Genomic DNA, 144,179 nt, shown 5'->3' with positions numbered 1-144,179 from the left:
ACTCTTGTGATCGAACTCTTTCATAAACAATGCGCATAGCAGAAGCTTTATTACATCAAATTATCTTCATTTTAATTTAAAATTTTATAAATGTTAGATGGTACTTTTATGTTTTGTCAGTCCCAAAGACTTTATTTGCATAGCTTTTAAAAGTAAGAACAAAATATAAATCTATAGTGACCAAAAAAAATGACATTTGCTTATTGTTTAAAGAAAATGTACCAGTCTGTTTTATTTCTTCTATCTGTAGTAGAAGTCAACAACGTATCTTAAGTAGTGGGGCTAAAAACCTAAAATTAGTCTTTTGACATATTGTGTTCATTAATATGTGTTACATAATGAGCTGCTTTCACTTGGTATTTATCAAAATATAAGGTCACTTTTGTGTAAACCTGTAAAACGGGCCGATTTGACTCAGCCCAAACTGACCCATTTAATCAGCCTGGCTCGGTTTGATCCAGCCTAGTCAGCCCACAAGAACTTATACAATAACTTATCAGGAAAAACTTAAGTATTATCTTTGAACATCGCTAGAGGATTGCAGATGACAGATCAACGCGTTGGATTGGTGGAAGAATAATGAAACACAATATTCTGTGCTTTCAAGATTAGCTAGAGATATATTGAATGTTCCAATGTTAACTGTTGCATCGGAGAGCACTCTTAGTCAGGGACGACAACAGCTTGGAGACAACCGACACTCATTGGGAAGTAATGCTATGTATATTTTAGTTTGCCTTAGAGATTAGATTAGAGCGGAACGAAGAAATTAAGGAATGGGGGTGGAGCCGAAAGACGAACAGAAACTTGAAGAAATTATGACTTCAAGGGAGAACTCAGCAGAATCAAGTCCAATGCATGGTTTTGCCCCCATTGATTTTGACTATCCTATACCAGTTCCCGTTATGTTAACATGGATGAGTTGAAAAAAATGATGAAAGCTTTGTCGATTTTTTATTCATGCACATTATAAATTTTGAATCATTTTGCAATCAATAAAATATAACATTCATTCACTCCTTACTTTGTAATTTTTTTCCATTTAATGATTTAAATTGAATTTCTAGTTTAAATTAAATACTTAGTTTTAATCTATTACTAATTTACTATCAAGTTTTACACTAAGTAATAGACAATTAAACATAACGAACATATAACCATATATACACATAATGAAAAAATAAATTTCTTTTAAGTTCAAAACCTCAAGTATTATTAATTTATTATATTAAGTAGCATATTATTTATAATACATATATTGAATGGTACGTATATATGTGTATATATAGAGTATAGACTCTAAAAGAGTATATAATTAACGTATACATGTGGATATGTTTTATAAATTAGTATATATATAATATTGCAGTATATATCTTGAAGTATATGTTTTATTTAAAGTAGTACATATATTGAATGGTACGCATATATTTTCTATAAACTCTAAAAGAATATATATTTAACGTATACATGTGTATATGTTTTATAAAATAGTATATAACTATATATATAGTGTGTGTACATATTGTAGTATATATAAATTAGTATATATCTTGTAGTATATGTTTTATATAAAATAGTACATATATTGAATGGTACATATATATGTGTATATATTTTCTATATACTCTAAAAGAGTATATATTTAACGTATACATGTGTATATGTTTTATAAATTATTATTTAACACTATATATAGTGTGTGTATATATTGTAGTATATATAAATTAGTATATATCTAGTAGTATATGTTTTATTTAAAGTAGTACATATATTGAATGGTACGTATATATGTGTATATATAGAATATAGACTCTAAAAGAGTATATATTTAACGTATACATGTGTATGTGTTTTATAAATTTATATATATATATATATATATATATATATATATATATATATATAGTGTGTATATATTGTTATATATATATATATATATATATATATATTAGTATATATCTTGTAGTATATGTTTTATTTAAGGTAGTAAATATATTTAACTAATGTATAGTCGTATACATGATTACATGTGTAATTGTGTATATGTTTTTAAAATTCTAATGTAGTATATACTACATATATAGTGTATATATATTGTGTGTATATTGTTTAACGTATTTAAAATGTATATAGGTGGGTATATATAGTGCATATTGAAGAAAAATCATTTTAATTTTTTTTTAAGTTTTCACCGAATTTTTGATCGGGTTTACACGGGTTGGACGGGGTTAGGTTTATTGGGTTGGTCCCGGGTTATTTCTAAAAATATTACTGTTGGATCCGAAACCGGACCATCCCGTTAACCTGACCTAGATCCGGACCGGCCCACAACCTGCTTAAAAGTGACGGGCCAATTGTGATTGACCCGGCCCTGCCCGGCCCAGCCCAATTGACACCCTTACTTTTGTGAATGTTTACAAGTGTCAGTAAAATGGAAAGGAGGAGTTTCATGGGGAAGATCAAATACTACTCGGCCCATAAGAAGAAGCCCATAGCCATTTAAACACAAATGTTAGGCTGTTTTGTAGGCCCTAGCCCAAGTATGATGGAGAAGACCATATACCAGGTTAGCCCATTTATTGATAACCCATTTGTAGATAGATATTGGCTGATTGTAAATTATATCATTAAAATTTTAAAAATAAATTCGTATTAAATATAAAATATATCATTTAAAAAAAAAAAATTGATCAAAAATATCGAATAATACTTTTTATCATATAATTTTATCAGTATATGACCTCATTGTCTATACATTTGTATCAAGCTAAAGACTCACGAGATGTAGCATCTAGTAGAATCTAGATAGCAAAGTGTATTCGATCATAACATAATTAACCAAATGCACTCAATGTGATATTACCTGATCTAGTTAACAAAAACCGAACTCACTAGTTATTAATAACAGCCTCAAATAAATTGTGGTGTAACACTGTGACTTGATGATGATGATGGTGACAAAGATAGCATTAGACATTAGTCCACTTCACTTTCCTTCAGCCACATAAACTAATATACGTATCAAAATTCTATGGTTATGTCGATCTGTATGGTCATGATGTAAGAAACATTATTGATCAGGAATCACATGCCAAGGTGGTGAACAGATAATTGGCATTTTGACATACTATTCTCCAATTATTGTCCACCAATGTATGTGTCTGGAAATAATATTGATGTGACTCCCATCTACTTGTACACATCGATACAGTCACGGATTCAGAGGTTTGAAAAAGAATTGCCCCTACTATTAGTTGACCAATAAAAGTTTAAAATTAAATAACATACGTGCCCAGTGAGAATCAAAACTGAAATGCCGGGGTCTATATCATGATCCAAATAGCACGCCCAAAACCACTAAGCTACCTCTAATCTTTGGTTCAGGGGATTCAAAAGTAAAGTAATATGTGTATTGAAATATAGAAAATCTACCCTATATATGTATATCGCGTAATATTTTGCCTAGGGGGTTCAGGTGAACCGCCTGACACCCACCTAGGTCCGTCCCTGCTTAGATGCAGGAGCAGACCTAGGTTCAAAAAAATGGCACTCCGGCATGCATTACACTCAACGCAGAATAGTTATAATAAATATATAATAAATGTATAAAAGCTGATATAAATTGGAGAAAAGCACCCATGAAATAAAAAAGATAGCTGGGTGTTTTTATTTCGTGACGGAACCTTAAAGTTTTGGGTGTTAATATATGTATTTGAATCTCCTGAGCATTCATAATCCTTAAATTCTAAGTCTGCCACTGTTTAGATGTGCAAACAAAATGATACTATAGCTCTGGTTCATATTATCCATCTTTTATTTTAAATTTTTACTCTCATCATTAAAAGGGGTATTTCATTTACTAGTAATACTAATCAGGAGAGCATTTATTTGAGTCGTTCTCTCTGTCGTTGAGTTCTCACTAAATAAACCGTCTTTCCACTGAAATGGTAAGTTAAATATTTTGAAATAAAATTAATTTGCCAAAATGATGAATGCTTGGGATTGGAAAGAATACTATACTGATAACATCCCTTAGTTAAGTCAAAAAGAATAATAATAAATGGGCATCAAGAATTAATATTTCTACAAGCTTTATTAGGCCTAGCATTTCGACATGGACATTTGGTTTAATATTGCCTAGACAGTAAACATTAAAAGGACTGTTAATTACCCTCTAAACCCTTAATTAATAGACATGATTCAGGCCATCACTATCTTTGCTGGCTTAATCATTATTTATGGTTCCTAGATTTGGCTGGGAGCACATCTCTACTTCTTCTTCTTTTTTCGTGCTCAATATCGATCTAATTGTTACATGTCTTAATTTAGGTTGGTGGCACTCTCTCCATTCTATTTTAACTGTATGCCTTTTTAATTAACTTCAAAAGATTATCTGAAATAATTGTTATACGTTAGAAATACAAGACTAAAATTGGCAATTGTACTGTTTTCAACTATACCATTAGCATTAAAAAAGTAATTATTTCTTATGTGTGAAAAGATGGAGCAACATTTCATAGCAACACCTAAACTAGTCGTCCATCTCTATGTCACAAACTCAAAATCAATGGAAATAATACAACATGATTACACAAGATGCATTAACATTCACAAACAAAAACGATACTGAATGGGCTCCGATGTTTCTAGAAATAATTTTCTAAAATATGGACCTATCAGACATGAAAAATATTAGCAAGAAGCATGCACATGCCCCGAAAAGAGGAAACGAATTACAAAAATTCAACCACTAGAGTTGGTGTGGTGGTTCAGCACCTCATCCCTTAAGCAAGAGGTTGGAGGTTCGATTCCCATCTCTGGTGAATGGAGTTCCCTACCGCTTAGTGCGCTGACCGAGGAACGGAGGATTAGTCTCATGGCTGCCGGCTGTGGGGATACCTTGGAAAACAAAAAAAAAAATTACTAAAATTCATGGTTCTAGAGGTACATTTCATATCTTATAGATCTAGATACATGCATATGCATGTGGATAATTTCTATCACTACGTATGTACAATTAATAATGGCTATCAACTTGTTTCTCTCCGCCACTAACTTCGTAGCAGATATACCGTCACCAGGCAAGAAATGTGATTCACAATATATATTTATTATCCTCTTTTAAAATATTTTTTCAAACAAAAAATTGATAGATAATTAGAGCTGTATCTTAACTTAGATGAGATAAATCCAATTTCCGAAATAATAATCACCCCATATATATTAGTAAATATGACATATCAATAAGCAAACGAGTTACGGTGTAATCTTTGATTAATTTATAAGCTGTTTTTTTCACACCATCAAAGTAGAATAACCTCTTTAAATTGAATTTGTATTTATTAGACTAAAAATAACTAAAATGTAGAATAGAAAATTTCCATTTATTGTTGGAAGGTTATAAGTTTTTCGGCATGCAATTGTAACATTTCACTTGTATGACTAGGGGTGAAAGCTCTTGATTTTTTTATTTTTTTTTGTTTTAAAATATAACTACGTGAATTTGATTTAAAAAAATCAAAGTTATATAACCATTCATGACATGGACGACAATGTTGGAGAAGATTAATTAATATCAACTTAATTAACATTATGAGCAAGGCATGCATGTGGACCTCTGATAATTGCTTACATATAAGTTTGTCTTTTCATATATATATGATTGGTAGTTGAGGCATGGGAGAAAAAAAAGGAAAATGAGAGGTGAAAATTGAATCGTGCATCTTAGGGTATGTTCATATCTTAACTAACTTTCACCAATTTTCCCCTATGCATCAAACAAAATGTGATTATTGCATCAATATTGCATTATACTATGAGACTTTTTGTAGGCATTTCCTCTAACCCTGCCACAAATAAGGCAAGGTTTTAGGTCTTCTTTTCCCTTTGTCTCTCCTCCATATACCTTTAAACTTTCAATGTTACAAGTTCTTCAAGTGAATAAAAAGAGCTTCTTAATCCATACAACAACGGCTATAACTACGCCTCCGTTCCAAACATAATGGGATTGGCTATATAAGTCCTCACTGATCACGAGGATATCTTGTTGTTAGGCGCAATGGCGGTGATTCCCGGACAATACTAATAAAATTGTGTCAATTGTATTGCCAATTTCTTCTCCATGATGACAACCAAGAATGAGAAGAAAGGCAATATTTTGATGCAAAAATATGAGATTGGGAAATTGCTTGGGCAAGGGACATTTGCCAAGGTCTACCATGCAAGAAATCTAAAAACAGGACTAAGTGTTGCCATTAAGGTGATTGACAAAGAGAAGGTGATGAAGGTTGGTCTAATTGATCAAACCAAACGTGAAATCTCTGTCATGAGGCTAATCAAACACCCAAATGTTGTCCAACTCTATGAGGTTATGGCTAGCAAATCAAAAATCTATTTTGCCATGGAATATGTTAGAGGTGGTGAGCTTTTCAACAAGGTTGCTAAAGGCAGGCTTAAAGAAGATGCTGCAAGGAAATACTTCCAACAATTAATTGCTGCAGTCGATTTTTGCCATAGCCGTCAGGTCTACCATCGCGATCTCAAGCCCGAAAATCTCCTCCTCGACGAAGGTGGTGATAAATTTTTGTGACCATTTCCTCTAAAAACTTTAGTCTGACATTTTTATTTACTTATTATTATGTCTTAATACAGCACGTACTTAATTATGTTTTCTTCAGGTGGCAACCTAAAAGTGACCGATTTCGGGCTTAGTGCATTGTTTGATTCCAAAAGGCAAGATGGTCTCCTCCACACAACATGTGGAACACCAGCCTATGTTGCACCAGAGGTGATCAACAAGAGAGGTTATGATGGTGAAAAGGCTGATATTTGGTCATGTGGTGTTGTTTTATTTGTCCTGTTAGCAGGTTATTTGCCATTCCATGACCAAAACCTTATGGAGATGTACAAAAAAATAAGCAAAGGGGAATTCAAATGTCCACAATGGTTCCCTCCTGAGGTAAGAAAGCTCCTCTCAAGGATTCTTGATCCAAATCCAGGCTCAAGAATCACCTTAGTTAAGCTCATGGAGAATTATTGGTTCAAGAAAGGTTTCAAACAAATTGATAAAACCCAAAATCCAGGGAAAGAAGTACGCGCATCGCCTTGCAGTGTTTTAGATATTCATGAGGACCATAATTCAGATGGAGAGGGATCTTCCAACCCCAAGAAAGATCAAAGCTCAACAATAACAATGAAGCCTACTTGCTTAAATGCATTTGACATCATTTCTCTTTCTCCTGGTTTCGATCTTTCTGGATTGTTCGAAGAGGAGAAAGAGAGAAGATCAGAAGCGCGATTCACCGCGAAAAAGCCAGCATCTATAATAGTGTCAAAATTGGAGGAAGTGGCATCAAATGAGAGTTTTAATGTGAAGAAAAAAGATGGGACAGTGACAATGCAAAGTATTAAACAAGGGAGAAAAGGGCAACTAGCAATTGATGCTGAGATTTTCGAAATTACGCCTTCTTTTCATGTTGTGGAAGTGAGTAAAAAATCAGGAGACACAATGGAATACAAGCAATTCTTTGATCAAGGCTTGAAGACTTCACTTAAAGATATTGTTTGGACATGGCAAGGTGGTGACCAGCAAGTTGAAAATCAAGAATGAAATTGATCATCTTTTTTTTGTATGTTATAATTAAAATTTTCATTTCTTTCTTGTCTGTATTTTTATTTTTGGGAGAGGGGTTATTGGAAATTGCTTGCATATCTATCTTGTATTTTCTTGTTTTTGATTGATTGGAGTATATTGTACAGATCTCAATTGAATGCAAGGGAAAAAAATGATGATGAAGCAAAGTTATCCTTTTATAGTAGTAGTACTTTTCTCTCTTGTGACCATTTATATATTTGAATAGAAGCAAGTATTTTAGTTAAATCTCTCAAATATATCTTATGGAAAGCTAAAAATAAATTTGTGAAAGACCACGAAACGAATCCACTAATTGTTTTACGACTTCAAAATACATAAAACAGACTTGTACAAATGACACAAGCAGCCAAATTCAGGAATCACTTTCCAAATAAAAATTGATCAATTGTGGCTTTCAGTAAAGAAGCACCACCACCAATATAATAGTATTTAAAAAATTATACCAGCATAGTGATGCATGACATCAGAAAAGCAGGTCAACAATGTTCAGTTTGTCCCACCAAAGAAAGAAATAGTATTATAAAAATTAAACGAATCATAGAGGGACCAGTCCTCCACTAAATTAAATTAAATTTAAAAAAAATACAGCTATATGAATTAAGAACCAGAAAACCACTAATTACAAATCATTTGCAAGAGTAAACATAGGAATTTACAAAATTCATGAACCTAAATCCCGGATCATTGTTCATCATTCATTAAAAGATATTATAGTTAAATCTCTCTAACTATAACGTTTGTCCCACATTGTTTGAAATATTATTGTAAAGAACGTAACACAACGTAACAACAACATACACGGTATATTCTCATAAAGTGGAGTCTGGGGAGCAGGGGCGGACCTATGTTATAATTTGGGATGCTCTGACACCCATTAAACTCGACGCGAAATAGGCATAATTACATAGAAAATATACGAAAATAGGTATAAAATATATAAAAGCACCCACTCAAACAAAAGTTGGTTGGGTGCACTGACATTTAGGTTGATCTTAAGGTGCTTCACTGGAAGTGGTGACGGGTTTGAACCTCATTGAGCTCATTTTTTATTTTTTTCAGCTTTTAAATTTTTTTAAGCATCCACTATCCTTAAATTTTGGATCTATCACTGTTGGGGAGGATAGAGTATATATAGTTCATACCACTACCTCGAATGAAGTAGAAAGGTTATTTTCGATAGACCCCCGACTCATGAGAGATAACAGATATAACAAAAACATAGAAGCAAACAACAAACAAGGGGTGGCACACCGCCAGCTACTAATTAAAAAATACAAGACACCCACAAAGTAATATTTATAAACAGGGAGAAAATGGTTTGTTACTCCCCCAACCTTTAGTCGAAATCTCAACTACACACTCAACCTTTTAATGTGACATATTACCCCCCTGAACTTATTTTTACCGAATTTATTACCCCCCAGTTGCTGACGTGTCACTGGACGTGACTACACGCGCCCATAGGCACATCAGCTGACTTTTTTTCACTTTGAAATCATTATTTTTTTATTGCCACATCATTATTTTTAATAAATATTATTTTTTCTTAATAAATATTGGCATGTCATGTCTTCTTCTTTTCTTTTCCAAAACAAAAGTTGAGAACTCATTAATGGAGTTCTTCATCTTCCTCATTAATGGATTTTTCCGAAACCAAGAAATTCTTTTTGCTCCGAAACCGAAATCAAGAAACGCTTGAACTAAGAAAACAATAAGAGTTCTCCGATTAATGAATTCTTGAATGAGGAAGATGGGGAACTCCGATTCAAAAAACTTGAAAAGAAATAACTTGAATTCTTGAATGAGGAGATGAGGAAGATGATAAATTAATCTTGAATGCCATTGATTAGTTTTTGTATGCTATTGAAGAAGAAATGTCATTGAACCCGAATTAACTTGAAAAAATTTAAGAACTTGGGTGTTTGAGGAGTCAAGATTATATTTTGGCTCTATTGAGTAGTCAAGATTAGACGCAACAGGAGCAAAAGCATTGGGAGTTTCCCTATAAGTTGTCTGTTCAACTGAATCGTCTGCCCAATCAAAATTGATTTCACAATATGGAATATAGCCATCATCCTCAGCTCGTGGAAACATGTTTAAAAGAAGAGAAAAGTCATCGTTTTTTCTAGATTGCTGTTGAACTTCATGCAAAACCACCTTATCCAGCTCAAAATGTCTAGCTGCATCCTCCATGCCCAATATATCTTCCCTTAGGCAAAAGATTCTACTGCTGCCACAAGGGAAATCAAGTGACCTAGGATCTGATGAACAATAGTCATTCAACAAATCATCAATTTCAATAAGCATTGCCAATATAATTAGACAAGAAAAAGAAAGATAAGGTTCTTGGAAGAAGAAGAAGAAGAAGAAGAAGAAGAAGAAGAAAGGAAGAAAAATAATAATTAAAATGGAAAATGGGGAAGAAAAACGGAAATAATAAAGTTAAATTATTTTTTTTTAGAGTAAAAAAATAAAAAATGACGTGGCAATGATGTAGCATGATGTGGCGGCGCGTGCATCACACCATATTTGCAATGACTGATTGTCAGTTTTGGGGGTGTAATAATTTCACTTTAAAATAGTTCAGGGAGATAATAATTCCACTTTAAATTAGTTCAGAGGGGTAATAGGTCACATTAAAAGGTTGAGTGTGTAGTTGAGATTTCGATTAAAGGTTGGGGGGTAACACCAAAACATCATGAACAAGAGGCTTCAAGACACTACAGACACCAATCCAAATAGAGCACTCATTTCTACTATTCCGAACATACTCCTACCCACTAGGCCTCCATCCTAATCCGCTTCCTCCACATATTCATAGTGTTTGTACATTTGTATGTCGAGTTACCTATCTATCTATCTATCTATGTATTTCATTGTTGTTGTTGTTCATTTTCGGGTTTTGGTCTCCCAAAATTGAAACTTTGTGTTCTTCTTGTTCTTGTGCTTCTGTTGTTAATCTAGTTTGTTGGATCACTGATTTCAGAGGTATTGAATACCTTAATATCTTGTTGTTATTGTGTTTTAGTTGTTGTAATGAATCCGAGAGTGATCACCAAAGGGGTCCTCGGCTCTTCAAACTTGTGGACTATTTTGGTGTTTGTTTTGTGTCTTCTTTGTCGATCTTGTATTACAGCCTAATCATTTCCCTCCAATATTTATTTGGCCTATCTCTCCCCCGTCTAAAACTATTCATAGCCAATCTCTCACACTTTCGAACTGGAGCATCTGCGTCCCTTCTCTACAACTGCATTCATTTCTACCCTAAGTTGAGATTGTAGAAACAAAGTTAGAACGAATTTAACAGGTTCAACTAAACTTATGCTTTTTACTCGATTTATAAATATAAATACAAAAAAGATATATTATGTTTGTCAAATATAAATTTTGGAAAAAGAAAGTAATAAACACTCACTGGGCAAAAACATTAGACCTATCACTAAAGAACCAAAGATAATTTAGTAGAAAATTCAAAACAAATATTTCTCCGGAAAAAAAAACAAATTATAATAGCAAATAGTACTAAGATTAATTATCAACTTTGAAATTGTTATGAAATATAAAGTAAGAACAACAAGAATAAATAAAGAGAGAAGAAGGAAACTTCTTTATTTCTCTTGAGGGATTAAAGATCATCTTAATTGATAATATAATGAATAAAACCCCTTTATTAATAGGGAAAAATACTCCTAGTTTCTGACTAAAAGACAGATACTTCAAATCCTGATAGATATCAACTAGATTTTGATAGATATTTACTGTAATATAAATATATTTATAACACTCTCCTTTGAATATCTAGATAGATAAATGTGTCTCGTTAAAACCTTACTAAAAAAACCCAGGGGGGGGAAAACCTAGTGAAGAAAAAAGAGTACACATCTCTAACAATACACATATAGGATGCCTCATTAAAAACCTTACAAGAAAACTCAGTGGGACAAAACCTCGTAAGAAAAAAAAAGTACAATGCATATTAACTCCCCCTAAAGAGAACATCCTTGAACAATTGCATCCCGATCTTGTGCACCATCTTCTTGAAAGTTTCAATTGGAGGAGACTTGGTGAATAAATCAGCCATATTCTTACTTGAACGAATCTGCTGCACATTCATATCACCATTCTTTTGTAGCTCATGTATGTAGAAAAGCTTTGATGAAGTGTGCTTCATTCTATCACCTTTTATGAATCCTCCATTAAGATGTGCTATGCATACTACATTATCTCTGTATAAGATTGTGGGTAGATTGTCACATTTCAAACTATATTTTTCTCGAATGAGATGTATCATGGATCTCAACCATATACATTTTCGAATTGCTTCATGAATAGCTGTTATCTCAGTATGATTCGATGAAGTGACTAGATAGACTCTTTTGTATATCTCTAAGATATGACAGTACTTCCACATGTGAACACATAGCCTGTTTGAGACCGAGCTTTATGCGGGTCAGATAAGCACCCAACATCAACATAGCCAACAAGATAGGGACTGCAAGCTTTAGAATAAAGTAAGCTCATGTCTTTTATCCCATTTTGATGTCTCCTATTAGGAACCAAAATATACCTTGCTAACAAAATAACCGAAAGGCTATATCATGCCTTGTAGTATTTGCAAAATACATTAGTACACCAATTGGACTAAGATATGGTACTTCAGGACCAATCCAATTCGGTATGTTTCTCATTTCAACAAATAATCTTATTGCTTTTGAAAACTCTCCAAGAGTTTCAATAATTTTCAAACCATCAATTTATCCCTTATAAGGATAATAAACAAGTGTTCCATAAACTTTATATGCTTCAAACATTTTTGAATCCTTTAGGGATTTTCATATAGATTATTGTCAAGTGACAATATCCAACATATCAAGTGTGACATCTTCAAGTGTCTGAACTGCAAATCAAATAAGTTTTACGCTTACCAAAATGCATCCTTTTAGGTCACTTGATAAATGTTTCTACGCCAGCATGCTTAAATAAACGTAGAATTTGGATCCTCGTAATCTTTCACAATATTGTATCAAAGATAATGATGATATATCATTTTGTATCGGTTCACATTTTGACATAACACTTTGAGATCTCATCACTTCATTATTTTCAGGTACCTAAACATCTCATAAGGTTTCATGAAGTGTTATGCCGTAGGCTCTTCAAGAGCACATTGCCTTCTTATTATGATTATTTGCTCCTTGTTTTTCAAAGATTATTTTATTTGGAACCGATTGGTCTACCATGCTTCACGCATGCGTGGACTTTGTCCTTTAGGGACACAAAATATGAGCACTTGCAGCTTAATATGAGATGCTTTTGGCATTTGACTTGAATTATCTTTTGAAGAGGATCTTATGATAATTCCTAACATACTTCATAGTTGCTTATAATATCCCCCTTATGTTAGGAAAGCTAACATACATCCTCCATCTTCTTTGAGGAATCCATCTTTATGCATCATGGTATATTCATTAATCGTATACCGCACATCAAAATTATTAGATAGAATAATTGGTTCCTGACCTTAAACCAATTGAAAAGGAAGAAATAATTATAATTTATTGGTCTAATGCATGAAAGTCTTATTGCATGCAACATATTGTATTTCAGACCAACACATGAAGTTTTGTTCTCATCAGCAATGGCTTAGCTATTTATTGAAGGCATTCAATGCCAAATCATTTTTATCAAGATGAATTGTCTTGATTGCAAAATCTGAAAGTTATGCTCTTAACTCAATTTTATTGAGCAAGCAACTTTATGAATGTCAAACTAAAGGTTGACAATAAATGTACATGTGATTATCTTATTGATGTATCTTTTCAACATATCACATGAAAGGTGAATGGGCTCTTATTCACCTTTTATATTTTTCAGATTTTGAGGGATCCAATCCAATAATTAGTTGGTCCAACCAACTTATCATGAGAACAAACAACATGAATAATTCTTGAAGAATTTTTTAGTTCTTCATTACATGTCCTATACTCAATATGTACGTCTTCGGGATGTCATAATCATTCATGTCAACTTATGAACTTTTATTCTAGCAAACTCCAAGTTTACCATGACATGTACCTTTTTACTTTAGTACATTTCAAATTCAGTATAGCATGAATAAATTTAAGATTTACTACTTTAGAAGTAGATTTCAAAATAACTCTTCTCGATTATTCTGCCTCACTCGGAGGTGAGTTGTGAAGTCATCAAAATCAAGTTCACATTTGTTAATAAGTTTCACTAAATATCATCACATTCACCCAGGAAATGGATCTATGCTTATAACAATTGAAATTTTCATTCTAAAGTCTATCAAATTGATAGCTTATAATTACCTCTTTTATGATATTGCTACTTCAGGAGCAAATCGAGGCATACATATGATCTAGAGAATTTTTCTCTAACATATCTTATGATCATAATACGCGTGTAAGAATATCATCACTTTTGATGATCATTATCATATTTCCCCTCCACGCGTATATTCGTGCATTCAATCACTTGTTTTCTTTCAGACATATTATGCACTGCTATCATATACACTTCAAGAATGAAGTAAGTTGTCATATTTCAGACTTATCATATATTGCTACCACATTCACTTCATGGAATGGAGCATATTCAATGAGACATATTTCATGACTTTTCATTAAAAACACATTATTTTGCCTTAGCCATCATAATATCATCAATATGGTGCATTGAGATTCAAACTCAATGTTTTACCGATATAAATGCGTCTAAGGCATAAATTGATGAGACTTAAACCCAATATATTATCATCCCTTTTGATAATATTGTTCTTGAAAATAAATTTAAAATATAAATGGTTCCAAACCAATTATTTTTCCTCAAATCCAACAATAATTATATTATTAGTAGTAAAAGACGAATAACATAAAGAATTACTAACCTTGAAATTACTTGTTCTTGAGGAATAAATTTAAAACTTCCAAACCAATTATTTTTCCTCAAATCCAACAATAATTATATTATTAGTAACAAAAGACGAATAACATAAGAAATTATTAATCTTGAAATTACTTTAGATTTATAATCCCACCTTGTTTGGCAGAGTGTCGTGTTGATAACGTGTAAAAATAACTAAATAATAAAGAAGAAGAATAGAGAAAGCAATTCTTATTTTTCTTGAGGATGATGATTGATAAAACAATGAATAAAACTCCTGGAAAAAATACTCCTAGTTTCTGACTAAAACACAGATACTTCACATCTTGATAGATATCAAATATATCTTGATAAACATTCACTGTAATATAAATACATTTATAACTGAAATATTATATTGAGAATTGTTTTGCGTAATTATAGGAGGCAAAATTTTTCTTTAAAAAAAAAAAAAAACTAATGAATTGATGGTAAGAGATACGATGTGCATAGATCGGCTGAAGATATTTTTGTTAACCGTCATGTAGATCTTCTTTTACAGATGTTCCAAAAAGATAAAGACACCTATATGAAATGCTAAAGGTGAAAAAACAAATTAATTTATTACTAAAACCAATGGAATTGTAGAACATAAAACTAATGACAAACTAATTTGTTTGTCTCACATGCTAATTATGTGCAAATTATAGTGCAGGAATAGTTTATACGATGAATCAAATAAGATCAGTTGTCTCTGCATGTATATATTACTTATATATTGTTAATATATGTAGTTTTAGTTTACAGCCATTGTATAATATAATGGATAAATTCATATTGGTATCAGTAATACGGCTTTTGATTCCATGATTGAACCTCGAATGTAGGGCTGGACATAAAATATCGAAAACTGAATTACCTAATTGAATTAAAAAATTTGGTAATTGGTATTCAGTAGTTTGGGATTTGGTATGATATTTAGGAGTAAAATTTTAACATTTCGGTATTCGGGATTAGGTTTGGGTCAAGATATTAATACCGTTTGGTATTCGGTATTTACCGAATATCAAATTATATATATATATATATATATATATATATATATATATATATATAAATGTAACCAACCTAATAGACAATAGTATTAGTGATTCCAAAAAATCTCTTGAAACTTGGTAATATATACGTAAAAAGAAACAAAAAGAATATTAAATAAGGTTTCTATTAAATATATTCTTTGAAGTTTAAACGTATATTTGCACTTCTCCAACTTTAATATGGTAAAACCAAATACCGTACCGAACCGAAGTTTAATTTACCGATTTCCGAATTATCGAACCGATGTTCATAAGTATGGTATTCGGTATCTATGTTTAAATACCGATTACCGAACCCGAACTTTGAAAATACCGAACCGAACACCGAATTCCCACCCCTACTCACATGTACCATCTTTGAACAACTTTAATTATCCACTTTTGATTTAACACACATTTAAGAAACAATAAATAATAAGAATAATTTTACTATATCAGTTTTTGAAAACTGTATTAGATAATGAATACTCTGGTGTTTAATAGCAAAGATAAAATAGACACAAATGGGTAAATAATTCATTGATTTTTCAAATTGGACAAGTATTGTTGAACGTCTATTTTTAGTACGATAACGGAGAGTATTAATTATACACAAGTTGCAAGTTGCAATATCAAGATTTGGTAGTGAAAACCAAATGATGTACAAGTAATTTGAGTATAACCTTGAGATTAAATTTCCTTAATTGTACAAATGAAACAACTTAGACGCCTTAGCGCATATAACAAATCATTCTAGCAAGTTATGCAGAGATTAGTAAAACGAGTTCCAGAAGGAAATCAGTTCTCTCTAGCTTACCATTCGTAAATTAGTAAAGAATTCTAAGGTGAACCATAAGATTCGCATATAACAAAACTAGATACCAATAGCCCCCACAAAATAAAAATAAGACCAAAAATAGATCCTTTGAATCTAACATGCAGAAAGTTGGCAAGAGAACAAAAGTTTGATAGCAACAGCCAGCAATAACATAGTGAAACTGCCGTCTGTCAATCATTCACTACACAATGGTCCAGAAATAAATTATTTTATTTTTTTCTATGGTCCAGAAACATACATTATAAACAAAGTCATCATATAATTTCACCCACTTTCATTATTCCTTTATGCCATTTTCAAAATTCTCTCTTTCACTTCTAGGCATAAGGATAGCATCAACTAACTACAGTTGTACCAGCGAAACAGGAGTTTTTTCGCTACAACTACCAGTTCCATACACAGACTGCTAATATACAATTAGACGGAATTGAACTGGTGAAATCTTGATCTCAAACACCAGCTCGTGACATGAAGGGCTTATTGGCATGGGTTTCTGCTTTTTGGTATTCAGGAACTCTCCGCCATTTGGAAGCCTCACGAATAATTCCACCAGTCATTAGACATCGACAGTTACCTACCAAACATGGAACAAACAGACTAACTAATTAAGAGTATGAATGATGGTCTAGTTTTGTTTGGCATCCCATGATATGATATCACATCATTCGAACCTGCTGGCCAATGCAATCACACAGATCTATATTCCAATTTGACTCAGAGCAATAAGTGAAGACACTAAAGAACTTGAAAAGAGAGCAAAAAATAAGCACCAATTATTTCTGATGGAACTTTAATAGATCTAAGCAGCATCTAAGATAGTTCATATACATTCAAAATCGCCAGCCAACAAAGAGCTATATTTTTACTACCTCACTGCCTGTTCCGATTATCAGATATGTAAGCATCATACCAATAGTAAGAAACCGATATAGTTAAGGAAGGACAGATATTAGACATAAGAAACAGAAGGGTGCTAGATGAGTTGATTGCATCATCAACACTCAAGTGCTTATTCAAAGTACATAAATAGATGTGTGATCAATTAATAGGCCGATTAATAGATTATATTAAAAAAATCGCAAGTGGCCAAATACAGGCAACCAGGTGCAAACTACAAATTTGAGCAATTACGTCGTTCAGTACGTACCACTATAAAATATTTAGTTAAGTATACCAAGCATCATAGAGATGAATGACCTGTCCATAATAAGAAAAGAATGTGTCATTCTTTTATATGAGAAAGGTTGGTCAACAATGTTGAATTGGCATAACCAAGAAAAGATTATAAAAAGGGAAAGAACCAGAAAGGACTAGTCCTTCACCAATTTTAAACCAACCATCAGGATGCTCATTTTTAACATAATAAGGACCGGAAGACCACTATGACACAGCATAACAGACTTGGCATATGCAAGCAGTAAACATAAGAAGTGACACTGATATGCATCCAGGATCTTGCATAATATTTACATCAGCAAAAAATAATCCCCTACTGGTGAAACAATAGGACTATCACTAATAAGAGATCATCCAAAACCACTTTTGTTCTGTTAAGGTAACATGAAATATTATCACCACATCAGCCAGAAGGTGCCTCAAAAAGTTAGAACATGCTAGTCAAATTGAAAGCATACTCGACTCGTGCGAGTGTAATTAAGTTTCCAGCACATGGATAAATTCCAAAGTCCCCTTTCTTCAAATTAAATATTTGCACCACACAAAGGAAAGTTTATACCTACTAAAAGCATAATGGCAGAACCGTTCTCTCTGAATATCTAATTCCCCATTAGACAAAATCAAGCAATATGTGCCTATTGACACTATCTCCAGCTATGTCAGTGTATTAAGTGCTTGCCTTTAACGGAAACTAATTACTCTCCAGGGAGCAATTTTATCCAAATCCATTTTCCAGCTAGGATTACATGAGATTTTTTGGCTCTTTCCGATTTTGGTTTAGTTCTAGCTAGAGCCACTCTTACCATCAAAGCACAAGTCATCCCACGTTTTCTCTAATTCCTTCGTTCCGCTGTACTCTTGAATTATGACTACAGATTTAGGCACTCTACACCGACACATAAAGTGTCTAAAACATTCACACAAATAAAACCGATCAGGACAAACTAAAATGAAAGAAAACCCAAATTTTTTAGAACCCCTTTCAGTAAAAGCGCAAAAGATAAAGAGTTTTGGCTGGAAGCAAAAGAATAGTTTTATCCTCAAATTGAAAGTTATAGTAGCATAAGGCAGAGTTACCTCAGTCGGATGTTTTGACTTAGTTGCTCTGTGCTCAGACGTACCTAAACTTATCAAAGGTTAAAGACAAACATTTGATTGTCTGGCTAGTTGTACTTTGGAGCTATCAAAGAAAGGTTCTTCTTTTGATGAAGATCTACTAATGCAAGTATAATGAAGTGAAGGGGAAACTCCAGATTGACCTAGAAAACTAGCATGCAGAATAAGTGAACAGTTAATGACAAGTGATTATAAGGTTTTTTGGATTAAGCTTGACAGGTCACATCCTCAAGTAAATCTATAAGAGCCATGATCCGAATTCCAATCATCAAGGTTCCGTTGACCTTGATCAACTTGGCAATACTCTTACGAGAAGAAACAGATTACAGTTCATGATTGGTTCCAATTTCTATACGACCAATCCAGACACGACCTAAGTTTCGCGAACTCTTCATTTTTGCTGCAGCACCCATGTCGACACGAGGCAGGTGCAGGTACAGGATACGTGTGGAATTCCGTTAACCCACATCGGATACTTTGAGCAGACTCCGTGGTCAAATTTGGAGGAAAATTGATATTTTTATTTCTCAAAATAAAAGATAAAGTAGATCTAAGCCATAGGAATTGGCACACCTTCAATATTATAGTCCTTTTGTCTCCTTTTTAACTTTTCCTCCATGTCAATATTCGTTGTTTCATGTTTCAGGCTAAACAGAGAGAAACTAAGAATTCAAGTTGTTGCATTCCGACTCCTGGTAAACAGTATCAATGATCAGTAAGAAGAGTTGGTGGACGGCCTTGAATGACTTTCTTTTTCTATTTTTGAGGGAAATAACCATAAAACTTGAAAGAAGAAGTTGGCGTCTTCGGGAAGATGACCTACAAGATCTTTCAATATTTAGAATAGCTCTATTATATAATTATAGATTTCTTTAGCCGAATCTCAGCACCCATATACATGCCGGGATCCGCATCCCCGAATCTTAAAATTTAAATTTTGCCGAATCCGATCCTTGGATTTGCATCTATGTCGGATACCCGCACCCAAGTTCGAGAAAATTAGGACACGACAACCTAAACAAAGTAAACGAACAGAAAAAAATGGAAAACCTAAATTCTCTTTATTTTCTCATTATATATTGAAGTCCATATGGGCCCGGAGGAAGGACCGGACAAATTTTGAGTAGTTAAAAGATAAAGGCGGTCCTGTGCACGAAGAAGCCCGCATCCACGCTAGGTTTGACGAAGGGCCGCACCCAAGGGGTGTGATGTAAGCAACCTGACCTAACACAATCATCAAAACTGATTCCATGGCTCAACCCCATGAGCTAAAGGAATTATTGTTGCTCAAACCCCCATTATGAGTAGTTAATCAAATATTTGCCAAAATTATTGTGCAGATGTGATTACCATAAATTGCTCTTAGTTTATAAATGCTTCATGCAGTACAACCAATGGCAACTGCCTGATAGTGTGTCCATACTAACTAGAGAAAGTTACACAAAACAAGAGCATTCAACCATATTGCATCCACAACCTATGGGACAGGATAGCTGGTCTTAAAGGATTGAGAAGCCCAATCTGTAATACAGCACTTCCTTCAGTGAAGTCGAGAAGCTCAGTCTATGACTTCGCACCTCCACAAGCTACAGACTACCACAGCTAAGGATTTGCTCATGGGAATAGCGTGCCGAATCTATATTTAGTGTCAGAAAATTACTAAAAACAGGAAATGAAAGGAAATTGAGAAACAAGTCGATCTTGACACACTGATGTGTTCATTTCTTAGAAAACTTAATATAACATCCCACAATAAGAACAGAAATTACAATATCTGACAACCTTTGAAAGTTAGCTAATAACAGATGCAAAAGTGCAAAGAACACAAAGTGCTACCTATACAGATGCACCTAAAGATATTAAAAAGAAAGAGAAGAGCTTACCCCTTTCCCTTATCTCTCTACTCAGTATCTGACGGCAAATGTGATGAATCAACAGGGCGTCCAACTTCAAGCGTTAAATTCTGTAACCCTGGCTTCAATTCCCTGTTGTAAAACTCCTCATACTCCACCCTATCTCCTCCTTTCTTCTTCACCTCAACAACTCTTAACGATGGCGTCAACTCAAATATCTCAGCTGCAACGGTCAAAGGCCCCTTCGCACCCTCCTTAGACCCCTCTAAATTCACTTTACAATCCTTCTTCCTTACTGCAAAGCTCACAACTTTAGCAATTTCCTCCAACTTACTTATGATCTTGGGCACGGGAGCCCCCGATACAAACCTTGCCCCATCTCCTCCCTCCTCAAACAAACCGGACAAATCAAAGCCACGGGAAAATGAAATGATATCAAATGCATTCAAACTAGCTGGCCTAGGCAAACTAGCCGACCTCCTCCTTATCTCCATTTCAGATTCAGACTCTGATAGATCTGATCTATCAGACGAATAATCAACTCCGCCATATTCATCATCATTTATACTACACAACTTATCATCCTCAATATAAAATTTGACATGTTTAAAACCCTTCTTGAACCACCTATTATTCATAATCTCCTGAATGGTAATCCTTTTTTCAGGATTTATATCAAGAAGGTGCTTCAAAAACCGAGTTAACTCAGGCGAAAACCATCTAGGACATCTAAATTCACCCTTATATATCTTCTTATACATAGCCATAACATTCTGATCATGAAAAGGCAAATACCCTGCCATTAACACAAAGAGTATCACCCCACATGACCAAATATCAACCTTGGCTGCATCATAACCCTTTCTAGCTAACACCTCCGGCGCCACATAAGCCGGGGTACCACAGAAAGTATGGAACAACCCATCTTGCTTTATCTGTTCCGAAATAGCACTAAGCCCAAAATCAGAAACCTTAACGTTCCCATCTTCATCCAACAGTATGTTCTCAGGCTTTAAGTCCCTATGGTAAACACCACGAGCATGACAAAAAGCAACAGCAGAAACCAACTGCTGGAAATACTTCCTAGCAACTTCTTCCTTAAGCCTACCTTTGGCAACCTTATTGAAGAGCTCACCGCCTTTAACAAACTCCATAACAAAGTAAATCTTCGACTTTGTAGCCATAACTTCGTACAATTCAACTATATTCGGATGCCTAACCCTCTTGAGTATCGAGATCTCACGTTTTATGTGATCAATAAGACCCACTTTCAAGATCTTTTCTTTATCAATAACCTTTATCGCTGCACTCTCATTTGTCTTAACATTTCTAGCATGATACACCTTAGCAAACGTACCATGTCCTAGTAATTTCCCAATTTCATACCTCCCCAACAAAAGCCCCTGATTTTCCTTCTTGCTTAGACTCCTCGTCGGCGCTAGGCTGCTGCTGGTATCGCCGGCGGTAGCTGTGCCGGCCATGGATTCTTGCAAACCTATATAACACGTAAAAAGCTCAAATTTTTCCTAAATAAGAAGCAAATATAATCAAATGGGTGGTTCCAAGATTTTGCAAAAAAAAAAAAAAAGTAGTTTCAAGATTTGCGAAAAAGAAGGGAAAGGAAAAGGCCAAAAATATTATCAGAATGAGCTGAAAGTCGAGACTAAATAATGGAGAAATTCGCCATACAAATGGTGGGCTGTCGTGTAGTTAGAGATGTTGATGTTGTTGCTGTTGTTGTGTTTTTTTAAGCTATTTTTTAGGTTTCTGTAAAGGGAGGAAAAATGATTGTGTAGAGAGGTGTAATGTGTATTTATGTATACGCTGGAGCCATTATATTGGGTGGTGTAGGTTATTAACGTTAGGCGTATAAGGTTTTAACTTTTATATAAGGTTGTGGGGTGTTCAATAGCTGGAAAAGTAGTCAATTTAATCGTAAATTGGGATGCTGTGGTTGTAACTTGTATAGGAAAGGAGGGAAAAAGGGCGATTATATTTATATGTTTCATACTATTATTTTAAGCTTTAAAGCTAAATTGAAGTGAATTTATTTAATATTTTAATTTTAAATTAAATATTTGAGAATTATATAAAAAACATCATAGCTTGAAATCCTTTTCATATTAATAGAGTAGAAAATGCATTCTAAAATATTGGTTAAAATTTATGTAATTCGACTTTTGATCAGCACAACATGACAAGTAAAAGTGTGCAAACGGAGTTATAGTAAGAAATCCCTTTATCTTTTTCTACTTTTTAAGAAATAAAAAGAATGATGCTAGACTCACGTGATATACATGTGATTGCCTTTTACGTGGATGGACTTTATTGGATGTGAAAATAGATGGTATGTGCTTCTTTGAAGAAAAATTCTCCATGGAATATCCTATTTTTGGGTCCTAACTCCTAAGAAAGGAGTTTTAATTATTATTTTTTTGTTTTAAGAATTAACCTAAATAACGATTATTCAACCACTTAAATTTAAGACAGTAATTGTATCGGATAAAAAGAAGTTTTTATATGTGGTAGTGCGTAAGATGGACACATAGCGATAACTAAGGATAGCTAAGAAAGTGGATTCAATGAAATTAAGCGACCTCGAGAACATGACTAGGGAAGAATAATCTTAGGTAGTCATTGACCTAGAGAAATCATTATCATCGGGAAGAAGGCAGAAACTTGTGACTCGGATGTGAAAGGGCACGCGCCAATGATGTGGCGAGAAGGGACAAAGTGATGAATACGCTAGATATGATCGTACCATATCCTGATCAGGACAAAGAAATATTAGCTAGCACTATTAATAATAGGGGTACACGGGTTGAGTTGATTTGATTTTTTCATTAAGGAATTAATAAATCAATTATATCGCTATATTAAATCTATTACCAAAACCAAAATCAACAAGAAGTCAATTTTTTTCTGTTCTGATTTTAGTAGATTCTTTCGATTTTCTTGATTCTTTCGGTTTCTTCATTTTATTTATAATTACACTATAAATACAAGTATAATTAAATTATACAAGTTTTAAAAAATAAGACACTTGAGAAATTAAAAAACTACTAATAAATTAAAAAGAAAATACTACTAATAAATTTGATGCATACAAAGGAGCAAAAGTGCATTAACAATGCGCCTACAAACATTATGGGAAGAATACCAAATAAGAACTTTCGTAAAGATATCTTGTTTTATATTTCAATGACTAAGTTATGTGAATTCCCAATTGGAGTGACGGAAGAACTATTATTTACAAGTAGTATATTTAAACTAAGTTTAAAAATATTTATAAAGTAATTACAATTAATAACTTTTATGTTTTAAATCAAAATTATATATGTATTATGTCGGTTTAGTTTCCGTTAGACTTGAATTTTTTTATATAGATATAATCATTTTCTTTCAACACCAAATTAAATTATAAGTGGATTTCTTTTTTGATTTGACTTGATTCATCCGTTTGTTTGGCTCGGCAGTTTGACTTATACATCCCTAACTAACAATATTTTTACGTGAACAACAATCATAGATCATAGTATTTTAGGAATCAAGTAAAACGTTAACTTTTCTGTTAGATACCACATTACAGGCCTTTGTAACCCATAAATAGGAATTTTCACGCAATTATAAGATAATCTGATACTATAAGGAATACAATAACAATATATTAAATTCTTACGCTCCTAGTTTTTCTTCTTTTTTTTCTGCTAATTCTCTTCAACGTGACATTTATTTACAAGAGTAACCTCATGATATAAGCACAAGAAGCACCAAGAGCATAAGACATTGTGCAAGGTTCAAACTTCAAAATTGGAAAGTAATTGAAGACCTTTTGGAGCATTTTGAAGCATTGGTCAAGAGAAGAAAGGAAGAGGAGTTGTTACGCTCAAGAGGCGCCTCTCATTAAGGGCAAAGTGGACTTTATACACTACATTTGAATACTCAAGCGGGGCCCTTTTGTCTAGCGCTCATTAAGGACATTTGAGTCATTATCTTGTAATAGTATAAATAGACACCTTAGCTCTTATTTTCATTAGACTTTGATGAATTGAAATTGAGTATTACTGTCGTTTGATTTGAAAATGGTTATCCCGCGATAACTAATACCGGGATTAGTTATCCCGAGGATAACTTATCCCATCATGTATATGGGATAAGTTAGCCCGGGACTAAGAAAAAAATGGTGGGATAAGTTATCCCGGATTGGATTAATCCCTCCAACCAAACAAAAGAAAATGTGTTCTTTTATTTTATCCCGGGATAACCATTTTCAAACCAAACGACCCCGTGTAGTTTTCTCTTAGATTAGCTATAGGTCTTGGAAAAGACATTAGAATCAAGGTCAATCTTGTATTGGCATTTTGACAAAGAAAGGTGGTGCTTAAGGATTTGATCCCTTTGGTCCACCTAAGAATGAGGTTTAATCCAATATTGGTGTTGTGTGTCTTGGTGTTTGATACAACCCTTGATGCTATCCATTGGTGTTGGTGAGGGTCTCATTACCTATCCTTTATATTTATTGCATTTTCTTCTTCTCTTTTGTTGAATACGAAGTGTGTTTATGTTCTCTACTTCATCTTCTTTTCTTCTAAGTTAGTTTGTGTTGTTGTTATTTCGGATTCCAAGTGTTTAGTTGCTGGTTTTTGTGTTCTTTAGGTTTTGTTTTTGTATCACCTCAGATCCAAGGCTGAAAAAACACCAGATATGGTGCATACAAATATCATCAGGGGCTTAATGCTCCATACGCCTTACTTTGCTTAACTTATCTTCTTATTCTCATTTATTATTTGCTTTCACGAATAAATTGAACTGCTAAAAAATTGAATCTAGTGAGGTAAATCAAAATATTTATTCTTGACCTTGTGATATCCTAGCTAAGGATTAGAAATCCTACATTGAAAAATACATGAGAGATGTTATGTATATACATAAGCTTGTCTTACACCCAAGCAAAGTGTTTTAAAGCCGTGAGAATTTAGACGTAAAGCGAACAATATCACTAGTGATTGAGGAGGATTTTGTATCTTCATTTTCTCAAGTTTAATTGAATCAAGCTATTTTTTTTATTCAATGCCAACTTAATTGAATATGAGAGAAACCTGAGAAAATTTAATAGAACTAGTCAGAGTTTAGGTGCATAACAAGAATATAATCAATGATTTTGTAAAACTTTGAAATTTAATAGAACTAGTCAGAGTTTAGGTGCATAACAAGAATATAATCAATGATTTTGTAAAACTTTGACTTTAAAGAACAAGAAAAAAAATTTAAATATAGAAAAAAAAAATCATACCACAAATATGATTCAAATTGATGTCTCCCTTAGCCTCTGATGATATGGAAAAGAGGTATTGCACGACAAACACAAAAGTGATGATCCACCAACCACTTGAAACTTCTAGTGGTAAAATATATAAGGCAAACAACAAAAATTCCGACAATTTAGAGCTTAATTCCGATAATTCCGACACAGTACTCACCACAGAGTGCTCACCCGAAGGGCAGAGGCTGGTTGTGGCAGAGGGTGTAGCAGATGCGGATTTTCCTGGAGTTTTCAAAAAAAAAAAATATATCATCGGAGACTTAATGCTCCACACGCCTTATTTTGTTTAATTCATCGCCTTATCCTCATTTATTATTTGATTTCACGAATAAATTTAACTGCTAAAAAATAAACCTAACGAGGTAAATCAAAACACTTATTCTTGACCTTGTGAAAACCCCAACTTAGGATTAGACGTCCTACATTTTAAAAACAAAAGGAGAGATATATTAGTTATATAAGCATGCCTTACATTAAAGCGACACGTTTTAAAGCTGTGAGAGCCTAAATCCAAAGCGAATAATATCACTAGTGGTTGAAGCGTTGCAAATGATACCAGAGTCACTTTTGTGTCGGTCTCATCGATGTGGGCGAGAGTTCAAATTGAGTTTAGGCAAATTCTGATAAAACGGTTGGGCAAACATGTTAGGTATGTAAGTAAGCAGGTCTTCCATCCTAAAGACCCATTTTAAAGTTGTGAGAGTCTGGGCCCAAAACGAACAATTTCACTAGCGGATTGAACCGTCACATATCTCATCTTAAATTCAACTGTATCGTTTTACAGCCACAAAGATTTGTACGATCACGAGAGTTGGGTGATTTCTTGAGGTTGGAAGGTATTTGTTTGTCTGTTCGTCATACTTTAATATTTATAAATACGAAAAAAATTGTATTTGCAGTTATTTCTTGATAATGATTCGAATATATATTCTTAACTATCTGAATGCACTCCTTCAACTTTAATTTTAATTACTAATTTTTGAAATTTCAACTAAATACTATCCAATTGTACGTCTATTTAAATATTCTCAACTTTATAAACATTAATTTTATTTTGCGCAGAAAAATTATAACTTTCATGATTAACGTGATTTTGAGGATTGTGTATCTTCATTTTCTAAAGTCTAATTATTGAATCAAGCTATTTTTTATACTCAATGCCAACTTTGTTGAATTTGAGAGAAAACTGAGAAAATTTAATAGAACTAGCTATAGTTTGTGAGTGTCTGTGCGTGTGTCACATTTAACATTATATATACTTAGGGTGTCCATCGGTCGATTCGGTTTTATATATTATCGGTTTGATTTATTGATTTTCAATTTTATAATATGCTAAACCAATAATCAAACTAATAAGATATTTTTTATCGGTTTATCGATTTTTAGTCCTTATCGATACGATTTTCGATTTAACCGATAAGAAAATACTCATTAAATAGAAATAGTAGTAACTAACATGAAAAAAATCGAATCTCAGGTGTAATCTGAATCCTTCAACCCACTAAAATGCTAGTGGCTGCTCAACTGCAAGAGTAATATGAGAAAATTTATTTAATGTTTTCTTAATTTAGTAATGTGGTCAACTATTTTTTAGTAAGATCATCAACTAATATGAAACAGAGGAAGTACAATTTGCTTTTGTTTTCATTTTACAAGTTAAAAAGTGAGTTTCTTTTTTTTTTTAATGTTTCTCACTCGATATTTGGTACTCGTATTGAAATCCGACTAATTTGAATCGCATATTGTAGATCCCATTCTGGGAATGACGCTCCCAACAGGATTTTCTCCAAATTCAAATTTGAATTTGGGACTTCTAATTAAAAATAAAATAGCCGATCACTCACCACAACCCATGTTGGTCAAAAGAGTGCGTTTCATTAAGTTGTGAATCCTTGGTACTCTTTGACTTACTTAAATTTACCAAATGTATCGATTTCTTATACTCTCAAAAATATGTCTAACATATAATAAGTCAGATCTGTAAACTAAAAATATCAGTTTAGACTACAAAGATGGTAATATATATCTTATCTTGAATTCTTGTAACATCTATTTCTTTTCTGAAAAATTGACATCTTATCTCTACTTTATATTTAGGTAAGATATGTTTGCTTACTTTTTGCCTTTTATTTTGATCCTCTTATTTTCTTTCTTTGTTTGCTTTGATTTGTATGGAACATAAATATCTGAACAAAAAGCAACATGTTCTCATCGAGATATAGACTTTTCTTTTTCTCTAATCTTAATGATTTTTATAGTAGTAATCATCTCAAAAATAAAAGCTTATATACTTAGTGCTAATCAATCACACATCGCTAATTATTTTCTCCTATAATAATAAGGAAAAATAATATAAATATACGCCTTAACTTATCTTATCTACATAAATTATTTTCTCCAACTAATAATGTATCTTCGTTGGATATATCGGGGAGCTAAATATATATCTCTACAGACTCAAAATGGAAAAAGTATATCGAAAATTAATTATGAATCTTTACACAGGAAAAATGTATCTTCGTTAGATGTATTGGGAGCTAATTATATATCTCGATCGACAAACTCAAAATTAAAATTTTCAGTAATTATATAAAATATCAAGATTTTTATAACTAAGCTCCAAACTATCAAAATTTATGTTTTTGCCCAAGCAACAAAACTATGACAAGTTTCCTTGTGTAATAAGTAAAATCACTTCTACCTACACCTGCAATAAAGACGTGGACATATCTGGTTTTTTAATCTCTTTCTTACTAATAATAAGGAGGGATAATGTGAAAGAAAAATTGTCTTTGATACTTAAGTAGCAAAAGAAAATGCAAATTGAGTACCTTTAATAATGATTGCGCATGATTTTAGCTTCAACGGCTGGAATAAGGGTTAAAACTTACATGCATCTGGTGCGGATGTATATACCGAGCCAATACATGCATGCCATGGATTTAAATTTAGCGTTCATAGTACTTAATCATGATTAATTAATATGTATTTTACTTGATTTAATTGCTTAACTGTGGTAAATAACATTAGTTTGGTGTATACACCGGGTGCGTGTAAGTTTTTACCTGGAATAAGTTCGAGAAGATAAAGATTTGACGCAAAAAAAAAAAAAAAAAAAAAACTTTAATAGAATCGTAAAATCGTTAAAATAGTAACGTACATAATCAACACCTTTTAATTTTTAAAATACACCATACAATTTTCATCCAGTTCAAATAACTTTTTTACATGTCATATACTTTAAAAGTATGTAAAAGAAAGACGAAAAGGTCTTGAGGGTATACGTACAAAATTGAAATTCAAATAAACACTTAATTATTGTGTGAATAAATAAATTAGAATCAAAGACAGAACAAAAGAATACACCATATTATTATTAAGCACGTATAGTGGGGGGGGGGGGGAGGGAGGGAATTAACAATTTAATGGACAAAGTTATCATTACATTTACTATATCAGTGGTCAATGACAAGATTCTGAAATACAGAGGTTCGAGTCGTGAAAATAGTCACTCTCAAAAATACACCTTTCCCAAAATCTCATACACAGCAGAAGTTTTAGTACACCATACTGCCCAATATTTTTTCTTAGATTTGGTTTTCCCTTGGTGTACTTTTTTCACTGATCGTGGACTTCAATGTCTTGATAAAATATTAAGGAAACCAGTCATGAACATATATATATATGTAAGTATATATATTGCACAATTCCTATCATTTATTTATGGATTAGATAAAGTAGCAAGTCAACTTAATGGCCGGTTTGGGATTTAAAAGATACGTATGCATTGGAAACACTATTTATTGTTGCAACACTTTCAACGATTGCAAATGGTAGTGTTAGGTAGGGAGAGAAAATATTTTCTAAACACAAAAATGGGTAAAATATTTTTCTGCAGAATAAGTAACTTTTAATTGATTTCTGGTGTTAGTAAATAAGTAGAAATCATTGTCTCAATAATATGGAGAGGATCATCAACGTAGGATATTGGTGCTTATGAAACTTGTTTTTATGCAATACTCCTACTAAGAAAGTCATTTTCGTGATCGTTAAAAATCTTTTTTTTTTTCTAGTAAAAAAAATAACTTAAAATAGTTTTAAGTACCAAACATGATTTTTTTTTTATAAAACAAACCAAACGCACACAAAATGGTTTCACTGCACTTTAATTAGCTGTTTGGACAATATTTAATATAAAAAAATGTTCTCATTTTTTATTTTTTATTTTGGTGGGGTTGTGGGGGGGGGGGGGGGTTATAATTCTGTGAATAACGTGAATTTGAAGTATTTTCTGAAGAAAAAGATGTCCTTGGACCTGGAAAATATAAATTTCTTCATGTTCAATGGATAACGTGAATTTCTTCATAAACCCCTTTGCCTACTTTAACACTATCAATCTTATATTTCCATGTGTAACTCAACTTTGGAGTTCATATGATGACTTGACTAGTTGTTGGATTCTTGAGTTGTAAATGAGGTTGCCAATTTGAATATTCTAAGTTCTTTAAATAGGTGTGGCGATAATTAATGTACTTTTGCACTTAATGTAGATATATATTTCCAAAAATAAATTGAAAACGGTAAGATAAAATTACAGTACAGACAAGACTTTAGTTGTATTGACATATGAAATTGACAAATTCATCCTATGAACCGAACATTTGCCATTGATAAAATGACAAAAACAGTAATGATAATATTATTCAAAATGCGGGTTAGGATAAATATATTACTAATTATACAATGATCATTCATCGAAGAGATAATTATACATTTTTGATATAATGATTATGTATTGAAAATCCTACAATTATTCAAATTATTAATCTGGCTAAATAAAAGTATTCAAAACGTATATGAATGGTTTATTTGAATGAATTTTTTCTTGATTATTCCACATCAAAGTTCATTGCGTAATCCCATTTGATTTTAATTATATTGTCGGTTTGAACTTTGTAGGTCACCTACGTACAAAGGCATCACATCTATTCATTTATGCTTATGTATGACTTCAACTGCTGTAGGTTGAATCGAGTTTTTATATTATGATGATTAAGATAGCAAAGTTTCCAACTAATTATACAAAAATAAATCAATGTTTAATTATTGTGTAATTATAAGAAACAGCTAATTGTGTTTGGCTGTTTGCCATGTAAAATGAACGCGTACTAGAAGGCGAAAGACGTTTCTTTGTTGCTTCCGTACACATTTTCTTTTTACTTTTAATAACGAGTTTATATTGTAGAGAAATGTGTTATGTATATAAACATTTGATGTTTGAAATTTATGAGATTAATCTAAATTTTCATTGAGTAACATTCATTAAAAGAAGAAGAGTGTGGTGAACTTAGAGTTTTTTTAATTTCCCATATGGTGTTTTATGGTATTCAAATTGGCTCCCGATTAAATTTGATTGTTTGTTGGGAAGTCTTGTTGGACGATAAAGTACTTCTTAATATAGGATTTGGGGTGAGTCTTCTGATTAAAAATAAAAGAGTACTTTACACACTTCCATTTTTCATTTTGACCTTATAGTACAAGTAGCAGAATTACTATGAAAGAAATCATGTCTAAGTTAGTTCATTAATATTATTTTCCGAAAACAATCTAGGTTACGAGTAGTATATTTGTCAACAATAATTATATGTTTAATTCCAAAGTCAACTAATGAGGAGCTATCCTCTATTTAAAAATTTCATGAACTCCTCTATATAATTGAAGGTTTAGTTATTAATAACCACACATTAATAAAAAAATGAAACCATAAAATAGTGCAAAACAATATTGAGAATCTTTGTGATTAATTTGGAAAGTAGCGACGCCGAGATTTTTGACAAGAAATTTTAAAATGTAAAAAAGTAAATACACAAACTAGCTGAAAAAGGGTTCGACGTCTACTATTAATACATAAAAAATAATTTCGATCATGTATAAATAGTAATAAAGAGAGTTCAGATGAACCGCAACTCCAAGCTAGTTTCGCTCCTGAATTTGGATGTATTTAATTTATATGTGCATTACTCCATTAGAATTATAAATGTTGGTCAATATATAGGATTATATTATAATACCACCGACCACCGTCCATACGCTGCCCAAACTCCGCCCTTGATCCGCGGCACTACCCCCACTATTGCCTATGTACAAGTTATATTGCCCCTCACTATACGTAAAGGAACTATATATATATTTCCAAGAAGGAAATTGAAGAATTAATTATCTAGAGAATTAAATTAAACACCTTTGAGTAGTTAGTGCTTGCTTCATCATACATACATCCTTGTTAATTGTTAAAGAAAAAGTAGAAAAAAAAATATCACATATATTCATGACCACTGACCACCTACAGCTACAACTACCCATCTCATTAATAGGAACTTTTTCTCATTTTTTAACACCCTATTTCACGTCTTGAATTAGATTCAAAATAAGTCATGTTTCGATATCATGTAAAATTAGATTTTGGGCCTAACTCATACGTCTTTGAATTTTTTTCTCATCCTTTGACACAAACATAATTGGATACATTGAAATGTGGATCTGTTAAAATGGGCAGCCCTTACCCGGGCCTTTAATTATCTAATCGGACAAATTTATATATTATACTATTTTTATTATATTTATTAAACATAGCGCTATTTAAAAATGATTAAATATAGCGAGAGTTTATGAAATTGACTTTGTATGAGTGATACAACAGTTTTTAAATTTTATCCTGCATGAGTAAAGGATTGACGAGTCTAATGGAGAAGAACGGGTGACACATCAATAAATGAAAAAAAAAAAAACTAAGTGGGTTTGAGAAGTGATACAGCAATTCATTTTTGCATCTATTGAATCACTGATACAACGCGAATTTCATAAATTATCGTATCACTGAAATTCAAAGCGAATTTCAGATTGTCTCGCTATATTTGTTAACTATCCAAACTATCGTTATATTTGATAATTAGGCTTAAAACTATCCTTATTTCTGAATTTTTTCCATTTATATATAAGCAAGGTTGAATTATGATTTTTTTTCAGTTCATTTAGAAGTAAGCTCAATAGTTCAACCTCTATGTTGGCCTGCTATCCTTTAAGGGTTGAGCCAAGATCAGCCCATGAGGTCAGGAAATTAAAAGAAGATTTTGAAGTCCAAAAACAAAAAAACAAATATTTCTAAAATTGGATTATACTTCTATTTCTGAATCACATAATTAATACAGGCTCTTTTTCTTCTCATTTGGATCACATATCATTATGATCTACTGTACTTCTCGAAGTTGTTTTTGTTTGGGCCATTTACTTTATTGATCCAGCTTGCTTAGCTTAAAGAGGAATCCTTGCTTATGAAATCTTATTTTTGACTCGCACTAGTGAGTTATGGGTGATCCAAACCAAGTCCACCCTATTAATAGAATCTAAACCTACTCATACTTAAGATTAGCGATGTCAAATGAATGTGTTGTGTTGAATTTAGATTGGTCTAAAACGACTGAGTTATGAATATCTGTTCAAAAGTGACTTGCACTGAAAAGTAGGTCATAACTCAACCCGTCAATTCTGACTAACTTTTCATTTCTTTGATCTAGAGTAATTTTTAGTACCTAACAAAAAGTTTTTTCACTTTATAATGGTTATATGTAACATATCATATAAAAAATATCAATATTTGACATTAGACCGATTCTTTCAACCCTTCTTGGTGTGGAAGGTCGCAAGAGAAAAGAAAACTAAAATTCCTCATATCTAAGCTACACATCTTGTGATGAGCTGATAGCAATAAATGGAGGGATTTCTGACCAACCCAAATTTGAACGATTTATATTTTGGGGAAAGGACAAGAATAGCCACTCGGCTTAAAGAATTGCCGCCGAGTGACCATTGATTTTGAATTTCCAAAATATAGCCATTTAGGCCTTTTTTGCTACTATCTTCATGTTTTTTTGTTTGTTTTTTGTTTTGCTGCAAATATCACAATACAGTGATCCCGCTTAAACTATCCTCTTGTTTATCTATAACGTCATCACTCAACGGTTGATTTGAATCATAGAGATTTTAAAGTTTGCTAGCTTCAAAATAAGCTGTGCAGTTTTAAGCTTTAAAAAAAAAACTATTCTTCTAATTGATGTAGTTTTTCTAATAATCAAATACGATTTTATAATATTGTAATTGTTTCTCTTCTTTTTTATCAATCAAATACAATATTGATATTAAATACATGAATCTTTGATACCAAATACAAATACATAGTGTATACAATAATTATATAAAAGTGTATTAATGTGGTATCAAAGTATATCAATGTAGTACAAAAATGTATCAATTGGGTATAAAGGCTGCATGCGACCGACCGACAGGCCAAATGGCTAAAAACCATAATTAAATTGGACTAACTGACTCCAATTATCCAACTTTTAAAATTACTAGCCAGCCCATGTCCTTTTCCCATATATTTTGGCTGGGTAATATAGTCAACCCTGCTTAAGATGAAGAGAATAGTAGCCCAATAAACTTTTTGTAATATACAAGACAGCCCATCCATACTAGAACCTATGGATACAGATAGCTGTAAATGAGCTAAAGTAATTCATTACTGGGCTACTGTTCAAGATAGTGCAAATATATGTTAGAAACTAACAAGGTCCACATTAAACTTATCTTGAGGGAAGCAAATTATGTATTAAGTTTAGAAAGAAAAAATTAACTAAATAAATTTATTAGATTGTTTATTACAAGTTATAGTAAAACTTTTTAGTTTTCAAGTTATAGCAATTTTTATTTAAAAAAATAGTTAAAATGATTTTTAAAAAAAATAAAAAAAATAATTACTGAAAAGGAAAATAAATATTTAATACAACTAATATACAATATTCCTTCCTTAAATGTAGTTAACCTTAATTATTGATATCAATCAACCCCCAAATTCCTCTAACCATTTTTCTTTTCTCTTATTTTAATGCTTCCACTGAGAGTTTTCATCTTCATACACTATCTTCTTTTTCTACATGATTTACTTTTTTAGTAAATCGAATTCATAATTTTTGTTTCTTTTATGCAATTGTTGAGAATTATCTTGTGAAAGAAAAGTAAACATAAGTAATACTAGTGTTGTAAAAATATGAATTTTGATAATTTACATTCAATCATGATACGTCATGGAGGGAGATGAGATTTGTCAGGTATGTTACATTATTTAGCAAATGGATATTTTGCAATCAAACGTATTTAAAGAATTAAATAAATTTTTTATGTGTTTTGTAAATTCTTTATTGTTAAAATGTCGAATTAAAGTATTGTTCCAACTTCATTAACATATAAACGATTTCTTCTTTCAAAAATAATAATCAATCTGCGATTTCATAATTCGACCATGTTTCATACATTAATCATTTTTCATAATGTTATTCTGATTGCTTTGAGTAGAACAATTTCGATATAATATTTATTTTGTTGTATTATTTCATATATGTTTTTTGTATGTTGAAATTATGAAATATAGTATGTTGAAATTCTGAATTTTTATATTTTCAAATTATGAAATTTCAAATAATTCCTACTAATGCATTATGTAATATGTTTACCGGGAGACCTAAAGATTTTGTTGTAGATGGGATTATATAAGATGCAGATTCAAAGTATAGAGGATTGGTTAATGCAATATGAAAACAGTTGAAGATTCACACTACCTCAATCCAAATTGAGATTAAGTTTTTGATAGGTGATACATGCCCACCAACGCTCATATACAATGACACGAAAGTAATGGTATATTTAGATCAAAAAGTAGTATTGTTGATTTTTTTTATTAAATATTTATTATATGTGACAACAAAATATATGACAATGGATATTAATAAAAATACTTGTAATATCCCATGTTAAATAAAATAAAAAAAGAGTAGTGGGCCAAGCCCATCCTCCAAGTAGAAAAAGAAAAGGAATTGACAATGCCCATTTACTCGACCCAAGACTAATTAAGAAAAGGATTTCAATCATTTCTTTACTTAATAAGCAAATTCAAATAGGAACGGGAAAACAATATAATTATATATTTCAAAGGGCTTTGCCCATTCCCTGTAAGTGCACCCCTTTTAGCAAAAGCAACAACAGTTGCGTTTATAGCATCAAAAAATGAAAAAAAAATAAAAATTAGCTTGTTTAATTGAAGAAGATTAAATCAGGGAAGAAGAGAAAAAAGTAAGATTGTTTGGAGATATCTATCGGGTTTAAGGTAAATTCTTTCCTATATTCTTATCGTGATTTTTTTAAGTCTAGGTAAATTATTTTGGGTATTGAAATTTAGTTGCTAAAGACAAGAATTTTGGGTAATAAGGTGTTGTTTTGGGATACAAAGTTTGATGAATTGGAAGTTACCATGAAACTTGAAGGTTGGGTAGTCTAATTTTATCATGAATTAGCCTAAAATACGAGATTTAACACGAGAATGGATATGATGTGATTATAGGTTTGATCCAAGAAAGCGATACGAATCATTCGAGGTGACAAATTGATATTTCGACAAGAGTACTGTGAGTAGTAATCTCACCATGATTTGTGTTTGTTAACTTGCATATTTTATACTTGATTTTGATGAAATAATGAGTTACGAAATGCTTTGAAATTGCATGTGGGGCAAGTCCTTTACTTGATATGATATTGAAATTGTTATTTGAGATATGATATTATTACTCTGAATATTCTTCACTTACATGAGAAATATATATTTTGACATGTGTTTTTATTCAAGTTTACATGTAACATGATTTGATATGAACTTTAAATGATATGTACTATTCTGAAAAATACTTTCATATGAATATCCTATTGTTTACAAAGTATAAATGGGAGTAGACCTTGATTGAATCCCGTAGCTAACGACGGGATTGTTAGACGTGGTGCACTTTGTATTTATTGATGACTATTACAGCCCTCGTTAGTGGGAAGGTAGAACTAGCATACTGATATTGATATGATATTTGACTCCTTTTTGAGGGGTTCACTATTATGGGCTATTCTTGATAAAGAAGAATGTCACACTGATTACATATTTCATTCTTGGAAACCTACCAAATATGTAATATTTGATATGATACGATGCTTTTTGAGTTTAATATTAAAATATTGGTTCACTTGGCTTACATGAAACAATGATATTGTTTATCGTTACTGTTTTCTGAAAGAGCATTATTTCATGATGATTTATGACTTGACCCTATTTAAACGGTTGTGGTTAAGTGTTATTACTCACTGAGCTAGCGCCTCACTCATCGCTATTATTTTTCAGAGAACGCAGGTGACGATGAGGATCGTGTTGGCTTGAGGATCCGAGTAGCATATTCTTGGTGAGCCCCGCAATTATTCGCGTGGGCTATAGTTTATTTATTCGACATGTTTCTTTTTTGTGAACACTCTTAGTTTGCTCCATAGTTGTGTCTTTAGAGCTTGAGTATTCTTTCATTATTTTGAATTTGTGGAGTATTTGACTTCCTCTTATTTTTGGAGATTGATTTCGTATTGTTAGTTGGTGGTATTGGTGAATTGTTGATGATTTATGGTGAATTGTGTTGGTGTTTGTGTGGTTGTTGTGTTGTTGGGTTGTTGAATTGAGATAGAAAATTTTCTTGTTAGGCCAAAAAAACAGGGAAAATTCTGTCTGATTTTCTGTAGAAATCTGATGAGATTTGCTTTGGAGTTCTGAACTCCTTAGCGCCGGTTATGATCCTATTTCGGATCGTGACAATACTGAACAATCTATTATTTGTGTTGGTATATCAGATTCTACATACAAATGATGTATTTTTATTACTATTTTTAGTGTAAGAAATTAGTATAGTACACAACACAATATATATCCATGAATTGTTTACTAAATTATGTTGAAACCAGTTTATATACTCATTTCATACTTAAGTAATACTTTTTTTTGAGTTCTCAATTATTAAGTTGATATTAAAAGTGGTATCGATGCAGTTTCGCATATATCACATTTGTATTTAATGAGTTTTATGAATGTGACAATCGATAAGAAAAATTATGTTTTATTTTACATAACATTTTTAGTGTATGTAATGGATATTACATGAAAAACTATCACCGTAAATATTGAAAAAAAAAATTGATAATTGTTTGATGTCAAATAATTTTTCATTGCAATAAAAAATAATCAGTATTAACCATGATTGTTATTGGTGTTTGTTTTCTGACAGAAGAAGATGAAGTACATTATATAAATACTATGTTAAATTCCAAAATAAAACTTTGTCCGTACCAACAATCTTATAAAGACAAAGAGTAATGACCACCAATAAACATCAAAATACAATATTCACGTCAAATGTTACTAATTGCGAAATCAAAAAATGTATAATTTGATATAGTTGATGTCAAATTTAATACCATCTGATGCGACTTAGTTTATATCAATTTCATTCAACGATGTAAAACACGAAACAAATGATAAAGTAGTATAACATTATATAAATACTACTTAAATACAAAAACTAGGGAAAAAAATATCATTTCCACCCCATACTATACAAGAAAAGTCTAAGTCACACTTAAATTATATAAGTGACCTGTTACACACCTTAACTATATAAAAGTGATATTATTACCTCCCCGCGACCCTCATTCTAAGGCGCGTGTATTACACTTATTTTAGGCGCGTCCAGCCTATTAAATAACAAAAGTAAACGGCTAAAAACATTAAGGGAAAAGGCATCGTTCCCACCCCAAACTATAGTCGAAAAATTGAATCCACACCTAAACTATATATGTGACATATTACACACCTTAACTATAAAAAGTGATACTTTTTACTAACTTGGTGCTGACGTGGCAGCGCATGTAAAACAATACACCACGTGCAAGTGGTGGTAGCCTGACAGGGTGTAAATAGTTTACTTTTTTATAGTTTAGGCGTGTAATAGGTCACTAGTATAGTTTAGGTGTGGCTTCGACTTTTCGGGTATAGTTTGGGGTGGGAACGATGTCTTTTCCCCAAAAAATAAACTTAATCCATACCAACAATCTTAGAAAAACAAACAATACTGAGCACCAAATACTTAAATCAAATTATTAACTATCTTAAAAAAAATAAACAGTAAATAGAAAAAATGATTCAATATCAATTTTATACCAATTTAATACAGAAAAAAAATCAAAATCAAATTATATTAACTTTACAAATTTTTCTTGATTTCTTCGTGTGAACCTTCTTATCACAAACTTTACCAACACTCACATTGGCTTTGGACCTTGTAACTCTAGCATTTTATCTATTTTTTATTTCTTCATTTTATGAGATAAAATTTCATCTTCAAAATCAAAATCTGAAGCTTGTTCAACAACCTTTTTTCTCTTATCAATCATCTTAAATTCTGGAACAACAATCTTTTTTTACGCTAACTAGTTTTGCATGTTGAGTTACGGCTGCTTCAATAATGGTGAATTTTTTAAAAAATCGATTTTGAATTAAAATCAACCCTCTAAGTCGCACTTATATAATACGTGCACAAGAAAAACGTAAAAAATTATAGATGAAAGTTAAATAGTAAAGATCTCTTGAGTATGAATATTGGTAGTGATATATCCAAAAACATGAAAAATTATAGAAGAGAGTTAAAAAAAAGGAAAAAAGAAGTTGAAAAAGGTAAACAGTTGCTTTTATTGGTAATAAAAGACGTAAAAGGTAAGAAAGTGTAGAAGTAAGTTAATTATTAAAGTTAATATAAAGTAAAAAATCAACTCTTAACTTTAAAAAATACATTTACCATATATGACTCCTTAAATTGTGAACAAACTTTAATATTTAATTATTAAAAAAAAATCATTAATACCAATGATATAACTTGCCACAACTATCCAAAGCCTTGATTAAGAGTGATAAATATTAAATGCTAAAAATAAGGAAATAATATAAATAATAAATATTAGAAAATTGATTTTCGGATATTTAATTAAAATAGATTTTTCTAAAAAGTTGCTATAGCTTGTAATTATTTCTTTAATCTAGTAATTATTAAAATTTTTTACTATAACTTGTAATTAACAATCTAATAAGTCTATTTAGGATAATTTCGCATTTAGAAATGATACTAAAATAGGTTCCCCTTGATATTTTATACCCCATTAAAAAGATCTTATAACAATGGCTTTTATAAGGGATGATCTTGATTTTTTATCCCTTAAAAACTTTACTCAAGGCAAAGGTTCTAAATTTTGCCAATAAGATAGACGTTTAGGACATTTTAAGATCGAGAATCTGCAAAATCAATCAAAAGTTATGTTTTATACGTAAAAGATAAAACTTAGTATTGTTGTCCATCAGACATAAGTTCTAACTTGTGCCCATAAGGCAGGCGTCCAAGACATTTTGAAAATAAAAAAAGGACAAAAATGTTCCTTCAATATAAACTATTTCCACTAAATAGTAATTCCCTCTTATCAGTCACTAAACTAATTTCTTTTTATTGCCACTTGTTAGTGGCCATTTTGCACGCTAGTTGCTTCTCTTTTTAAAAAAAGAAAAAGAAAAAGAAAAAAAATTCGCTAGTTCATTTTATTTTTTTTTATTTTGCTTTTTTTTCCGATGTTCTATTTTTATTAAAATTTGGTGCTTCATTTTGTTATAAAAAAAATCGATGTTCTTTTGTGTATTTTCACTGTTTTTTGTACTCTTTTGTTTTTTTTGCAGCTCTTTTGCTTTTTAAAAAAATCTGCTCCCTTAATTGTATTATATTGGAACAATACAATATATATCTACATATATATAATATAGTATAATATAATAGTGATATAAATATTTTATATAATAATGATATAATCTCTATGCACACCCTATACATATACATATATTTTATAATAATGATACAATTTTTATATAGATCATATATAAAAATAGATATTCTCTCTTTATATCTATCAAACACTTTACAACATCTTCCTTTCACATCCACACATAATATTGACTAGTATATTTTTCCCTTTCAAAGTTTGTTTAGTTGGAGTTAGTGTAACCACAGTTGTTGTATATTGGAACATGCATTATGTATATTTATGAAATAATGACATTGACTATCAAAAAAGTTATGTGAAAACTTTACTATAAGAAACTTTATTTGATCAAAATAAATACATAGAATTTTGAGGAGCAGATGCAAACTCAAAATGGAAAACCTAACTCTAACTTTCTTCAATAGTTCAACTGCAATTTCCCAAATCCAAAAACCAACCTCCAATATTATTGCTAGTCCAAAAGTGAAACTATAAATAAAACAAGTCAAACATCAAAAGTAAATTAAAAATATAGGAAAATAAAATTTCATCAAACAAGCTAGTGGGATGATATAAAGTGAATGTGAAAGATGGTTCATTGAAAATGGAATAGGTGAAAAATATGTTTTCATGTTCATACTCTTATCTTTTCTGAAAAAAATAGTGGTGGTGATAGTACAAATTAGTCAAAAATAATTGAGGGTACTATAATATGTTAAATTATACATTGATTGTAAAAAAAATATCTTTACAATGTATATATATATATATAGCCGATGTTGCATTATAATTTTGGATCGCAGATCGCTTCATATGAGCTGATCGATCCATCTAAAAAGAGATAAAACTTAGAAAGTAACTTCTTTGAGAGAATTTATATTATCATCACGATTAATTAAAAAAGCAAATCTTCCTCAATATTGAAGAAAACTTCTCTAGTTCTACGCAATAAATAACGATAATGAGAGACATCTAATTTGTTAATATCAACTCCGTTTTCTGAAGGTTATCTTGGTGCAATTATTTTGATGGTGAGTTCAACAATTTTTATAGTGTAATAAAAATACACATTTTGTTATTCTTTCCCCTAGATTTATTCTAACAATCGGAATGTTTAATATGATAATGAATTTCTAGAATATAGATGGTTGGGATATATATAAAGGAGAAACATCATATATGGTTCTGTAGGAGTATAATATAATTATAAATTGGACTTTTTCCCATCTATACAAAAAGAAAATGAAAGAATCGTATACAAAAAGTTTAAGTAAATTAAACTGACTATTGGTACTATTGAAAGCAGCCATATTAAAGGGTTCATATTTATACAACAGCACAAACTATTGAGAAAATTAGCAGCAACCACAATTCTCTTTGAGTTTGTTAAAGTACTCTAATTTAATTTTAGTTTAAATTAAAATATGTATAGTGATCCCAAATGGGGAATCCACTTTCAGGTAGATAGTTGGTAGATTTATATTTTAAAATTATAATTCGAAAATCTGAGTTGTCATTCCATTTGGAAGTTTAGGTTTTGGCTTCACGCAAGGTTAGGTGAAGTCATTTGCTATACATTATCATTCTCTTTGAAATTAATAATATACCAATACATTCTTATCTAGTTTACTTTGATTATTTTTACTACTACTGTTATCAATATTTTTATTATAGCTTTTACTTTTGTGTTTTTCAAATTGAAAATGATTTTCTTGAGCCTAGAAGGTATCTATTCGCTCCATCAAAATTAAGTAGGAATAATATCTTTGTACACTTCAGGAAAAAAGCTATAATATCATGAGAGGGGTCGAAACTATATTTTACACTTTTAAATTTTACTTTTGTGATTACACCGAGTATGTTATTTTTATTGTAATAATATGCTTATCTAGTTTACAAGAGGGCAAATTGAAAAATTTATAGTAATCAATAATTATTTAATAACATGCTGAAATTCAAATTCAGTGTACGAGTTGCTTTCTTTTGTCCAAATCAATTGTTTTTTCTTTTGTCATTTTATGCTACACAGGTTACGACTATATAAAATAAAACATGATGGACTGATTTGCATCGACTTATCAAAGATTTAATAATGATAAACTTGTAAACATATTACTGAACCGAATGTGATTATATTATATTATTTAAACGAAGTGGACAAATAATGCGAGTTAATATATAATTCTTCTTAATTAATATAATAATGAAACTTTAATTTATTGTACTGCACCGAGAGATAAATTTAAAAGTTACAGTTTCAAATGCTACTAAACTCACCGACTCATATTAAGTAGGAGTAAATTATTTTTTAATGCATATACTTAATTTGGGTCAAAATTACAGGAACGTAATATATTGATTGGAGTAGTAAGAGTGAATTCGAAAAGGTAGCAATAAACATTTTTTTGTATTTCCAAATAGTATGATTTGTTCTTGAAATATTTTGATTATTAAAAGTGATTAATAAAAAATATTAGACGAATTGAATAATGCTCCCCTCCTTATACGCTTTGAAATTTGTCATGTTCCAAATTGATTTTTCGTCCATCATATATTTTTTAAGGACATTGAATTCAATATTTTTTTGGAGGTTTATGAATAAACGTAAACATGGGATTTGTAATTTACAATTACTTGTCCACTAAAATTTAATTGTACTCCATGACTTTGATGAAGTCAAGGTCTTTTTTCAAATAATTGTGGCATGATTATTGTTATTATATGCTTGACTTATACTACGTGAATAATCTTTTGCCCATACATGTTATTTCATATCTTCTTCCAAGAAATAATACCCATGCCTCCTTTGTCAAAAAAAGAGTTGCAGAATAATAGGAGAATATATAATTGTTTTATAAAAAAAGTGTTAGATTTAAGTACTGATGTCTCTATGATTATTTTGATTATTATTAGCTTCATGCAGTAAAGTAGATGTCACATGCATGATTAACATTAACTAATCTTTGTTAAGGTAGCACAAGTAATGGCTTTGAATTAAGTGAATTACATATTCTTAAGTATTTACTACTCCATCCGTTTCAAAATAGTTGTCATGTTTCGCTTCTTAAAACTCAACCTGACTAATTTTCAAAGCTAAAACAGATCAGACTGATTTATTATTCTTATGATCCTGAGAATTAGAAGTTTGAGAGATTTATGATCTCTCATCAGATGAAATCCAAATTTCACTCAGCGCACATTTCTTCTTTTGAACCAAATTTCAATCTGTGCTGAGTCTTATTTTGAAGCAAAATTAAGTGTTTTTATTGCCTTTCTTTTTTCTTCTTAATTTGAGATGACTCCTTGACGATATTACTTTTATTTACAACCCCCCCCCCCCCCCCCCCCCCCACACACCCCCTTTTTTGCAAGTGTTAAATTTATGTAATATAATGGGGTGTAGTAGTTTTTTTTTACAAAAAAAAAAAAACAAAAAGTAGCTTAAAGTTTATATTATTTGATTTGCTCCAAATGACAGATAAAGCACACAATGAATGAATTCAAAAAAACTCAAAAAATTGGGCACAAAATGACAAATAATTGGGGGACAGATTAATGTGTTAAAAGAAAAATCAGCCTAATAATCAAGTTTATTAATGACTCAACTAGAGAACGAATTGACAAGGAGAAGAAACAGGTCAAACTTGGTCTCTCAGCCCCCGTTTGCTACCGAATACGCGTTTTAATATTCGACTACAAATTTGTCAGTAGTAACGCTAATAGCAACCAGCAACCAATTGGCCACCGATAAATTCTTAAAATGAAATTTAGATTTGTGGAGAATTAATCCTTGATTTGTCGGGTTGGGAATATCTTGAAAAATCAAAAAAAATAAAAACACTAATAGTAACAACTAATAATATATTTGGTGTAATTTTTGAACGAAGGTCAAAATCAAAGCTGTAAATCTTATCTCTATCCAGAGCGGATCAAAAAGGGTAAGGTGTTTAATTACTACGAATCTTTCGATCAAGAATTATACTTTTAATTTATTTCTTTATAGACACCTTCAACCAATATTAATTTCTTTTTTAATTAAAAAAAAATGTTGAGACTTTTAATAGATTTAAAATAGTTTCAGAGTCAGGTGGACTTTTAGCAGGATAATTAAGATTGAAGTTTTATTAATGTAAAAATTTCAAACTAACCCCAATTGCATAGAATTTTAATAATTTAGTAGCTGATCATCCAAATTTTAATCTATTGATGATGATTTGTGTTCCACTAAATAGTTTTTTCTCATTCACCTTTTTTTAAGCCATTCGCATTCTTATGTATGATTTAAAAAAATAAAATCACACACACTATTTACAAGCAAAGAGACACAACGAGAGAGGGGAGACCTTTGAGAATTATTTTCACTGCTTATTTTTATTCGCAACCTTTTGCTTTAATTATTTTTTAAAGTCAAACTGTATTAAATTAATCTAAAATTTAGATTTTAAAAACCATACAAAAAATATTATGCTCTCTCCATCCTAAATTATTTGTTCCAAATTGAGATGACACATTTATTAAGAAAAATAATTAATAGCATGATTAGTTTACCATAGTGCCCTATTAAATGATGTTTATATTTTAACTTAAAGAAAAAGTAATTAATACAAAGGGTAAAATATGAAAAAAAAAAATTACTTCTTCTTGATTAATGAAAAAAGATAAGTAAAATAAAAAATTTGGGACGAATAATTTAAGACGGAAGAAGTACATTGTAATCTTTATTATATTGTGATAAAAAATATTATTTTAAAATACTAATTAAAATTCATATAACTAGGTTAATTAAATGGATGCTTGAGTTGAACCTCAAAGGAAGTTTAGGTTCAACAAACCCTCTCACGGATCCACATATATTTGTACATATCTCTCTCTCTCTCTTTCATATTCTACCATTTATTTTCTCTAGTAGTATTTTTTCTCTCTCCATATATAAAACCAAACCAATTGTGTTGGACTTATTTACCTCCACAGCTCCACTTGAAAAATCCTCCTTCCTTCATCTACTCTTATCAAGTCTCTATGGCATTTACATCAACTACTTCCAACTGAAACAAACACACAAAAAAAATCACAATTACAACAACAAAAAAAAAAATGAAAATCTTCTCCACACTCTTCATTTTCCTATCTCTTTTCACATTCACAACATCAGAATCCACTTGCAAAAACAACCCAGATTTATCTCTTGTTTCCAAGGCTTTCAGTTCTGTTTATGGCTTTGATGTTACGTGGTTTGGTTCAAACTGTTCCTCTCCAATAACTGAGATAAAATTGTCTTCAAGAAGCCTTACTGGCACAGTATCATGGAAGTACTTAACAAATTTGTCACATCTTCATACTATAGATCTATCAAACAATTCCTTAAAGGGTTTTGTTCATCCTATGTTTTGGTCTATTTCATCTTTGGTTCAAGTCAATTTGTCAAAGAATAAGCTAGGGGGAACAGTTGCTGTAACAAAGTCATCATCACCTATTCAAAGACTTGATCTTTCTTTTAATAGGTTTACCAACTTTGGTTCTGTTTTTTATGGTTTTCCTAATCTTACTTCTCTTGACCTTTCACATAATGATCTCAAGATTTTGCCTTTTTGGTTTACCAACTTAACTAAGCTTGAAAATTTGAGCATTTCTAGTTGTAACATTTATGGTAATCCACAACCCATTTCACATATCAAGTCACTTAAGCATTTAGATGTTTCTGTCAACCATATGAATGGTCAATTTCCCAATGATTTTCCTCCTCTTTCTAGTCTTGATTTCTTGAATATCTCATTCAACAACTTCACTGGTGTAGTGCCTCAAGACCAGTATGCAAAGTTTGGCAACTCTTGTTTCATTCATGCTGGGAATGTCCAGACCAAGAATCTCTTACCAAATCACAAGAATTCCTCACAATTCCACATTAAAAATCACAACTTTACAACCCCACCACACAAAATGTTGCCTATGAGACACAAACCAATGAACAAAAACACCAACAGAAAAAAGCCCAAATCAAGAAAGAAAGTTTTAATCACAGCAACTTCAGCTGCCTCAGCATTTCTAATCTTGGTCATGGGGTCAATCTTATTGTGTCTGTACAAGAGGAGAAAATCATTGGCTAGAAAAAACAAATGGTTAATCTCAAAGCCAATACAAGTACCTTTTAGAATGGACAAATCAGGGCCATTTTCATTTGAGACAGAGTCGGGAAACTCATGGGTTGCTGACATAAAAGAACCAAGTTCAGCATCAGTAGTAATGTTTGAGAAGCCATTGATGAACCTAACATTCAAGGATCTCATAGTAGCCACATCTCACTTTGGGAAGGAGTCATTGTTGGCAGAAGGGAGGTGTGGCCCAGTTTACAGGGCTGTACTTCCAGGTGACTTACACGTGGCAATCAAGGTTCTTGAACATGCTAGGGAACTAGGCAATGATGATGCTATTGCCTTGTTTGAAGAACTGTCAAGGCTTAAGCATCCTAATCTATTGCCTATTTCTGGATTCTGCATTGCAGGTACAAATCGGTTTGTTTTTCAACTATTTCAAATTTTATATTCAGGGGTGGTTTGGTTATTGAGATTAGAAAAATATGGAAATTTTGATTTGATTTTTATATGATGTGTGATTAGTCCCATAATTGTTATTCGCATGTAGAGTCAATCAAAAATAATCTTTATCCCTTGACAAAGTAGAATTCGCTACTTGTGTAATTTTACATTGTGTGGGTTATTAGTGGCGAACTCAAAATTTGTTTTGGTGTAGACATTTAAAGAAATAAAAAAATGAACAATTAGTTATAGCGATATTATATTATAAAATGATATTATACTCGCTTCATTAAAAAATAATTAAATTATTGGGGTGTGATAAATTTTGTAAGAAGAATCTTTTAGAATATAAATTGTAGGTTACTTTTCTTTGTTATTTAGTTGTTCTTAAATTACACTGCTAATGTGAAATACTTAAGAACCTCATTAAATGTAAGTGTAAAATTGAAAAAAAAAAATTCAATATGTCTCTTTGGACATTAAAAATTGTTAATCCTTACAGTAAATAAGTGATGATTAATCCTTAACTAAAAATTATAATTAAAAAGATACACAGCATAATTAAGTGAAGATTAATCCTTATATTTCACCTCTACCATTATAATTTCTGCACTTCCTAAACACTAGTACTACTTTTTGGCACACTCCAAATAGGGTATTTCCCTAATCTTTCAAAATGAGAAATATTTGTCAGAAAATTAGGGGGAAAATATCTAGAGGTGACCTATATAGATATTGAATGCAATCACGTGGAGGATGGGATCAGAAAAGAGTACAGCCAGTAGTAGAAGTAGTAGTAGGGGGAAGAGAAGTAAATGAGACAGAAATCTTTGCAACCATAGAAACGTAAGCAGTAGTTATGATTATATACATACAACAAACATAAGCCAGTATATAGGAATGCGTGAATTGTTTGGATGTTAGTATTATCACCATGACCCCCTTTAATGCTCCTTGTAAATTGTGTCTTAATTTTACCCACTAAAGTCAAAACTTTCAAATCTTATGCCAGGTTGGGATTTGAAAAATATATTGAACTGTAAACGTCAATTCTGATAATGCTCTTGGTAAATTGTGTCCAATTTAATTTACACGATGAAGTCAAAACTTTATAAATCTTACCAGATTGGGAGTTTGATTGTTCAACCTTGGTTTATGTTTTTGAAAGAATGTTGCTCAAATGTTATCCATAAATTATTGTATTTTTTTTTGGAGGCCTTCATGAATTGCTTAGTAGACAGGATATTTTAAGTAGTAAAATAGACTCATCTAAGGTACCTTTAAAAAGCATTAATGGTTCAGAAGAATGTCATTCTCAATTGAAAATTGCTTAAAGTAGGAAACTTATTTCATGACATGCATTGATTGAGCATTGTAGTATCAAAGTCCTTGTCAAATACTAATATTGAAGGCTCTTCTAGGAACCAAAGAAAAATTGCTCCATTTAATCAATTCATATTTAAAGCTAACTTTTAATGCTTCCCCTTGACTCAGGGAAAGAGAAGTTAGTGTTGTACGAGTTCATTGCCAATGGTGACCTACACCGATGGCTACACGAGCTTCCAACTGCTGCCCCCAACGTGGAAGATTGGACTAACGACACGTGGGAGGTACAAAACGGGCCCCAAATAACGTCACCCGGGAAAATGGAATGGCACACGCGCCACCGCATTGCGGTTGGGATAGCGCGTGGACTAGCCTACCTCCACCAGGCGCAGTCTAAGCCGGTGGTTCACGGTCATTTGGTACTATCAAATATCTTACTAGCCGATGACTTTGAGCCTCGGATAGCCGATTTTGGACTAAGTCAAAACCGAGTCAATGGATCTAGTGAGATGGATGTGTACGATTTTGGAGTCGTATTGGTGGAGTTATTGACGGGGAAAATAGGCTCGGACGACACGATAAAATCGGTGAGGAGGCTAGTGAAGGATGGACACGGAGCGGACGCGCTCGACTCGAGGCTAAAACTCGATGGTGACTCAGTGAGCGAGATGGTTGAGTGCCTCCGAGTTGGGTACTTGTGCACAGCGGAGAGTCCAAACAAACGGCCTAGAATGCAACAAGTCCTGGGTTTGCTAAAAGACATTCATCCTCACCCACTCGGACCTCATCCGAGTTGACTCGGTGCAGCCCGATACGTGCCAAAATTGAAAACCACTCTCACTCCAGCGCGTGAGTGCCACGACGAGGAAGATGGACTGGCAGCATTGCATTATTGTACTCCCATGTGTTTGATTGACCACTGAAAAGTCAACAGTACAAGCCCAACTCTCCCACTCAGGTTTTCCACTTCATCAATGGCATTCACTCACGTGCAGGTCACGTGGTTTTACTGTCAGGAAGATGTAGTGAGATGGACATTTTTGTTGAAATGTTGTATATTAAATTAGGAAAAAAAAAAAAAGAGTTTTGACAGATTTTTTGTATATTTTTTAATTTAGGAAATTTTCGAAATAACCTTTTTGCGTCATCTTTGAAATAGTAGTATAAATTATGTACGCTCTCCTCTCCTTAGATTTTACTATGTGGAATTATATCGGATATGTTAGTAATTTTTTTAATTTAGGGGATGGGGGTTTGTTGTATTTTGAAGTGGAGCAGAGAAGGCAGAGAATCCCACTAATTGATTGCCTCTTCTAAGGGACATTAGAATCATCAACTCCTTTAGTTTTCTTTTCTTTTCTTTACATTTTTTTCTCTTTAATTTAAACTTTTCTTGTTTGTTTGTTCTTTTCCTTTTTCTATTTATAACTTTATTCCCTTCATTTTTTTTAATTGGAGCAGTCTTTAATTTTTTGTTTGAGAGGACAAAAGGGAGCTATGATATATATAAAAAAGTAGGGTTTAGAACAATCTTTTCTAAAGTGATTGGGTCAAATATTGAACCAATGAAGGCATCCCATGCATGGGGATTTTTAAATTTTTCCTTTTTATTATTTTCATTATATTTAACCTTCGCATCATTTTGATGCCACCAAGGCCACATGGGTGCCTTTAACCTTAAAATATTATGAATTTGAAATATCAATAGTTAATTTTGTAGGCAAAAATTCCACTGTTATCAGCTAGCACATAATTTTGACTTGTTCTAAATGGCAGACATTATATATTAATTAATAAGAGATACATTCTTCCTTTTGTTACTAGTTTCTTATATTATTTCATTTTGCTTTAACAGATATGATTACTTCTTGTTATTTGAATAAAGATCGTCAAAATATTGTTAGCAACAGAAAACGGTTAACAAAAAGATGACAGGCAAATTTCTTTTTTTTTTTTCCTTCCAAATTTTCATATTATATATACTTAAACTTTTAAAAGAAATGCGATCTCTTACCCTCTTACAAAATGAGTAGAAGTAAATGACATTTTCAAATCTCTTATGTATAAACTTAAGATGTTTTATGTGTAAAACGTGAAGATTTCTCGTCAAAAGGCCATAAAACTTTTTTTCTTAAAAAATAGTAAAAGGCTAGAAACAATTAGTTGTGTAAAATCTCTAATATGACATGATCAAAAAACACATAAAGAATGCATTCTCTTCCTATTTTTATTTCTCATTTTGGGGTTCCCTTAGGAATGTTTCAGTCAAGGGAAAGAACTGGTACAAAATTCCATATTGGGATTCATATGTTTAACCAATAACAAAGAGAAATATTGAATTAAAAGAATGATTGATGGATGGAAGAAATGGAGTAAAATATTTATCCAAGGCTATTGTATGTTTCAATGAAGATTTGGGGGGTCTGTTTATTTGGTGATCAAAATAATAATGAGGGAAAAGTAATTAAAAAGCAAAATCAACATGTATGGAAGATCCATTTTCAATTTTCTCACTTTCAAAGGTTTGGTCCTTTAAACCTTTTCACTTTACCCACTTTTCTTACATGTAATATCATTGAAATGATGCCATTGTAAAGAAAAAGGCAGAACCATCTTTTGCTCCTTATCTTATGCATTTTTTATTTTTTTTTAAGATGTACATATTGTTTCTAAATCCTGAATATCCCAGCGTATAATTTAGGTGAGTTTTTAATTTCGTTGTTACATAAGGTTACTTGGATTTCTATTTTTCTAGTTGAATTTTAACTGATGTTGATGCATCATTCGACTCTTTGAGACCATTTATGCATTAATATAGCGATGTCCATTGTTATCCACAAAAGAGAAAAAGAAAAAGTAAGCCAATATGATAAACGAAAATGTATTTCCTTAACTATGACAAATCGGCAATGAATAACATGTGATTATGGTTGGAATATTAAAGAGAAAATAATATCCAACTATACTTTTGAAAATAAAAAAGAGCTAACTACACGTACTCTCCATAGAAAGAAAATTGGAACATCTAGAAATAGGAATGGGTAAGGGAAAAAAGTGATTAAACAAGAGGAATAGAATGGTCCATAAACCAAACAAGAGAAAAAAAAATGGAAAAGAAGTAAATATGACAAAGGAAGACATTGATGTTTACATGCAACTACAATTGAAAAATCAAAGCATCGATGCGTGCCGTGAGGGGTTTTTCATGTACAATTAGTGTATGACATTAGAATGAGAGACAAACTTAAATGAATCGAAATGAACATGAATAATTTACATAAGTAACTCTATGTTTGTTCGAGATTAACACGTAGTTGTAATCATTCTTGTATTTACTCACAACTACACAAAATACAAAGGCGAGAGAATGGTATCTTTGCACTTGCACCATACATATTTGCTTGTTTCTTCACTTTGATAGAGATTTCATTTGTATCTCTTGTTTACCGATGCCTCTATGGCAATGGCACAATTTAGATATTTTGCCGTTGTTTTCTTTAATTCGATCATTTATATCTTATACACACATTTTAAATCACAAAAGATTGATGAACATGAAATGAGGTAAATCTCATTAGAGGAGGAATTAACAAAGATAGTTAGGCGTCAGTTAATTTGGTAGAGTGTATAAGAACAATGCAGAATCTAGTGTATTAGTATTACTTGCATTAGTAATGTTTGTATTAGTTATAAGAAATAATACATCTTACATAATTTCTATTGAAGAAATGTTTGTTTACAAAAATATCCTTCTTTGATTTTGTACACTTTTTTACAACAAAATTCTTTTGACATCTCAGACATAATTAGTATTGTTGGACTAGTATATAGAGGTTTAGGATTAATTGAAAGATCTTCGTCTTTGAGCATGAAATGTTACGCCAACGATTAACATAATCGAAACAAAAATAAAATCTAAGACGTAAAATTAAGAAATAGTCTAGATATTTTTTAATCTTTTTGAAGACCCTCAAAGCGAAGCAAAAATATGTAACAGTTATTTAAATCAATTATTCATTGTTGTAAATTAAAATGGTGGGAAAAGAAATTGTGAAGTGTTTTGAAAAGATTCACTATTGCAAATTAAAATGGCGGAAAAAGGAATGGTGAAATATTTTGAGAGGGAAATTGAAGGGTATTAAGGTTATTTAATAAGTTAATACATGTGTTTAAAGCCTTTGTCTTACTAATACATGGGAAATGGAGTGTATTACTAATACACACTTCAATATACAATAAAGTGTATAACTAATGTTTGCGTTAGTTATACATAGATAAGGAAATGTATCAAACAAGGTATTAGTAGTACACATTAACTAAAGCATGCATTGTATTTTCCAATACACTCTACCAAACGACCCCTTAAGGAGAAAATTCTGTTGAGAGCGCAACCTCTAGAATGGGCCTTGTAACGCGCGATCTGGATTAGTCGGGGCTCCAATGAGGACACCGGACACCAACTGGGAAATTTAAAAAAAAAAAAAAAAAAATATTTGATGGACATTGGACATATGTTTTGGAAGTATAATATGGTAGATAAGTCTAAAAGTCCAGTCCAAACAAGAAGCAAAATGTACAAGTCCAATTAAAAAAAGAGCTGAGCCCATAGAAGTCCGTTACCAAAGACAGCTTCAGTATCTGAGAAAATTTATGTAGAATGATTAGTCCTGGAATTGTTTTGTATTATTTAGTTACAAATTAAAATTTAATTCAGATATATTCAATTTCTATTGCAGAAATAAAATTTATACAAGAATATGCTAGATAAAATATTAAAAACTTTAATATTATTACTGAAATTCAAAAGTATTACAAGTGGAACTTTGATCTAGTGTTTTGGAGTTGTGAAATTACAAGTCACACCAAACTATAGGAAGCGTTGTGAAATTTTAAAGTATCAATTTAAACTTCAAGATTTTTCATGGATTTTAGACTATTTTCAAACTTGGGGACATTTTCATATAATTTGAACAACTTACTCTATTAACGTAATGTTTATTTAAAGTGATCGAGCGGACCGTTCCAAAGCCGATGGGTCCTAAGAAACTTAGAAAGAAGAAAATTAATATAGAAACTATAATTAAGAAAGAATAAGGAGAAAATGAATTGCTTAAGTAAGATAATCACTATAAGGCTTTTCTTTTTTTCTGTATGCCGCTCCGCGAGTAAGGAATGCCACGCGCGAGCGGAGCAAAAAGAAAGCAAGGGGACTTCATCTCTTTTTTGGGAAGAAATCCTTTGATTGCGTATTGAATATAGATTCATGTCTTTCTTGTTCCACTAGCTAAGACCAAATTCTCACATTTCACTTTCATTATTATAACCTTCCTTTTTCATGTCAAAGATTAGAAGCTACACGTAAATTCTCATTGAATCTCGGTTGTTCTTAATAAAAATAACTATTTATTTAAGTCTTCGGTTAACGCCACTATATCTTTCAAAATTGGGGACATTTTCATAGAATGTGAACTATCATGATTCAAGTTTCTGGAACTTTTAGAATTTGAATTGATCAAGCTTTAGGATTTTTTCATCGACTTTAAACTCACACAAATATTTATATTATGGTGTTCACTAGGATTCGACTAGAAATCCTTACGATCACTATAACTTGGTGTTAAGGTAAACTCATCCTAATTTCACTTTCGGCTTTAGTATTATTTTCTGTTTGCATACTTTTTTCTAATGAGGTTAAATTTAAAGTGTGGCATCAAAATATTTTATTTATGCAAATTATGCCAGAGTTCTTTTCTACTTTAGTTAAATATATCTTTATCTAATTCTTTTTTTTCTATATTAAAAGTGGCTAAATATTTAATATTTTTATAAGCGAGCTCCTATCTGCACTCTTATTAACTCAAACTTACAATTTCACGATTAAATATGAAGAATATTTATTCTCCCTCGTATAGCTAATTAAAGCTTGATTAGCAAAAATAGAGGGAAATATTTTCATATCTTTTTCTTAAAATAATAATAAGAATAATCAGAGGGAAATTAAAGTGGAAGGAGGAATTATTCACTTTTTTTCCCGACTTCAGAGAATCTGGAACCAAAATATGCCCTGCAACTAAAAAAAGTACCCATGTATGCCATCTAAAAAAAAGCATCAAAATAAGATTTGTGCACTTAATAAGTGCACAATCCATTTATTTATAGACTGTGCACTAAAAAAATGCACAATATATTATTTTTGATTGTGCACATTTTTAGTGCACAATTCATTTATTTATATTGTCCACTTTTTTGCATGATTGTGCACTTATTTTGGTCCTTTAATATTTTAAGTAATGAAAAAGTGATCTAAAATATTTATATCAAAAAGAATTTGTAATAAAAATTCATATTTTGTGTTATAATACAAGACATGTAAATTATGTTTTACAAAGTCATTAGAGGCATATGTTTAATTGATGACCCACGTATAAGTTAAATTTCAAAATATTTTCTTAAGAACTTCATAATCTACAAATTATTTTTCTACACAATTTATTCTCTAAATTTATGCTTTGCGAAACTAGGTCATAATTAAGTATACTTTAATCTTCTAATATTCATTAATAAGGAATGAAGAGTAAAAATCAATTCTTGGAAAAACTTAATTTTAAATATGATCAATCAAATTATAAGCCAATTAAAAATTGAATAGAAAAAAATTAAAAAATTATATATATAAAAATAAATAAATATTTCTTTTGAAAAAAATATAAAACTAAAAATACTAAAAGAAAATTACTATGGAGGGACTTTGAATTAAAAAAGACAAACAAATTTGTCAATTAAGTTAGGATACTTTAAGTTTTAAGAATTAGATAAAACGGACAAAAAAAATCAATTTTTTTTTTATATATTTTCGTTCAACAACTAAAAAGGTTGTCTCAATAACTATCAAAGTTATTCGACAACTTTAATAGTCAACTTCGATAGTTATTGAGACAACTAACAAAGTTATCAAATAACTTTAATTGTTCCAATAACCGTTTCAATTATTTAAATAATTTTATCCTTTTAAATTTAATAATATTGTGAGACCCACTTATCATTTTTTTTAATTAAACATTTGAGGTCTTTTAACTTATTTTTCTCTACTATTTAGCGGAATCTCCCGTTGCATATATACTAACCAAGACAAACAATATAAGTCTAATTATATGCATTTGTTTAATTAATTTTTTTTCATCAAATTATTTAGTATCTTGCAAAAAAGTGAACTATATAAATAAACGAATTATGCACTAAAAGTGTGTACAATAAAAAATAATATATGATGCATAATCTATAAATAAATGAATTGTGCACTAAAAATAATATATTATGCATAATCTATAAATAAATGGATTGTGAACTAAAAAATGTACAATCTTTAAAAAAATGAATAATCATGTCCAATCTATAAATAATATGAATAATAAGTGCACAATCTATAAATAAAGATATTGTGCACTTAATAAGTACACATTCCATAAAAGAATGAAATGTGCACTTATTAAGTGTAAAAAATGAAGTTAAAGGTATTGTACACTGCATAAAGTTTATTTTTGTGCTTTTTTTTTTTTTTTTTTATTTATATATGACATATATTTATATATATATATATTTTATTTTTTTTTAAGTCGTAGGACATATTTTAGTTTCGGATTCGACTCTGAATAGCTCCTCGAAATCTTCAAATCCCTAAATTTTCAAATATCGAAATCCCAAATTGATCGATTTTTAGAAACCCTAATTTGAAAATCAATCATTCATCATAATAGCAATGGCATCTCAGAAGAAAGAATCAGAGGGAATTGCTTTACTGTCGATCTACGGCGACGACGAAGAAGAAGATGACGAAATGGAACTACACCAACAAGAAGAAGAAGAAGAAGAAGATGAAAGGCAACAAGAACACAACATACCTGAGTCCCAAAACGTCGCCGTTTCAATGGACACCGACCTCCAAGATGATGAGAACAACAACCGAATTATCGGGTCTGATTCGGGTCGGAGTTCAACTCCTTCACCACAAATTCAACAATTGACGCCTAATAAGGTTTCGAATTTCGGTGTTGGGTCTACTACTAATACGCCGTTAATGTCTGTTTCTTCTCCAAATCCTCAGCCAGTTGAGTTGAATATGAATATGAATGTGAATGTGAATGTGAATGTGAATGTGAATGTGAGTAGACGAGCTAGGGTTACTATTGTTGATTATGCTCATGATGAAGTTAACATGTCTCCCGAGCCTGAGGTATTCACATTTATGTTCTCTTTACTATTCCATTTTGTTTTTTTGTGGGAAAATTAAAGATCTTGGATGTTAAATAGTGCTAGAAAATGCACCCAAGGGTGTGGCGTAGTGGTTAAATGAAGTTGGGTTGAGCACTATGAGATCTCATGTTCAATTCCTAACGGAGACAAACACTAGGTGATCTTTCCCATCTGTTTTAGCCTTGGTGGACAGAGTTACCTGGTATTAGTTGTTGGTGGGAGGTGATCGGTATCCGGTTATAAAAAAAAATAATGCTAGAAACCTCAGGTTTTATGGGATACTGTTAGGGAGTTAATTATGACTGAGGAGTTGCTGAGAGTGTTTTTTTCCTCTTTTGGTGGTTGGATGTAGGAAGGAGAAGTAATGGCCAGTGGAAGAGTTATGTACGGAGAGGAACTTCAAACTTTTAGCGGTATGTATGCTTTGTGTTTTCTCTATTCAGCTCTGTCCAGTTATCTGTTTTATTGTTATGGCCCTTGCTTGATCGCGTAATTGAATTGACCTAAGAGTCGTGCCTATCGTGGTTTACTTTGTTCATATGGGGATTTAATTTCTGCAAGTTTTCCGGATAGTCGGCACTTGTAATATGGCCAATTTAAGCTGGCCCTGACACGATGGCCATCAAAAGAAAAAAATATAGCTAGTTTAAGCTGGACTAGACACCACGGTCATAAAAAAAACCATAAAACTATAGCCAATTTATATCTCACTCCCTCCATCTCTATTTGTTTTGCTGTCTTTCGTAGGTATTGACACTTCTGTCTAAAGAACAACAACAACATACCCAGTGTAGTCCCACAAAGTGAGTCTCGGGAGGGTAGAGTTGCATGCAGACCTGACCTCTACCTCAGAGGTAGAGCGGCTGTTTCCGATAGACCCACCTCTCTATCTAAAGAACCTTTTTAAAATCTGAATTTCTATTTTCCCCTTATTCGCATTCTCTTATAAGAATTGATATGACTTTGTGTAGACTCCACTTATTACTAAAAGAAATTATACTATTGGTATTTTATGCATATTTAACATATGTGTCTAAAGTCTTATTTTCTGTTAGATCCCATGTCTATTCAAATAATTCAGAATAAATTGGGACAAGGGAATGCTTTATTTAAGTTTCTTCAGAAAGATACCTGGGAGCAACTTTTGGGTAAAAAGAAATCATTTTAGCTGGTTAGCTTGTCATTTGGTAAGAAGTTGGCATTTACTGCTTTTTGATCCATATAGATATTTATGTAAAAATGTCTCTCTCATTTATAAAGTTGATTTCTATCTTCCGTAACAATCGGGATTGGCTAATGTAACTCCTATCATCAAAGTCAAAACTAAAAAGATAACTCTATCATTTTACTTACCTTTTTAATTTGGGATTTCAAGCTTAATTATCTTACCACTTTCTTTTTCAGTTGAATCTATTGAAAAGGCTTCACCAGCTCTTCAGGTTAGAATACCTAGCACTGAAACCTCTCCTCAGTCAGCTGAACCAACTGATCGAATCGATGATACGATGGATTTTGCTGTTAATGAAGGACATGGAGTAGCTGAAGAATCTGTTATGGTTCCTGCTGAAGAACAAAAAGAAGTAGATCTGTTGGAGAAATTTCTTCCTCCTCCACCAAAGGAAAAGTGTTCAGTTGAATTGCAAGTAAGTGGTGACAGTAGTATTTTTCAAACAGATACTAGAAAATATGCCTTTCATTAAAATTTAAATGTATATGCACTATTCTGAGGTAGCAGTTTTAAACTTGTTTCTATAGTGTATAAAATACAACTTATATGTGTCTTGCATTATATAATTTTTTTGTGGCTTTTAAAACGAATTTGCATTCTATGCAGTGCCTTTCTGTAGTAGTTGGTGAAGGAATGGTTACACAAGGACTGGCTGACCACGAATTCTGTGCTTGCTAAATCTCTCTGTCTCTCTCTCTCCTCTCACTGACAGAATATCTCATTCTCCCTCTTCCTCTTAACTCAGACACACGTACGCACACTATGTATAATAATCTATTCAAAGATGTATTGATTGTTTTTTATTTTTGACAAATTGGAGTGGTCTACAGTAAGCTTAGTCTGAAAGTAAATTATGCTTTTTGCACAGGCAAGTTTCTAAGTTGGCAAGAGATGTAGACCCTGAACAGTACATGTATCTAGTGTCATTTAGCTATTTGACCTTGGTTCCAGTAACAAAAGTAAACCTTTATTATACTAGCCAACCAGAAACTAAAGAACCTATCTTTGAATACACTAAGGGGTCGTTTGGTAGAGTGTATAAAAATAATGCAAAATAAGGTGGTGTATTGGTAATGCTTGTATTACTAATGCAAGTATTAGTAATGTTGGTATTAGTTATGCAAACATTATTTTTTATATAATGTTTGGTTTGATGTATTAAAGATAATATACATTTTTATAATTTTTAAAAAAAATTATTTGTCTACCAAAATACCTTTCCCTGTCCACTCTTTTATATACTGTCTTTCCCTGATTTTTTCCGCAAAAATAAAAAAGAAGAGAAAACAAAGAGAGCTTTTTCATTTTCATCCAAAATTGGGACCTGTGAATGTGATATGGTGCAAAGACGAAGGGAGAATTTTACTCCACTGTGACATATCCACACTATAATACTTCATCTTCACTTCATCCTCCTGTTTATTGAATGCCTTAATCGAATTCACGGCTTTATTAACAGCTTGCACATGAACAAAATGATTGATAATCTGAAAGAACCCGAGGGTTGTGGAAGCATTGTGAACTTGTTCAATGATTTTTGAACATGTTGCAGAAAAGTCCCCGACGGGGATTGAGTGCTTGTATCCGGGTCGGGTTTTGAGTTTTGGGTTGGGTTCTGATTGGTGGACAAAGAAAGTAGGTATGGTAGTAAGGCCTTTGTCGACGAGACCTTTGACGCCGGTTTTGGATTCATGGAATTGTTTGAGTTTCCTTGTATTGATGTTTTTCTGGAAAATGGGAAGAAGGATGAAATATTTGAGGGGCCGGTTTTGGATTCATGGAATTGTTTGAGTTTCCTTGAATTGATGTTTTTCTGGAAAATGGGAAGAAGGATGAAATATTTGAGGGGCAATAATGTCATATTGCAAGTTAATACATGTGTTAAAAAGCTTGGTATTACTAATACATTGAAAATGGTGTGTATTACTAATACACACCTCAATACACAATAGAGTGTATAACTAATGCAAGCATTAGTTATACATAGATTAAAAAATGTACCAAACAAGGTACTAGTAATACACACTAATTAATGCATGCATTATTTTATTCAATACACTCTACCAAACGACCCCTAAAGAACCTATTTTTGAACTTGTATGAGTTGGTTCTTGATCTAAGAACTTAATGGCCATGGATTATCGAAGCTACATTTGACTGCCAAGGACATGTCTAATCATAAGAATCTAGAATCACTTTACTACTGCTAGAGACTCGTGCATAGATTTATTTTGCAATCAAAGTTGGGTTACACAGTTGTCCAGGGAAATAAAAGATGCATGCAAGGAGTGTGCACTATTCAGGTTGCACTCCAAACCGAAATCTTTGTTGTTTTTGGTTTGTTTTAAGATGAAGAATGTTAAGCTCTTGGTTTTTTTGTTGACTTAGAATATGGATTTTGAATTTTTGCTTTGTTGAAAAAACTGAAGAACCTAATTTCTTATAATATGGTTTTCTATCTTTATTTTGCATTTAATTATCCTATGTTCGCAGAAAGTTAGGTTCAGAACTTAGGCCTCAACGCCTTGTAGATTTTTTCTTACTTTTTTTTGTAACTAATGGATAGTAATGGTTTGTTTGGAAGTATGTGAGTTGTGCAGTTAAGCAGTTTGATGATTTTGTTTTCTATATTCCTTAATCATAGTGAAAAAAATTTAAACTTACATTTTCACATATAAGATTTGTTTTGTTAAATGAGTTTGCTTGATAAATATTTTTAAGTATCGTTCTTTTTTCAGAAAGTTTTTGTTTTTTCGTTTTTGTGAAGAAAAACCCACATTCTTTTTTAATGAAATTATCTCTTTACACAGACATGATAAATTCTCGACAAGTTTATGATCTAATTTAGTTGTAATTACTAATGTTCATTCAATACATTTATGCAGTATATTCAAATTTTGGATATAAATATATGTTGCTCAATCCTGTATCTTTTAAAACGAAATACAGTAAATCCGATGTGCCAAACCAAACTGAGAGAAACTGAACTAAAAAGAGAAACACTGAACCAGACTGAACTTGTTTTAGTCTAGAGTGGATTTTATTTTCCCAAAATCGAGAACCGAAAACCGAAAACCAAATTCAAATAGTACAAACTTGAATTTAAAACACAATAATTCATGCTCTGGTATCATTGAATTTTTAAGTGTTCGTGGACTTGCTTGTATTTCAACATCTTGCTTGCTTCTTTCTTGACCAATATACCTTGTGATACACTGTCTTTTTGATAAGCCTTGTGGTCTGTTGTCTTATTTGGACGCTTCATATTTAAGGAGAAATGTGTAAATTGAAATATCTGATGGCTTTCTTCTAATTTTTAATTTGCACATTCTTGGATGAATGACTTTGTACAATGAGTATTTTGTTTCTGCTTAGTTGAGTATAGGTGGATAATATGAGTAGATTACACTTGGGGTTCGTTTGGTAGGGTGTATAAGAATAATGCAAAATATGGTGTATTAGTAATGCTTGCATTGGTAATGTTAGTATTAGTTATGGTGAGATATTTTTGTATGTAGTGTTTGGTTTGGTGTATTAAAAATAACATGTATTGCATACTTTTTTTTTTTCTAAAATATTTATTTACAAAAATATTCTCCATAAATATGGTGGAAACAACAGCAACAACAAACCAAGTGTATTCCCGCAGCGTGGGGGCTGGGAGGGTAAGATGTACGCAGTCCATACCGCTACCTCCGAAGAAGTAGAGAGGTTGTTTCCGATAGACCCTCGGCTCAAGATAAAGGATAGTAAACAAGGGGATGGATGACATAACCGAAATAAAGAATAAGAAATAATAAAATAAAAATCAGAGATATGAAAAACGGGAAATAAGAGCAACACAGAATAAGAAAAATAGGAACTAAGAAATAAGAAATAGGGCAACCACCTAGTAGTAGCATACACTCACATACCAAAGACACCTATGTACACTGTCCTATGATTACTAACCCGGCTACACTAGAACTCTCTTGACTGCTTGCTACAACCCACACACTAATACTAGCCTTCTACCCTTATCCTCGACCTCCACACCTTCCTATCTAGGGTCATATCCTTAGTAAGCTGAAACTGCTCCATGTCATGTCTAATCACCTCCCTCCAGTATTTCTTCGGCCTGCCTCTACTCCTGAAACCATCCAACGCTAGCCTCTCACACCTACGAACCGGGGCATCCTCACCCCTCCTCATCACATGCCCAAACCATCTCAGCCTTCCTTCCCGCATCTTGTCCTCCACCGAAGCCACTCCCATCTTCTCCCGAAAATCTCATTTCTAAATCTGTCCCCTCTAGTAAGCCCACACATCCAACGCAGCATTCTCATTTCCGCCACCTTCAATTTTTTGATGTGAACGTGCTTAACTGATCAACACTCCGCTCCATACAACATGGCCGGACGAACTGCCACTCTATAGAATTTGTCTTTAAGCTTAAGGGGCACCTTCTTATCGCACAACACTCTCGAGGCGAGCCTCCACTTCATCCATCCTGCTCCAGTACGTTTAGAAACATCCTCATCAATCTCACCATTCCCCTTGATCATAGACTCAAGATACTTAAAACTATGGTGGAAAGGATGTGGAAAAAGTTTTAAGGGGCAATTGCGTCTTTAATCATGCTAATGCATGCATTTGAATCCATTGCATTACTAATACCTAAGTTGCGCGGACTCTTCACTTTCGATGCCACATCCGTGTCGGATTCTCCAAAAATACACTAGCTTTGGCGAATCCGACACGCACCCGTTGGCATTTTTGAAGAGTCCGAGCAACTTAGACTAATACCATGGATTTTGATATATTACTAATACACACCTCAATACGCTGTAATGTATAACTAATGCAAGCATTAGTTGTACATAGGTTAAAAAAATATACAAACAAAGTAATAATAGTACACAAGACTAATGCATGCATTATTTTTTTTAAATACACTCTATCAAACGACCCCTTAGTGATTTGCTGTAGTGCTGATTTGTTTCAATAAACCTTAAACAGTGTGTAACTTGTTGGGTATGGTTAGTCAAAGTTCAGACCAAGACTTGCTAAGAAATGATGCATGTATTAACAGGAGCCTCAAGGTAGACTCATGCAAGTGGCATGAAGGATGATGCCTTCTTAAATATAGTTAGCTTTTCAGAGAAGATGCAATTGGTATCCCCTCTAACCTGTTATTGTGTTGTTTAATTTCTCTGGTCAATTCTTGTCTGATGGTTGGATGGTGACACAATTAAGAGTTTCTCTCTCTAAAGAGAGACTCCTTTTCCTCTCTCGTGCACCATATGCAAAAGATATATTGTTTTGGGATGATAAGCAGTAAGAAGGTATAACTTATTTAGGATGATAATGTCCAACCCTATGAATCATTTGTGACTATGTTAATCTATAAGGATTGGCAAGCTTTACCCATTTCTTCATGAAGTTTGCACCAACAACAACATACCCAGTGAAATCCCTCAAGTGGGGTCTGGGAAGGGTAGAGTGTATGCAGACCATACCACCACCTCGTGGAGGTAGAGAGATTGGTTCCAAAAGACCCTCACCTCAAGTGCAGCAGATCCAAGTACAGAGAAGCAAGAAACAGTGATGACAAGAAAGAAAAAAGAACAAGTGAACAACAACCAAATAGTGCGATAATCGAAACACAATAAACAATGATATATCAAAAACAAGAACTACTATAGTACGGCTAGTACAACGACCAACACCAACAACCTAAGCCCTCGACAAGCAAGATAACACTCTACTACCTACTAACTCTCTACCCTAATACGTATCCTCGAAAAGCAAGACTTCGGGAAATGAAGTTTGCAATTCCTGTAATTTTGTTTCTAGATTCTTATCTCTTCAGATACTGACAGTTGTTTGTAAAAGCTGTCTGTCTTCAGTGATATATGGTTGATCTTTTCTGGATTATCTTGGCATTGGATACTGTTTTATCTTAACTGATAGATTCTGGAGCTTTCCTTCCAATTTTATGTGAACCTTACCATTTATGTATAAGGCCTTTTGGTGTATATCCTGTTGCATTGATAATTGATTTGGCTACTTTCCTTTCAACTGTTACACTCTTTTCTTGTCAATTCAATCAGGACAAGTTCAAGAAATTTCTTGATTTAAAGAAGACTGGTAGAAGCTTTAACGCAGAAGTACGCAACAAAAAGGCGTATCGGAATCCAGACTTCTTGCTGCATGCAGTGACTTATCACGATATTGACCAGATAGGATCTTGCTTCAGTAAAGACGTATTTGATCCGCATGGATATGACAAAAGTGACTTCTATGATGAAATAGGTTACTAGCAATATAATCTCCAATTTCTCTCTATCTTTCAGCTGGACTTTCTGTTTTCGAGTGGCATTGGTTATGGAATGTTCAAACAATTTTTGCTTCTTCTACTGTTAAGTTTTTGTTGACGAAAAAGTTCATTCTGTGAATCTGGAACGAGTATTAGACTACGACTTTTTCTGAAATTCAGTTCAATCATGTTTTGCTGGTATCCCTTTTGGGGTTTAATGCTAATATGCTGAAAATTCAGTTAGTTTAGTTCTCTGATAGATAGCTGTTAGAAAAACTTATAGCAGACGATAGTTTAGCATTTGCATCAAACTCTAATTCCATCCTGTATGCGCCCCTCCCCCCAACCCAGAACACAAAAGAACATACTACAGGCATGTTTAATTAAGTGAGTGAGTTTTCTCCCAGAATACAGATCCATACTGAATCCCATAAAATGAAAATCCATAACCTCAATTGCTACGAATTATCGTTTATATTGACTGTCCTGAAGATGAGTGGCTATATACTTCAAAATATACAGGAATCTTATGTAAGTAATGGCTAATTACTGCATCTTAAGTGCTTTTCACAAGGATTTCGAAGATGTGTAGTTAATATCACACCTTTTCCTTCCAACTTATTTTTGGGAGCAAGTGTAAAGTATATCTATTTCTTTTCAGGTTAAGCATTGTCGAAAAGTCTATTTTAGTGTTAAAATAATTTTCCTTGAATTTATGGACAATTTTTTCTCTTTGAGGTGTATCTCAAGTATAATACTTCATCCAAAATAAATATTTACTGGAATATTTAATTTGTAAACAGAGGCTGACATGAGGCGTGAAATGGAGAGAAGGGAGCAAGAGCGTAAGAGGAGTCCAAAAGTTGACTTCATATCGGGAGGAACACAATCTGCAGTTCCTACACCAAAAATCAATCTGCCGATTCCAGGTTACTCACCTTTCTTCGTTGAGTTAAAATTTCTATTGCACTGGTTTCAGTTGGCTATTGATTATCAGAGTTCCCTGCAATACTCATTTGCTCCCTGCAATTCTTTGCAGGGATGGCTCCTGCTGCTGCTGGTGCATTACCACCCACTGCAGATGTTGTAACTCGGGATGGTAGACAGAACAAAAAGTCTAAGTGGGACAAGGTTTTCATCTGCAGAGTCTTAATTAAATTGCATTTCATTATCGCCAGTGCCTCTTGTATTGTAATCCGCAATGCTACGTTTTCAGGTGGATGGTGATCGGAGAGACCTTGTTTCTGCTGTTGGTGCCCATGCAGCACTTCTATCAGCTGCTAATGCTGGTGCTGGTTACACTGCATTTGCGTAAGTTCATTACGGCTCCATTTTTATCTGTGTTTCTATAGTTCTGTTAGAATTTTCTTTCCATGACACACACCCATACGGGATGGGAAAGCTTTAGATCCTTAGGGTGGATAGCGACTATCTAGCTTTCTAATAAAAGTGAAGCTCATGTATTTCTTTCTGAAAAAATAAATGATGTTGATCCATGTGAATTTAAAAGTTCAACATGTTGTTCAAGTCCCATATTGTTTTATATTTTAGTATTTACATAATTGTGGCTAAGTTTCACCATAGATCCTCTAAAATATACCTTGTTTGGAAGTGTGCAAATGTTTAAATAGGTAGAGCACCTGCTTTGAGCAAGATGCAAGAATACTGGAAATATACCTTGTTAGTATTTTACACGTAGAATGATGCATATTGGTATCTTAGGAAATACTCCTTTAAAGATATTGGGATGCTCTTCTTTTCTTTTGCTGAAATCTTATCTTTATGTAGGCTGAGGCACTTTTCCTGCCTAGCTCTTGTATTCTTAATGTTGGTAAATCGTAATATAGCCACTTTCTGTTGAAATTTTGGCAAAAGCACCCCAAAATCTCATTCCTTATCCTAAACACACACTGTACACACACAATGAGAAAAAAGGAGAGAAAACAAAGGAATTAAAATGGAAGTAGTTAAGTTGCATGGCTCACATCTAGTGGTGTTTCTTTTAACGAAGGGCATAGTGTATGTAATTCAGGATTGTAATTTGTATTCATCATGCTAATATAAGAAATCGTAACTTCAATAGTCTGCAAAAGGATTTTGTTTGTAAATAAGACTTGCCAGCGTTTACTTACTGTTCATCATTTATATTAAAAAAATGATAGCTTACTTTTCAAACGAAAAAAAAGAGATACTAACTTCATAAAGTCATGAACGTGTTCCCAGTTCAAAGATTTCATATTCATGTCAGATTTTCGATGTTGATTTATAGCATCTCTACTCTTTACATAGAAATTCAGTTTTGGAAGTAAAATTTGTTTGTTTCAGCTTACTAGTTTCTATGGGGTCCCTACATTTGTTATCTAGATTTTTAAATATTTTTTTTAGCACCCAAGGGTGGCCTAGTGGTCAATGAAGTGTATTGAGAATCATGAGGTCTCAGGTTCAAATGCCAGCGGAGGCAAAAATTACAAGGTGATTTCGTCCTTATCTATCCAAGGCCTTGGTGGAGAGAGTTACCCGGTATTTTTTTCTGCTTGTGGAATTAGTTGAGGGGAAAACAAAGAGTTTCTTTACTTGCTGGATAAAGTGTACCTGTGTTGGTGGGAGGTAGCAGGTACTTGTGGAATTAGTTGAGGTGCGCGCCAGTTGATCTAGACACCACCATTGTTATTAGAAAAAAGAGTTTCTTTTGATTGCGTCCTCTTTCTTAGGTACATGGCTGTTCCTTTTGTTCGTCTGTTTTTGTTGAGTCAAAACTTGTAGCATTAAAAGTTAAAAATACCAGTCTAAAAGGCCTCACTTGAAAAATTATAGGAGCCATCCATGCTGTCTAATTCACTCACATTCACTTCTTAAACTTCTATTTATGTTTCCCTCTACATTGTTTTTGTCGGTCATGCAATCCTATCCTCAGTGAGTAGCTATTACTTCAGTATTTTATTCAAAAATAATTTCATTCCTTTTTTTAAAAATTTGAAGCCACCTTACCAGTGGCGGTTTAGGCCGACCCCTACCATGTATAATAACAACAGCCAAAATGAGATTCATGTTTCACCTTCTTATTACCTTTTGAAATGCAATAACCTTTCATTCTCCTCCTTGTCCTGATGTAGACATGTTTCATTTTAACAGAGGGTGGAGTGATGTTCATATTTTTTTTTCCACAGGCAACAAAGACGCCGGGAGGCTGAAGAGAAGCGACCTACTGACAAGAAATTAGATAGAAGATCTTGACAATCTAATTTGACATGGTGACTCCTGAAACTATTGCAGCCATAGCACTCGAGCATACATATGGAAGTGTAATGCCTCTACAAGATATTCTGGGCTCATGATCATGATCATCTTTGCTGTGTATAGACGAGCTTTAGAACTTTCTTCGTCTGTCTTACCTTTTCCAACACATCCAGTCCTGTACAAGTGTTGGCAAGGAAAAAGCGCCATCTTCCATAGAGCAATGAGGCCTCATTTACAAATGCAGTTTACTGGCAACATGGAAGATTCCTATCTATTGTAAATTGTATACCTTGATGTACCCAATTTTTATTTGCAGTGAAGTCAATTACGAAGTTGTGAGTGTAACCATGAGAGTCAGTGGAAGAATTTTCAATATGAAAACTTGGGGAAAGTAACTTGTGTTAGTCTTCTTTTTGCTCTGTGCGCAATAGATGCAAAGTCTTTTCTTTTTAGCTGTACTCTTTTGACAGATTCCTGGAAGAGGTGAACATTTTCAATGTACTTTCTTTGAAAAGTTGGATACTTTGATTTCTTTATCCAGTCAAATTTCATTATTGAGTATTTTTGTATGTAGTCATTCAACCGAAAGCAAATCCCTTTTCAAAAGGAACCTAAAGGCTAAATAAAAGGACCCTACCTTAGTCAAGTAATGTAAATGTGAACTTCTAAATCAAAGGTATTGTGAGTGAATAAAAACTGTAATCCATATCATATGTACGCTTTTCAAAATTAGGTTGGATTTTAATTCTACTTGGGTTAATCCCTAGAGGAGGTATATGTTTGCTACGCAAGTAATTCCTAATGAATATACTCTGTCAAATTTTATGGAGGTGCATTCCTTGAGACATTCTTTTATTTAACTTAGGTCTTAGGTTTGCCCTTTCAGTTTCTGTGAAATCCAAATTGTGTATCATGTTATTCAAGATTTCAAACTTATAATATAGTTCAGAGTACGTGCTAGTCCTTAATTAGAAAAAATCTTGTAGGAAGCCTGCGTTTCCCCGAATGTGCCCGAATTAATCGGACTCTAATGCTGTTGAAAGAAACATCGGAAGAGGAAAAAGAAGATACGTGCTAGTATAAGAAATGTTAAAAGTTTATCACAAGGGATGAGTGTGTTTTCATTTTAAAATCTCCTATCCACATGAGAGTAGGCATCTACATCATAGAAATAAAGCATTTCTCACTCTCTCTTTCTTAGAAAAGTTCATCTTGGAAGTAGAATATACTTTATAAGAGGTCTTTAGATTTTCAAACAAAATTTCTAATCCACGTCCTTACTTAAGCTGGCTTGTTTTATCTTATTGTTAGGTAAAGTTGCACATAAAAAGTATGGTAAAAAAAGTAGGCGTTCCTAAGACACCAATGTATAGAGAGAGAGCTTTTGCATTTACACAAACACACTTTCTTCAACTTCTACTAAACTTTTCCTCCACATTCTTTTGTAGGCCATGCACTTCTATCCGTAATGAGTGTGTTTTTTGTGTGTGTGTGTACATGTTGCTCACTTAAGAAACTGATGAAAATCCTTTTCATTTTAAAATAGCTCTAAAAGGTTAAAAAGTAAGATGTTGCTCCCTTCCTTTTTTTCATTTTCTTGCTTTGCTAGTTTACCCCTCTAATGCTGACCAATCTTTTTTCAAAAGGCATGAGTGTAAATAAAAATTCTCTCTTTGCTAAACTTTATTATAAGAAATAATAATAAAGTTACCTCTCTTTCATTTAATTTAATCTGATCTATAAAAGAGAGTATTCGCTTTACTTACTAGAAAACGAAGAAAAAGACTTATGCGTACAACATAGTCATCTCAAATAAAGTTTTAAAACATTAAATAAAACATGCACATGTGAGATGGACATAATCTGAGTACGTTGCTCCATTAAATTGTCCAATTTTTATGCTTATACTTTCCATTTTAATCCACCCTAAGAAAATGTTACATTTAACTAGCTATTTATCTTTTAACCTCATTTTTAATTCTTAAGAATTAACCTGTCTTATTCGGACCTACATACTTTATATTAAAGTTTACATTTTTATGGGAAGCGAGAAATATGAAAATACATGTGAGGCTTTTATCATCACTTAAATAATTTCGGTCACAAGTAATATTGGTACGTATGATGTATATATTTAGCCGATGCATCAAAAGTTTTATCTTTATTTTTTAAAATATTTAATTACATATATATACCATCACACATAAAATGAAACGGATGAATTGAGAATAATCTTTTAACTACTATTTGTTTTGGTAAACCAAACCCCACCAAGTTGGCTATCTTTATGAATGTTTGTTGGATTTTGTAGCAGGTGATTATTATTGTGAAGTGGACATAAGAGAGGAAAATCCCCCAATTTTCGCTGTTTTTGCAGGGAAAAAGTTGAGAAATTTTGAGCCCAAAAAATATTAAAATATATTATGAATTTTTTATCTTCCAATAGGAGTAGTAAAAATTGGCTCGAATATCTATGCTTTTTATTTTGTCTTTGTACATAAAGAGAGACGTTGAGGTTTTATATGTTTTTTTTTCTTTTTAAATTAAAAGGTCCTTTCAGTCGTTGGTCTTGCTCAGTCACCATTCTATTTCTGCATAAATTAAAGAAATCTTAATAGTGTTTTTTAGATTTTATTTTCATCAATTTTTAATTTATCTTTGTCTTGTCTTTTTTTTTTTTTTCTTTTTAAAATGCAAATGTTTAGAAGATTTATGAGGGTTTTGTTTCAGGTAGTTTTTATAAATAGTTTATTCACTACCACCTTGCACACGAAATATAAATATCCATGAAATTAATTATTCAAATCTAACATAAAAATCAAATGAATTGCCATTTTCGTGCATACATCAAAATCTTATTTCATTACACATATACAATCTAATTCATTGAAGAAGGATAGTCGACAGACGAAAAAGCCAAATTACTACAGGACATCCTCGTCCTAGCTAAAATGAGTTGCAAATCAAAGGGTTGGTCAATCCATTGTGATTGTGTCTATTATATATCAAATCAATATATATATATATATAAATCATGTTTTCGGGTAACAATATATATTCTAATATATAGAAGAGGCTTGGAAGCAGGCGGAGGTCGTCATGTCTGCTTCCTTCGTGATTTTATCATATCACCCTTAATTAATTATTATATGTCTTTTAGATATTAAAAAATTAATAATATTTAACAAAAATATAAAATAGACATTTATGACATGTCTGCTTCAGCTGCTTCAACCGTAATTTTACTATTTCATTTCTAATTAATTACTATAGGTCATTTAAGTATTAATCCGTGATTTTACTATATCACCCCTAATTAATTATTATATGCCATTTAAGTATTAAAAATTAATAATATTTAACAAAAAATAAAATACACATTTATGACATGTCTATTTCAGTTGTTTCAACCGTAATTTTATTATTTCATCCCTAATCAAGTACTATAAGTTATTTAAGTATTAAAAAAATTAATAATATTTAATAAAAAAGATAAAATAAACCCAAAAAAATGATAAACAAACTATTCAAGTTTTAAATTAATTTGACATCTTATATAAGTCTTGTATAAATTTTTTTCACAACTATTTTTTATATTAATTTTGTTATACCACTTCTAATAAGTTATTTCCTAATTGATTATTATATGTCATTTACAGATTAAAAAATTAATAATATTTGATTAAAAAAAGTAAAAATAGACATTTATGACATGTTTGCTTCAGTTGTTTCAACCGTAATTTTACTATTTTATCCCTAATTGATTATTATGAGTCATCTAAATATTAAAAAAATATTTAATAAAAAAATAAAATAAACAAAAAAAAGATAAATTAATTATTGATGTTTTAAATTAACTTGACATCTTATATGAGGCCTGCTTAATTTTTTTTTACAACTATTTTTTATAGTAATTTTATCGTATCACTTCTAATAAGTTATTATGAGTCATTTAAGACATGTCTACTTCGGGCTTGAATCGTGATAATTGATTGACTCTCGAAATTATATTAGTGTCACTTAAATTAAAATAGAAGAAAAAGTATTATAAATTTCAGTAATTAAAAACTTAAATTATTCTAAAAATATATTAAACTATCAATGCTACAAAACTTTGGACAAGGAGAGTATTATAAAATATAATGGCTAACAACTTAAAATAATAAATTAAAATTTCAAAAAATTATTATAAATTACAATAGCTAACAACTTAAAATATCTAAAGAATATTTAAAATATAATTAATTATCAAAATTTTATTTGCATCACATAAATTAAGACTAAAAAATAACATATATTGGGCCCGTGAATATCTAGTTAGTAATAGAAAGAGAGTAAGTTCTATACCGATGCATAAGCATATCACTTATCTATAATATATTAAAAGTGTGAATATTATTAGAAAAATAATTTGAACCTTTTGTCCTTCATTAAAAGACTGTCCTTTAGGCAAAACTGTCTTTTCACTATTTCCTTTAATTTATTATTTAATTATTTTTATTAAATTAACTATATTCCTAAAATATATGGGATTTCTAAAATATATGGAAAGAAAATTAATTAATATTTTCCTTTGATGAATTAAAAAATACTCCTAAAATAGAATCCTATTAAAGAAATAATTCTATAAATATTGAGATGCACGTTAAATTATTTATGGTAAAATCTTTAAAAGGAATTAAATTAACGTGGAAATGATTAATTAGATTTTTCTTCTTGCATTCATTAGGGTTTCCTAGCATTCTATTGCATGAAAAAAATTTATTTACAACTTAATAAAACAAAGGACGTATGTTTTAATGATTCGGTTAATGTCTAGATTGGTGGATGCTTAACTTTTTAACCCGCAACTTCTTTATTGTTTTTGTCAATATTATAGAATTCAACATGTGTATATAGATATATCTTCTTTGTTTTCATTCAAATCATTCTTTAGGATCAAAATTTCGCTCAAACAAGAATTATATTCATCAAAATCGAAACTTTGTGATCACTATTGTATTGTTTTGTTGTTGTTTACAGGTCGTAGATGAATGTCGGTTAGCTTTGAGGAATTTCTTGTGTAAAGGTTAGATTTAATTGTATTGTCTTAATATCTCTATTAGTTTATTATTTTATGGTAATTTACAAGCTGTAGATGAATGTCGATCAGCTTGGAGAAATTTTTGTGTATAAAATTTAAGTTTAATTGTATTATTTTGATATCTATTTTATCGTATTATTTTGTTGTAGTTTACAGGTGCTAGATAAATGTTGTCGGCTTTGAAGAATTTTTTAGGTAAAGGTTAGGTTTAATTGTATTGTTTTAATATCTTTGCTTTGAATTTTTTTGTGTGCAAAGGTTAGGTTTGGTTGTATTATTTTGATATCTCTATTATCGTATTATTTTATTAGAGTTTACAGGTATTAAATGACTATTAGATGACCTTGAGAAATTTTTTGTGTAAATGTTAGATTTAATTGTATTGTTTTATTCTCTATCATCGTATTATTTTGTTGCAGTTTACAGGTGGTAGATTTTTTGATAAAGGTTAGGTTTAATTAAATAAATTTTTTATCTTTACATATTCAAAAGATTTTGAATTTAATTATTGTATTCGTTTTTATAATTTAAGCAAATATCCTATTTAATATAATATTTAAACTCATTTTAATGAGGTACATGCGCGAGACGCATACAACTAAACTAGTAATCAGATACTCTAGCAGGCAAATTAAATATATCTATGATATACAACAATCATAAATTGATAATTTAATCAGAAAGATAACTAAATTATTATCACAACATATATATTATTCAAAATGTTTTATATATCTTCAGGGATATAGAGTTAAACCTCGTTATTGTAACAGTATTTATTTGAAAATTTTATAGTTGTTATTGTGAACAGTCTCTTTCTCTCTATATCTCATAAACGAAGTATGTAAAAAATTCGTTTAATAATTAATTAAATTTGTGTATCAAGAAGAAAGACTCTATTTATTAATCAATTTAATAAAAAATAGAAAGAATATGAATGTAAAAAAAAAAATGCACGTCTGCTTTCCTCGTGATGTCATTATCATAACGCTGGACATCATTTAATATAATTTTTTGATTTGGATATTTGTAAAACTTAGTATGCACATGACATTAATAGTGATTATTATAAATATTTTATTTTATACATAATTTATTCCTATTACGAGTGATGTAATTTTACAAAGCGTATCTCAATATAATAAATATCACTATCTTTATCATAAAATACCATTATAAAGAAGTAATGAAATATATTCTATCCGCTCTATTTTCTGTGTCATCATTTTCTTTTGATTCGTCCCAAAAAGAATATAACCATTTCTTATTCGGTAACTATTTAAAGACACAATTTCATTTTTACCCTTATTGGTCCTACTTATAAGGTTTCACTTAATTAAAGATAGTAGTAGTACATTTTCTGCCCCTACCGTACTCCAACTTGATAGTTTCCACCGCTTGTCCAGAGTTGAATCCTGGGATTTGACGTCGGACTTAAAAAGCCACCTACAGACGCTTTACCCTCAATCATTCCGCATAACACTTTCATCTCATCCTCTTTATCACCACGGCTGCTGGCACAGAGTTAGCCGATGCTTATTCTCCAAATACCGTCATTGCTTCTTCTGTGGAAAAAGAAGTTTACGATCCATGAACCTTCTACCTCCACGCGGCATTGCTTTGTCAGTTTTTTTTCATCTATTACGGAAAATTCCCCACTGCTGCCTCCTATTTTAATAAAGAATAATTTGATAAACATCATCAAATTTTTTCTTATTTTTCAAACTCTGTACCGGATCAAAATATACCACACGGAGAAAATAATATGAAAAGTCAGACTCCTGTTATAATACAATGCTATTAAGACTAAGTACTATTATGTAATTAACTTTGATTGTAATCTAATTTTTGAGGAAAAGTACTAAAAGTCACGAGGGGTTTCAAAGGTTAAAACTTAAAAAAGATGAAAAATGAAGAAGGTGCAGAAAAAAGTAGTACAGCACAGCAAACACCAGAACTGGAACCTTAACGGTAACATGATGTGTCTTTGCCCTTTGGAAGTTCCTTAAAGGGGCATTTCTGGAACAAATTGAAAAAGTTAACGGACACTCTCACACACAATGTAATGTAAGTATCTAACACTAATAAATAGTACTTAGTACTACCTAAACCTTAATCTAAACTGTAAAATCCACTTCCAAAGGGTGGGTTGCAGGTGCTACTGAATTTTTTTTTTCTCTTCTTTACTATATATATAAACATCTACACATCACATCATCTTGACTTTTTTCTCTTTTGTTCTCTCTCCAATCACCTTTTTTGTTGTTGTTGCTTTTTTTCGTTAATAGCTTTTGCTTTTGTTATCTCATTGATTTACTAAAACCCCACTTGGATTGAACCAGTGTACTACATCTTTCTTGATTCATTTTTTGGGTACCCATTTTGAGTTTTTAGTGGAAAAGATTGTTTTTTGTTTGCTTAAGGCAATGGCAACTCCTCCTAAGCCTGAAGAGATTAGTCATCCACCAATGGACCAGCTTCAGGGCTTGGAGTATTGTATTGACTCTAATCCTTCTTGGGGTATGATAAAGATTAATCTTTTTGTATTAATGTGCTTGTTTTTATTGTTTCTTTTATTACTGTTCGGATGAGAGCCTCGGAGTAACTGATAAATTTTTGTTTTGATGGACCCTTACGGTCCGGCCCTTTTCCTAGATTTCGTGCATAGCGAGAGCTTTAGTGCACCGAACTGGTCTTTCTTTTATTAGTGTTTGATTTTTTTTTGTGTTTTGCATGGGATGAATCTGATTTGGAAGTGTGTAACAGGGGAAGCTATAGCTATGGGCTTTCAGCATTATATCTTGGCATTGGGGACTGCTGTTATGATTCCTTCATATCTTGTTCCTTTGATGGGTGGAAATGATGTAAGCTTGTTTTGCTCAAGTTTTCATGTGTTTTTTTCCTTCTGTCTAAATTGATTCGTTTTCATTGATTGGAATTTGAAAATCATTTAACAAGTCTTTCATGAATTTAAAAAAAGGGAATTTTTTTACAGTTAAATGAATCAACTGAACCGTTTTTTTGGGTCTTAGACTTGAATTTCAATGAACTTGGAGAAGGAAAAGCTATTTCTCCCGCGTTTCAATTTTGTTTGTCTGGTTCTGACCTGACGTAGAGTTGAAATTAAAGAAAACTTTTGAATTTTGTGGTCTCAAATTAAATATACGTAGATTGTCTTTAATTTTGTGGTCTTAAATATATCACGTGGAAAGTTGTAATTAAAGAGCTATCAGAAAAGGAAAGAGACATTCTTTTTTAGACGGACTCAAAGGGAAAGAAAAACAACAAATTGAAACGGAGCAAGTATAGTATGAATTAGGAATTCCCATTGGTTTTTGGCTGAATAATCTGGAGATTTATCATGTTGATTTGTATGATTATCTGATTTTGATGTGCTCTTGTTTGATGGTATTTTTGATTCGTAAATGCCAGGGCGACAAAGTGAGGGTGGTGCAGACCTTGCTTTTTGTTGAAGGAATCAATACACTCCTTCAGACATTATTTGGAACCCGTTTACCTACTATAATTGGAGGGTCATGGGCTTTTGTGGTACCAATAGTTTCCATAATCCATGATTCGTCGTTGACAAGGATTACTGATCCTCATGAAGTAAGTACTCAGGGAAATGTGTCATGCTGCTGATAATAATGATGTATTCTATGTATTATTCATCACAATTATGAATGACTTTGTCAAGGAGTGCAAATTTAATAACCATTTTCATCACAATTATGAATGACTTTGTCAAGGAGTGCAAATTTAATAACCATTTTTCGACTTGTAAGTATATTCGTCTGGAGAAAAAAAAAACTTGCAGTATTTAAGTTTTGTTTTTTATCTTCACTTGTAGAGATTCCTAAGTACGATGCGGGCAATTCAGGGAGCACTGATAGTAGCATCAAGTGTTCAGATAATTTTGGGCTATAGTCAACTTTGGGCTATTTGTTCCAGGTGAAAATTGTCCCCAGAGATGGACCATTTGTTCACTCATAATGTACTGTTTCTCATGCTTATAGCTTCGACATACTGACTTGCGAATACTTACAGATTTTTCAGCCCAGTGGGAATGGTTCCGGTAATTGCTCTAGCAGGATTTGGTCTTTTCGATAAGGGTTTCCCAGTGGTAGGTTGAGGATCATCTACTGAAAATGAAGCTTATTGTTATATCAATTGTATCATGCATAATTTTGTATGCTTTGTCAGCTTACACTAATTATCGCGTTGTGCTTGTGCAATTTTATAACAGGCTGGACAGTGTGTGGAAATTGGTGTACCAATGTTCATTTTATTTGTGATCTTCTCTCAGGTATGTTACTTTCTTGGAGATTTATGTTGGCACTTTGGGTCCAAAATCTATTGGTACACTTCTTGCTTATGTGAACTAAATTCATATTTTTGGCCAAGTCAAGTCTTCTTTTACGCCTACGAGAATTATGAAGAGAGTACTAATTTCAAACTTTGTGTCATCTCTTTCGAAGTGTTTGAATGCAAGGGAACTTCAAAATGATTGCCTGATGAATTATTCATTTTTTGCACAGTATTTGAAAAACTTCCAGTTTAGGCAGTGGCCGGTGATGGAACGATTTGCTCTAATCATCACAATCACAGTTATTTGGGCTTATGCACACCTCCTGACTGCCAGTGGTGCTTACAAACATCGCCCAGATGCTACCCAAAAACACTGTCGCACCGATAGAGCAAACCTCATTTCCTCTGCACCATGGTTGATATCCAATTTCATCAATTATTTTCAGATAAATGTGGCATGCATATGTATCTAACCTGCTAAATTCAATGCCTTAATACGATATCCACTTTGGTATTCAGGATAAAAATCCCATATCCACTTCAGTGGGGCGCTCCTACTTTTGATGCTGGTCATGCTTTTGGAATGATGGCTGCTGTACTTGTCTCCTTGATTGAGGTTAAGCTTGAATAAATTGATGATGCCTTAATCATATTTTTTTTTTTCCATTTTGTACAGAGCTAAGTCTTACTCTTTTGTCTTCAGTCAACTGGAGCATATAAAGCAGCATCTCGTTTAGCAAGTGCAACACCACCCCCTGCTCATGTTCTGAGTCGTGGCATTGGCTGGCAGGTTCGTGCAGTAATTTTTTAAAAAACATTATGTTTATGTCACATATCAATAGGTAGATAATGCTAACAGCCTAGAACTTCTAATCCTTTCCAACTTTCCAATCTCACCTCTCAATTTTGTTATGCCAACTTTCACTTATATCGATAATACATACATTCATTATTACCTTACTTGTCAAAAAAAAGAAAGATAATACATACATTCATCATTGTGGTGAACTCCACCTGGTGTCCTTTTTTCAAGCAATTGAGCATTGGCATCTGTTCATACCTGGAATACCAGTAGGCCTTAGTTATACTATTTTAAGAGCAAAATGGAACCCCTCTTATCGTAGTGTTTTTGTGAGGACCTAAACAAGAAGTTATATAATTTTATGTGCAGAAAATATGGTGTCAGTTTTCAATGTTTTGATATTTGTTCTCGAAAAAAGAAGTCGTGGAAGAGCCTCATATTACATGAAATTTAGTGAGATCTACAGACTGATGTTGGAACTACTTTCTTTTTTTTTTTCAGGGTATTGGTGTCCTGTTTAGTGGACTTTTTGGTACTGCTAGTGGATCTACAGTTTCTATGTTAGTAACTCAAGTCATATATTACTCAACTTATATGCAATGTGACTTGTCTCTTGGTTTAACACATATCTTTTATGATTAACAGTGAGAATGTCGGACTTCTTGGAAGCACTCGTGTGGGTAGCCGCAGAGTTATCCAAATTTCTGCTGGCTTTATGATCTTCTTCTCGCTGTTAGGTGGGTGATCTTCTGTGGACTCCCCCAACACCTGAAATACTCTTTCAGCTAATCTTGACTTGGTTCCTCATAATCCATTTTTTTGACATTTGTAGGCAAATTTGGAGCATTATTTGCATCAATACCCTTCCCAATATTCGCGGCTGTATATTGTGTCTTGTTTGGTCTTGTTGGTGAGAATCCTTAGTAACACTCCACTCCTAACAAACATCATTCTGCAGATCTCTTTGTCTATTTCCCCATTTGACAAACATTTCTTTTATTTCCAGCTTCCGTGGGGTTGTCATTTCTGCAGTTCACAAACATGAACTCAATGAGAAACCTCTTCATTGCTGGCGTTTCTCTCTTCCTCGGGTTGTCTATTCCCGAGTACTTTAGGGAATACACCACTGCTGCTTTTCATGGCCCTGCTCACACCAAAGCTGGATGGGTGAGTCAAATGTATTGTGATTATGTTTCTGAACTTAAAATTTTATATTAAGTCATTGGTAACGGATATCTGGTTCTCTTCGAAATATGTAGTTCAATGATTTTCTCAACACTATCTTTCTGTCGTCTCCAACTGTGGCTTTTATGGTTGCTGTGTTTCTCGACAACACACTGGACTACAAGGACAGTGCCAAAGATAGGGGAATGCCATGGTGGGTGAAGTTCAGGACATTTAAGGGGGATAGCAGAAATGAAGAGTTTTATACCCTCCCTTTTAATCTCAACCGCTTCTTTCCTCCTTCATGATCATGTTAGCAAAAACATTTGAACCCGACCCCAGAACGAAGGAGGTGAGTGAAAGTGGTGAAACATGAGAAGAGTTTGATTTCAGGGCTGACCCCTAATATGGAGAACTCTATGTAAGAAGAAAAGCAAGGAGTTGTGATGAAATCCTAGGAAGTAGACGTCAGTTGACATGAATATTTATTCATTTATTTGTAGTCATAAATGTCAAGGCCTATTTTGGCATAATGAGAAGATTTTCTTACAAGAAAGTTTTGTTTCATTTAATTCTTTACCTTTGATTACCTTGTCCCTTCCTTTTTCTCACTCAAATTTTAGCAATGACAGGAAAAATAGTATGACCAAAGTGGGACTAATTTCCTACAACACTTTTTAACCTGGGATTTGATACAAAAATGGACAAACTTTATGTTTAAACAAGAATTCAATGTTGGAGAATGAACTCAGGTTGTTGAGGGGGGGACAGTATGACCACTCTAATGCTTGCACATGCACTCTTTGCATCTGGGGTGTCGATAAATGCTACGACCCAAACCTCTTACCTGCACTCTCTGACCTTCATCAATCATCTTTCTTATCTTTCCCTTGAAACTCTGCCATCCTATGGTCTCATTTCTCGACACAATTGCAGCAAGCCTCTTCTTGCTAGGCCTCAATGTGGGAGCATGACCACCACCATAATATGTTCTGAACCCCGACACCAGGGATGATAGCTGACTTCCTGAGTCCGTCATGGCAAATACATCGGATGTTGCACATGCAATGAAGTCTAATGCTGCAAGCTGCATTGAAAGTGATAGCTTTTGTTGTTAGAGTCACACATAAGGTGTATGTGTGTGTATTCCCATCACTTAAAGGTAAGAAGCAACTTACTTGAGAAGAAAAGTTTCTAAATGGCGCAAGTTCATTTGGTGTGAGAAGATCTTCCTTGGTCACTAGGTTTGGATAGAGGGTAGTTAAAGCTTGCATCCTTGATTGACCTCCATATATTTCAGAACCAGCAAGATAGATGTATGTTCCGTGTTTGAAACCGAGGCCAGCAAGAACTAGTGCTGCTTCTTCTGGTGTCAATGGACATTTGCCCATCCTTCTTAGCTCCTCCGGCGAAAGAGGCCTGCAGACATCACTTGGTCAATTGAACTATTACACAAACAATGTTAAACCAAATGGTTGAACTGATATATAACAAAAACTATACTTTGATTTCTTCAGACGCTCAAGAAGTAAAGGAAAATGGACTTCTCGATAAGTTTGCAGTTCCCTTCTCTCAGTTTCTCCACCACCAAACTCACACATAGAGTAGGCCACCATATCAATCTCAAACCTTAAATGCAAACCAAGGTACTTGGAAGGGCCTTCTGCTGCATGATGGTGTCTCAAGGGAGCATCTGGGATTAAGTTTCCAAGAAGTTGCTTATCCAATGTGCTCCTAGCAAAATCATACCTCCGAATCCGCCTAACCAGTAACGAACCTGTTTCTTGGATCTTTGGCACAAATTTTAAGGCATGGAAGTTGCACTTGCACCTTAGTCTCTGCAACAAAATACAAATTTGTAGTATAAAGAAGAACAAAAAACTAACATAACATCATTGATAATTTTTACAATGTCTGAAGCATTTGAAGCACAAATCAGAAATTATCATTCCAAACTAGCATCTACCCTATAACCAATTGAACAATTCTAAAGAATGCTCCTCACCTGAAGTTCATAAGGCAACGGGTCAAAGCCGAGTCTATTTCCATATCCTAGAAAGTGCACAACTCGATTGCGCAAGAGGAGTGGAAGTATCGTCTTAATGTATTCATCAGGTGTAGCCTCCTTTGAAAGATCTGCATCAGTTATCTAAGCAAGGTAAAATGTATCACATGTTATCCCCCAAGTAAATGCAATTAATCTTACAACTTTCCAACAAAGAAGAAAACGTACAAGACTTCCAGCTGCTTCCACGTCTAGTAGTTTCAGATTTGGAGGGAGCTCCTTAATGATATTAACTTCATCCTTCAACATATCCATGAAATAGTCCTCTTGATATATATCGCCGAACTGACTGTACTCGCGAAAAAAAGGGTGTGAAAAACTTGCTGTTAAGCTAAGCTACATTGCGGAAGGGATGTTGGCTACTGATTATTTTGCTAGTAGCAGATAACCAACGCAAATAAGAAGAAAATGCAATTGAAAAAGATGAGTCAATGTCTATAAAACCAAAAATTTATGGAAAAACAAGAAATGGATCTCCTGTAGAAAAGTTGAAGCTCAATTGATCAAGAAAGGTAAAAGAGTTCTAGCGCGATGCAATTTTCTTAAGATCGATGCATTAAATGTAATTCATGAAGCAAAGCCTTTTGTAGAGCTTATAATTGAAATCTGTAACTATTTAATTGCTGAAACTAAAACAATGTTCCTCTTTTTCTTGGATATCCAAGTTACTGGAGGGACAATTAGAATCAGACACAAATATCGAACCTAGGATCCTTCCAGACATTGCTATAAAGAAACTTGGGAATGACCAAAGTGGCATTTAGGAGAGATGCTACAGCGACAGCATTGCAGACCTGCAGGCACAATTACAAAATTTATTTCATTATCCCTTGGAAAATAGGCAGATACAACACTCCTATCAAGTAGACTCAACTGTACAGCTCGGCTAAGAGTAAAAAGGAAAAGCAAGTTTATACACTCACGGCAACTCTTTGTTGATTTAGTCCTCCATTTGCGCTGATCGATATGTAACCAGTGGTGTTTCTAGGTTTCCCTGCCCTGACAACTTTCAACAATTATAACGCGATTCAACATTCAAAGGGAGAATCACACTTTCAAACATGAGAAATTGGACAGACTAAAGATGCTTATAGAACAACATAGTTACATGCATGAGCAAACTATGAATACGAGAAAAAAATATCCTATTACCATGTGAACTAGTTTTATCTGCACGCGGTTTCCAAGATGACGCCTGAGGATATGGCTCCTCCCATAACTTTGATGACTCTTGCTTAAACTCCCTCTGCAGCCATTTAAAAGAAAGCCAGAGAGAAGTTAGACGTTAAAATCGTCAGTTACTATAGTTTCCAATGCAATTTACTTTTCAAATGAAGTTGATCAGGTTGAGTATCAAAACAACCTCTGCGAGAGAAGAAGCAGCCAGATTTAGAAGCCTTTCATACAGCCTTATGGGACCTTCTTTTGCTGTCCTCGGAATCATTTCCACCTTCAGGTACAAAATTAGATAGCAAATTAAAATAAATCACCTCAATAAAGCTCATACTACTCTGAGATGCATGTCTACTGATTCCGTTCAGTATACTAGGCACTCAAGCGATAAACTGAGTGCGAATATATTTTTGGGAATCACAACGTCATACCTCAGTCTTACTCAAGCCTTGTAAAGAAAAATTATTCTGAAGCATCGTGGAGTCAAAAATCGAGAACATAAGAGAATCCAAAAGGTAAAGAAAGCCCATTAACAATAATGTGAAAACGATAGACCTAATATGTCTATGCAGCCACCGCATTTGCTTCTTTCCAACATAAACTCCTTTACAAGGCGCGAACTTTGCAGAGTCATTTTTCAAGCCTTTGGCCAAAACAACTTTATCCCAATTGTAATATCCGCCTGATAACCTTCTTCCTATAGGAGGATCACCTCCATGCTGCATATCTAAACTTCGAAATTCATTTTCTTTAACCCCAAATGATATATCTAAGTCTTGATTCTCCACTCGACGACCCCTAGGAGACCCTTGTTTTCCCATTTTCTCACAACTAATTAGCTCAGATAATTGGAGCTCCAAAATTAGTAGCAGCAAAGATCAGTTTCCAATGCCTACGATATATTTTCCCAACTATATTACATTTTTTTCGTGATGACCCCATTTCAAAAACTGGTCATCCATTGAAGTTTGTTGAGAAAGTTAAAAGAAAAATAAGATCAAACTGAAACTTCTATACATAAATTGGAAGTGAAGTTAAAGAAATTGGTGACTGTGACACACACACCACACACACAACCAAACCAAAACTGGGTCATGAAAAAATAACACATGAGTAAAACTTAAGGTATTTAAAATAAAGTTGAATAGCTTTAAAGCTGACCTCAAATAGGATACATAGAGAAAAAGAATTGCCATCTGCAACAACTACTTCTCACCAAACTGTGACAAAGTCTGAGTTTTACCCTTGTTTTTTTGTTCTTTAATAGGGATTTTGGAAGAGTTAAATAGGTAACAAGAACCTTTTACATGGCATTAGGGATAATTATAGGTAGTGCAATTCTTTCATTCTTATAAGAAAAAAGCTTACCTTTTTTATATTTCTCTGTTGTTATGAGAGGGTTGGTGGGGTCTTTTTAACTAACTTTTGATACCAAACGGTTGGGGTTGCCCCAATTCCCTATTCTCTTTAATTTGTTTCTTAAATTTTCTTCTACCTCATTTTTTATTTTTTATTTTCTACATCTTTTGTACAAATCGAAAGACAGTTTTTTTTTTTGGGTGCGGGGGATTTTTGGGAGGTGCGTATAGTAGGATTCGAACCTCGATCACTCACCACTAGGGTGACAGTGTGGGCATTTCACCAACTGAGCTACGCCCCACCATGAAAAACACAGTTAAAGAGTACTTTATAATTTTCCCTAGCTCCTAACTCTTGCATAACACCATTTTTGCATAACAACAAACAGTGTTATCCAAGAGTTCTTTTAATGTTTTACTTATGAAACTAATTTGAGTCATTTGTTGGAGAACTCCTACAAATCATCCTCATAGCTTATAATTTTCTGTCTTCCTTTTTTGGTTTAAGGTGTAGCTGAACGGTCAATGAAGTGGGACAAAATCAAGGGAAATCACCTGTTCAAATTCAATCGAAGACCAAGAAAGTTAGCTGATTTCTTCCAATCTCCCTAAGTATTGGAGGACAAATTAACCTTGTACTTGTGTTGGTTGGAGGTAGCTTATACCTGATTGAAATAGTTGAGACGCGCATAAGCTGGGTCGAACACCACCCTTCTGTCAATTGAAATGTTAGACAACACATGAACTTTCTAAAGTGAGATTAAGACCTTCAAGACTTCATCAACATTCACCAGAAATTCATTTCAACAATTTTGATATACAACAATCTTTTTACATTAGTGCATTATTACATTCTCCAACATAGTTCTTATATTCTTCAGTTGAGCAAGAACATGTTTGATATTCATTCTTTCCTCTGGCAAGTCTGCAGTGCATCTCAGAGCTAGTTCCATGATGGATGACAAGCACTGCATCTTTCCCGTTTTGTTCTTATCCTCTGGTATCATTAGCTCAGGGTCTATTATCTCGTCCATTGCGTGTGGCCATGATTGTTTTATCCACTTCCTCAGGCTTGAATTTTCAGCAAACATTTCATCTGTTGGTTTCTTTCTTGTAAAAGTTTCCATCAACATGATACCGTAGCTGTAAATGTCGCACCTTGTAGATACCAATCCTTCCAATCCAAATTCTACATTGAAATAAAACAAGATATCAAGAGAATATGGTATCTTTCAAATGGTTGAAATTTGAAGGAGAAATGAAGCATGTCGACATGATTGTTACCTGGTGCAATGTACCCAATGGTTGCAAGTGTTTTGGTTTGTGCAATACTTTCTCCTACCCCTAATAATTTTGCTAGGCCAAAGTCACTCACATGTGCAACCATATCTTCGTCGAGCAAGACATTGCTAGGTTTTAGATCACAGTGAATGACGGGAACAAAATAGCCATGGTGGAGATAGTCTAATGCTGATCCCACATCAATCATTATGTCTACTCTCCGCATGATATCCAAGGAACAATTTTCAGAATGAAGCCAATCGTCTAGGCTTCCATTAGACATGTACTCTAATACCAAGGCTTTGAAATCAATGCTGGAGCAACTATTGATGACTTTGGTCAGATTTCTGTGACGAAGGTTGCGTAAGACTTCACATTCTGTGTCAAAACTCTTGAATGCGCCTTCTGTTTGCAAGTTGAATGCCTTAATGGCCACTACAGTAGTCCCGAATGTTGCTTTGTAGACTGACCCATAACTTCCAGAGCCGAGCAAGTTGCTCGTACTGAATCCGTTGGTTGCTTGTTGAAGGTCACGGAAGGAAACTCTTCCATGTACTGTGGCTGGAGAAGAATCTGCCTGATGAGTAGCAACAACTGATTTCCTCTTCCGACGTCTAATTACGAAAAAGATAGTGAGCATGACTGAGAGCATTATGATTGAAGCAGCCACCAGTGAAATCAACACAATAAGAAGCACCTTCTTTTTTCTTTTCCTATGAGAAGAATTAGACCTACATGCTGTTATTTGCAACCTAGCAGCACCACATAATGCCTCATTTGAAAGGAATGCATCATCAGAGAAGTTCGCGAAAGGACCTGCAGTTGGAATTTCACCACTCAATCTGTTGTGAGATACATTGAGATAGTTGAGATGTGAAAGAGATACCATTGATTTGGGAATGCCACCAGAGAGGCTGTTATGAGACAAGTCCAATGATTCCAAGGCGACTATGTTCCCCACTGACTCTGGAATAGGTCCTTCTAGTCTATTTTCTGCAAAAGAAAGTTCAGCCATATTCTGCATGCTTCCAATTGTGCTCGGGATAATTCCCGAGATTTGATTCTTCGATATATTCAGCATTGTTGCGACTTTCAGATTTCCAATTTCCGGAGGTAGAGAGCTTTTCAAGAAATTTGAGGATACGTCAAGATGCAAGAGATCATTGAGGTTCCACAGGCTGGGAGGTATGCTATGAGTCAATTTGTTGGAATCTAGGTAAATGTATCTAAGAGATGTAATGTTCCCTAAACATGCTGGTATAGAACAACAAAGCTCATTATTTCCCAAGCTCAAGAATCCCAAATTCTTCAAATTGCAGAGTTCATCAGGGATCGATCCACTTATCATTTTGTTGTCATACAAATTCAATGCTTGAAGATTCTCTAAATTCCTTACTGTTCTTGGAATGAATCCACTCAAGTAATTGCCTTGAAGAAACAAGAAAGACAAGCCACTTAAATTTCCAATTTCACTGGGAATTCTGCCTCTGATTTCACTATAGGCAGCATAAACGTAGTTGAGAGAATTTGAGAGATTCCCGACAGAAGCTGGAAGATTTCCATTGAGTGGATTATAACCTATCCACAGTTGTCTTAATTTTCTGCAATTTGCCAAGGAATTAAAGAAAGTCAATTCTTGAACTGAAGGTTCTCTTGTGAAGTGATTGTCGTTCACGTTTAGGTACTCTAAACGTCTTAGATTACCAAATGATGTTGGAAAAGGACCAGAAAAGTCATTATATCCAATTCCCAGCCGGAAAATATTGGAAGCATTTGAAAGAGAATTAGGGATGGCTCCAGTAAGGTTATTGTAACCAAGATAAAGTTCTTCAAGATTTGGAAGGCCAAGTCCGATATCTGGTGGAAGATTTCCAGTAAAGAAGTTCCCCAAAAATGAAATGCCCCTTATGTTTGACATGTTGAAAATCGTAGATGGAATAGGACCAGTTAAGAAATTGTAATGCAGATCTAATCTCTTCAAATGGAAAAGATTACCAATCTCCCTTGGTAACTCACCTGATGATGACATATTAACTCATTAGGATATGAAAAGCATAGCAACAAACACAAAAATAAAAAAAAAACAATGACGCCATGAACCATCTAAGGATACGAAAAGCATTGCAACATACACCAAAAACTCGTAAAAAGAAACGACTAGATGATACCTATTAGGTTGTTTTCTCTTAGGAAGAGCTCAGAAAGTGAAGTGCAGTTTCCAAGTTCTTTTGGAATGCTTCCACTGAATAGATTATTCCCAAGATCGAATGCTCTGAGATCAGGCATGTTCAAACATATATCCCAGGGTAATGTGCCAGAGAGCTCATTGCCATAAAGGTTGAGTGATCGAAGTGAAGTTAAGTTACTTATAGAAGATGGTAAAGGACCACTTAGGCTACAGTTCTGTGCATCCAATATCTCTAGATTACGGAGATTTCCAATCTCTTCTGGAATTTCACCTGCAAATTAAAATCATTGATAGAAAGTCTACTTTCTGCAGTACAGCAATTAAGGAGTCCATACATGACTTGAGAAATATTTTTCATGCATGTACAATTGAAGGAACGAAAAAACCAAATGTATAACTTACCTTTCAAGTCATTGCGACCGAGATATAAAACAGACAGCGCATTCAAGTTCCCGATCTGTTTAGGTATCAATCCACTGAACTTGTTGAATGACAATGACAAAATCTGAAGCTTTGAGCATTTATCAATTCCCAAAGGAATTTGACCATCGAATTCATTGTAAGAAAGTGCAAGTACCATAAGTTGTGGGAGATTCGAGCATATATCGACAGGAAGGTTTCCAGACAAACTATTGTTCGTCAGAACCAAACGTTGTAATGATGAAATGTTGAAAAGGCTAAGTGGTACAGAGCCCGTTAGCTGATTTGATCCAAAGCTCAACCATGTCAAGTTCTGAAGATTACCAATTTCATTTGGAATTTCCCCTTGTAACTGATTAAATCCCAAAACTAAACTCTCAAGTTTGGAAGCATTACAAATGACCGGTGGAATAATACCTGTGAAACTGTTAAAAGCTAGATGCAAGTGCTGGAGTTCTGGCAAAAGAGAGAACCATGTGGGAATATCTCCAGTGAACTTATTAGAAGTGACATTTATAAACTCCAATCTGTGCAAATTAGCCAACTCTCGTGGCAGAATACCATGGAAACCGTTGTTACTGATATCAACAGAAACCAGAAAGGACAGATTTCCCAAGTGAGGAGGGATGGTACCTATCAACCCCATATTAGAAATATCCAAGGCAGTGACTCTTTGATGGCGAGAGCCGCATGTGACTCCAATCCATTTACAAACAGAAGTAGTTGAGGTCCAGTTGCTTGTCAAGATATTGTAAGTATCAGAAGTAACATAGGATTTCAAAGCAAATAGAGAAGCTTGATCAGTTTTGAGATTGACTTCTGCAGTGGCTAATAATATCAGAAAATGATGCCATATTAAAACTACAAGAGGGAAAAGGTAATTGATTTTTCTCTTCATGGTTGTGCATATGTTAGAATAAAGCGTGTTTCCCATTAAAACTAAGTTATAAACCCCCATTAGCACTACATTTTTTCTTCAAAAAATTGAATAAATACTTCAAGCAGCTCTTATCTTTAGGGTCAATCAAGAAAAATGAAGAAAGGTGGCAAAAATAATGATGTTAAGAGTTGAATTCATTAGTATTTCCATCTTTGAAAGTTGAAACATAATGGACTGATTGTCATTCTTGAATACATTTGCATTTTCCATGAAAATTCCTCAACATATAAAAATAGAAGTATAGAAACAGGCCAAATTCCTCAACACTGATTGTCAATTCCTTCTTAATTTAATACTATTTCCAAAATTGTAGTCACCCTTTTGGACAAACATAACATGCCTTTTCCATTTCTTGGTTATACCTCAATATGAACTCATGACAAGTATGTTAACATGTTTAACTTAATCAAAACCTAGCAAATTGTTAAAGAGGACTAAATTAATAAAGTATTATTATTATTATTATTATTATTATTATTATTATTATTATTATTATTATCAATTTCCCCTTATTTTACTGATATTGATTAATATAATGAAGAGAAACAGCTAAGGAATAGGAGATTCTCTACAAGTCACATTGGATAGAGGGCTGAGACATAGACAATCAATTCTTGGACTTTGAGCCTTTAAAAATTAGAAACTAATATGAACATGTCCATGAGTGCTATGAGCAAATTATTAGTTACAAAGTCTTCATGTAATTGTAATTTTAATCTCTACATTACCAAATTATGCTTTTTAATTATTTAAGTCCTTTTAATTGAATGGTGTAATTTTTCTTGAGTTTACGTTTGGTGCACCATCCGTATAATATCTTTTTTTTACACCATACAATAACATTAACCTGCTATAGCAGGTTCTAACTTTCCCCTATTTACTTTCAAATTAAATGTTAGCTACTTATGCTTTAGTATATTTGTTAGGGCCCGACTATAAGGGTTTATTGTATGCAGCTTTACAGTGCATTTGCGATAGAGTCTGTTTCCAGGCTTGAATCCATAACCTCCTGGTTATATGACAACAACTTTCCCGATTACACCAAGGCTCCCTTCATTTAGTAAACTGAATTTGTTTCAAAATATTTGTTGTTTCATAAAAATAAGAAATCATTTTATTTATTATTTTTTTCTAAATCTATCCTTACTGTTTCAATTACTGGAGTTAACAGTTAATTAGTGGGACGTTTGAGGAAAGATAAATGGTAGGTGAAACTTGAGAGAAATACTCTGATGATTAAGGTTATTTGAATGTCCTCCTTTAACAGTGTACAGAACCTTACAAAACAGATAATACGAAGGTAGCATATAGATGACTAATAATATGAACAAAAATATAAAATAACAGTCCAAGCTAAAGAGGTTCAGCAAACATTTGCTATACCCTACAAATGTTTTTTATGTACTTGCAGAACATGAAAGAAGTCGAATCTTGATCTTTTGCAGCATTCCGACAACATCTTTCATATTGATCCTTTCTTCAGGAGATTCAGCAGAGCAATCTAGTGCCACTTTTAGGATGGATGCTACACAATCTATCTTGTCCATGGATTTCTTATCTTCTGACCTTATCAAATTTGGATCTACTACTGCCTCGGGGGGTGAATCAGTCACCCATTTCTTTAAACTAAGATCTCCATCAAATATTTCATCGTTAGGCCTTCTCCTTGTAAACGTTTCCATCAACATGATCCCGTAACTAAAAACATCACATTTTAGCGACACCAGTCCCTCCCTTCCATACTCTACAGTGAAATCACATATGGTTTATTGTTAGTCTGGAGAAGAAAAACGAAGATAGGTACTGAAACAAGAAGTATAAGAGATTTACCTGGTGCAATGTAGCCAAATGTTGCTAATGTTTTAGTGTGTAAATCACTCTCATCTTCACCGAGCAGTTTAGAAATGCCAAAGTCACTTACATGAGCGACCATGTTTTCATCTAGCAAGACATTGCTAGGCTTCAAATCACAATGAACCACAGGTGCTGAGCAACCATGGTGGAGATATTCCAATGCACATGCCACATCTATCATTATGCATAGTCTTTGCATGATGTCTAAGAAGTAGTTGTGCGAATACAACCACTTTTCAAGGCTACCATTAGGCATGTATTCAAGCACTAAAGCCTTGAAATCAAGGTTGGAGCAACTACTAATGACTTTGGTGAGATTCCTATGGCGAAGGTTGCGAAGAACTTCACATTCTGTTTCGAAACTCTTGAATGCACCTTCTACTTGTACGTTGAACACTTTAACTGCAATGGTAGTCCCATCTTTGAGTATTCCTTTGTAAACAGAACCGAAACTCCCCGAACCAATGAAATTACTCTCACTAAAATCGTTAGTGGCTTGTACTATTTCATAATATGAAATTCTTCCCCTTGTAGCCAACAGATCAGCTTGGACTGGAACATTTTCTTCTCTTCTGTACCTCATCCACACAAATGCCAATGTTAGGAAAACAATTATCACAGCAGCTCCCAGTAGAGGAAAGACTATCAGAAGTAACTTCTTCCGCTTTGAATCATGGTTTGAAGAAGTGAGACATGGAGGGACACGAAATCTTGGAGCACCACACAATGCTTCATTGAACATGAATGACTGGCCAGAAAGGCCCTTAAAAGGACCGCTAGAGGGGATTTCACCACGCAAGCTATTAAAGGAAACATTAAAATAGTTGAGATGTTGAAGATTCTCTAAGGACGTTGGAATTGATCCAGATAGATTGTTATTCGAGAGGTCTAGAAATTCCAAACTCAGCATGTTACCGATTGAGTCAGGTATAGATACTTGCAGCTTGTTTTGTGCCAAAGAAAGGTGTATCAGATTTTGCATGTCTCCAATTTCTCTTGGAATACCACCTGAAAACTGATTCCACGAAAGATCTATACGAATTGCAACCTTTAGATATCCAATTTCTACTGGTAAAGAACCACTCATGTTGTTAGACGATAAGTCTAGCTCCAGAAGATCTTTTAGGTTACCTAAGCTTGATGGTATAGTGGAACTCAATCTGTTGGAATTGAGTTTTATCCCCCTGAGGGAAGTTATATTCCCTAAACATTCAGGAACAAGTCCTGAGAATTGATTTTCACCCAATTCTATGTTACCCAAGTTCTGCAATTTACATAGGCTATCTCCAATAGATCCGTTTAGTCTGTTGTTAGCCAAAGACAATTGTTGAAGCTTGCCTAAGCTGCCAAGTGTCATGGGAATCGGTCCAGTCAAGTTGTTCCCGTATAGATACAAGAAGATTAAGCTGCTTAAATTCCCAATTTCATTTGGAATTCTGCCTTTAATTTTGCAATCAGAAGCTAAAATCTTTTCAAGAGAAGTTGAAAGGTTACCAACTGAGGCTGGAAGCATACCATTTAGAGGGTTAAAGGAAAGACTCAGTTCTTTTAGATTTCTGCAATTTGTCAATGAAGATAAGAAGCTAAGTTCTTGAGAAGACTGGTCACTGCTTAAGTTGTTTTCCATCAAGTTGAGTGTCTCTAGGAGTGTCAAATCTCCAAGAGAGTTGGGAATCGAGCCAGAGAGTTTATTCACTGAAAGGTCTAGAACAGTGAGTTTTGAACAATTTGAGAGGGAATGAGGTATAGTCCCGGCAAGGCTAGTTAGGCCACCTAAATAAAGAAGTTCAATGTTGGGAAGCGTAGAACCTATATTTGATGGGAGGGTTCCCGATAGAGTATTATCTGTAAGAGAAATTAATCTCAGTCCTGAGATGTTGAAAATCCCCATTGGAAATGAACCACTGAATTTGTTACTCCCTAAACTAAAGTCCTCCAACTCAATGAGATTGCTTACTTCTTTTGGTATTTCACCTGACAAAGTTATATTGTACCAATGATCTTTAGCTAGGTATTTTACTGTAGAAAATGTATTTAACTTTTATTGTCTGCATACCTGTAAGCATGTTGTCACCAAGATATAGATCTTGAAGCATAGTAAGATTTCCAATCTCCCTTGTTAAGGATCCCATTAGATTGTTGTTCTGCAGCGACAGAAGCTGCAGTGCAGAAATATTGAATATGGACTTGGGTATAGAGCCTGTAAGCTGGTTTCTCTCCATGCCTACTACCAGCAAGTTTACAAGATTCCCAATTTCCTGCGGTATTTCCCCTGCAATATGTGACAGCATGTTGTATAAGTAGCTCAAAAAAGGAAACAAAAGACCTCGTACAAAATAGAAGACCTTGTATCATACCTGTGAAATGGTTAAATCCAAGATATAAGGCCTGCAAGTTACTTAACATCCCAATTTCAATATGTATCGGTCCATCAAATTCATTATTCGACAGAGACAATAGCTGAAGTTCGTAGCATCTTGACAAGCTTTGTGGCATATGACCTTGTAGCTCATTAAAAGAAAGATAAAGACCTTTGAGTATCGGAAGATGATCACATAAATCAGTAGGGAGATTACCAGATAAACCATTTTGGGATAATCCAATAGTCTCAAGTGTGGAAATATTGAAAATTGAGAACGGTATAGAACCTGTAAGCTGATTAGTTTCTATAGTCAACCAGTTCAGGTTGTGAAGATCACCTATCCCATCAGGGATGTTTCCATGAAGAAAGTTGTTAGAAAGAATCAACGTTTCCAGCTTCGTGGCGTTTGAGAAGGATGGAGGAACAGAACCTTTAAGATTGTTATTTCCCAGGTTTAAACCCCTCAAATTTTCAAGATTTCCAATGTCTTCGGGGATCCGTCCTTCTAAAGCATTGAAAGATAAATCCAAAGTTGCAAGATTCGAAATGTTAGAAAGAGAAGACGGGAGTAAACCAGTAAAACTGTTATTCGTAAGAGTAAGAACTTGAAGCTGAGTTAAGAAACCGAACCAAGAAGGAACTTCACCACTAAAATTGTTATAACTCAATCTCATAAACTTCAATCGCCGCAAACTAGCCATTTCTTGAGGCAGCTTGCCATAGAAATTGTTCCTTCTCAAGTCAAGAGAAACAAGAAAGGTGAGGTTTCCAAGATATTGCGGAATGGTTCCTGTTAGACTCATGCTGGAGATGTTCAAGGAAGTCACTCTACGGTGTCTAGAGCCACAAGTGACTCCAATCCAATCGCAAACGGAAGTATTCTGAGACCAGCTTTTGGTCAAGAGCTGAATAGGGTCAGAAATGATCTGTGATTTCAAGGACAATAGAGCAAACTGATCAGTCGTAATATTGGCTTGTGTCTTGATGGCTGAGCTAGTCACAATACATTGAAGCAACAAAAGTGTTAACTGAGAATAGAACAAGGACTTCTCCATGAGTGCCATTGCTTTGAAAATTGGACTTGGCTATTATTAAGTAATGCAATGAGGATTTGGATATATAAGAGAGTGACGTTTCAAATTCTCCTTTTATTTCTTCTTAAAGACTTTTATTTAGTAATGTTTGCATACGTCTCATTCTTCAGAGAAAGTTGGATTAGTTCTCTCCAGATCTTATTTTTATTTCTTTCATATTTGTTAATTAGTAAAAGCTCATTACCTCATTATGATCTATGATCGGTAAGATAAGATCTAACCCCACTTATTTGTACTTACATTAACTCTATTGAGGATTTATATTTTTAATAAAAGTCCGCTAGACATTCCGTCCAGTGGTGTAACTTAACACCCTCCCAGCCAAGAGAGAGATTGGACTTCCATTTTAAACAATACTATTTCCGTTTCATAATAAATGAATTGTTGAATTTTGACACATATATTAAGGAAAAAGTATTAAAAACATAAATTTAACACAACTTTCTATTTTTATCCAAAAAAAGAAAAAGTTGACCTTGTAATACTTTTTCAAAAGTTAATTGGTTGTCAAATCGGGCAAATTTAAAAAAAAAATTCAATAATTCACTTATTTTAAAACACTAATAAATACCTCAATAATTCGCTTATTCCAAAACAGATTAGTACTTCATAAATGGTGAAGATAATCATTACTAGAGTCAAGTAAACGCTGCATCAAAAGTCAAACTTATCTTTCGAATCATTAATATATGACCATTTAATATGCTTTTGGTGCTTTCTTCATTGTTTTTCAGCATGAAAACAAAATTGATTTTTCAGCTGATTTCTTGTTTAATAGTTATTATCTTGTAAGGTTTTTTTTCTTATGAAAGAAATATTGAAATCAAGAAAAAAGGTGGTGACTTTATGAGGCGTGAGCATTTGAGAAATAAATTAGTGAAAGAATCCACTGTTGATTAGTGGGTAGTAGTACGTCCTTACTAATAAGAAAAATTGCTTTGTTTGTACTTATATCTATAGTCATAGTGTTATGTATGTGTCTTATAGTTTCTTATTCGTGGTGTTTTGGTGCTATTTGTGATTTCGTAGAGATAGTTCATGGTATGTATTATTTTGTGAGTGTCTTATTTCTTTTATTATCTAGTGGTGTGTTATTCATTTTATTGTTTATTTTTATATTCTTTGTTGTTATACTGTTATTTGTCCTGAGCTGAAAGTCTATTGAAAATACTCTCTATATTTCAACAACCACCACAACAACAATAAACTCAGTTGGGTAGAATGTACGCAATCCATACCACTACTTTCAAAAAAATAGAGGGGCTGTCAGAGATAATGGTATAGACTGCAAACATTTTAACCTCTTCAAATTCACTTTGTATGCATACACTATGTATATAATTGTGGTTGTTACTACTGTTAAGAGACAAAAATACGGTTGAACTATCACATTTTTGTGGATTTCATACTTGAAGTATGACCCAATAATTACTAGATCAAGTGTTTGCTGCAAATGATTTTAACCGCGTTTGATTATAAATTTATGTTTTACTTTCTATTTTCGAATTAATTTCATTAAATCCCTGAAATCTTCCGTTCCAACCCAGAGATATCGACGTCACTGGTGAGACGAGGCTATAATTGAGAAGGTGGAGAAGAACATATCAAAATATTGCAATAGAAAATAAATTAATTGATATGACGATAATTTTTAACTTGTATTAATTTATCTAACCTTGCCACAACCCATAGTGAAATTGTTTTTCTATGGCAAAATGGTTCGGTGAATCCTTGTACTATGCAAGTTTTGTAAATGAATATTTTAAACCCTTTTTTTTGACATGACATACTATGTGGCATAAACCACATGGGAGTGTGCAATGCAGGCATAAAAGGCGCGTCCAGACCCAACATACGATTTTGAAAAGAAAAATTAATTAAAAAAGAAGAAGAAATTAATTTTCCTTTTCATGAAATGTATCAAAATGGCAATTGACATTATTTCTTCCCATTTTCTTAAATTGAGATTTTCCTTTTCATTTAAACTTAGTTTATTCTTTCTCTATTATAGATTAAGTATTAAATAAGTACAGGTTACTAATTGCCAAGAAACGATGGAGAAATTCTTAATCACCTCCACTGCTGTTACCGTCGCCGCCACAACTGCCGTGGTCCCAAAAGGAGTAACATTGTGCGATTTGTTTGCAGTGATTTAAGGATGATAATTTTATAAGAAAATTGTTCGTTTGTGGACATTTATTCCATGTGAATTGTGTGGATAATTGGCTTATGAGGTTTTGAAATTGCCCAATTTGTGGTGTTTGGCTTCAATTGATTTGGGTGATTCGGATTTGATTGAAAGTGATGATGATTGAAAGAATTGGTGGATTGTTGGTTAGAAATTTCTGCGTTTGGAGCTGTAAGTTCTTGAAAGAGACATAGTGGGAACGGATTTTTTTTATGGTATATATCTTGGTGTATTTGGATGGAACCAATATGTGTCTGCTTCGCTGAAGCTCAGGTGAGCTTTTCCGGCGAAGCTCTGACAGTGAAGAAGGGAGTGGGCTATTAATGGTGTTTCGGTGGTGGTTTAGTGATTGTCTTGGTCGGATTTTGGAGATGGTGGCAGAATTTTATGATGGAGCTATAATTCCAGCAAAAATCTCACCTAAAGAAACCCATTTTTCCCTATTTTGTTTACTGATTTTCTCTCTATTTTCCTCTCTCAATCCAAATTTTTAATTGTTGTCTTGTATGCTATTGGTGTTACAGAGGTAAGGAAGGAAAATAGGAGTTGGAGTGGTTGTTTGTTGTTTTGTTTGTCAAAAATGAACGAAAACGATGAAGAATCGGGGATGGTTGTTGTTTCTGGTGCGGGGTGGGGGTGGAGATGGGGGAAATGGGCTAGGGAATTGGTGGGGGAGATGGGGTATGAGATGGGGGAGAGGGGCTGGGGGTGGGGGAGGGTCGGAGAGGGGGAATGAAGAAGAAGGTGAAAAATTATTTATTTATTTATTAAATTTATAATTATTCCAAAAAAATATTTTAAAGGTAAATTTAGTTTTTTGATTTTTTAAATATTTAATTTCTTATGTGGTATTTAATGTAGTATTTAAAATGACGTGGAAGTTGATGTGGAATTTAATACAATATTTAAAAATGACGTGGAGACGAGTGTGTACACACACCAAAATAGGGTTTAAAATGTTGTTTTTTAATGGGTTTAAATGTTCAGATGACAAACATGTAAGTAGGAGTATTATGTTACAAAACGGACATAGTAGAAGTCTCCATCGAACCATTTTGCCTTTTTCTACCTGGAAATTCTTGTACTTTAATTCGTTAATTAACACAACAATAGTTTTATTTCCAAAAGGACAAAAAAGTACTCTAGATATTAATGTTTTGTCAGTGTCCTCAGGGGCATTTAAGGAAAACAAAAAATTTGGACATTAAGGATTGGGTATCATGTTCGTATCCCTCCTCCATCCTTTCTCTTTGTTCAAAATCCTTTTTTATTTTTTTTATTATGTAGTGGTGTGTTATCTATTTTGTTGTTTGTTTTTATATTCTTTGTTGTTATACTGTTATTTATCGAAAATACTCTCTATATTTCAATAATAGCAACAACAACAAGAAATCCAGTTGGGTAGAATGTACATAGTCCATACCATTACTTTCGAAGAAGTAGAGAGGTTGTCAGAGATAATGGTATAGACTGCAAACCTTTTAACCTCTTCGGATCCACTTTGTGTGAATACACTAGGTATATAATTGTGGTTGTTACTACTGTTAAGGGACAAAAATACAGTTAAACCATCACATTTTTGTGAGTTTCATACTTGAAGTATCACCCAATAATTACTAGATCAAGTGTTTGCTACAAACGCTTTTAGGCGCATTTGGTTATAAATTTATGTTTTACTTTCTATTTTCGAATTAATTTCTTTAAATTCCTGAACTCTTCCGTTCCAACCTAGAGATGTCGATGTCACTGCTGAGATGAGGCCACAATTGAGAAGGTGGAGAAGAACATATCAAAATATTGCAATAGAAAATAAATTAATTGATATGGCGATAATTTTTAACTTGTATTAATTTAATTAACTTTGCCAGAACCCATAGTGAAATTGTTTTTCTACCTGGAAATTCTTAACACAAGAATAATTTTATTTCCAAAAGGACAAAAAAGTACTCTAGTTATTAATGTTTTGCCAGTGTCCTCAGGGGCATTTGAGGAAAACAAAAAATTTGGACATTGAGGATTGGGCATCATATCATGTTCATATTCCTCTTCCATCCTTTCTCTTTGTTCAAAATCAACCAAATTAGTTACTATAAATCATCCATCCTCTATTCTCTTCCCTTTATTTGTTTCATAAATATCAAATGACACATTCTCTATCTCTAACATCTGCCGCCCTAATCCAATACAACATCAGTCCAAAAATTGTCCCTTTACCAAGATCAAATAAGCCATCTAGATCATTATTCAAAATTCAAGCTGTAAAAGACAATGGAGGAGTAGGTCCTCGGAGATTAATTGACATTATTCGTATCGTACCAGACATTTCAAGAAATTATTTTAAAAGCCCTTCACGAAGGGCACTATTTGGAGGTATATCGTTACTGGGTGGATTTTATGTGGCGCAGACAATTTCATTATCTTTTGGAGCTTTAGGAGTGAACGATGTTATTGCTGCCGTTGTCTGCGTGTTAATTACTGAGTACGTGACTCGATTCTATTATAGTCGGCCTAAGGTGACTTTTCCTATTGCTCTTTTGAATAACTTCAAGATGGGCTTTACCTATGGTTTGTTTATCGATGCCTTCAAACTTGCTAGCTGAATTAGTTGCCCGCAGTATGTAATGTAGTTTGCTTATTGCTTATAATGAGTAACTTTATTATGAGCTTATGATAGAATCGCGGATGTTTTTGTAAGTGATATACAAGTCATAGAAATAACAAAGTTATTATTATTGCTCATTCTATCCCAATTTATGTTGCACTTGTTGAGACAACCGTGGTGTATGGGTCAACTATCTCGACTAATTTCACGTGATACATGCCGCCTCTAACCATCAATATCTACCAAGGGTAGGATAGATTGGAAATCACCGCTGGGATGGGAGTAGCTGGAATTTGAACCTGAGACTTCATGGTTCTAACCACTAGGCACGCCATTGGTTGCATTTATGTTGCAGTTATCACTTCCCGAAAGTCAAAACAATTTAAGTTTGACAATGAATTTGAGCATGTAATCTAAGTTTTTTGAAATAAAATTCATGTATTTAGAAACTACATACAAAGTACTATAAGTCGCCACAGTTAACAATTTGAACATTTAACAGATACATAAAAAAATTACGACCAAAGATGTATGTTTGAGTCTCGAAATTCGAAAGGTGCCATATAAATTGGGACGGTGGACGTATTATTATTTTGGTAGCTGATCACTTGTATTAATCACCAGGTAGAGAATTGTAACCATGATGAAGATACTCTGATTTTTAAGCCACATCTATCATTATTTGCGTTATATCTAAAGTATGGTTGTCAAAGTATAGCGACTTCTCAAAGGTTCCCATTTTGGCATGTTGTCTAATACCAAAGCTTTGAAATCATTACTGGAATAGCTGGTTATGACCTTTGTGAGATTCTGATGGCAAAGGTCTCTCAATATTTCACATTCTGCATCGGAACTCTTGGATGCAACTTGTTGCAAATTTAACACGTTTATTGCAAAACTGTTAACTGTCTTGAAATATCCTCTTAATACAACTTCCATCGTCAAGCAAATTGCTTTCACTGAACCAGTTTGTTGCACGTAAAAGTTCGTAATATGAAATCCGTGGTGGTCTGGATGAGAGAATGAATTGGTTGCTCACACTCTCATCCTTCCTTGGATATCTTCGAATTATGATAATCACCGATTATTAATCAGGACTAAGCCAAGCATCACAGTTGCAGTAGCAGCGAATAGAAAACTTATCTGCAAAAGCTTTAGTTCTTGACTTGCTGGAGGGACTAGTATCACAAACTGAACATGAAACTTGGGATCGCCACATAAACCTTTAGTGGACAAAAATGATTGGTTAGTTAAACTTTTGAAAGGACTACCTGGAGGATTTTCACCTGTTAAGTCATTGTATGAAACACGGAAGTACTTGAGATATTGAAGAGCTTCAAGTGGTTTGGTGATTGACCCAGAGGGTTGTTATAATAGAGGTCTAAGACAATCGAACTTATCATGTCATTTGATTATGTAGACATAGATCCTTTAAGACTATTGTCTACTTCAAAGTGACTACTACTAGCAAGGATCCACTGGACTGGAAAAGAGATATGGCAAAGGAATTTTCGCGGTTAGCTCAGCTTATTCATTTTTGAACCCAACTGGACAATAGATTTATAAATGGCATTGGAAAGCTGTGTGGAAGGTCAAAAACCAATCGAAGTAGCATGTTTTGTGTGGTTAGTGGTCAGAGAAGCTTGTTTGACACAGGAGAACCTAAAGAGAAGAGGAATGCCATTCTAAGTGCTACCTATGTGGAGAAGAAGCAGAAAGCAACAACTGCTTTTTTGTGCACTGTGAAATTACTGGAAAGCTGTGGCAACTGTTTCTTGACATCAAGAGTCTAAAATGAGTCATGCCTAAGACATCTGCAGATTTGCTTCTTGATGGAATTCTAGTGGAGGAGTGGTCTAAAATGGGAGCACATTGGGTATGCTGTTTTTTCATTTTACTTTGGTGTAAAGACAGTTTTGTAAATGATATTCTCTCAGAGGCATTATTGAATCTCTGTAGGAAGAACAATGATTCAACTTTGGAGTTTTTGGATTTTTCTTCTGTAAGCTATAAAAATGGGTTCTAGCACAGCCTTTGTTCTGAACATTTATATGAAACTGTCACCTTTCTCAAAAAAAGAAAAAATAATCAAGTTTGGTAGACCTCCATCTGCCACTGGAGTTCCGTTTAAGAAATCATTTCTTGAGAAGTCTATGAATATTGCAGCCTCGGAGTTTCCAATAACTGGATTAGAGGATTTCTTTATAAGTTTGATGATTAGCTTACCCAAGAAACTATTGCTCTGTAGAGTGAAGCTTTTGTACCAGTTATGGGATTAGTGGAGATATTACTAATATACTGAACCATAAAGAGAGTGAAGCTTTTGTATTTGCAAAGTGTGATGACGGGAGCTGTTATGCTGTCTTTGTCAGTGAGAAAACAAATTACTGCTGCAAGTGAATGGAACTATTGAAAATTGAGATAAAAAACTTTCCGTCTGTTTAGTGTCAATATCGGATGAATTAAGAAAGTACGAAACCTAAGCCAAATGATGTAGAAATGAAGCCAAAGTTGTTTCTAAATTGTTAAATATGTTCATTGATTGCTCTTTGGTGCTCCAGACAATGTTGAATTTTTACTGGAAATGGCTTTCTTCTTGGAACTCATTGGATTTGAGTTGCCAATATTATACAAAGGATTTTTCCATGCCAACTTTACCATACGCCTTATATATCAAAGTTATTACACGTACACACTCAAACTTGAAACATGCACAAGAAATAAGACAAGTCCGTATCGTGGACCAAATGTTGGTTGTCATCTAAACCGGGGTCACCCAAATCTGCCAATCCCAGGAGGAAAAGGCTGCACAACCTATACATAATTTTAAATGGGATCAAACTTGAGTTGTTTACTTCACTTTACAACATAAAGTATACCCAACAACATCCATCATAATTTCCGTAGGAAAAGATGTTGGTCCTCCTCCACAAAATATCCGTTTCTGTATTTATTTATGGTATAGACAAGTCAATAATCATTTCTACTCCTGAATAAGAAAAATAATTTATCTGGATGACGTCAAAATATTTTAGAAAGTTGGATATTTACCAGCACATTTCCAGGCCATAAACCTTGCTACATCATTTGCAAAGAAATTCCAGCTTGATCTTCTTGATATTTGCCAGGACTTCTTTCATGTTCAACCTTTCATTGGGAGATTCAGTTGTGCAATGCAATGCCAACTCCAAAATAGAGGACACACAATGCAACTTTTTCTGGAAACCAATCTCTTCTGGTTCCATTAATGTGACATCAATTATATCCTCTGGTGTTGACATCAATACCCAACTCCTCATGCTCAAATTTTCCCGAAACATTTCATCATATGGCCTTTTTCTTGTGAAAGTTTCCATGAGCATAATGCCGTAACTGTACACATCACATCTTCTAGAAACTAATCCTACTGATCCATACTCTGATCCAATGTTACCAAGAGTAATTAGTTTCATGACGAGCTATATAAAGAAATTAAAATAATATCTATATTTACACTCAAGAGTGTGGCCAAGTGGTCAATAAAGTGGGTTAAGAATCACGAGGTCTCATGTTCAAATCTCAACAAAGAGACAAAAACACAAGTTGATTTCTTTGCATCTATCCTAGCTTGGTGTACAGAGTTACATGCTCTCTATTGTTGGTGAAAGGTGGCAGGGATCCCGTGGGTTATCAAAAAAAAAAAATCTATATATTTGTTAGATGTTAAATATATTGAATCTACCTTGAGTAGATAAAAAATAATCAGTTTTGTAGTATAATAGAACCAGTAAACTAATTATTTGATGTAAAATAAAACTTCATATGCTATAATAAAAGGACTAAAAGAAAATTACCTGGTGCAATGTAGCCCATTGTAGCAAGTGTTTTAGTATGAGCCATGGATTCCCCTTCTCCTAATAACTTACTCAGGCCAAAGTCACTCACATGTCCAACCAACCTTTCGTCTAGCAAGACATTGCTAGGCTTCAAATCACTATGTACAACAACTGTTGCATAACCATGATGGAGATACTCCAAAGCTGATGCAACATCGATCATTACATCTAGTCCTTGGATCACATTCAAGAAGTAATCATCAGAATGTAACCATTGCTCCAGACTCCCATTAGGCATGTATTCTAGAAGTAACGCTTTAAAATCCATGTTACTACAACTGCTGATAACTTTGGTAAGATTTCTATGACGAAGGTTGCGTAGTACTTCACATTCAGCTTCAAAACTTTCGAGTGCACCTTCAATCTGTATACTGAACACTTTGATTGCCAAATTCATCCCGTTTGCAAATGTGCCCTTGTAAACAGAGCCAAAACCTCCAGAGCCTATTAAGTTGCATTGGTCAAATCCTTGTGTTGCCCTTTCAACTTCAATGTATGAAATCCTGGCTAGTGTTGTTGTTGCAGGTAAGGATTCAACTTGAGTTGGAACATTTCCATTCCCACGTCTCCTTAACATAACCACACCGATTGAGGCAAGAACCATCAGTGAAGTTCCCAATGGGACAAGTATAATCAGAAGCAATTTGCTTTTCCTTAAATGATGAAAAGACCTAGTCATACAAGGTCGGAAAACCAAATCGCCACATAACTCTTCATTTCCCATAAAAGATTGAGAGGTGAAATTGAGAAAAGGTCCATTACTTGGGATTTCACCTTCTAATCTATTGAATGATACATTGAAATCCTTCAGATATTGAAGTGACTCTAAAGATTTTGGAATCGTACCCGAAAGAATGTTATTGGATAGATTCACCAATTCCAAACTTGTCGTTTTCCCCATCGACCCCGGAATAGATCCTTGTAACTCATTATAAGCCAAAGAGAGATAAAGTAGTGTCTGCAAGTTTCCAATTGTGGAGGGAATAATTCCTGAAAGGTGATTCCTTGATAGATCTACGAGTTTTATGGCATTCAAATTTCCGAAATCAGGAGGCAAATAACCAACCAAAGAATTATTTGACAAGTCAAGATCTAAAAGATCTATGAGGCTCCATAGACTTGTGGGTATGTTGGTGAGCCAATTTGAATTTAGATAAATATGTCTCGGACCTGAAAATTGATTATTCGACAAAGAAACCACCACTAACTCCGGCAATTTGCAAAGGCACTCTGGAAAGGGTCCACTTAACCTATTATTTTCAAGACTTAACCCTTGAAGATTCTGTAAATGACAGAATGTTCTTGGCACGGATCCAGTTAAGTCATTGCTGTTTAGTTTCAAAGTGATTAGGTTACTTAAATTCCCAATCCCTAATGGTATCTGACCCCTAATTTGTGAATGACGTAAATTAAGTTTTTCAGTAAAAGTGGAGAGATTGCCAATGGATTCTGGAAGAACACCATTCAGAGGATTATACGCCAAACCTATGGCTGTTAGAGATCTGCAGTTCGCCAAGGAAGAAAAGATACTTAGATACGGAGACGATAAGTTATTAGTGCCCAAATACAAGACTTCAAGATGCCTCAAATCCCCCAATGAGTTAGGAATTGGACCGCTGAATTTGTTTTGACTAAGATCTAAACTCTTTAGATTTGAAGAATTGGAGATTGAGCTGGGTATAACTCCACCAATTTTGTTGCTACCCAAATGCAAAAACTGTAGATTTGTTGGCCAGTAGCTTGACGCAGATGGAAGACCACCGGAAAGGTTATTGCATGCAAGTGAAAACCTTCTTAGGGTGGAGATATTGAAGAGCTCTTCCAGTATGGAACCACTTAACTTATTAAATGTCAAATGAAGTCTCTCCAATTTGTGAAGATTCCCAATCTCTCTTGGTATAACACCTGCCATATGAAAGAGTATATCTCGATTAAGTTTGTTTATTTGCTCCAATTGGCATCAATAGATAGAGTTCCTAATTAACAATTAACTCCATGCAAGTACTAGTATGGATAGCCAAATAAGAACACGTTGCTAGAAAAATTACCTGACAAATTGTTTGTGTTCAAATTAAGCAGCCACAGTGATGATAAGTTGGATATGGTGTTGGGTATTGAACCCGTGATGCGATTGTTCTTCAGTTGTAATTGCTGCAAGTTCTGTAAATCACCAATCTTTGCAGGAATCGTGCCTGCAAATTACCAGCCAACTTGCAAGGTGTTAATTCTCAATTAACAAATTTTGCATATGGCCTCATGCTAAAAGGCTTTTGAATATGGATAGACTTTGTATTCATTTGCTAGTTTAGCTTAACCGACTTGCACAGCTTCTTTTAGTAAAATACCTTGTAAGTTGTTTCCCTCGAGGTTTAGGCGCTCAAGCCTCTCCAAGTTCACAATTTCTGGTGGAATGCTCTGATTGAAGTTATTGTGTGACAATGACAATTCATATAGTTGTGTGCAGTTAGACAAACCAGGCGGAATGTGACCACTCAAGTGGTTGGAAACGATTGCAATGCTCTTTATTCTTGGAAGACGGCAGCATATGTCTACAGGAAGACTCTCTGATAATTCATTATACGTGAGATTTAAAGTCTCCAACGAGGAAATGTTGAAAATGGTGAATGGGATAGGGCCAGTAAGTTGGTTTCTGAATAAAATCAGCTCCTTTAGACTCTGAAGATTGCCTATATCTTGGGGAATATTGCGTTGGAGATGATTGTATCTGACACTGAGAGTTTCTAACTTAGACAGGTTAGAAATAGAAGCAGGAGGTATACTTGTGAAACTGTTGCTATCAAGAATTAACATCTGAAGCTCAGAAAAGAAACCAAACCACCTTGGAATCTCTCCACTGAAATTATTGCGTCCGAGATTCATCACCTTCAATCGACGTAAATAGGACAAATCTTGAGGGAGCTCACCATGTAAATTATTTCTGCTCACATCTAGTGAAAAGAGAAAAGATAGGTTTCCCAGTTGCGAAGAAACGGGCCCATAAATGTCCATGTTGGATACATTTAGCGCAGTCACCCTACGGTGGGGAGAGCCGCAAGTGACTCCAATCCAATCGCAAATGGAAGCATGAGAAGTCCAATTTTGGGATAAGGGATGAGAAGAGTTTAGATTAACTCCGTCTTTGAAGGCAAGAAGAGCAGATTGATCAGTGCTTATGTTTGTGGCAATGCATGATATCAAGAAGCAGCAGAGTAATTGCAAGACAAAAGAAACAAATTTCCCCATGAGTTTAGCTACTAGTATTCTGTACTGTAGATGATAAGGAATTCTGAACTGGGCACCATGCATATCACAGAAAGTGGAAAAGTGGGGCAAATTATACACTAGTAGTATAAGCTACGGTGTTGGGAATATTCTTCTAAAAAAGTGGGACCAATCTCCTAGAGCTTTTGTGCACTTTGATTATAAGGAGCTAGGGTCAAAGTCTTAACAAACACCCAAAATCCCAAAGTTGTTATATTCAGTGGAGAGCTACACTAAAACACTTCTTTTGAATAGATACAAATATAACAACTGCGTAAATTACAAGCTCTATTATGAATATGGACAATAATATTTAAACGAATTCAATTATACAATTCTTGCAATATATCAAGTATTCAACTTGATAAGAGTTCTTTCTTTTAATCAGTTTAAATGGTGGTTGTGATTACAAAAAAAATCATGTCTTAAACTTTCTGTCTTCTTTCTAAGATATTATAGTCTCCACCTTTTTATAGCTGGATACATATCAAGAAATAGTCGTCGAATGAAAGTTGTGATTTCATGGTGTACACCTACACAAAAGTAATACTTAATCGTTTGAGATAGAGATAATATAATTGTTGGAGCATTTAGTTGATGTATATAAATCATAATTAGAGTATATTACCCTTAGTCTCCTTTGCGTGATTTAAAATTATTAGTTCTGTCATCTATGAATTTGACAAAAACATTTGCTAAATTGTTTAAGCATAATTATATAATGAAAAAAGATTTTGAGGCATGCTCCATATTTTTGAAAATACTAAGATGATCGGTACCCAAGAAACTGGAGAAAATTGAAGGAAAGATGTCTTTTATGTCTTGAATGAAGGATTGGTGACATTGATCAATTTAAAGGGTCAAACATAATTAAAAAACTTGATTAGGTTAATTGTGGACTTGATTAATTTTTTCTAAACTTTTTAATCTTTTCAAAAATACAAATTAACCCACACTCACAAAACTTCCCTCCCTCTGCAAATCAATCTCTCTTCTTCTCTCTTTCTCTCGATAGTTTCTGTCTCTAACTTCTTCCAACCAACAACTTTTCAAATTTTTTCCTTCAATCTTGTGCAACTTCAACCACTGGCAACAATAGTTTTGAGTTCTTGCCCGTTTCTTTTTGACTTTCAACCGTCAGTCGACGTGAAAACATTCTCCGACGACAACAACTTCTAGTTCTTCATCGTTTCTTTTCGATTTTCACAAGTAAAAAATTAGGTCTTTTAAGTTATGACGAAAATGAGGAACTTAATTTGTCGGTGTTTGTTATTTTTTTAATGTTTTTTGTTATTTTTTTAATGTTTATTATTTTTTAGTTGAATTTCTCATTTGGATGTATCTGCTACTGCTATTTTTTAATAATGGATAAAACATGTAACGTGAATTCAACAGATGAGTATTTGTTGCAACATATATGACTAATTTGTTGCACAAATTAGTAATCTGTTGCAACATATATGACTAATATCTTGTGCAAATTAGTAATCTATTGCAACATATATGACTAATCTGTTGCACAGATTAGTAATATGTTGCAACATATATGACTTATTTGTTGCAACATATATGACTAATTTGTTGCAACAAATGAGTAATCTGTTGCAACAGATTACTCATCTATTGGATTCGTTTTATAGTGCTGTAATATGAATCGAACATATGGGTCATCTATGGCAACAAATTAGTCATATATTGCAATAGATTACTCACTTGTTGCAATAGATGACTCATCTATTGGATTCATGTTGCAAGTTCTATCCATTGTAGTAGTAGCAGATACACCAAATAAGAAATTCAACAAAAATTATAATTTTACTTACAAAATAAGTTATGAAGTAATGTCCAAGTGGTATACGAACAAAATTTGACCTAAAATTTTTTTAAAAAATTTCAACAGGGGCACAACGAATAAGTAAAACACATAAAAAATTTTATGAAACGGGTAAAGAAGACAAAAATAATATACTACACACCAAATGCAAAAGGATCAAGGGGACAAACATTTGAGTTCTAAAAACGTTTAAGTTCCCTAATATTTTAATTGCTTTCTAATAGTTGACCCATCTGTTACAACAGATTTTCTATCTGTTTGATAATTTCCAACAGATGAATCATCTGATGCAACATGCTAGTCTTCTGTTGATTCAAATTAAGCAATTATTAGTAATAACTAAATTGATTTAGCTAAAATTAAAGACGTCTCTACGACAATGGGACAAACATTTGTGTTCTCCTAAAAATATTTGAGTTTCCTAGTATTTTAATTATTTTCCAATAGATTATCTATTTGTTGCAACAAGTTAGTCATCTATTGCAACAGATGTTTATAACAGGTTAGTCATTTGTTTATTCAAATTAAGCAATTATTAATAATAACTTAATTAATTTAATTAATATTGAAGATAAATCTTTAATACAAGACCTTAGACAAGGGAACAAATGTTTGAGTCCTCCTAAAAATATTTGAGCTATAGTATTTTAAATTGTTTTTCAACATATATCGAACTTGGAATCAAAATAAGCCACGGAATTAAAAAAGTGACCAAAATAGGCCACCTATTTAAAAAGTTACCAAAATAGGCTAAACATAATAATTTATTACGTTTTCTACTTTTTTCTTAACGGTCAACTAAAGGAGTTGACTTTTACAAAAATGTAAGAATTTCTTACGTTTTACAAGATAACCGAGGAAAAAAATACAATGAATTGTCAAATCAATTAAAAAGGTACTAAAAAAAAGAGTTGTTCAACGTAACAAAAAGTTACGTTCTTAATTTTTTTTATAGCAGTGGTCCCCCACCACAATTCCTTTTTCCACAAATGTCCCATAACTTCTACTTTTTCCTCTTTTTACATATGATAATTATGAATTTTTTATTAGTTAAATTTATTTATATTTTACATGTAGTTCAAATAATTTATTTTTTCTAATAAATTTTTACGTTTTACATAAAAAATTAAAAAAAAAGAAGTATCAATTATCTCATTAACTTAACAATTTTCTTATATTTATTCTATATAAAAAAATAATCACTTCTATCCTTAATTATCCGGTTTTTCTTTAAAAAAATTATACTTTTGAGTTTTCCTCTACTCCAAAATAGTGAAATATTGAATTATCGTCGATCAAATATGCTACTATATGCAAGAATTATATTTATTTAGGAGTGTTCCTAAAAAAATATATTTTCTTATATTAATTTAGGAGTGTTCCTAAATTAAATTGTGTTTTTTTACTCCATATTATAATATGAAACGTATTTATGCATGTGAGTCTCCTCAATATCCTAATCGAAACACTAATCGAAAACTACGATGAATCACTATCCAAAAAATTAATTTCATATTTTTAGCACACCAAAAAAATATAATTATTGTATATAGTAGCATATTTGATCAATGATAATTCAACATTTTACTATTTTGGAGTAGAGAAAAACTCAAAAGTATAATTTTTTTTAGAGATAAATCGGATAATTAAGGATAGAAGTGATTATTTTTTGACATATAATAAATATAAGAAAATTGTTAAGTTAATGAGGTAATTGATACTTCTATTTTTTAAATTTTTTATGTAAAACGTAAAAATTTATTACATAGAGAAAAAAATAAATTATTTGAACTACATGTAAAATACAAATAAATTTAACTAATCAAAAAATTCATAATTATCATATGTAAAAAGAGGAAAAAGTAGAAGTGATGGGACATTTGTGGAAAAAGGAATTGTGGGTGGGAGACCACTGCTATAAAAAAGTTAAAAACGTAACTTTTTGTTATGTTGAACAACTCATTTTTTAGTATCTTTTTAATTGATTTGATAATTCACTGCATTTTTTTCTCGATCATCATGTAAAATGTAAGAAATTCTTACGTTTTATATTTTTTTATAAAACGTAAGATTTTTTTACGTTTTACAAAAAAAAAATGTAAAACGTAAGAAATTGTAAAAGTCAATATATTAATTGATCGTTAAGAAAAAATAGAAAATGTAATAAATTATTACGTTTAGCCTATTTTGATAACTTTTTAAATAGGTGACCTATTTTGGTCACTTTTTAAATTCTGTGGCTCATTTTGGTTCTGAGTTCACATATATCTTATCTATTTAATAATTTCCAATAGATGAGTCATATATTGCAATAATTTAGTCATCTATTGCAACAGATGTCTATATTTGTTGGATAATTTTCAATAGATGAGTTAGTTATTGAAACAGGTTAGTCATCTGTTGCAACATATGTCTATATATGTTTGGTCATTTTCAACAAATGTCTTTTATTGTTTGGTCTTTTCCAACAGATTACTCATCTATTGCAACATGTTAATTGAACTTATCAATTCATGTTTAATTTTAGTTAAATCAATGTTGTTATTACTAATAATGTCTTAGTTTGAATCATTTCAAATAAAATTGGTCAATTAACACTTTACTCAAGACGAATACACTTAGATGATCATGTAATTACTATGAGATTAATTGAAATCGTAATTAAATTATCAATTCATCTTTAATTTTAGTTAAATCAATTTATTTATTACTAATAATTACTTAATTTTAATTATTTTAAATTAAATTGGTCAATTGATCATTCTACTTAAGACGAAACACTTAGTTGATCATGTAATCACTATAAAATTAATTGAAATTGTAAGTGAACTTACTAATTCATCTTTAATTTTAGTTAAATCCATATAGTTATTTCTAATTATGGCTTGGTTTGAATCATTTCAAATAAAATTGTTCAATTGATCACTCTACTCAGGACGAACACACTTAGTTGATAGTGTAATTACCATGAGATTAATTGAAACTGTAATTGAACTTATTAATACTAGTTAAATCAATTTAGTTATTACTAATATAATGACTTAATATGAATCAATAGATGACTAAGATGTTGCAAAAGATGACTAATCTGTTGATAATAACCAAACAGATAAAGACATTTGTTGCAACAGATTAGTCACCTATTGTAACAGATTAGTAATCTGTTGGAAATAACAAACAGATAAAGTCATATGTTGCAACAGATTGGTCATCTTTTGTAAATGACCAACAGATAAAGACATTTGTTACAACAGATGACTAGTCTATTGCAACATATGTGTATATCTGTTTGAAAATTTTCAACAAATGACTCATCTGTTGCAACATATTAAATCTATTGCAATAGGTTATACACTTAAATGATCATGTAATTACTATGAGATTAATTAGAATTGTAATTATTAAATCAGTTTGGCTATTACTAATAATGGCTTAATTTGAATCATTTCAAATAAATCTGTCAATTGATCACTCTACTCAGAACGAACACACTAAGATGATCGTGTAATTAATATGAGAATAATTGAAATCGTAATTGAACTTATCAATTCATCTTTAATTTTAGTAATATCAATGTAGTTATTACTAATAATATCTTAATTTGAATCATTTCAAATAAAATTGGTCAATTAACACTTTACTTAACGAATACATTTAGATGATCATGTAATTACTAACTATGAGATTAATTGAAATCGTAATTAAAATTATCAATTCATCTTTAATTTTAGTTAAATTAATTTAATTATTACTAATAATTACTTGATTTTAATTATTTCAGATAAAATTGGTCAATTGATCATTCTACTTAAGACGAAATACTTAGTTGATCATGTAATTACTATAAAATTAATTGAAATTGTAAGTCAACTTACTAATTCATCTTTAATTTTAGTTAAATCAATATAGTTGTTTCTAATTATGGTTTGGTTTTAATCATTTCAAATAAAATTGGTCAATTGATCACTCTACTCAGGACGAACACACTTAGTTGATAGTGTAATTCCATGAGATTAATTAAAACTGTAATTGAACTTATTAATTCATGTTTAATTCTAGTTAAATAAATTTAATTATTACTAATATAATGGCTTAATATTAATCAATAAATGACTAACATGTTGCAAAAGATGAGTAATCTGTTGAAAATGACTAAACAAATAAAGACATCTGTTGGAAATAACCAAACAGATAAAGACATTTGTTAGAAATGACCAAACAAATATAGACATATGTTGCAACAGATGACTAACATGTTGCAATAAATGACTCATCTATTGAAAATTATCAAACAAATATAGACATCTGCTGCAATAGATGACTAAGTTGTTGTAACAGATGCCTTATCTATTGGAAATTATCAAACATATAGGATATATGTTGGAAAATAATTTAAAATAGTAAAGCTCAGATGTTTTTAAGAGAACTCAAATGTTTGTCCCCTTGTCTAAGGTCTTGTCTTTAATTTTAGTTAAATCAATTTATTTATTGCTAATAATTGCTTAATTTGAATCATTTTAAATAAAATTTATCAATTGATCATTCTATTAAGGACAAATACATTAATTGAAATTGTAAGTGAACTTATCAATTCATCTTTAATTTAGTCAAAATCAATTTATTTATTACTAATAATGACTTAATTTGAATCATTTGAAATAAAATTGGTCGATTGATCACTCTCCTCGAGACGAATAAATATAGTTGATTGTGTAATTACTATGAGATTAATTGAAATTGTAAGTGAACTTATCAATTCATCTTTAATTTTAGTTTTATCAATTTAGTTATTACGAATAATGGCTTAATTTGATTCATTTCAAATAAAATTGATCAATTGATCACTCCAATCATGACGAATACATTTAGTTGATAATTTAATTACTATGAGATTAATTGAAATTGTAAGTTTATCTTTAATTTTAGTTAAATCAATTTAGTTATTACTAATAAAATCTTAATTTAAATTATTTCAAATAAAATTGGTCGATTGATCACTTTACTCAGAACGAATACATTTAGTTAATCATGTAATTACGATGAAATTAATTGAAATTGTAAGTGAACTCATTAATTCATGTTTAATTTTAGTTAAATCAACATATTTATTACTAATAATGGCTTAATTTGAATCATTTAAAATAAAATTGGTCAATTAATTATTCTACTAAGGGTGAAACACTTAATTGATCATTTAATTATTGAGATTAATTGAAATCATAATTGAACTTACTAATTCATCTTTAATTTTAGTTAAATCAATGTAGTTATTTCTAATAATGTTTTAATTTGAATTATTTCACATAAAATTTGTCAATTAATCATTCTACTCAGTACGAAACACTTAATTGATCATGTAATTAATATGAAATTAATTGAAATCGTAATTGAACTTACTAATTCATCTTTAGTTTTAGTTAAATCAATATATTTATTTCTAATGATGACTTAGTTTGAATCATTTCAAATAAAATTAGTCAATTGATCACTCTACTCAGGACGAACATACTTAGTTGATCGTGTAATTACCATGAGATTAATCGAAACTATAATTGAACTTATTAATTCATATTTTATTTTAGTAATCAATTTAGTTATTACTAATAATGACTTAATGTGAATCAATAGATGACTAACATGTTACAACAGATGAGTAATCTGTTGGAAATGACCAAACAAATAAAAACATCTGTTGAAAATGACCAAACAGATATAGACATCTGTTGCAATAAATGACTCACTTGTTGCAACAACTTATTCATCTATTGAAAATTATCAAACATATATAGACATCTGTTGCAACAGATGACTAAGTTGTTGCAACATATGACTCATCTATTGGAAATTACTAAATAGACAAAATATGCGTTGAAAAATAATTTAAAATACTAAAGCTCAAATATTTTTTAGGAGAACTCAAATGTTTTCCCCCTTGTCTAAGGTCTTGTCTTCAATTTTAGTTAAATCAATTTAATTATTATTAATTATTGCTTAAATTGAATCAACAAATGACTAACCTGTTATAAACATTTATTGCAACAGATGACTAACTTGTTGCAACAAATAGGTGATTTGTTGGAAAATAATTAAAATACTAGGGAACTCAAACATTTTTAGGAGAACTCAAATGTTTGTCCCATTGTCTTAAAGACTTGTCTTTAATTTTAGCTAAATCAATTTAGTTATTACTAATAATTGCTTAATTTGAATCAGCAGATGACTGACATGTTGCAACAGATGATTCATCTATTGAAAATTATCAAACAGATAAAAAATCTGTTATAATAGATGGGTTATCCATTAGAAAGCAATTAAAATACTAGGAAACTTAAATATTTTTAGGAGAACTCAAACATTTGTCCCCTTGATCCTTTTGCATTTGATGTATGATACACTATTTTTGTTTTCTTTACCTGTTTCATGAAATTTTTCATGTGTTTCACTTATTCGTTGTGCCCTTGTTGAAATTTTTAGAATTTTTTTAGGTCAAATTTTATTCGTATATCACTTGGACATTACTTCATAGGTGATTTTGTAAGTATAATTATGATTTTTGTTGAACTTTTTATTTGGTATATTTGCTACTGCTACAATGGATAGAACCTGCAACATGAATCCAATATATGAGTCATTTATTACAACAAGTGAGTAATCTGTTGCAACATATGACTAATCTGTTGCAACAGCTGACCTATATGTTGGATTCATGTTACAATACTATAATACAAATCCAACAGATGAGTAATCTGTTGCAATAGATTAGTCATATATGTTACAACAGATTACTCATATGTTGCAACAGATTAGTCAATATGTTGCAACAGATTAGTCAATATGTTGCAACAGATTAGTCAATATGTTGCACCAGATTAGTCAATATGTTGCAATAGATTAGTCAATATATTGCAACAGGTTACTCATCTGTGCAACAGATTACTCATCTGTTGGATTCACGTTACATGTTTTATCTACTATTGAAAAAACAGCAATAACAGATACACCCAGATGAGAAATTCAACTAAAAATTATAATTTTACTTCCTAAAATCACCTATAAGTAATTCTCAAGTGATATAGGAATAAAATTTGACCTAAAAAAATTTGATCAAGTAGCAATAGTAGCGGTAACAACAATGTTCAACAGCAAGAAGATGATGATGATGAACAAGAAGAGATGATAATGAAGAACAAGATGATGATAATGAAGAAGAAGATGATGAATAAAGCAACAACAACAATGAACAACAAAAATCACGAAGAGAGAGAAAACTCCAATAAATGAGAAGAGAGAGAAACGTGCCTTTTTTTCCCTCCATTTCTAGTTATATTAGGTTTTACATTGGATCAAAGTGTAAATTTAAAAATTTGTGGGTTATTTTTGAACTTTTTTAACTTTCTTAATTCTTAATAAAGTAATTGTCACCTTCACTCAATTATTAAGACTTGTGTCACCCACACTTCATTTTAAAACTCTTTTGTCACCTAGAGCCCAAGGCCCTAAGAAACTGAGACTAAACTGATAGATATTATTTCCTTTTAAGTGTTTAATACATTAACGTTGAAGGAAGGAAAATGAAAGAAAGAAACGTGATCTGATTTTTCGTCATTAGAAACCTTTGGAATGATAAACAAAAATGAGAAATTTAAAAGAAAAAATCCTTTGGACCACAAAAATTTGGCCACACTAGTAAAAAGTCATGTCCACACTATAAACTAGTTAGTTTTTAGACCTTTTTGCCACTTTCTTCCTAAATTTAAATTTATAAGACTATTTTATTTATTATCATTTCCCAATACATTGAAAATTATTTCAATATATGAGAATGAACAATTTATGTATTCTATTTTTAATTATTCAATTTTTTAGTTAACAATGACATAATTAAATAATTGTCAAATATAGTAGTGTGTAATTAAGAAAGCAAAAATTAATCAATACAAATTTATTTATTAGTCGTTAATTTATAATTTGTAAAATAAATATATGAGATCCTTGTAAACATTCTTTTTTATCACTCAAAGTGTAAATATACATATGGGATTATTTCCCACAATGGCAGATCTAGAGTCGATTGAAGTTATATATTTAGTACAAAATCATTTTAGCCAAGCTTCTTAACTTTGTGTTAAGAAAACTCACTTATATGTATATACTAGATGTTGAGGGTCCGTGCTATATAGATTATTTTTTGATCTCAATTTATGTGACACAAATAAAATTTAGATAATTAATCATATTTTAATATATTTTTAGATATTTTAAGTTGTTAACTATTGTAATTTTTAATACTTTTTATGTAATTTTTAAATAATATATGTTACTCTCCTTGTTCAAACTTTTTTGGCATTCATAGTCAATTATATTTTTAAAGTAATTTAAATTTTAAATTATCGTGATTTTTAATATTTTTTCTTCTATTCTCCTAATTAGAAGTGACATAGTAAAATTATTATAAAAAATACACGTGAAAAAAATTTAAGTGGGCTCATATAAGACGCCAAGTTAATTTAAAAGATCAAGAGTTAAATTTATAATTTTATATCTATTTCATTTTATATTAAATATTATTAATTTTTTAATACTTAGATGACTTATAATAATTAATTATGGATAATATAGCAAAATTACTACTGAAGCAGCTGAAACAGTCATGTCATTAATGTCTATTTTACTTTATTTATTAAATATTATTATTTTAATACATAAATAACTTATAATAATTAATTAGGGTGACATAGTAAAATTACGATTAAAGCAGCTGAAGCAGACATGTTGACCATGAGCAGTCTGCTTCAGCTGCTTTATTGTCACTTATTATATAGGAGAATTACTTTTAAAAAATACCCGTGAATTTTTTTTAAGAGGGACTCATATTAGTCGTCAAGTTAATTTAAAACATGAAGAGTTAATTTTTATTTTATATTAATTTTTTAATACTTAAATGACTTATTTAACTAAGGGTGATACGGTAAAATTATGGTTAAAGCAGCTAACAACAGTCATGTCATAAATCTCTATTTTATGTTTTCTAATTAAATATTATTAATTTTTTAATATGTAAATGACTTATAATATTTAATTAGGGATATAATAATTAATTAGGGAATGATATAGTAAAATTACGATTGAAGCAGCAGAAACAGACATGTCATAAATATCTATTTTATTTTTTATTAAATATTATTTTACCTTTTCTAATCAAACATTGTTAATTTTGTAATATGTAATGACTTATAACATGTAATTAGGGGTCTAATAATTAATTAGAGATGATATATAAAATTACGATTGAAGCAACTGAAGCAGACATACCATTAATGTCTATTTTAATTCTCTTATTAAATATTATTAATTTTCTAATACATAAATAACTTATAATAATTAATTGGGGGTGATACAGTAAAATCACAGTTGAAGCAGTTGAAGCAGGCATGTCGATCTCTTGCCTGCTTCAGCTGCTTATTCCTTGTTATTATATAGAGAATATAAGATTTTTTCCGATTGAAGTTTTTTCATGCTAGTTCGATTTTACGACTACTTTTAATGAATATGAAAATTAGTGAATGAATTTAGAGTTTTAATAATCAAATATTTTGGCATGCTTAAAATTTTGTTACTTTACATTTTTTTTATAGATGGATATACTAACAAAATACGTCGTAGCTAAATGTAAAAATTTATTTTGCTAAACAATTCAACAATAATTTTTTGTTTCCATAGCATTCGTAGAAATAAATGTGGCTAAAATTTATTTACCATTTTTTCACGGTCTATGATTCAGAATTTATACTGATTGGTATGAAATTTATTATGTTGTAGACTTTAATTATAATGAAACATTTATTTTACAAGAAATATCTTTCAAATGTACTAGTAAAATTCGGTAAGATCGAGTCAAATCAAATGATTAACACATTTAATTATCTTAGATCGATGATGTTTGATTTTACAATAAAGATTGTTCAATCACTATATAGACAAAATATCTCGCTCTTAAATGTGACCTTTTTTAGTTTTTAGTGTTGGTACAACAAATTTCTTACTCATAATAAAAAGTAATTATTAGCTACAAAGTTTTATTAAAAATTATTTCACCATAACAAATGGATATGGAACTTGAAGCAAAATTATTTAGAACTTGAAACAAAATTACTTATTTAGTTACATTATTTTGCTTGGAGTAATCTATTGTATCTAAAAAGTTAGTATTGTTGTTGTAATTTTACTATGACAGAGACATGTCAAGCTATACTTGTACGAGAGCATCCTTTTACTGATAAAAAATAAGAGTAGATTCCACTTTTAAGCAGTTAATGATTAATGTGTGTAATTTTTCTATATCACTTTTACTCCTCTTATGTCTTCTTTAAAAAAATTATTATGAAATTGAACCAATAGTTTCGATGAGTAATTAATTCTCATTTTTATTTTAATAATTTTTTAAAAAATAATTGAGGTATGAAAAATTGTGGAACTACACTAAGCATGTTGCAGGTGAAAATTAAAAGAATTGAAAAATTGAATAGCTGAAATCAAAGATAGGTAAAATTTATCTGTTATTACTTAACATTGATTCTATCATATAAAAAATTGGTTTCAATTTTTTAAAAACATAAACTCCTTTTAACTTTAAAATATAATATATTTATGATATAAAAGTATTCTATCTTTAAGATTTAGTACACAAAAATTATTTTATTTATTTGTTTAAAAGATGTTTACAAAATTTACTATTCAACTACATATATTGGTGCAGAAAATAATCAAATACATTTTCTTCAATATTAATAATATTAAATTAAAATTATTAAAACAAAACTAAGGAAAGCAAGTGTAACATTGTATACCCCCAACAAGTTGTGTTAAGAAGTAAAATATTAGAGATGTTTCTAATATCATCCCGAATCTACAATATATTAAAAGTGTGAAGTGTCTTACAAATATTGTTTGAATTTTTTGTCCTTCATTAAAAATTTATGTTTTAGATAAAATCGTCTTTTCACTATTTTTTCTAATATTTAAGAGTTAAAAATTAATTAAATATATTTATGCTAAAACATTTCCTTATATAGAAGTAATCAGAATTAATGACAACCAATATTATTAGTTTAAAAATTCTAAATCAATTAAATTTGATTTTCAGAAGATTTGAAAAATCTAGAAATAAATATAAAAGCGTCATAATAAGAAAAAGTTAAGAAGTGCCAAATTTTAAAAGTTTTATGTACATAATCAATGATTTTGTAAGGTTTTGACTTTAAAAATAAGGAAAGATTTTAAATATAGAAAAAAAAGAAAAATAAACCATTTTTTTATCCTTTGACAGCAAGGGAAGAGGTATTGCGTGGAAAACGCAAAAGTGATGATCTATCAATCATTTAGAACTTCTGGTGGTAGAATATCTATGTGTCTATACTAAAATATATGTTTATATTTACATTATTATATTAAAGTATGAAGGATCTTTGAAAAATGATTTGAATTTTTTACACTTTATTAAAAATTCTGCAATAGATAAAACTATTTAATTTTAAATAAATAAATATTACATGTGCAAGACACGTGCGGTTACACTAGTGTAATTAATTTGTTTTGGACCTCTATTATATTTTTGATATGATTTAGCAAAATTCAAATGAAATTTACTTTTTAATTAACTTGATATCATCCATTTCCTTTCTTTTTATGTCTCAATATTTACTTCTTGTAATTTTATGTAATTGCTCGTATTTTTATTTTTTAATTCCTTATTTTTTTATTCATTTAGTAAAACTAATTAACTGTATTACTATTTTAATTTTTGAATTAAAATAGAATTACGTTGTTGAATGAGGTTATAGACTCATATATCCTTGTCTTTTGAATTATATTTAATTAAGTTACGTGAAAATTTATTGAATAATATGTATTAATTATTTTTAAAATTAGTTACAAATACATATTTATTTATGTACTTTTGATAAAAATAATAAATGCACCTTAAATTCATTAATTATTCTTGTATAAATCAATTTTAGCTGTTCAATAAGTTTAGGGAATAGAAAAAAGTTACTACATTTATTAAGAAAATTTGGAGGGAATTTATTTGAAAAAATATGGTAAAATCTAAAATAAGGCTATGAAACTCTTATCACAATTATGGTTAAATTTGGGCCAAAAATTGTGGCCATTTAGCAATTTCCAAAAAATAGCACAAGAAAAATTGAAAACAAAACTTTACCAGTCAAGAACTGAACTGTAATAGCCAATTTATTTTAATGAAGGATTAATTAGTAATTTTAACCAATTATTACTATGAACTAATAGAGTTGAAAGCAAGCCAAGAGCCTACTGTTTCCCTTCAATTTCATGCTAAAAATAGTTTATATAGAACTTTAGGGCTATTTTTTTTATCTCATTATTTTGAAGGAGACAACAAACTGCGTGGAAAAGAGGAAAAAACAACAACAAGAGAGTACCCAATCCTCGTGAAGTGATAAGGTATGAAACTTTTTTTGTTGTTCTTTGGCATAGAATTCTGAAAACAGTGACTGCTCAAAACGGCAAATAGTGTGTATTTGATTTTCTTCATGGTGGGTAAGTTGTCTTCTACTGAGGTGAAGGAACAAGAATTGATTAATTTTGATTAGTTAGTGGAAAAAAAATAAAGAAGAGAAAGGAAGCACAACATGCTTGCTTTAACTTCATGTTGCCGCCACTTCAAACAATTAGACAAAGAGGGAATATTTATAATGAGGCACTGACTAGGTAGTGATGAGAAATTGCTGGTTTCAGTAATAATTTTTAGGGTAGAATATTAACAGTGACAATATCGATATTGGGCATGAATGTTAGGAAGATTGGGACTTAATCCCGAATAGCATAATTGATATCATTATTTAATATTTTTGTATAGACTGAAGTCATTGGAGGCTATTTGATTGGTGTTCTATGAATTGCAAAGTTGGTGAACTTGTCATTAGCGAGGTAAGTGAGACTTTAAGCTTTGGTATTTGCTTTTCAAACATGATTTATAAGACAATGTATTTTTCTGCCTTGTCCATGTGTTGGGACAGGCGTGTGCTTGATAGAATTGATGGTCTTTGATCAACCACGGATATGTATTTGTTAAGTATATTGAGAATCATTTAATGGGTAGTTGTGAGGTGATGTTGGGATTTTGAATATATTTACTAGGAGAGTACTTGTGCCGTAATATGTTAGGGGCATATCTATGTTGCCTTTAATATGTTAGGGGCCTAGCACTTGTTGTCATGATATATTTACTAAGGGCATACATGTGCTGTTGTAATATGTTAGGGGCATACCTATGCCGCCGTAATATGTTAAGGGCCTTGTAGTTGCTGCCGTAGTATACTTTTGGGGCATTATATGTGCTACCGTTGCCTTGTCGGGGTGCTAGGATGATCACCTACACTACCGTTTATGACAAGACGTGAGAGTGGATTGAGTTGAGAGATACATAATGACTTTTGAAACATTTGTTGGACCTTATTGAGCATTATATTATAAGATATATGTTGTACATATCGTTTATTTGGTCTTTGTGGTTTGTATATTCTAACACTTATTTCAGGATATTAAAGTAGCGAGTCGAGGATCTTACTGGGTTGTATTTATATATAGCCCACTCCTTACTTGCATGTCTATGCAAATAATGTTGTGGAGGCTGAGACTACGGGCCGAAAAGTTCGTTGTGTAAATTCTGTTGCTGAGGTGAGCCTCCACATTATTCGTGGAGGCTATCATTTTCACTCTATCTATTTTTATTATTTATTTATTTTCTTGGATTTGCATGTCCGATAATTGAACTCATGTAATTCTATTAGATGCTCCATGATCTTAATGTGGGATTTGGGCTAGATAATTAGTATCTAATTGATCGTTGAATTAATTAATTGATTATGGAGTTTGTTGAATTATCATCCCCTATTTATTAATCTTATTGAAGAGTTTGGGGTTATATATATATCCTATCTCAATGCTTATATAATAAGGTAAGTGAAAGGATGTTTGGTTCGCCCGACAAATGGTGTTAAAGGGTGCCACTCACATCTAGGGGTTATTTTGGAATGCAACAAAGTTGGTATCAGAGCCTAGGCTTTACGTCCGAGGCCATGGAGTAGTGTTTGATAGAGTCTTGTTCATGAGTATGTAGACGTCCATACTTATGACCCTGACGCTATCGAACATGTAAGATGTTTTCCCTTCTTCTTTTCCTTATTCGTGCATTAAGCTGAATCAAGTCGCACCTTGAAATGTTCCTTTTCGCAGACGGCTAAGAGATGCATATGTACCTCTGCTAGATGACATAATTGACTTAGATGTTTTTATAATATATATACAACTCAGAGAGAAACTGAGTATATGAAATAATATGTGCATGATTGTAATTGAGATTGGACTGGTTGTACAATTGGGGATACCTCTATTTACAACTAAACCTCGAGAAAAAAATAATTATAGAACTTTGGAATTAAGAGAGGCACATATAAAGTATAACGCCTTAAAAGTGAGTAATTTTGTTCATGGGAAAGAATAATGAATCTATGCAAATGGTAATTGATAATAGAAAAATGATTTGGAGCTTTATGAGGAGTTAATATCTTTTCCTTTTATCCATGTTTTGCATGATTTATGCCTTCAGTTACATGTTGTTATATGTTATTCTAAAATAAACTTGTGATATAGATTCGTGAGCAAAAACAGAAGGATCGATGAAAAAAATGGATAATCTGAATACTTGTATCAGAACTTGATATGGTTAGCGTAAAATTAAAAAAAATAGCATCTATGAAATTAGCTAAAGTCAATACTAATCATAATGGACTAGATGCATGAGTATGGACTTGTTATCGACTTAGAGAAGGCCTATGATAGAGTTTCCAGGGAGATTCTTTGGAGGTGTTTGGAGGCTAGAGGTGTGCCTATTGTGTATGTTAGGGCGATTAAGGATATGTATGACGGAGCCAAGACTCGGGTTAGGACGGGAGGAGAGGACTCTGAGCACTTTCCCGTCTTGATGGGGTTACATCAAGATTCGACTCTTAGTCCATTTATTTTTACCTTGGTGTTGGATGTTTTGACGAGGTACATTCAACGCGAGGTGCCTTATTGTTTGCTTTTTGCTGATGATATAGTTTTGATTGATGAGACACGTAGTAAATTTAATGCTAAATTGGAGGTTTGGAGGCAAACTCTGGAGTCTAATGGGTTTAGGTTGAGTAGGTCCTAGACAGAGTATTTAGAGTGTAAGTTCAGCGAGGTATCTCATGAGTCCGATGTGATAGTTAAGCTTGACACTCATTCTATTAGTAAGAGAGATAGTTTCAAGTATCCTGGGTCTATGATTCAAGAGAATAGAGAGGCCGACGAAGATGTCACTCATCGGATTGAGGTAGGGTGGATGAAATGGAGGCTCGCCTCTTGAATCTTGTGTGACAAAAAGGTACCTCTAAAACTTAAAGGCAAGTTCTATAAAGTGGTGGTTAGACTGACTTTGTTGTATGGGGTGGAGTGTTGGCCTGTTAAAAAGGCCCACATCCTGAAGATGAAGGTGGCAGAAATGAGAATGCTTAGGTGGATGTACTAGGAAAGATAGGATTAGAAATGAAGTTATTCGAGATAAGGTGGGAGTGACTTTGGTGGAAGCCAAGATGAGGGAAACTAGGTTGAGATGGTTTGGTCATGTGATGAGGAGGAGCGTGAATGCCCCAGTGCGGAGGTGTGAGAGGTTGGCTAGGGATGATTTCAAGCAAGGTAGAGGTAGATCGAAGAAATATTGGGGGGGGGGGGGGTGATTAGACATGATATGGAGCAGCTCCAGCTTACCGAGGACATGACCCTGGATAGGAAGTTGTGGAGGAGAATAATTAGGGTAGAAGGTTAGTTTGAGTTTAGGATATTGTATTTTTTGGTGTGTTTCTTGGAGTATCTTGCTTATAGTATTATTGGATATGCTAATTTCTGTTGTATCTTGTTCTTTTCCTATTCTTACTATTACTATACCCTATCTTGTATCTTGTTCTTTTACTATTCCTAATATTGCTATTTCTTATCATAGAATGTTTTATTTTGAGCGGGGGTCTATTGGAAACAACCTTTCTATCTCACATTTGAGGTAGTTGTATGGACTACGTATACTTACTTCCCCAGACCCCACTTGGTGGGAATATACTGGGTATGTTGTTGTTGTAGAAGATATGAGAATATTTTGTTGATAGAAGCATGTGCATATATTGAAGAGGGTTTTATGAACATCGAGCTAATACTATTAAACACGAGGATACTTTAGATATGTTTTTCACCCTTAGGTCATTTTCAACTGATAACTGATGTTGCTTTATCTTTTAACTTCTATATAGTTACTATCTTGAAACGGAAAAGGAAAAGTTAAAGTTTGTTAAAAAATTCGTCAAAAGATGTTTAGCATATAGATTGAAATTTTGACAAAAAAATGAACGAAAAAAATTATTAACTGTCCAATCCTACTGTTCACCTTCCTAATCATCTTACTGATAGAATTTTTACACTTTTGCCTCTTTAAAATGTTGTTTCTTCTTCTGTTGTAGCTAAATCTTTCTAAAATTCTTGGTTATATGCAAGAACACTTTGTTTTGATAGAATTTTTAAGATGAATTATTCCTGGATAGGTAGAACAGAGATCCCAATTATTGATGACATCATAAGTAATCATTTAGGCAAAAAAGTTTACAGTTCTCAGCTTAATATTCCTGCACCAAAAGACTACTCTTTCTCAACAAATGGATTCAACTTGTTGAATCAAAAGGTCTAGAAGAGCTAGAAACAATTGGATAGACCTATTAGTGGAAATATTCATTGCATACAGCCATACATTCTGATTCTATTGATATTTCCACCAATATTATGCCACTCACATTCATTGCATAATATTGGTGGAAATATTCGTTTTAATGTCATGCGCTGACACTTGATTACTAATAGAGACCAAAATTATGTCACCACAACATATAATCGAGAGAGTTCTAAACTTATCAGAACCTTAGATTATGAGATTACCAATTGAAGAACAATCCTCTAGTGTTAAAGACTCAAGAACCAAACAACTTTTTAAAAGCTAATAAAATAAGGTATGACATGAACATGAGCTAGACTTAGACATTTCAAGAATTGTAAACCTTTTGGTGATAGACTAAAGTAACAACAAATCAATTTAGACTACGAAGAGTTTCAATATTATTAGTAGAATCACATTGCATACATTCTGATTCTACTAATAATATTGAAACTCTTTGTAGTCTAAAATTGATCTATTGTTACTTTAGTCTATCACCAAAAGGTTTACGATTCTTGAAATGTCTAAGTCTAGCTCATGTTCACGGCATACCTTATTTTATTAAAAGGCTTATGAAAAGTTGTTGGTTCTCGAGTCTTTAACACAGGATGATTGTTCTTCAATTGGTAATCTCATAATCGAAGGTTCTGATAAGTTTAGAACTCTCTCGATTATACGTTGTGGTGACATAATTTTGGTCACTATTAGTAATCCAAGTGTCATCACATTACATTAAAATGAATATTTCCACCAATATGTCTATCCAATTGTATTTCTAGCTCTTCTAGACCTTTTCATGCAACAAGTTGAATCCATTTGTTGAGAAAGTGAGAGTACTCTTTTGCTGCAGGAATATAAAATTGAAAACTGTGAACTTTTTTGCCTAAATGACTACTTATGATGTTAGAAATAATTGGGATCTCTGCTCTACCTATCCAGGAACAATTCATTTTAAAAATTCTATCGAAACAAAGTGTTCTTTCATATAATCAAGAATTTTAAAAAGGTTTATCTACAACAGAAGAAGAAACAACATCTTTAAGAGGCAAAAATGTAAAAATTCTATCAATAAGATGATTAGGAAGGTGAACAGTAGGATAGGCAGGACATGGGACAATTACAACTTACAAAAGACATGACTCTTGATGGGAATGTGTGGAGGACATGGATTAAGGTAGAGGGTCAATAGGTAGTGTCAAATTTGTGTTGAATGTCTCTCAATATTGAGATTCTTTCCATTAAATAGAAAGTATTCAATATTACATTCCCAAAAATTCGTCCTTCCTATCCCTAAAGATCAACTACTCTATCCATGTGCATCTGCTATTGTATCCCTTATAATCTGCAATTCTATCTCTTTGATTACTACATCATATCTTTATAATTACAAATATACTATAATATATAATTACATCAATATATACAATATTCACTATTAATTCATGATCTTTGAGTTGTCCATCATTCTAACATCCCCCCTCAATTGATGTCAGTGGATCAAGAAGCATCAATTTGCCTACTAGAAACTGATGATGTTGTCTTGGCATAGATTTGGTAAACACATCAGCTATTTGAAGATCACTGAACACGTGTGGAAGAGTAATAAGTCTTTTATCTATAGCTTCTCGTATATAATGACAGTCTACTTCGATGTGGTTGGTTCTCTCATGATAAACCAGATTAGTAGCAATCTGAATAGCACTTGTATTATCGGTATGAAGAGGAGTCAGAGTAGATTGAAGAAATCCAATCTCAGCAAGTAATCCATGAAGCCATACAACATCAGAGCAAGCAGTAGACATAGATCGATATTCAATCTTTGTTGAAGATTTTGAGACATGATCTTGTTTCTTAATCTTTCAAGATATCAAGGAATCTCCAAGAAACATGCACTAACCAATAACTGAACGACGGATATCGGGACATCCCACCCATTCAGAATCACTAATAGTATTAATAAGAATGGGAGAACCACTAAGAAAGAATAATTCATGATTGGATGTTCCTAGGAGATACCGAATGATGCAACGTATAACCATCAAATAGAGATGACGAGGAGCTTGCATAAATTGACTAACTTGTTGAACTGCAAAAAGATATCAGGCTGGGTAACAATAAGGTAATTTAAGCTCCCATCTAATTGCCAAAACGTAGTTGGATCAAGAAGAAGATCACCTTTCTCACGATGATACTTTACGTTCAATTCTAATGGAGTATCTACAGAGGAGGAATCTTGAAGACCAGCCAAAGAAATCAGATCCTGAGCATATTTGTGTTGGTTTAGAAAAACACTTGAAGAATCACTATGAACTTCCAATCCCAAAAAATATGTATGAGTACCAAGATCTTTCATATGAAAAGAATCCTTAAGCTGCATCTAGAGGCTAGTGATTAGTGAAGAATCAGTTTTTGTAATAATAATGTCATCTACATATACTAAAAGAAGAATACAGGTTATAGATGATTTTTGAAGAAATAAAGATGAGCCATAGTTGCTCTGCTCAAAAGAGAATCGTAGCAAAGTAGACAGAAATTTGTCAAACCAAACTCTGGGGGCTTGTTTTAATCTGGGCGCTTGTTTTAATCCATACAAAGACCTCTTATAATGTAGGCAAGGAGAACAAACCTGGTAGAGGTTTCATATAAATATCCTTTTTGAGATCACCATGAAGAAAAACCTTTTTGACATCCATTTGCTGAAGAGTCCAGTTCTATGAAGAAGTAATGATAATAATAGTTTGCACCATAGTCATTTTTTCTACCGGTGCAAAATTCTCCTCATAGTTCACACCATACTCTTGTCTGTTTCCAAGAACAACCAACCGAGCTTTGTACCGATGAAGAGTTCCATCAGAATAAATTTTAATTGAATAAACCCATTTGCATCCAATTGGATGGACATTTGAAGGACATTAAACAATATCCCATGTGTCATTTTATTTAAGAGCCAAAAGTTCTTCCTCCATTGCTTTTCGCCAATATTCATGCTTGGAAGCTTGTGAGTAACAAGTTGGAACAGAAATGGTGGATAAAGCAGATGAAAATCCATACCAATTAGGACTACGAGATACTCTGGTATATTACCAAGTGGGATTAAGAGGAGCAGGACTTGAAGAATTCTGAGATTGTAGTTGTGGAGCAGTTTCAGGTGGTGGATCAATATCAGGAGGGGGTAAAGTTGCCCGCCGACGTTCATACACAAATATAGGGATGAACCTGTTAGAAGAAGATGACAAATCCTTAGAAGTAGAAAGAAGAGGAGAAATAGGAGATGATTCAACATGAGTAGGAAAGAAATACTGATTCTCAAAGAAAACTACATTTCTAGAAACATGAAATTTATTAGAACATGGATCATAATAGAGAAAACCTTTCCACGAAGTACTATAACCCATAAAAACACATTTAGTAGACTGAATAGAAAGTTTATTGCGTTGAGAAGGAGGAAGATACATAAAACAAATACAACCAAATTTATGAAAATTATCATAGCTAGGATTTTTGTGATAAAGACGAAAATATGAAGATTCAAGATTTAACTCTTTAGATGGTAGTCTATTAATTAAGTAAACAGTAGTAGACAAGGCTTCCACCCAATATTTAGATGGAACAGAGGACTCAGTCAATAAAGTACGAGTGACATTTAAAATATGACGATTTTTACGTTCAACAACCCCATTTTGTTGTGGTGTATATGGATAAGAGTGTTGTGAGACAATTCCTTTTTCAAGATTTTTTTTTGAATTTATAAGACATATATTCTCCACCAGAATTAGATCTTAATAATTTGATGCAAGTAGAAAATTGACTCTCAATATAGGCCAAAAATGTCTTGAATATAGAAAATACCTCAGATTTGAAATGAAGAAAATATACCTACATAAATCGACTATAATCATCTATAAATGTCACAAATTACGTGAAATAAGCATGAGAAACAATTGGTGAAACACTCAAAATATCACTATGAATGACATCAAAACACTTTGTAGAATAACTATCAAAATTAGGAAAAGGAAGAATTTTACATTTGGCCAATTTACAAGGAGAACATTCAAAGAAAGCAGTGGAAAATTGATTCCCAATAAACCAGAATTTGATAAATGAGACAATACAATAGAATTTGGATTTCCTAAGAATTTATGCCAAACCTCAGTCTTACTAGATGTAGAAGTACAAGCAAATGATAGAACACGAGGAATGAAAAAGTGTATAGGAAATAGTCATCCAACTTTAGGACCCTTTGCAATTATCATTCTCGAAATATGATCCTGCACAAGACAACCATTACAAGAAAAATTTACATCACAATTATTATCTACCAATTGTCCAACTGAAATAAGACTAGTGGAGAGCTTTGGTGACATAAGAACATTGTTGAAAGTTTTAGTAATATCCCCAACCTTTGTAATGGATAAATTACTATCATTGACAACTTGAATTTGTGATGGACCATGATACTTATGAATATTTTTTATCATACTCGCTGAGTTGGTCATATGCTTGGAAGCGCCAGAATCAACAAGACAAAAACTAGATGTAAGATCATTACCTTGTAGCCCCAAAACTGAAAAGGCTGACATGAACATTTGTTTTACCATTTTAGGAGTAAGAACTTGTCTCAAAGATGAGTTTTCAACAGTGAAACCATTTATCCCAGCTTGAAAAGCATGGACCTTATGGTTCTGAGGGCGTGTGGGACACTCCTTGATAATGTGTCCTTGTTATTTGTAATAATTACAAAACTTTCTACCATAATTGCTAGCAATATGACCACTCCTTGAAACTATAACATTGAGTTCTAGTCATATACCTACCATTTCCTTTACCTTGGGTAGAAAATGCAACAATAACATCATCAACTTGCTTGAAATCATTTTGTGTGACAAAATGCTTCTCTTCACGAAGTAATTCCCTAAAACAAACATCTAAGGAGGGAGATGAGTCACGATTCATCAAGTTAGAGCGAACACTCTCAAACTCAAAATGTAATTTCATCAAAAATTGGTCTCTCGTACGTTGCTCATGAACTGCCTGAATTACAGAAAGAGATTCGATTGGTATTTTGGCATAAATAATATCTGTAAATTTAGCTCATAAATTTTGAAATCCAGAAAAATAATCCTGAACGGATTGATCTCCTTGAGAGTAATTAGCAATTTCATACTCTAACTGAAAGTGTCTTGTGCTATTGTCTTGGTGGTAAACCTTTTGTAAATAATCCCACATAGCCTTACCAGTCTTGTAAGGACTGAGATTAAGAACAATAAGAGGGTTAATTGACATAGAAAGCCATGTCATCACACGAGCATCCTTAATCTTCCATTCACCTAACTTAGTAGGATCAGTAGGAGCAGAGTTGCTTCTATCTATATGCCCCCGTAGTTCTTTTTTGGTGATAAATAATTTAAATTGAAATTCCCAAGAAGATTAATTTTTTCCTGTGAAGCAAATATTGAAGGATTCAAATTAATGTAAAGCCATGTTCTTGAATAGCTATAAAAATGAGAAACACTACAACTCAATAAAGAAAACAACCAGAATGACCAAGATAAAAATTCTAAGATCTTGACGAACCCTTAACACAATTAAAATTTTCAGCAAAAATTGAAATGAACCAAGATGGACTCTATGAAACTAGATAGCCAAGAGAAGGCTCTGATACCATGTCAAATTTGTGCTGAATGTTTCTCAATGTTAAGAGTCTTCCCATTAAATAGGAAGTATTCAAAGATTACATTCCCAAAAATCTGTCTTTCGTATCTCTAAAGATTAGCTACTATATCCATTTGGATCCACTATTGTATCCTTATAATTTGTTATTCTATCTCTTTGATTACTACATTATATATCTATAATTACAAATATAATACAATATATAATTATATTAATATATGCAACAATCACTATTAATTTATGATCTTTGAGTTGTCCATCATGCTAACAGGTAGGAGTACATTTGTAATAGTAGGGAAGAGTGCTTTGTTTGTATATGTCCTATAGCTAGTGTCTTGTAGCCTCTTCTTTATGGTGTTTTGGTGATGTCCATGATTTCGTATGTATAGTTTATAATGTTACTTTGTGGGTGTCTTGTTTTCTTTAATATCTAGCAATGTGATAACCCTTGTTGTTGTTTGCTTTTATATTTTTTATTTGTTATTTGTTATCTGTCCTGAGCAGGGCATCTATTGAAAACAACTTCTTTACTTCATCTAAGGTAGTGGTATGGACTATGTACACTTTACACTCCCCAAACCTTTATGGGAATACACTGAGTATGCTCTTTTTTAGCTTGATAACTTTGTATGATATCACCAAATATTACATAGGTTGTATTGAAACCTTATCTACAAATGGTCCCCAAATCTTACTGATCTATGACTAGATTGAGTCTAAAACATCAATTATAGAGACAGTATCATTTGAGTACAACTGATTACACCAAAAACATAAGAGTAGAATGCAGTTAAGCTTCATATTCTGTACACTATTCTTTATGCTCTCAAAATACCTAAAATTCCTCTCTTTCCATATTGCCTACCATATAGCAGCAGGGATAAGTCTCTATCTGTCTCTGTCCTTTGCTTGTGCTCCTGCTTCTTCCCATCTCTTTAAAGCCTCAGAGGCTTTTTTGGGCATAGTCCAGGAAATGCCTTTAAGACTAAAAAACATTCTCCATAATTGTTGAGTGTACTTGAAGTGTAGAAACAAATGGTTAACAGTCTCTAATGTTTCCCCACAAACAAAGCATCTAGAGCATAAAGTTATCCCTCTCTTCATAACATTATCTTGAGTTAGGACTGCTTCTTTGGCCAGCAACCAGACAAAGCATGATACTTTGTGTGGTATTATACTTTTCTAGATATGTTTCCATGGCCAATTTATATTCTGCTGATTTGCCTGATCCATCAACTTATAAGCTCTATTCACTTTGTATACTTCTCTATTGTTTTCTTTCCACCAAAAGATATCCTTCCCCTTTTAGAGTCCGTTAAATGGCTCCATTGTGTTCACAAATTCAGCTACCCTCTGAACTTCCCAGTCATTAAGCTGTCTCCTGAAGTTGAAGTTCCAGCCCTGCGTTGTCCATAAATCTTCTATATACCCTTGCTAAAATGTGACTAAGCCATAGATGTCAGGAAATAACTCTTCCAAGTTGCCTTTCTCATGCCAGTTATCCTTCCAGAACTTGGTCTTGGCCCCATCAAACACTTTCACCTTTGAGTTGCTTTTCACTTCATCCCATAGGTTCTTGATGGATTTCCAAAGGCTGACCCAATAGGGAGAAGTCACGACTTTAGTCATCCATTTGTCTTCTGCTACATATTTAGCCCTAATCACCCTTTTCCATAACAATTGGTTACCATTTGTATACTTCCATAACCATTTCATTCTAAGACCTTTACCTTTCAAGTTTAGGTTCTTAATCCCCAGACCACCATTCTTCTTCCCAGTTATCACTGATTTCTACTTTACCAAGTGAAATCCTTTCTTTTCTTTATTGCCCTGCCACAAAAATTTTCTCCTAATATTGTTCAACCTCTTGATCACCTTTACTGGGATGGGTAAAAGGGGCATCATGTAAGTTATAAGAGCGTCAAGTACTGAATTGATTAGTGTTAATCTTTCACCCATAGATAAGTATTGTGATTTCCTCCTAGCTAGTTTTTTCTCACACTTCTCAATTACACTATTCCATATATCTATGGATTTGGATTTAGCTCCCAAAAGTAATCCCAAGTATTTAGTTGGCAGAGTGCCAATTTCAGCACCAAGGATTATTTCTGACCAGCTCATATTGTTGACTTGATTAATAGGGTACATTAGGCTCTTTTTCCAATTAATATGCAAACCATAAACCCCTTCAAACAAAACCAAGATTACCCTTAAATGCTTAAGCTGATCTTCTTCAGCATCACAAAAGATAAGTGTGTCATCCACGTATTGAAAGTGTGCTACTTCCAGGCTGTCGACCCTTTCTCTGGCTACTTCAAACCCCTCATCCAACCTCTCAATTTTTTTGTCTTGATCATATTAGTCAATCCTTTCATAGCAATTAGGAAGAAGAAAGGTGAAAAAGGATCACCTTGCCTGAGTCCTCTCTGTGATTGAAAGAATCCAGAGTCCTCTCCGTGATTGAAAGAATTCTGCAGGAGAACCATTGACTAGAACTAAAAAGCTTACTGTTGAGATACATTACTTCATTCATTTCAACCACTTCTGCCCAAAACCCATCATTTCTAATACTTTCACAAGGTATCTCCAGTTAACATGGTCATATGCTTTCTCTATGTCCAGCTTGCAAAGAATACCTGAGTATGTTGTTGTTGTTGAACCTAGAAATTTCTTCCTTAATTTTACTGTTAACCTTTTATTTCCCTTCTTATTTTAGACTCTAATCAATTAATTATGGAAAAAAATAGAATATCTAATCCTATATTTAAATATGATACAAAGAAGACAAATATCAATTTTATTCTTAAATAAGGAAATAATTAATCTAGATGACAACAGGTTATTTTTGAAGGTTGGATATTTACCATCCCTCCTGGTTCCATCAATATGACATCAATAACATCCTCTGGTGTTGACATTAATACCCAACTCCTCATGCTCAAATTTTCTTGAAATATTTCATCGTATGACCTTTTCTTAGTGAAAGTTTCCATAAGCATAATGCCATAGCTATACACATCACATCTTCTAGAAACTAATCCTATTGATCTATAATCTGATCCATGTTACCAGAGAAAATTGAAGAAAAAGTGTCTTGTAAGTCTTGAATGAAGGATTGGTGACATTAACCAACTTAAATGGTCAAACATAATTAGAAAACTTGATTAAGTTAATTATTGACTTGATTAATATTTTTAAAACTTTTTAATCTTTTCAAAAATACAAATCAACCCATACCCCTCTTCTTTAAATCAATCTACTCTCTCATCTCTCTCTCGATAGTCTCTCAACTCTCTCCCAACCAATAGTTCTACAAAATTTCTCCCTTTAAGCTCCGGTGATAAATAACTTGGTGAGTTCCTTTTTGACTTTCAACCATAAATCGATGTGAATAAACAGAGGAACTTGAGCCAATTTCTCCTGCGACAACAACTTTGAGTTCTTCGTCGTCCCATTTCTTCTGTCACAGGCAAAAAATTATAACTTGAGCCAACTTCTCTGTTGGTTAACAATTTCAATATTCCTTTCTTAAATTTGAAATTTGGACTGAATAAAACACTAATTTCTGGCATTTCTTCTCTACTCTTTTTCGTGTGAAATATAATTTTTTGTTGTTATTATAGTTCTTGTTGTCGAACTGTTGATTCAATTTGTTGGTGATTTTTGGTCATCGTTGATGTTCTTAGTGTGCGTGTGTTGTGTTGCTGTTGCTGGATTGATTTGGGTTTTTTCTTGGTAGAAATGGTGATGCAATGATTAACCATCAGATGTAACAGATTAATCATCTGATGCAATAAATTAGCCATTTGAAGCAATAGATTAGTCATCTGATGCAACAGATTAACCATCTAATGGAATAGATTAACCATCTGATCCAATAGATAAAACATGTGATGCAACAAATTAAACATCTAATGCAACAGATGAATACAATAGATCATTCATCTGTTGCGACAGATGACTCTTCTGTTTGGAAGAAATCTAAAAAATATTAATCCAATAGAAGATCATTTGGCAACAAATGAGTGATCTATTTCAACATATGTGTGGCCTATTTTTATTATTTCCAATGGATTATTCATCCGTTACAATAGGTTGCTTATATGCTGCAACAGATATCCTACCTGGTGCAATAGATGAGTGATTTATTTTTATTGTCTCCAACGGATTACTCATCCACTGCAACAGATTGCTTATATACTACAACAGATAACCTCCCTGGTGCAACAGATGAGTGATTTATTTTTATTGTTTCCAACAGATTACTCATCCACTGTAACAGATTGCTTATATGCTGCAATATATATCCTACTTGGTGCAACAGATGAGTTATCTATTTTTATTATCTCCAACGGATTACTCATCCGCTACAACAGTTGGTTATATGCTGCAACAGATAACCTACCTGGTGCAACAAATAAGTAATTTATTTTTATTATTTCCAACAGATTACTTATCCGCTGCAACAAGTTGGTTATGTATTGCAATAGATATCCTACCTGGTACAATAAATGAGTGATCCGTTGGAAATAATAAGAACAAATCACTCATCTGTTGCACCAGGTAGGATATCTGTTACTACCTGGTGCAACAAATAAGTGATCTGTTATAATTATTTCCAATGGATTACTCATCTGCTGCAATAGGTTGGTTATATATTACAACAGATAACATTTTTGATGCAACAGAAGAGTGATCTATTTTTATTGTTTCCAAAGGATTACTCATCCGTTGCAATAGGTTGGTTATATGTTGCAACAAATAACCTTCCTGGTGCAGTAGATGAGTGATCTATTTTATTTTTTCCAATGGTTTACTCATCCATTACAACAGGTCGGTTATATGTTGTAATAGATAATATACCTGGTGCAACAGATGTGTGGTTTGTTGGAACTATTATTTTACTATTTGCATGTTATATTTACTGTTATCCTTTTTTAATGATGCATTAATAAATTACAATCTATTTTATGTTTCTGTTAATTTAAGATAATATGGCTCCTAAAAGAAAAGAAATCGAATCAAGTCCAAGTAAAGGAAAAAGTGAAGCAGCTAGGCTACATCCACCACTTTATGAGCTTTCTTTATGAGTATTTTCTCAATCAGGAGTAGAAGATAATGAACACGGGGAGGAAGAATGTTTCAAAAGAGATTCAAAAGAGATTATCCAAATACTAATAGTGCTTCCACCGAAGAATTGGTCAAAACCTTCAGCATTGATCATTATCATGTGAGAATGTAGTGTGATAGTGCCACAGATTTAACGGGTGATTTCATGGTTAAGTCATCCATAGGAAAATCTTTTGACGCCTTCAGGAAAATACTTTGAGAACAAAAATTGAATTCTTATTTCAGGGAAAGATGCTTTGGGAAATATCTTGATATGCCAGAGGACAACAATGCTTGTTTCTAAATGAAAATGGTATATGATCTTCTCAAGCGTAGGTTTATGTATGAAAACAAAGACAAGATGAATGAGGTATGGATAAATTACTGTGACATGCCTGTTTGTTTTGGTTGGATAGTGTTTACCATAGTTACAGGACTAAGATGTTATCCTCCTCCTTCTCAAGTTATACCTACTCTAACCCTAAAAAAAGCACCCCGCACACCTAAAAAAAGCAAAGGTAAGTCGAGTGATCGTGATGACCTGGTGTCCATTATTGGTCCAAGCTTCAAAAACAAAAATTTGATAGAAGCGTTGAAAGGTAAAGGACTTTCGAAGAAGCACAAGCAATCATTGTGCTTGATTTGGTTTGTACATAATATTCTTTGGGCGGGAGACGTTAACAACAACATAAGTCTCGGTTTAATAAATCTCTCTAAGGATCTTGAGGCATTTAACAACTATCCTTGGGGTTATGAAAGCTTCAAAATGACTCTCAAATATTTGTTGACTCCGTTAACGCCAAAGATAGTCAACTTATATAGCTTTCCATGGACTTTCATGGTAAATATTTCTTTTATTATGATATGATTCATTTTTTTATTTAATAATATTGTTGATTTATTGGCGTTATGTTATAGGTTTAGGCATTTGAAGCCATTCCTTATTTGAGACAACAAGTGAACTACCAGGAAGAAGTTTCCTATCCAAGAATCCTGAGATTGTTGTTGGTCAAAACTGATAAAAATAAAAAATTTTGTGATCTTTTCAATCCCCCAAAGGAAGCAGTAAGTCTAATTCTAATCCAGTTTTTTTGTTTTAATTAATGATTATTTTAAATAATTTCATCATTATTCTAATATATATACTAATTTATTTTAGATTCATCCGTGGCTTGTTTCGACCAATCGAGAGTTGAAGATGTCATTTTTCTTACTTTATGGTCTGTGCAAACTTTATCAGACCCTAAGATCGTTGAAAGAATAAAAATGAAATTGTTTGGAGCAACAGTCATCACAAGAAAAATAATTTTGGAGGGTGGACTTATTATTATTGATGATGGTAGTGGTGTTGCTGTTGGGGCTAATGATGCTCCTTTTACAGTTTTTGAAAAAACAAGCCATTATGATTATGATCATACTGGTTATACATATTTTTCCACTTCTAGCGAATGTTCTGCATGCAAATGTCAAGACTGCAAGCGAAACATAATGGAGTGATTAATGCTATTAATGCACTAACTGCTTCTGTAAAGAAAATAACATCTAAGAGGGTTGTCATTCCATCAAAGAGAATTTCATATCCATACACTCCACTAGAGATCAAGGTGGTTAAGAGGAGAAGGAAAGATATTTTCAGGACATCATCAAGCATCGAAAAAAGCAAAATTATAATACCTCTGTCTTTGTCTTGTACCTCTTTTCAATGTACAAGGGCCACAGAAGAGCAGCATGAGCTGAAGAAGGTGAATGTATATCATCTGTTCCAACAAATAAATAGGCACATATCTGTTTTAACAGATGATACATCTGCTGAAAATTATCAAATAGATATATACATTTGTTGCAACTTTTGTCTAACCTGTTGAATCAGATGCATTATCTGTTACAACATATGTTCGTCTGTTTCAGTAAATCAAATAGGTTTTTGTACTATTTTAATTTGTACCAACAGATGAAACTTATATTGTAACAGATGGGTCATCTGTTTGAAATTATTGTACCGCTCTATTTTACCTGTTCAAATTTATCCCAACAGATGATCCATCTGTTGCAACGTAAGACTCATCTGTTGCAACAGATAGACAATCTGTTATATATCTGTAATTAGCATTCATAATTTTGGCTTTCTAGGTGGATGTCATAGTAGAAGCTACTGCTAAAGAGCATAATATCACAGTTGATAATCTATTACCTGCTTCCAAAGAAGAAGAAAAAATGGAGCCTGTTAGTTCAGGAGAACGGAAGAATTATTCGTTTGAAGGGTTCAACATCTCGGACAAGACTCCAAAAAACTAACAAAGTTGATCAACGACTATTCAAAATAGATTGTTGATGTACTGTTAAAGCATCACACTGGCAGGTACATAAATCAATTTTAAAGATATTGATTTATACTATTCTTGTTGTAAAAACATGACATTAAGACATATGAATCATCAGGTAGAAAACAAAATGACGAAAACTACAAAGTGAATGAATCGAGTCTTGGTTTTGATATGTTCAACTTTGTTGTTGCATATTTCGAAATGAAGAATTGGTTCTATTTGATGCCACAGCCCCAAACTTGCTGGAGTGATGAGGTTTAAATGTCATACATATTACTATTAATTAATACTCTATTTAATTACATCTGTGTATTTATTTTTTCATCATGTAATCTGAAATATTTGATAATATGTGCAGCACATCGATGTCATTTTTTAATACCTCCAAAAGAAGGCCAAGTTGCAAACACAAGAACAATATAGATACATGACAGATAATTATTTGTTCAAAGTTTACATCAATAATGCCTACGATAGGTATTGTCAATAACAGCCAGAATTTTTCCAAAATGAGGAATGCTTAATCAACATCATCAAAGGCTTTAGTATTCCAGCTGGCTTACCCTAACATTTGGTCGACAAAGTGTACATTCCAATCAATTATGGTGATGAATTTTATTGGGTGTTGGCTATCATTGTTCTAAAAGAGAAGCGCATCCAAGTTTATGACTCGATTTCGTGAAGGAGAAGTTTCAGGCCGTCGTTTGAGATACAAAAGCTGACCAAAATAGTGTCTACTTACCTTGATATGAGTTGATTTTTGGACCAAAAGGTTCTTACTGATTGGTCAACGTTTGAAGCATATCGGGATAAAATGAGTAATCCATTTGATGTACAATATGTTGAAGGAATTGCTCAACAAATCATTGGTAACCTGTAAGTGTAAGTATCATGATTTAGTTTCATTGCATAAATTTCATAACGCTTACATGAACTGCAAGATATGAATTATCTATTTTTTTAAAACACTGGGATTGCGGTCTTTTTTATTGCCGCTTACGCCAAGTATTTGAGCGATGGATTACAAGTACCAAATGATGGACTTGATGCCAGATTACTCCCTCAAAGATATGTTGCTATTTTATGAAAATACGGAGAAACAAAAGCTCAAAAACTGTGCGCAAGTGATATTAAAGATCCACGATGACCATAGCCCAATTTCGTAGCATCGGATGAAGAACAAGTTGTCCCTATTGAGTAGATCTTTATAGCTTAAGTCTGTCATTGTAATAACCTTACCTCCTTGGTTAACTTGTTGATTTATTTGTAGAGTAGATCATTTGTACCCATAATAATTTTTTTACATTTCACTTCTTTATTGAGTTATTTTATGTAATTTTCAAAGGCTTAGATTTATTTTATGCTGTGTATGAATATAATTTAATCCTTAGTTTTGAACTTGTTAATTAAAATGGAATACAAGATTCAAATATCGCAACAGATAATACATCTGCTGCAACAGATGACATATCTTATCAAGCAGATTTAGACATATGTTGCAACATGTAGGTCATCTGCTAGAAATTATATAATGGGTCTTCCTACTTTTTTGATTTGTTCCAATAGATTATCCATCAGTTGCAACAAATAGATTATATGTTGTAATAGATTGTATATATGTTGCGATAGACAGATAAAAACATCTGCATAATGTAATAGATGACAAACCTATTGCAATAGATAATCAATCTGCCACAACAGTAATGATATCTGTTACAACAGATAGACAATCTGTTGCATTATAAAAATTCAACTTTCGTCAGACATAAACCCCTCTTGGATTTCAAATCCTCAGCAGCTTCAGCCATAACCTCTAGTTTTTCAAGGACTTTATCCTCTCCGTCCTTGCACACTTTGCATTTGCAATGAGAACATGAGGGTAAAGAGGGGTGAGAGGGACCTATGCAAGGGGTGTTTCCAAAAGTATTTATTTTTTCCTGAGCACCAACATGCTCATAATCATGACTGGCAGCAGCGGCATCAGGATGGCTACTACCATCATCAACAACTCCACCAGCAACACCCTCAGAAGAAGCACACAGATCTATTGCAGTAGGTTGGTCATGAAGAGCTTCAACATTAAGCTGACCTTGCCTAACTGCTCTTCTTATGACTATTGCTCCAGTCAATTTCTTCTTTATTAACTCCACCATTGGGTCTGTTGTTGTATCAACAAGACCTAGAGTAATAAAAGAAGTCATCCCCAACTCCTGCTCAGTAGGCACGATCCAAGGATGTACAACCTATAAAAAAGACAGAAGGCATTTAAATCATATCATATAATAATAATTTGCAGTTTGTTGGGTTATATGTTAACAAAACCAACTTATGCAACAGATGATCTATCTACCGCAACAGCTGATTTATATGTCACAACAGACTAAAAATATATTGCATCAGATTACCCATCTATTGCAAATTTGCGGTAGATGGATAATTTGTTGAGTCGGGTTCAGGGTACTAGCAATAGATGGTTAATTTGTTGCAAAATATGGATCGTTTATCACAACAGATTACCCATCTGTTGCACCAGTTGCAGTAGATGGGTAATTTGTTGCAACAGATAGCCCATCTATTGCAACAGATGGCACATCAATTTCAATATCTTTCTTTAAGACAAATTATTTTAGTTGAAAGAAGACGTACTGCATCATCCAGAGGGAGGGTTAAAGAGATCAACCTTCTTAATTTTTGGGTTGTTCTTTGCATCCAACCACCTAAGGATCCTTGGACAAGAAACCTCATTCGGGTAATCCATTACCTGCTTTCGGAGGTGAGTAATGAATTCAAATGCCTAAGCCTAAAAACTGTAAACAGGAAGCAAGCAAAAAAAAGTCATAATAACTATATTCAATATAAATTAATGGATGAGTAAAAATAATGATCAATTTTATCATGAAATCCAAAGCCGTATAATGTGATCATTCATGTGGATAACTTTGTCAGTAAATATTGAATAGTCAAGTAGTAGTTGTCATATCCCCAGGGATAATCGTTGAATTTCTCAAAATCATCAGCAAGTGCCAAAAAATCATCTTCTATGACTTTCCTGACGTTTCTTGCCAATAAAACCGAATGAAAAAACCAAACTAAGCACAATTTCTACCTTTAGTTTTTGGTATGTTTTTATCTGTAATACCCCATATTTTTTCTAGCTTAAATTCCTCCCTAGAATGTCAAGAATTTTCTTCAAATATGAATACCATTTATTTCATGTGGTATTTTTAAAATTTCAAGTTTTTATTGTGTGGGAAATTGAATAAGCCTTCCAACAATATAAGATTTGCCTTAATTCAATAACCGGATAAGAAGTTATGGCTATTTTAAGTTCCAGTCGTAAAACACCGTCATTTGGACCCTTAGCACATCGCGGAGTAGTGTAAAATCTCAATTGTCATTTTCCAGTGGCCCCCCGCGATTGCACCATATCGCGGAGAGGGCCAATTTCCCGTTTGGCAATTTCTAGTGAGACCTCACGACACTGGCGTGTCGTGCCAGTGGTCAAAATAACAAACATAAGGGCTCCGCGATTATGGCGCGTTACGGTGGCCACAGTTAGCAAAATATTGCATTTTTCAGTTTCGTTTGGGAGTTTAAAGAGGGAATTTTGGTCACTCTTTCAGCCCCTAGTCCATCTTAGACAATGAATTAAACCCCTCCAAAATACTTTACATTCACTTTTCATCAAGTTTCTCTCAATAAAAACCCTAGCTCATCAAGCTTTCTCCCCAAGCAACTCAAATTCCTCCATTAATCTTCCAAGGAAATTCAAGATTTAGAATTCCCAAGTTAAGTACTCTAGGAATTCATCTCCAAATCATCAATAGAGATCCAAGATTCAAGTATTAACAACTAGATAATCAATTTAGGTATGTGGGGTTATGAACAAGGACAATCCTTTCGTCAATGTGCCCAAAACTTGATTTTACTACGAAAGTTATTTGATTTTACATGTTTTCCTATGAATTTGAAGTTTGGGTTTACACCCCATATTGCAATTCATGAGATTATGAGATTTTCAATGATTTGGAAATTGAATTACATGAGTATGTTTATGTCTTTATGAACATTTATGAAATTTCCAGATTTTAAGATGATTTATGAATGTTTATGTTATCAAGCATGAATTTTGAGATGTTTTATCATGAGATTAATACCTGGGGTCATTAAATCCTATTTAAAGATTGTTATTCAAAGAATTGTTGTGCTATAAGCATGATACAAGAAAAATAAGGAAACACGAAAACACACTCCAAATCAGTCCACTAATTTTAAGGATCCGAGGACCTTTTGGAGACCACTCTCGGATTCACTACAATAACAACAAGAACGAGATAAAATGGTGTGTTTCAACACCAAAACAGCCACCCAAATTAAGTTATCACAGCAAGATGAGAACATCAACACTACACGGTTAAGATTACAAGAACATGAACTACACGATTACAATAAAATAAAAGGATAGATAGATAGACTACATGAAGGCATATTATTAAGAACCCAAGAGCCTATTTCACTCTCGGACCCTTAACACTACCTAGGATAATTCACCTATCTCTTACGTTGAAACAAGAGGGACCTCGATCTCCCAAGCATCCAACGTTTCCAAGCTTGAATCCAACACGAGTGATTCCACACTCAAGTTTAAATCCCTAGTTATAAGGTTTCGGCCATAAGGGCCTTTCTCACAAGAGAGAGTGTTTCAAGTATTACAACTTTTAATATTCAACCAAAACTAAGTAGTAAATGACCTAACATATTCTATTTATAGTAGGTTACAAAAATAGTGTGAAATATCCAAAAGACCCCTTAGTAAAATGCGTCACTTTAGGCTCCCTTGGAGTGTAGAATGTGGACTATTGTTGGAGCCTATTTAGGCCCTCCTTTGCACTTCATTTGAAAACTCCAAGTCTCGGGTTCAATACATCTCACATATATCCACCTTCGTGCTTGTGCTCGTATCATCCTCCCCTTCTTGAAAGGGATTCGACCTCTAATCCATACCTTGCAAAATCAAAGAGGAAATAAACATGCACACATCCTCATGGCATGAGGATTCGAGTTAGCAAAATAAATAATTAGCATTATCATGCCACGGTGGTACACACTTTAATTACAACCAAGGATCCTCTGTGTTAATTATGAAAAGCATTTGTACAACATCACAAAGGAAAGGGCTCGGATGAACATCAAGAAATAAGGAACAAAAATCGAAACTACGCCTCTCATATGATGTATATCCAACAACACCATGAATATCATCATATGCATATAAGTAGTGAAGAAAGGCACCAAAGACACAATTCACATCTAAGATGTATTCACAAGTAGGAACACACAAAGAGATAAAGGAACATAAAAGCACGTAGGACCTCTCTTTTTTTCCAACCATTTACCGAGGGAAGGCATTACATCAAAGGAATCATACCAATAGGGAGAATAGGGAAACTACCATGAAACAATACAATCCAAGACAAGTAGTTTTCCCAAGAACTCGGTTTGCCTCTACAAATGATGTTAAACACGCTCCCAAAAGTCCCACAAGATACTTCAATTTGTCCAACCCCATGAAGGTGACAAGAAGCCTTTAACATCCTTGGACCCTTCCACAACAAGAATACAACTTGACATCACCAAGTTGTGGTTCACATAACTTAAGTACAAGTGCATCAAACATGGATGCACGGATATGAGCAACACTCCAAAGAGACAATGACACATTTGCCCTAGGGTCCTCGAGTAGACGCAAACCACCATTAACATCAAAGGAATCACAATTCAAGTCACCATATTCGTCAAGCACGGGTGGGGTGTCATGCAAAGGAGTACAAGCAAAATCATTTTTCAAGGAATAATCACAATTTGAGTTTCCCAAGTAATCAAGTAAACCATGGTCATCTTCACCCGATTGACTATTTATTTCCAAGACTATACATTCCCTACCCTTAAAAGTGCTCTCATCTTCCAAGAAGAGATTTCCATCTTGAAGAGGAGTGTTGTCACACCATAATGGGTTAACGTATAGGCCATAGCTTCCAAGACAAGCCATGCCATCAACTTCACTTGCACCAGTAGGTTCATTAAGAGGGATTAGACTATCTCCAAACAAGATATTGTACCTAAAGAGTGAATGATCTGACCCACAGACAGATTTGGAACTTTCAATCTCTAAGAAATCATTATCAAGTTTCAAAGATATGTCAAGCACATGATTAACCCTATGAGCCAAGCAAACATTAGAATCTTTACAACAACATAGGTCCACGGGTTCACTCCCTTTTCCTTAACCAACATCTTCAATTTCTCTACTCACTTGAGATTCATTAATTATATCATACATATTCTCAAGTGGTGGGCAAGTTTTACACACAAGTTGGTCAACACAATTTTCATACGATGATGCACTTTCATTCAACACAATAGCTTTAACACTAGGTGGACACAAATTGATCTTACTAGAAGAGTCAATTCGGTCATCTATAGGATCAACTAGCGTATCCACTCGCTCAACATGTACATCATTCACAAGTGGTAAGGAATCAATATACTCATATGTAGGTAAGCTACTACTCACACTCAACGGTGTATTAGTCACACGTTCATTATTCATATGCACCAAAGTGTAAGAGTTAGCTATTTTACCTTGGTGTTCAGGAGTATGTTCGTCTTTACCTCGGTGTGAAAGTCCTTCACAAGTTTGGGAAGCAACTTCCTTCGGGAAGCTCTCACCGCAAGGTGTTTGGACCTTAGGTTTTGGATTTGTTGGGATAATTATGAATACCAATTGGTGTAGCCTTTCAACATGCCATTTCATGTCTTTAATATTGTCGATGATGCGGTCAAACA

General features: G+C 32.7%; 10 protein-coding genes and 2 long non-coding RNA genes across 19 annotated transcripts; 7 read left to right on the top strand and 5 right to left on the bottom strand.

Annotated features, from left to right (window-relative positions):
- Nucleotides 1-5,677: 5,677 nt before the first annotated feature.
- On the top strand, nucleotides 5,678-7,815 carry LOC107859238 (CBL-interacting serine/threonine-protein kinase 20). The gene is made up of 2 exons (XM_016704168.2): nucleotides 5,678-6,572; nucleotides 6,681-7,815. The coding sequence occupies exons 1-2, from the start codon at nucleotides 6,125-6,127 to the stop codon at nucleotides 7,610-7,612; spliced, it is 1,380 nt and encodes a 459-aa protein (XP_016559654.2). The 5' UTR covers nucleotides 5,678-6,124; the 3' UTR covers nucleotides 7,613-7,815.
- An 8,830-nt stretch (nucleotides 7,816-16,645) lies between these two features.
- LOC107859239 (CBL-interacting serine/threonine-protein kinase 12) lies at nucleotides 16,646-22,461 on the bottom strand. Of its 4 annotated transcripts, none has more exons than XR_001671338.2 (3): nucleotides 20,632-22,461; nucleotides 17,604-17,653; nucleotides 16,646-17,030 (listed from the first exon to the last, which is right to left on the bottom strand). XR_001671338.2 is itself a non-coding variant. In XM_047406852.1 (3 exons), exon 2 carries the CDS (start codon nucleotides 22,080-22,082, stop codon nucleotides 20,649-20,651), a length of 1,434 nt encoding a protein of 477 aa, XP_047262808.1. In that variant the 5' UTR covers nucleotides 22,083-22,096; nucleotides 22,291-22,461; the 3' UTR covers nucleotides 16,646-17,030; nucleotides 20,632-20,648. The 4 variants fall into 4 exon arrangements, 3 of the variants coding, with proteins under 3 accessions (XP_047262808.1, XP_016559655.2, XP_047262807.1); XM_047406852.1 differs by lacking the exon at nucleotides 17,604-17,653 and having other exon boundaries at nucleotides 20,632-22,096; nucleotides 22,291-22,461; XM_016704169.2 differs by lacking the exon at nucleotides 17,604-17,653 and having other exon boundaries at nucleotides 20,632-22,460.
- A 13,448-nt stretch (nucleotides 22,462-35,909) lies between these two features.
- On the top strand, nucleotides 35,910-37,455 carry LOC107861166. The gene is made up of 3 exons (XR_001671757.2): nucleotides 35,910-36,140; nucleotides 36,375-36,438; nucleotides 37,194-37,455. It is a non-coding gene; the product is annotated as an uncharacterized LOC107861166 (long non-coding RNA).
- A 7,985-nt stretch (nucleotides 37,456-45,440) lies between these two features.
- On the top strand, nucleotides 45,441-49,775 carry LOC107859240 (calmodulin-binding receptor kinase CaMRLK). The gene is made up of 2 exons (XM_016704171.2): nucleotides 45,441-47,183; nucleotides 48,712-49,775. The coding sequence occupies exons 1-2, from the start codon at nucleotides 45,779-45,781 to the stop codon at nucleotides 49,338-49,340; spliced, it is 2,034 nt and encodes a 677-aa protein (XP_016559657.1). The 5' UTR covers nucleotides 45,441-45,778; the 3' UTR covers nucleotides 49,341-49,775.
- Nucleotides 49,776-56,140: 6,365 nt separating this feature from the next.
- On the top strand, nucleotides 56,141-68,117 carry LOC107859241. Of its 2 annotated transcripts, none has more exons than XM_047406848.1 (8): nucleotides 56,141-56,773; nucleotides 57,146-57,206; nucleotides 58,198-58,436; nucleotides 64,114-64,315; nucleotides 65,123-65,248; nucleotides 65,359-65,450; nucleotides 65,536-65,630; nucleotides 67,487-68,117. In XM_047406848.1, exons 1-8 carry the CDS (start codon nucleotides 56,300-56,302, stop codon nucleotides 67,551-67,553), a joined length of 1,356 nt encoding a protein of 451 aa, XP_047262804.1. In that variant the 5' UTR covers nucleotides 56,141-56,299; the 3' UTR covers nucleotides 67,554-68,117. The 2 variants fall into 2 exon arrangements, with proteins under 2 accessions (XP_047262804.1, XP_047262805.1); XM_047406849.1 differs by having other exon boundaries at nucleotides 56,151-56,773; nucleotides 65,401-65,450.
- Nucleotides 68,118-74,747: 6,630 nt separating this feature from the next.
- On the top strand, nucleotides 74,748-79,469 carry LOC107859244 (nucleobase-ascorbate transporter 2). The gene is made up of 14 exons (XM_047406847.1): nucleotides 74,748-75,159; nucleotides 75,406-75,503; nucleotides 76,072-76,248; nucleotides 76,490-76,590; nucleotides 76,687-76,762; nucleotides 76,886-76,945; nucleotides 77,178-77,362; nucleotides 77,467-77,563; nucleotides 77,651-77,737; nucleotides 78,251-78,309; nucleotides 78,395-78,486; nucleotides 78,582-78,659; nucleotides 78,756-78,916; nucleotides 79,009-79,469. Exons 1-14 carry the CDS (start codon nucleotides 75,066-75,068, stop codon nucleotides 79,219-79,221), a joined length of 1,578 nt encoding a protein of 525 aa, XP_047262803.1. The 5' UTR covers nucleotides 74,748-75,065; the 3' UTR covers nucleotides 79,222-79,469.
- LOC107859242 (O-fucosyltransferase 8) lies at nucleotides 79,460-83,223 on the bottom strand. 2 transcript variants are annotated; one of them, XM_016704173.2, is made up of 10 exons: nucleotides 82,583-83,223; nucleotides 82,342-82,428; nucleotides 82,131-82,224; nucleotides 81,902-81,984; nucleotides 81,684-81,772; nucleotides 81,147-81,267; nucleotides 80,919-81,062; nucleotides 80,417-80,751; nucleotides 80,092-80,332; nucleotides 79,460-80,000 (listed from the first exon to the last, which is right to left on the bottom strand). In XM_016704173.2, the coding sequence occupies exons 1-10, from the start codon at nucleotides 82,970-82,972 to the stop codon at nucleotides 79,695-79,697; spliced, it is 1,890 nt and encodes a 629-aa protein (XP_016559659.1). In that variant the 5' UTR covers nucleotides 82,973-83,223; the 3' UTR covers nucleotides 79,460-79,694. The 2 variants fall into 2 exon arrangements, with proteins under 2 accessions (XP_016559659.1, XP_016559660.1); XM_016704174.2 differs by having other exon boundaries at nucleotides 81,902-81,972.
- Nucleotides 83,224-84,285: 1,062 nt separating this feature from the next.
- LOC107859245 (probable LRR receptor-like serine/threonine-protein kinase At3g47570) lies at nucleotides 84,286-88,511 on the bottom strand. The gene is made up of 4 exons (XM_016704177.2): nucleotides 87,381-88,511; nucleotides 86,959-87,249; nucleotides 84,794-86,806; nucleotides 84,286-84,698 (listed from the first exon to the last, which is right to left on the bottom strand). Exons 1-4 carry the CDS (start codon nucleotides 88,354-88,356, stop codon nucleotides 84,346-84,348), a joined length of 3,633 nt encoding a protein of 1,210 aa, XP_016559663.1. The 5' UTR covers nucleotides 88,357-88,511; the 3' UTR covers nucleotides 84,286-84,345.
- A 1,032-nt stretch (nucleotides 88,512-89,543) lies between these two features.
- On the bottom strand, nucleotides 89,544-93,854 carry LOC107859246 (probable LRR receptor-like serine/threonine-protein kinase At3g47570). Of its 3 annotated transcripts, none has more exons than XM_047406846.1 (5): nucleotides 92,841-93,854; nucleotides 92,550-92,693; nucleotides 92,249-92,464; nucleotides 90,169-92,166; nucleotides 89,544-90,082 (listed from the first exon to the last, which is right to left on the bottom strand). In XM_047406846.1, exons 1-5 carry the CDS (start codon nucleotides 93,616-93,618, stop codon nucleotides 89,736-89,738), a joined length of 3,483 nt encoding a protein of 1,160 aa, XP_047262802.1. In that variant the 5' UTR covers nucleotides 93,619-93,854; the 3' UTR covers nucleotides 89,544-89,735. The 3 variants fall into 3 exon arrangements, with proteins under 3 accessions (XP_047262802.1, XP_047262801.1, XP_016559666.1); XM_047406845.1 differs by having other exon boundaries at nucleotides 92,550-93,059; nucleotides 93,201-93,854; XM_016704180.2 differs by having other exon boundaries at nucleotides 92,550-93,854.
- A 3,972-nt stretch (nucleotides 93,855-97,826) lies between these two features.
- LOC107859247 (uncharacterized protein ycf20) lies at nucleotides 97,827-98,575 on the top strand. The gene has a single exon (XM_016704181.2). The coding sequence runs from the start codon at nucleotides 97,978-97,980 to the stop codon at nucleotides 98,434-98,436; it is 459 nt and encodes a 152-aa protein (XP_016559667.1). The 5' UTR covers nucleotides 97,827-97,977; the 3' UTR covers nucleotides 98,437-98,575.
- Nucleotides 98,576-101,177: 2,602 nt separating this feature from the next.
- On the bottom strand, nucleotides 101,178-105,619 carry LOC107859248 (probable LRR receptor-like serine/threonine-protein kinase At3g47570). Its single transcript, XM_047406844.1, has 4 exons — nucleotides 104,659-105,619; nucleotides 104,362-104,505; nucleotides 102,272-104,218; nucleotides 101,178-101,856 (listed from the first exon to the last, which is right to left on the bottom strand). The coding sequence occupies exons 1-4, from the start codon at nucleotides 105,617-105,619 to the stop codon at nucleotides 101,522-101,524; spliced, it is 3,387 nt and encodes a 1,128-aa protein (XP_047262800.1). The 3' UTR covers nucleotides 101,178-101,521.
- Nucleotides 105,620-119,740: 14,121 nt separating this feature from the next.
- LOC107861167 lies at nucleotides 119,741-121,159 on the top strand. Its single transcript, XR_001671758.2, has 2 exons — nucleotides 119,741-119,888; nucleotides 120,304-121,159. It is a non-coding gene; the product is annotated as an uncharacterized LOC107861167 (long non-coding RNA).
- The last annotated feature ends 23,020 nt before the right edge of the window (nucleotides 121,160-144,179 follow it).

The sequence above is a fragment of the Capsicum annuum genome, chromosome 2 (assembly GCF_002878395.1).
Source record: "Capsicum annuum cultivar UCD-10X-F1 chromosome 2, UCD10Xv1.1, whole genome shotgun sequence".
Taxonomy (NCBI): Eukaryota; Viridiplantae; Streptophyta; class Magnoliopsida; order Solanales; family Solanaceae; genus Capsicum; species Capsicum annuum.
Note: the sequence above shows the minus strand (reverse complement) of the source record. Positions and strands in the feature narration are given on the sequence as shown.

Coding starts and splice junctions, on each gene's coding strand:
- LOC107859238 (XM_016704168.2), top strand. CDS start 6,125: ATGATGACAACCAAGAATGAGAAGAAAGGCAATATTTTGATGCAAAAA. Junction 6,573..6,680: donor AAATCTCCTCCTCGACGAAG/GTGGTGATAAAT, acceptor TGTTTTCTTCAG/GTGGCAACCTAAAAGTGACC.
- LOC107859239 (XM_047406852.1), bottom strand. CDS start 22,082: ATGGCCGGCACAGCTACCGCCGGCGATACCAGCAGCAGCCTAGCGCCG.
- LOC107859240 (XM_016704171.2), top strand. CDS start 45,779: ATGAAAATCTTCTCCACACTCTTCATTTTCCTATCTCTTTTCACATTC. Junction 47,184..48,711: donor TTCTGGATTCTGCATTGCAG/GTACAAATCGGT, acceptor CCCTTGACTCAG/GGAAAGAGAAGTTAGTGTTG.
- LOC107859241 (XM_047406848.1), top strand. CDS start 56,300: ATGGCATCTCAGAAGAAAGAATCAGAGGGAATTGCTTTACTGTCGATC. Junction 64,316..65,122: donor TGACTTCTATGATGAAATAG/GTTACTAGCAAT, acceptor ATTTGTAAACAG/AGGCTGACATGAGGCGTGAA. Junction 65,451..65,535: donor AAAAGTCTAAGTGGGACAAG/GTTTTCATCTGC, acceptor CTACGTTTTCAG/GTGGATGGTGATCGGAGAGA.
- LOC107859244 (XM_047406847.1), top strand. CDS start 75,066: ATGGCAACTCCTCCTAAGCCTGAAGAGATTAGTCATCCACCAATGGAC. Junction 76,591..76,686: donor CTTTGGGCTATTTGTTCCAG/GTGAAAATTGTC, acceptor GAATACTTACAG/ATTTTTCAGCCCAGTGGGAA. Junction 78,660..78,755: donor TGTCTTGTTTGGTCTTGTTG/GTGAGAATCCTT, acceptor TTTTATTTCCAG/CTTCCGTGGGGTTGTCATTT.
- LOC107859242 (XM_016704173.2), bottom strand. CDS start 82,972: ATGGGAAAACAAGGGTCTCCTAGGGGTCGTCGAGTGGAGAATCAAGAC. Junction 81,063..81,146: donor TGGAAGCAGCTGGAAGTCTT/GTACGTTTTCTT, acceptor TACCTTGCTTAG/ATAACTGATGCAGATCTTTC. Junction 80,333..80,416: donor GAGCGTCTGAAGAAATCAAA/GTATAGTTTTTG, acceptor TGATGTCTGCAG/GCCTCTTTCGCCGGAGGAGC.
- LOC107859245 (XM_016704177.2), bottom strand. CDS start 88,356: ATGGGGGTTTATAACTTAGTTTTAATGGGAAACACGCTTTATTCTAAC. Junction 87,250..87,380: donor CGGTCGCAATGACTTGAAAG/GTAAGTTATACA, acceptor TTTAATTTGCAG/GTGAAATTCCAGAAGAGATT. Junction 86,807..86,958: donor AAGAGAAAACAACCTAATAG/GTATCATCTAGT, acceptor TGTCATCATCAG/GTGAGTTACCAAGGGAGATT.
- LOC107859246 (XM_016704180.2), bottom strand. CDS start 93,618: ATGGCACTCATGGAGAAGTCCTTGTTCTATTCTCAGTTAACACTTTTG. Junction 92,465..92,549: donor TGGATTTAACCATTTCACAG/GTATGATACAAG, acceptor CACATATTGCAG/GGGAAATACCGCAGGAAATT. Junction 92,167..92,248: donor TGGTGACAACATGCTTACAG/GTATGCAGACAA, acceptor TAACTTTGTCAG/GTGAAATACCAAAAGAAGTA.
- LOC107859247 (XM_016704181.2), top strand. CDS start 97,978: ATGACACATTCTCTATCTCTAACATCTGCCGCCCTAATCCAATACAAC.
- LOC107859248 (XM_047406844.1), bottom strand. CDS start 105,619: ATGCATGGTGCCCAGTTCAGAATTCCTTATCATCTACAGTACAGAATA. Junction 104,506..104,658: donor CGAGGGAAACAACTTACAAG/GTATTTTACTAA, acceptor GGTAATTTGCAG/GCACGATTCCTGCAAAGATT. Junction 101,857..102,271: donor AATGGGCTACATTGCACCAG/GTAATTTTCTTT, acceptor ACATTGGATCAG/AGTATGGATCAGTAGGATTA.